The sequence below is a fragment of the Rhinolophus hipposideros genome (genome assembly GCF_964194185.1).
Source record: "Rhinolophus hipposideros genome assembly, chromosome: 5".
NCBI classification, from domain to species: Eukaryota; Metazoa; Chordata; class Mammalia; order Chiroptera; family Rhinolophidae; genus Rhinolophus; species Rhinolophus hipposideros.
Genome location: NC_138051.1, coordinates 18,940,323 through 19,084,501, shown reverse-complemented (window position 1 = coordinate 19,084,501; position 144,179 = coordinate 18,940,323). Strand labels below are relative to the sequence as shown.

The window sequence follows — 144,179 nt, the reverse complement described above, 5'->3', positions numbered from 1 at the left end:
GCTGGATCCACACGACCTGCCACCTGCTGTCCGCTTCTCTGCCTGCCACCCAACCAACTGACTGACCAACCAGCTCAGCCACGGCAGTTATATCAGTGGCTCATTGGCTAACTGGTAACAACTGATGATCAATCAGCCACAGCTGACGGCCAGCACCTTTCCACACGAGGCCGAGAGCCTGGAAACTGCTCTCTGGGACTCTGTCCCCACATAAGATTTGGAAGACTGGAAGACTGGTGACGGATTGGTTAAGGAAGGTTAACTGGAAGACTGGTGACGGATTGGTTAAGGAAGGATGAGGGAAAAGGAGGTGTCAGGACGCTGCCTGGTTTCTGACTTGCAGAACTGGAGGCATATTTCCTACAATACTGGCAAGGAAGCAAGTTTCAGGGAGGGGCTACAATCATGAAGCTGGGTTAGATCATCTTTTTTTTTTCTTTTGTAAAGAACACATTTTCACAATCTTGGCTTAATTGAAAAAAATTTAGGAGTTGTTTAATTCCACATAATTTGTGACTTATCTAAATTTCTTCCCATTATTAATTTCTAATTTCACTCCATTGTGATTAGAAAACATACTTTGTTTCAATCCACTCATTTAAATGAGAAAAGCAAAGACAATTCTTTATTTATTTTGTATTTCCTTTCATCTTCCAGGACTTGGAAGATTATAGCACATGGTGGGGATAAGTAGAAGAACCTGAGTATCGCCCCACCCATTGGTTTATTGGTCACAGGAGAAAACAACTTTGTAATGATAGGGCTCAGTCTTGGCCTCCCTGTCGGTGGGGCAACCAGATACTGTATGTACCTGCTGTGATGCAGTACAAAGGACACAGCATCACTTATGAAGCATTCTTACCAAAATATTTAACCTGAATCTAATCAACCTTTTAGAACTGACTGCCAGCTTACAGGGAATAGAGGAATAAGGGAAATTATATCACAATGAAACGATCAGACAAATCCAGAAGATGGGACATTCTACAGGACATATTGAGTGTGGGGACAGAGCCAGGAGTGCAGTTTCCAGGCTCTCGGCCTCACGTGGAAAGGTGCTGGCTCAGGTAGTAAATGGCCATCAACTGTGATTGGATGGCCATCAGCTGTGGGTAGTTGGACGTCAGCTGTAACCAGTGAGCCATTGGCCACTAATATAACTGTCATGGCTACGCCTCAGCAAATGGGGGCTAGCAAGAAGATGGTGGCTGAGCTAGCAAGCGCGGATTGCAGTTAACAAGTGTGGTTGGTTGGTTGACAGAGAAGTGGACGGCAGGTTGCAGATCATGTGGCTCCTGCTTCCTGTGTCTCCAACCCAGCCTCCAGCGAGACTATAGTGGTATGACTCCCCTATCTATGGCTCCGTGAGTGTTCCTTTTTGGCCTCACCATGTCCTGCGCTCTTATGTGGGGAGCGGGAATAGAGACCCCACATGATACCCTGCATGACACTGAGTTTCTTCAACAGTGGTATTAAAACACCAACAGTGGTATTAAAAAAAAAAAAAAGGTGTGTTGGAGACTATCCTAGATTATAAGAGACTTATGAAGAATAAAACCAAATGCAACGTATGGACATCGTTGGACCAATGTTTGAACATACCAGCTGTAAAAAAGACATTTTGAGGACAATTGGGAAAATTTTCATATAGGTCAGGTATTAGATTATATGAAGGAATTGTTCATTTGTTAGGTGTGCTAGCGGTCTCTCTCTGCTGTGCAGCCAGGGCTCCGAATCTCAGGTCCAGGCCCAGTGGGACTCAGGAAGCAGGCCAGTCCACACATGAGCCTACTTTTCACCTCCTCTATGTCACTGTCCAGAAAGAAACTGACCCTTTCTGTTGGCATGTTTGGTAAAACTTCAGCTTTGGTCAGTTCTCTGTCACAGCCCCTCCTCATGTCCACACACAAAATGTGGGATGTGAAGAAAAAGCCTGAATTAATAAATGGGATCTTTTATTTTGCATTAGAATAGGCTTGTTTGTGTGTCATATGAGTTGAAGTTCCTATTATCTTAAAAAACAAACAAACAAAAAACAGTTATAATGGTTTGGATTTTGCCCATTTTGTTTTCTGTTAATTTATTCATAAAATCCAGGTTGCTCTTGCTAATTGTCACCCTAATGAAATCAGCCAGCAATTGGACAGCTGGATCACCACAGTTTGGATGGCCACCTACCTAGTTCTACTGATTTTGGTCCAGGAATACTGCAGAAAGTAAGGTCCATGAATCTTTATTTAGATCTCAGTTCTCTTGATATAGAGCTTGCAGCCTCAGATTGTATACAACATTTCTAAGCATTGGGGGAAAGAGGAAAAGAGGGAATTTATATTTGTTGAGTAGCTATTATTGGCCACGCATTATACTATTTCACTTATGTTCACTCATTTAATTGGGGATGAATATAAAGTAGTAGTTAAGAGGGCTGACTAAAAATGTAGGGGGGGAGACAGAGACAGAGAGAAAGGTGGGGTGGGGGAAAGAAGTGGGGGTGAAAAACTGGCAAAATATTAACAATTGTTGAATCTAAATGGAGGGTATACATGTACTCTGCACTATCAACTTTTCAAATTTTTCACAATTAAGAAAAAGAATTTCCTTAAATAGTTAAACAGAGTTATCATATGACCTAGCATATGACTACTAGATATGTAATCGAGAAATGAAAACTTAAATCTGCACACAAAAATTATACACAAATGTTCATATAGCCCCATTATTCATGACAGCCCAAAAGTAGAAACAATCCAGAAGAAGCCCATCAACTAATGAATGGATAAACAAAAGTAGTATATCCATGATGGAATAGCATTTAGCAATAAAAAGTTCTGGTATATGCAACAACATGGATAAAATGTAAAAGAAGCCAGTTGTAAAAACCTACATATTTTATAATTCCATTGATATAAAATATTCCAAACAGGCAAATCTAATGAAACAGAAAGTAGATCAGTAACTGCTTAGGACTGGGAGTACGGGGTTGGGAATGGTGTCATTGTTAATGGATATGGGGTTTCTTTTACAGGGGACAAAAAGGTTCTAAAATTAGATTGTGGTGACGGGTGCACAAACGTGAATATACTAAAAACCACTGAACAATTGTATACTTTAAATGGGTGAATTGTATGACATGTGGATTATATCTCAATAAAGCTGTTTTTAAAAAAGAAAAAAAATGACAAGTCTGGAGTCAAGATTTCCTGGGTGTGGACTGTGTCTCTACCACTTTCTTTGTCATGCAAATTTGGACAAGTTATTTAACCTCTAAGCTACAGTTACTACTATGTAAATAGAGGAAGAGCAGTACCACCACTCCTACTAGCCTTTGGGGGTGAGTCTGTGAGCCAATCTATGTGAAGTTCCCATAGTAAATGCTCAATAAGTGTTAGCTATTATTATTATCGTTATTGTTATTGGTTAGCCAACAACTCTAGAGTTTGGTGCTATTCCCATTCTTCAGATGAGGACTCTGAAGCCCACAAAAGTGAATACTTTGTCCACGGTCATGAACCTAGTGGAAAGGAGGAGTGGACATTCTGATGACACATGACTGCAAAAGCCAGGATTTTCCATTATGTAATTTTGCCTGCCAGAATAGATGGATCTTTTGTGGCATAATTTGAAAAGGTGCTTTAAGAATCATGTAACTCGACCGACTGCCTCAGCCAGGGGCAGCGCAAGGCCCGTAATACCAACCTGGGCCAGGGAGCTGTGTCCTACACAACTAGACTGAGAAACAGCGGCTTGAATCGAGTGGTGGGGGAGGAAGAAGACGGGGGAAAAAAAGAATCATGTAACTGCATGTGAGAAATCAATATGCTAAAAACACACCTAATTTTTATATAGGCTTTTATGCCAAAGTGACATTACTTATTTAGTATTCACCAAAGTTCTCTAGCTTGATCATCAGATGTAAAGGGGATCAAATAAATAAGATCACAAGTTGGCTTTGTGAGAAACAACTGGACTTTCCTTCTAATTATATGGTATTTCTGTATGGCCCTGGGCTGTTTCTACAGTCAGGTTAATGGAATTAATTATGAATTATCTAAGCACAGTATTGAACATTTTCCATCTTGTGTGATGGCTATTGACATACATTTCTTCTTGCTCTGCTAGCTGCTTTAGGGCAATTAAGGATGCTAAACATAGAATGTATTCACTAAATTGTTTTTGAATGAACGAATGAAGGAATGAACAATTCGAATGAATAATTTGTTCATTCGAATGAATGAATGAACAAATACATGCAAGCCACACACTTCAACAGTCACTGGCTTTCATGTGGCAATAGATTTTCTTACGGATGTGTACTTCATGCTAAGGACCAGATGAAGAATAAGATTTACAATGAAAGAGTCAAGGTCCTACTCATCCCAGAATTGGGCAAAAAGGCATCATAACCCTTATTGATTAAGTTATAAATTCAATTACTACTTATTCCCAAAAAGTACTGAAAGTTTCCATTTCATCATCTCCCTCTCTATCTCACTCTGCAAATCACATACACATACACCGTTGGGATTCTCCTGCTTCTTCCTTAAACCTGTTAAACAATGCCTGATTAAGGTTAACAGTTTAGTAGTATAGGATGTATTGAAGCTGCATAAGCCATACAAATGTGAAAAGCTTCACAGCTGCCATAGGAAACAAGTCTGGCTGAATAAGTAAATATAGAAGCCTAGCCTGCCACACCCAGCTGGACCTCAGTTTTACATCTCCCCAGAGGGAAATCACATGCCTGGCATTCAGTACTGCGTCTGGCATACCCCAAGCATTCAGTAAATGTCTGCTGCGTGAATGACTGAAATTGTCTGCTTTTCTCTGGCTCCTGTTCATATTGCCCACATTTGATATTAGCATTCTCATTCTTACAGGTACAGATTTGAGTTCTACTGTGTGGGGCGAGGGAAAATGTTTTAGATGAGAATGTAAGAGGCATGTTTGGAAATCAGTCCAATTAGAGAAAAAGGAATGTGAAGAGATTTATGAGAAGCCAGAGTTCTTTTATGCTAAAGTATTGTCTTAGGGTTTGAGCTCTGTGCAGGTCAATTCAGTGCTCTGTATTCTGTGGCCACAGTATGGCCCCAGATCTGCTTAGTCTTTTGTTAATGTATTTCCTTGAAGAGGGAAGGGACAGCAAAGCGGGAGGCAAATCCACCACTGATTTTGAGAAAACAAACAAACAAAATTCAAAGCACAAGTCCTACTGAGTAAAAGTCAGTGATGTAATCTTTGAAAACAGAAAGAAACACTTGAATGAGCTGAGACTGAAGGTTATGGGCCTCCCTGATAATTCCCCAACTATAGGCAAAATAAATACCCAGAGATTAAATAAGGCAGGATATTCTACTGTAAAATCTGGAAACATAGGACCACTAAGATCCTCCACAGTTCACATGAAAGTTCATTCATGTGTTCGACAACCTTTTCATTGAAATGTTGTCTATGTACCAGGAACTATTTTAGGTGCTGGAGATCCAAATTAGAGTCTGAAAAGAATATGAAGCATGAAGAACATTAGGAGATATTCAGAAGAGAAAATTGTAAGAAATAATATTGGTAGAAATCTTCTCTCAACCCAACAAGGCCCCATAGAGTGAACTGGTTATTCGCTCTCTTTCTTGACAGATAAGCTTCCTGAAAAAATAATCTATACCTTTGCTACTGTACAGAATAAAAAATAAGCCTTTAGAAACTTTTATAGCAATTTGACATGGCCACGACATCCAAGCTTGTCATCAGTGGGCTTGTCTCATTGCACAGAGTATAGACCAGCGTGGTTGTTATCCAGGTCTCAGGATAACCGTCCCCCTGGCATAAGCGGCACGCTAGTCCCTCATAGCAGGGCTGTTGTCAGTCTGCAGCAGACTGGAAAGCACACATACCGTACTTCACCACAGACATTTGAAAAGCACTGGCATATACCATACGGCTTCCACCCCATCTCTTGTTCAGGCTTCAAGCCATTTCAATCTGGCATCTGCCCTTCCCACTCTGCTGAAAATGCCATAGAAAAGGTCACTGACCTCCTTATGACTAAATTCGGTAGATTTTTTTTTTTTGTTCTCATCGTATGTGACATCTCTGCAACATTTGACACCCTTTGCTTTTGTAACATTACGGAAGTTGTGTTCCCTGATTTACCTGAAAACTCCTTCTTTCCGTCTTCTTCCCAGGCTTTTCTTCTTCTGCCTACTCCTTGGCCTCCTTCTCTTTTCATGCTACACTCACACAGGTTATTGCTGGACAATCTTATTTATGTTCTATGGCTTCAACTATATACTGTTGACTTCTAAATCTCCATTTCTAGAGTTACACACTTGCTGGTACACTAATGTGCTTAGACTATTTACAAGAGAAATCTGTTTTAAGTTCAAAAAAGATAAACAGAGAGTCAATTTTTTTCATTTACAATTGTTTTCAAAATTACACATTATTTAGCTCCAGAAAGCATTTTTATTCCAACTGAAATCTTATATGGAATTTCAATATATAAAACAAACTAAAAGTTTCTTTGAAGTGGATGTGAGCTCTATCCATTCAGTCTTTTACTTCCTGGGGCTTCTCAGGTAATTGCTAAACCACAGGGTTTCTTAATCTGGGGATTCAGGGGACTCATGAAAAATTACATCTTTATTTTAACTAACCACTACTTGAAATCTACCAGTTCCTCTAAATATGAATATAGGCCATAAACTGCAGCAGTAGCAGTATGGATGGGGTCATCACCAATAGAAATCTCAGACACTTTCATGTTACTGCAGCTATCTCAAAGTATCATTTACATTAATTGCTACATATTATGGTACTTGTTACACTGTCACTAGGTATCGTTAATAAAGAAGCATACATATTAAGATATCATAATTTTGATTGATAAATACATATATTATTATTAAAAAATTATTCTGAGAAGAGATTCATAGGTTTTGCCAGACTGCCAAAGGAATCCATGGCACAAGAAAAGGTTAAAAAACCCCTGTGGAAACTCAGGGCTCCGTGACAAATACCCACGTGGAACAAAGAGCTCACAAAGTAGTCTCTACTTTGGCCTTAGTCTTTTTTTCCTAAATGATTTAATAGAAGTGATGATAAGAAGGCCCTTTTTGTTCTTGATGTTAAGGAGATATACTCAGTGAAGAAAGAGCCTGTTGGAACCTCATTTCAAATAATAATTCTATATGTGAAGGAAAATGTCTGAGTTTTAAAAAACATTTATTTTTCTCTCAGTTCTGTTTAAAACTCACTTCTAGGAACTCTTTTGATTCTTCTTTTTCCTGCATTGCCATAGTACTTATTCATTTACTTATCACTGAATACTTACTAGTTTACAGGTCTATTTTGTCTCTCCAACTGGATTATAAAAGTGCCCTTGAGAAGTTTATTTCTCAGGATGGACAGAATAATGTTCTACAAATAGACACTCAATAAATGTTTCCTGACGAGTGTAAGGAATTTTAGAAAAGTGAATTTTTTTTTACCATAAAACCAATATTAAAAATTAATACGGTTAAGTAATTTTACTACAAGTTGGTGAAAAAAGAGGAATCTTTGATTCTGGATAGTATCTGTGAAAGGAATTAAGACACTATGTTTATAAATAGCTTTTATTTACTAGTAAGGATTAAAAATTTTCTTTAATAGAAAGTGATCTTTCAGATGACCTGAAAATTCCATCTTCTATCACCAGCAGAATGGGCCAGACTTTCTCGAATGAGCAGATTACGTGAGGAAAAACATTGCTAAATTCCATCTAAAATCCTTGATCCAGGAATTCAGTCATGGCTTATATGTGGACAGACAAGAATTTTACAATAAAAGCTCACAGGCAGAATAATAGAAAAACATAATTGTGATTTTTAAAACTATAGGATATTCCATTTCAAAGAAGCTATGGTAATTTAAAATTTTTCCTATCTATTGAAACCACTGTTATATGAAAATTACTGCAAATCAGGCTTATAAATTCAAATAGCAGACCTATAACTTTTTAGTCAATGATTTTATTTCATGCGGTCAAAATTTAACCTGCATTAAAAATGTGTTTAATTTTTTTCCATTCACATTTTACAGATTTCCTGTTAAATCTTTTCTGAGCCAATTTGATGCTTACATGATCTTAAATATCAATAATATTTAAAATATAGCTAACATTTTCTAAATAATGATTAAAGCCTTACATCCTTCCGTTTAATTATGAAATTAATCAAGTCCTGTCAATTCTCCTACATACATCTCAAATAATCATCCTAAAGACACTTGCCATTCCCTTAATTCAGGCCTCTTAACGGCCTCCAATTTCCTCACTCCCCCCCCATGCATTCTCAGCATGGTCATAAAAAGATCATATTTGTGGTTCAGAAAGATCACGCCACTCCTCTGCTTATAACCCTGCTCTGGCTCCCCATCATGCACAGGTTTCATGTTCGCTAGCACGGTATCCACCGCCCTCAATGATCTGGCTCGTTCCCACCTCTCCTGCACTTCTCTCATCACAGGGCATCACATTAGACTAATTTGCTGTAATGAGCTACGGTATTTGTAGGGCCGCTGCACAGTGTTCCTTTCTCCAGGACAATATTTCATACCAAGTTCTTGTGAACTCCGTCATCCTTCACAGCCCAGCTCAAACATTACTTCTATTATGAGTTCTTCTTGAAGCCTAGCCAACTCCAAAATTAATCATTTCCTCTTATCATGTTACATTACAATTATTAGTTTATTTGGTTGCCTTTCCTATATCACTGTAAACTTTATGAGACCATGAAAGGTGCTTCATTTTGGTTGAACTGAACTGAATTTGACCTAATGATCTGAGTAATTGAGAAACAGAGATAAATTCCCAGTGATTGATTCATTATGGCTAGGATGAACCATAGCCTTCAAGTTTCTCCACAATAAACCTAAATCTTATGTTTCTTTAATCAGAGGGATTATCAGACTCTCTTGGAATAGCACACACAACATAAACTCTTAAATATAGATGGTTTCTGGCTTAGTGCAAAAATATATACATTATATTTTATCATAAATATTTTAGCATGGTATGAAGTAGATTAAAAGATGGTTTATTTACACTGTGCACCTGGAACTAGCTAACATGTATTAAGTATTATCATCCACATACCATGAAAAATGGAGTCCTGATACATTGGAAACTATTTTGTAAAATAATTCCTTAGAGGAACAGTAAAACTTATGCAAGAGTTGCCTATTATCAAATCCCAGTGGGGCGGCCGGATAGATCAGTTGGTTAGAGTGCAAACTCTTAACAACAAGGTTGCTGGTTCGATTCACACATGGGCCAATGAGCTGCGCCCTCCATAACTAGATTGAAGACAACAAGTTGCCGCTGAGCTTCTGGAGAGGCAGCCGTATGGCTCAGTTTGTTAGAGCGCGAGCTCTCAACAACAAGGTTGCCGGCTGTGCCCCCTGCAACTAAAGATTGAAAAACGGCGACTGGACTTGGGGCTGAGCTGCGTCCTCCACAACTAGATTGAAAAACAACGACTTGGAGCTGATGGGCCCTGGAAAAACACACTGTTCCCCAATATTCCCCAATAGAAATTTTAAAAAATTCCAATGGAACAAAAGTAGGTGGGAGGAGAAATACAGGGAAACTTTGTGGCTTCAAATATTTATGGTAGATGGCACCAAGTCATGCAGCAAGCATTCAAGTGTATAATTTTCAAGATCCAAATCTGCTCCTCTGTAACTAGGGCCACAACACAGTTCTCTTTAGTATATGAAAAATACTAAAGAATTTGCAGAGACAATATTTAAGAATAAAGTCTCTCTTACCAGCATATACAAATAACTTAAAACTAGTTTTAACTGCAGGAATCTCCCTATCAGTCATAAGAGTTTAACACAAATAACTTGTCTACAGTATTTAAAATTAGCTCATGATTTAGCTTTCTCATTTGTTCTTTTCTGTATTTTGCAGAGGTTCCACAGTGAACACATTATTTTTGAAATAAAATTACAATTATTTTAAAGAGTTATCCAGTAAAGACAGTCTATTCAATAAATGATGTTGGGAAAACTGTACAGATACATGCAAAAAAAAAAGAAAAAAGAAAAGAAAAAAAGAGAAAGAAACTGGACCACCTTCTTACTCCATATACAAGAACAAACTCAAAATTGATTATTAGCACCACATAAACCAACTGAGCTAACTGGTCACCCCTCAAGATTGATTAAAGACTTAAGTGTAAGACCTTAAACTATAAAACTCCTAGAAGAAAACACAGGCAGTAAACTCTGACACTGCTCTTAGTAATATTTTTTCTGATCTTTTCCCCTTTGGCAAGAAAATAAAAGAAAAAATGAACAAATGGGACTATATCAAACTAATAACTTTTTGCACAGCAAAGGAAATCATCAACAAAATGAAAAGACATCCTAATGAATGGGAGAAGTTATTTCCCAATGATACATCTGATAAGGGGCTAATAAGGGGCTAATATCCAAAATTTCTAAAAAAAACTCATGCATGTCAACACCCCCAAAACCAAACAATTCAATTAGCAATTCAGGGCAGAGGACCTAAATAGACATTTCTAAAATGAGGACATAGAGATGGCCAATAGATATATGAAAAGATGCTCAATGTCACTAAACATCAGAGAAATGCAAATAAAAACCACAATGAGATACCACCTCACACTTGTCAGAATGGCCATCATCAATAAGTCAACAAAAAAGAAGTGTTGGAAAGGATGTGGAGAAAAAGAACTTGTGCACTGTTGGTGGGATTGTGAATTAGTGCAGCCACTATTGAAAACAGTATGGAGGTTCCTCAAAAAATTAAAAATAGAACTATCTTATGACCCAGCAACTCCATTGTTGGGTATTTATCCAAAGGAATCCAAAACACTAGTCTGAGAGCCAGTCACGATGGCAGAGGAGGTAAATGCTGTGCTCACTTCCTCTCAGGACCACATCAATTACAACGAAATTACAAAACAACCATCATTGAGAATCGCCTGATGTCTAACTGAACTGAAGCCCTACAACTACGGACATACAGAAGAAGCCACCTCAAGACTGGTAGGGGCAGAGGCACAGAGTGGGTTGGTTCCACATCCATTAAAAATTGGGAGGAATATCTTGCCTGTGGAGATCACCCCCTAAGGAGTGAGTGGTCTCAGCAACTCCCCAACCCAGGGTTTCAGTGCTGGGGAGAGAAGTCCCCATACCTTTTGGCTGTGAAAACCAGCAGACATTGTGGCTGTGCAAGATGGAGGGCAGCTGGAGTCCCAGATGCTCCTCTTTAAAGGGACCACAAATGGCCTTTCTTGCTGAGGGACTCACTCACTCTGAGCTCCAGTACTGGAGCAGCAGGTCGAAAGACATGAGGGATATACGGGGAGGAACTGAATCGTCTGGCTGCAGGGAGAGGGCTGGAGGGGCAGTTTCTCCCGGACGGAGGAGCTGGCAGAAGCCACTGTTTCTTTGTTGAGCCTCCCCCCTCCCTGCATGCAGACACAGGCAGATGCCGTATCTGAGTCTCCACCAAACTGTCCCTTTTGTCTGCCCCACCTTAGTGATTCCCTGAGACCATGTTCCACCCAACTTCGAGCACACCCAAGCCACTTCCAGTGGTTTTTCCATGTAAACAGCCTACCTTGGCTCATGCTGCGGACTTTCCTAAAATCTCTCAAAGGTTCACAAAATCCAAACAAGCAGCATCTGGCTTTGGCTTGTCCTGCACTTCTGATTGAGCAGCCCTAAGCCCAGCACTAGTGACAGCCGGCCATGGTTTGTGGCTTTGCCTCTCAAGGTACCTCCAAGCACAATGTGGGTGGTGGCCACCTCTGGATTGCTTTGTGGCTCATGCCAGTGGCCCCAGCCGAGGCAGACTGCAGCTGAACCTGCAGTGGGTCCCCTAACAGGAGGCCCTGGGATTGGCACTCCCAGTGGCCAGCTTTGGACTGGCTAGAGCATCACCCAGACACCTCCAAGGATGACACATTCAAAGAGCACATTGGGCAGGCACCAGACCCCACTAAAGCAAACTCTGCTCTGTAGAGTCAGCCCTTGCACCACAGCTCCTCTACTACAGTCATGGCCAATCTTCACAACCAATTAGCCTGAGGGTCAATCCTTCCTACTGATGCACAAGCAGCAGTCAAGTCTCAACTACAAAAGGAGGGCACACACAACACACAAGGGACACATCTGGAGCACCTGGCTCTGGTGATCAGGAAGACTGCACCACTGGGTCCCACAGGACATCTACTACATAAGGCCACTAAGACCAGGAGGCATAGCAGCCCTACTGTGTTTTCCCAAAAATAAGACCTAGCTGGGCAATCAGCTCTAATGCATCTTTTGGAGCAAAAATTAATATAAGACCCAGTCTTATTTTATATATTATATTATATTATATTATATTATATTATATTATATTATATTATATTATATTATATTATATTATAATATTATTATATTATATTATTATATTTCCAGGTCATATATTCTAGTAAAATGAGACTGGGTCTTATATTAATTTTTGCTCCAAAATTAAAAACGCATTAGATCTGATTGTCCAGCTAGGTCTTCTTTTCAGGGAAACATGGTATACAGAAACAAAAACAGGGAGCCAGCCAAAGTGGGGAGACAAAGAAACATGTCCCAAATGAAAGAAGAGAACAGAGCTCTAGAAAAAGAACTAAACAAAATGGAGACAAGCGATTTAACAGATGCAGAGCTCAAAACACTGCTTATATGGATGCTCAGTGATCTCAGGGGTAACTTGAGCAAAAAGATGGAAAACCTGAAAATGGGGATAGAAACATAACACAACCACAAAAAAAAACAACAGTGAGAAATAAAGACTATAATAACTGAAATGTAAAATACATTAAACTTTTATTTATTTAAGTGTGTTTTTTCAGGACCCATCAGCTCCACGTCAAGCAGTTTCACTCTAGTTGTGGAGGGCACAGCTCACAATGGCTCATGTGGGGATCGAACCAGCAACCTTGTTGTTAAGAGCACCACGCTCTAACCAACTGAGCTAACCAGCCGCCTCACAAACACATTAGAAGGAATCATCTATAAATGTTGATTTAAGATGAAGTAGAGGACTGAATCAACAATTTAGAAGATAAAGTAGAAAATATCCAATCAACAAAAAGAAAAAAAATCCAAATAAATGAGGGGAGTTTAAGGGGCTTCTGGGATAACATTAAGCATATCAACATTTGCATCATAGAGGTACCAGAAGGAGAAGTGAGAGAGCAAGGAATATCTATCTGAAAAATAATAACTCAAAACTTTCCTAACCTAGTAAAGGAAATAGATATACAAGCCCAGGAAGTACAGAGAGTCCCAAGCAAGATGAACTCAAAGAGGCCCACACCAAGACACATCATAATTAAAATGCCTAAGTTTAAAAACAAAGAGAGAATCTTAAAAGCAGCAAGAGAAAAGCTATTAATTACCTACAAGGGAGCTCCCCTAAGATTGTCAGCTGATTTCTAAACAGAACCTTTGCAGGGCAGAAGGGACTGGCAGGAAATATTCAAAGTAATAAAAAGCAATACACTACAACCAAGATTACTCTACCCAGCAAAGCTATCATTTAGAATTGAAGGACAGATTAAAGAGTTTGCCAGACAAGAAAAAGCTATAGGAGTTCTTCACCACAAAACCAGTATTACAAAGACCAGTATTAGAGAGACTTCAAGACAAAAGAAAAAAGATAAAAATAGGACTAAAAAGGCAATAACTACATATCAACAATTACTTTCAATGTAAATGGATTAAATGCTCCAATAAAAAGATAGGGTGGCTAAATGGGTAAGAAAAGAAGACCCTCACATATGCTGTCTACCAGAGACTCACTTCAGATCAAAAGACACAGACTGAAAGGGATGGAAAAAAAGTTATTTCATGAAAATGGAAAAAAAAAAAGAAAACAGCTGTGGTAGCAATAGTTACACTAGACAAAATAGACTTTAAAACAAAGGCCGTAACAAGTGACCTTTAAAGAAGGACCCAATAATACTTTTGGATAATTATCTGAAGAACCCCAAAATGCTACTTCAAGGAAATGTGCTCATCCATATGTTCATTGCTGCATTGTTTACAATGATCAAGGCAGCCTGGGTGTGTCAATGGATGAATGGATAAAGAGGAGGTGGGACATATATACAATGGAATATTGCTCAGCCATGGAAGGGAATGGGTTCTTGCCATCTGCAGTGACATGGAAGGGCCTGGAGGGTGTTGTGCTGAGTGAGGTATGTTAGACAAAGAAAGACAGATGCAGTGTGATTCCACTTCCATGTGGAATCTAAAGAACAAAATAAATAAAACAAACTCATAGATGCAGAGAACATTTTGATGGTTGCCTGACGAGAGGGCAGTTGGGAATAGGTGAAAAAGGGACGGGATTAAGAAGTACAAATTGGTTGTTACACAGTAATCATGGGGATGTAGGGGTTAGCATAAGGAATATAGTCAATAATATTGTAATAACTAGGTATGGTATCATAGATGGGTGCTAGATTTATTTGGGGTGATAGATGGGAGGGGCTGGTGGGTAGGGTGAAAAAAGTGAAGGGCTCAAGAAGTACAAACCGGCAGTTACAAAATGGTAATGGGGATGTAAAGCACAAGGAATATAGTCAATCATATGGTCATAACTATGTACAGTGCCAGGTGAGTACCAGACTAGTCAGGGGGTCATTTCTTAAATTACATAAATGTCGAACCATATGCTGTACACCTGAAATTAATATAAAATAACATTGAATGTCAACTGTAATTGAAAAATTTTAGAAGAGGTGAAAAGATGAAGGGGAATAAGAGATTCAAATGTCCAGGTATCAAACAAATGGGTCATGAGGATGTAATGTACAGTATGGGAAATACAGCCAGTAATATTATGATCGCGTGGTACAGTCAGATGGTGGCTGGACTTATGATGATCACTTGTTTAGGTCTATCAATGTTGAACTATAGTGTACCCCTAAAACTAATATAATATTGTATGTTAGCTATATTTTAATTAAAATCTTTTTTAAAAAATCCAAAACACTAATTCAAGAAGACATGCATCCCTGTGTTCACTGCAGTGTTATTTACAATAGTCAAGAAATGGAAACAACCAAAATGCCCACCTCTTGGATAAAAAACGGTGGTACATGTGTACCATGGCCTATTACTCTGCCATTAAAAAGAATAAAATCTTGCCATTTATGAAAACATGGGTAGATCTGCAGTGAAATATCTAAGAAAGATCTAAGTGAAATAAGTCAGACTGAGAAAGACAAGTACCATATGATCTCAGTTATAGAGGCTTATAAAGAACAAGATGAACGCACGAACAAAACAGGAATGGACTCATAGATACAGAGAACTGATGATTACTAGATGGGAAGGGGGATTGGTAGGCTGGGTGAGAAAGATGAAGAGATGAAGAGGTACAACTTGATAGTTACGAAACAGTCACGCGGATGTAAAGTACAATATGGGGAATATAGTTAATAATATTGTAAAAACTATGTATAGTGTTAGGTGAGTACTAGACTTATTGGGGTATCCCTTCATAATTTATATACATGTCTAACCACTATGCTGTACACCTGAAACTAAAATAATACTGAATGAAAACTGTAATTTTTAAAAGTCACAGGATGTAAAGTACAGCATAGGGAATATAGTCAACAATATTGTAATAACTATGTACAATGTTAGATGGATAATAGACTTACTGGGGTTATCATTTTGTGAGGTACATCAATGTCAAATCACTATGTTGTTTTGTACACTGAAACTAATTTTAAAAGTTTTTAAAAGTTACCCAGAAGAATATAAGCTGTATTTACAAGAGAAAATCTGAATGAAATAAAATATCCAGCTCAGAGAAGGAAACTTTTTTGTTGCAGGGGCAATGACACTGAATGACACTTCAACTAATCCCAAAACTTTTTTCTCTAGCCAGGATACAAGATGTCTATCTAATTCAGTCATCTGGTATTTCTTAAGAACTGCTATGCTATGACAACTATAAAGCATTTTCCTTTAGCAGGCAGATAAAAACAAAACCAAAATAAGGAGGGAAGTACTGCTAAATCAACTTCATAACAAATATAATTCTAATGCAGCAATTTCAAAGTGTACACATTACTCAATATGTAATAGTATTAAACACTGTAAATCAACAATTTTTTTCAACTTAAAAAAATCAGTTAAGCCTAAGAAAAACCAGACATATTCTAAAATCTAAATATATTTCAAATTAGGAAAATAGCTAACACCAGTTTTGCTAACTCATCCCCTCCCCTATTATAAATTAAACTTATTGAAATGGAAACTATATAAAATTTCTATATGTTTCTTCATAATACAATTATCAATAAGCAGTAATGAGCAATGTCACTTTCAATCTTTTATCCATAGCTATTTTACAAAAAAAGGTACAAACGTTAATTTAATCCTCACATAAAATTCTTTTCCACTTATTTCATGAAGTCCACGTCTTTTTTCATAACTTATTTCTTGTGTGGTATAGCTAAGTTTTATGATTTCTAGAACAAAATACTCTGCTGCCATTTTTATCTTCTATAAAACTGTGTCCAATTATGCCAATTTGGGAATTGCCTTTCTTTTTACCTGGTGATTATTATTTTGCGCTAATTAAAAAAAGAAAGAAAAAAAGGTTCCATCAGCTCATAGGAACACATAGAAGGCTTTGGGCCATATGCCCAGGAATTTTCTGATTCACTTCCCAAAGGAAATATTTGCAATTCCACTATTAAAAATATATAAAGCAAGACAAAAGTGTTACAAGAAAATAGTATACCATTAACATAAGTGCTTTTTCATTTGTGAGAAAAATACACATTTGAACAAATATCTGTTCCAAATTTTTATGGTATGCTACATCAACTACTAAAATGTTGTGTGCATAATCAAATTAGCTATCAGAAGTCAAGAATAAATGAAAAGTACTTATTTATCTAGATAAAGTGTAATCACAGCCACTTCCAAGTGAAATTGTCTAGAATACATGTAAGGCTAAATCGAACAGGCTAAAAGGAAGTCATCTGACTTTTTTTATTTTTGAAGATTACTTTGCTTATCTTTCAATAATTAAAAAAAGTTGATCAAGAATAAACCTTCTTTCTTTTAATAAGGGGAACAAATTCCTGTGTGCCTTTAATGAGATAGGTAGTGAAAGGCAAATATGACTTCTTTAAATATTAATAGACACCTTGCTGGGATACAGTGATGCTTCCTTTATCTACAGCTCAGCTATCTTACATACCACATAAAAGAAATAAAACCAAAACCCAGGAAGTACACCAAACTTCTTTAAACGGCCAAAAGGAATGTTAGAAGGTTCTTGTGCTCAGGCATTTTGCTCTCAAGCCAACTCACTGAGTCTTATACTTGGCTTTCCAAATCCACACGAGTTGAAAAGCAATAATTTTGAGAAGCTACTACAGGTGAAACATACTAATAACAGCAACATGCAATTATCTGAGAGTTTACAAGTATGCAAGTCAAAAGGAAAGCTACAAAAAAAAAAAAAAAAAAGCCAGTTAACCCTTCTGAGGTTACTTAAGAGCAATCATGTATGTATTTCAGGAGACTCAAATCAGCATGCTAGTGCATTATATAATTGAAATTAATGATGACCTTGAGTCTTTTAATACAGTTCCTTCTCTTTAAGTATTACATTTTGATAGCAGCCTACTTTTTGATAGGGTAACCACATCTGGTTTGCTTGGGATTGTCCTAGCTTAAGCCTGTTGTCCTGGCATACTCATAATTATTAATAGCTCTCTTTCACTCTCAAAGTGTACTGGTTTGAACTGTAAATTTTAGAGTCATCCTATTGGGTGTTTACTATGCGCCAGGAACTATTTATTCCAGGTGCTTTCATTTATCCTCAGAATCCTATGAGATGGAGTACTATTATCCCTTTTATAGACAAACTAAGACTCTTGAGAGGTTAAGAGATTTTCCTAAGATCATTCAATTAGTAAGTGTTAAAGGCCTATATGTGAACCCAGAGAGTCTGATACCAAAATCTCAGTACTTAATCACTATTAATACACAATATTATCTCTTCTTAGAAAGATGGGTAGAGGAACTAGGGGAGGGAAATATCCAAGTTTTCAGAAGAGGTATCAAAAGAAAAAAAAGAGGCATCAGTTTTCTGTAAAATGTCTACACAATCCTTATAGTTTATATAAACTTGCAATACTGAAACAGCTAAGAAAAGCTTTCAAGTGTAAAAATAGTTCAAAATTTTGAGCATGGTCTTTCTTAGGAAACAAAAATTCCAAAACAATATTTCTCTAGCTTTATTTCCTCTTTATTTCAAAATTATTTGGGGAAAAATATAGTATCTACTACTGGTCACATGTGAAAAAGAAAACTACATTAAAAAGAGTAGACACAAATATCCACTCAGAGACTATATATTTCATTCTAAAAAAAAATGCTATATATCAGCTAATTAGTCTTTAAACTGTGAGATTAAGTAGTTTAAAGAGATTCAAAGACTTACAATTCCTATTTTTAACATGGTTCTTTATCTACTTAATTGCACTTATTTATTTAGAATAGTTTAGACAAATTATTACATTTACATAGCATTTTCCCGTTTTCTATAAAGCATTTCCATATTTGATCCTTAGCAACCAGGTATGGTAACAGATGTTATCATTCTCATTTATGAATGAAACTGAGGCTCTGAGAGATTAATGTGCCCAACTGTTTTATGACAGTAACTGAAGTGGAGGGATGACTCCCAAGTCTACATGCAAAGAAAGCAATTATTTCAATGCTCTAGAGCAAAATAAAAGCCTCAGACTTCCTTACTGGCCAAGATGAAACAGAACATCTATAAATCCATGCTGTCTGAAAAGCAATATTTACTGGAGACTGACTGCACATCTCTAGTAGTTTCAATATTCATAGAAAAATGAATACTCATTTGTTCTGGATCTCAAGCTATCATTAAATTTGCAAGCAAAAATAGGACCTACGAAAAGAACCACATTGTTTTTTCAGAGTGGCAAATGTAATGAAAGGTGTTCCCAACTCTTCTGTGATTTACCAATGCTGAGATTATTCCTTAACACGGAAACTTTTACAATTTTCTCCCAAAACGCATTTGCTAGACTACACAACTTTGCTGCTACAAAGAACCTGTATCAGAGCTCCAACCTAATCAGAGGCTTTTCTTCCAATCTACTCAAAAGGTACATTAAATACACAATGCTGGCCACATTTTACATAATGATGGAAAACAACAGCTGATAGCCAGTTTGGGACAAATGCCAACTGTTCCCATTTGTCCGAAAATGTCAAAATTAATTGCTACAACACTCAGTTTTCAAATAATATTATCTCTAAATGAGAATGCATAATCAACTAAAATCCGAAAAAACAGACTAAACATAATGGTGCCTCTCTGATTTGCAATACTAGTTTAAAAAATTTTAATGTTCCGAAGTATAAGTAAACACATTTCAACAGTTTTATATATTTTCATAATTTTATTTTTTTAAAACACTTATAATTTTGCAAGCTAGCAGTAAAATATTGTCCTCAATATTTTACTAATTAGCACCGTATACCTTTTTAAAGCTAATTGGAACATTGTTTCATTATAAATGATTGTAAAATAAAATGATCATTTCAAATGCCAAATTAATCTCAAGTAACATGTGAACTGTTAATTTTATCATTACTTTTGGCTTTATGCACAAAGATGTATTTCAAAAATGAACTTAATAGTAGTATCAATTCTGTCAATCTAACAAATCAAAGTACCACAGTTTAAAGCAATATTTAATCTCTGAAATTATATAAAGAGGCATATAAGAAAGTTGAGAAATCAGCTATAAAAACAAAAGTTACTACATAACTTAGAGTCCTTTAATTTTTAGAATGAGGACAATTCTATGGTACAAGTATTAGTTACACATATGGTTTGGTATATGTATCTTCATGCTTTACTTATGAGTTTGGCCTTACCAAAAAGTCATCAAAAAGTCCAGGTTAACTCACAGGGACAGCTGGAAGCCTGAAATAAAATTGCTCAGTGCAAAAGATCCCAAGCCATTTAAATGGAAGGTTAGCCATTTAACTCCGACTTTTGTTTTCAAATGAAAAACCTTTTGAAAATACAGAAAATTATCTAATTTATACTTAAATTACCTCCATATTAAGAAATGGGGATTTTTCATTTCCTGTTTTCTGACAAGAGCATTCTTCAGAGATAGGGGCTTAAGTTCTAAGCTACCACTGACTGCTTACTAGCTTGCCTGTTTTGCATACCAGTAGAATCAAGTCCAGTTTTGCCATTTGTGGATAACTATGACAAGATACAAAAGCATGTGTTTGCCATAAATAGCTCTGGCTAACAGCAAACTGCTCACAGTGAGCAGATCAAATTCTCTATAAGGAGAGCAGTCTGGACCACAGCCAAATCCCACTACTAATGTGTAAAACTGCTATAGTCATTCTTTTTTTCCAATTTGCAAAATATATTAAGAAACAGTAGCTGAAATGAAAGTTCCTAAATTTGAGAAGTATTATTAAACTTTTGAAAGGATATTTAACATTTTCATTGTGACCAAATACAAGAGCTTATACAAGAGCTTACTGCTTCCACTACTCAATTAGAAATGTAAACGTGAATTAAAAAATTAGTCTAATTTATCCAGAGAACAAATCAGCTATTGAAGAGTATTTATGTCAAAGTGCAAAAAAATTTCTGATCTCCATAATAACACATAAGGAAATAAATAATGTTTATAAAAGTATCCCTCTATAATATTTTATATTAGTTGGCTTTAGCATAGTGTATTTATTAAACCAAATAAACCCAACAAAGTGGAAAATATCATGCATGAATGTTGTACAAAAAAACTCTTAAATGATCAGTGCAGAGAGATTCATAATAGCTGTTTACTCTAGAAGTTGCTTCACATAACATCTGCAAAACATCCAAGGAAAACAAGGCAACATTCTGTAATATGCCACAATTTTTATTGCAACGTGGCCATTTTTGTAAGGGTAGGAAATTTGACCTCAAAAACAACGTTCTATTTAAGGCTCTTTTATACAGAAATTGCCATCATGACTGATATTCAAAATATCTTTAGTGTTGCAAGACTTACATGGTAAACATAAAACTCCTACACTTATTCAGTAGTGTACACTCAATGGAAAACAAAAAGGCATTAGTAACAGCTATTTCTTTTAAGAAGATATGCAGGTAACAGGAATGAACACTGAGGTACTAGGATAAGTTGATGACACAGTTAACACAACTTAATTGGCATTCCTTTTGGGGGTGAGGAGTTAAACTCATTACAAAAAAGTGCTTTCAATGCATAGTGTTATATCTTATATCTGTGCTGCCATGTCACAAAAATAGGCTTGCCAAGGCAGGTGAGGTGTATGAATGCTGGAGCCTCACAGAACTGCAATCGAGTGCAACTATAAATAATACTGAATAAAGTTTACCATCTGACCAGAGGATAATACTTTCAAGGCATTCAATTAGCTTACCCTTTGCAGTATTCTAAGCTATTCACATTGACAATCACATTCATTGTAGTGCTTGCTGCAAGGGAGGCATATAACCAGTTGTTTTGGCTAAAATGATGGGAAGGCATTCCTTGGGTTTTACATCAAGGTAACAGTATTAAACAGTCTAATGGCAATCACTGATAGGCTGCTTACATGAATGATATTTCCTTCATTCACTGTGTTGGAAGGACCCAGTGGGAAGAGGAAAAACAAAAAACCAAAAATCCTAATACTATTCCTGGAGTAGTATTGACTGAACTGGAGATATGAAAGCTCCTTAAGATCCAGATGGCACTTGACTGTCATTTTATAAGGGTTTTCCTTCAAGTGAAACTACTACGTTGCCTCCCAATTTCTCTCCAAGTGTTGAACGGTCCTTTATGTCATCCAAGCCATTTACTTGCCACTCATGTTTAATACCTAAAAAGAGAAAAAAAATTATCCCATTACCTTATTATAATTAACAAAGAGTAATTCCTCTGCACAAAATATTCAATGTCTGTACCTGTAAATTTCTTTTTAATGGCATCTTTAGAGCTAGCATAAATCATCTTGCTTTTTAAAGGTGCACTTTCAGGAGCCCTACAGAAACAACAAAAAAAACACAATTGTTGAATCCCACTTCAAAAGGAAAACAAAACAAAACCAACTGTGTTAATAACAATCCTTGCATTTTAAAAGTACGTTTTTCTTTTGTTGTTACACACCAGAATATAAATACTAGGTCTTCTTTCTTAGACTCTTTTGTTTCGTATGTGGCATCGTACAAAGCATATCGGCAATCATTCAGAGGTAGCAACTTCACAAAAGCTGTGTAGGGGTCTTCTACAGTATCACCAATGTCACCCACCAAGATCTGCTTGGCTTCCTCTACAATTATTTGTCTTTTGTCATCGCTTAAACAGAAGAGAACTGCTTTCTTTCTTTTTTTGATCTCCTCTTGTGTAGATGATTTCCTTACTTTCATATCATTAAAAACTTTGATGACTTCATCATTCACTGTAACTCCAGAAGCCTGGGGGAAAGAAAACAAAACAAAAAGAACAGTACTTCAGAACAAGCATTTTGGTTTTAACCCAAAATCACTGTTTGCTTAGAGAGGATTCCCTTTAGTCTGGATACGAAAAAAAAATCACATCTTCCCATGCAAGTCGTGCAATCAGATCTGCCGCATTTTAACTATCAGTGAATGACGAACCTATGGGTTCTAACTCACGCTGCCCCATTCATCCTTTTTGAAGTGGGTTTGCTGGTTGAAGAAAATGGAAGGTAGAGGGGAAAGAGACCAACACAGGCTGCCCCATCCCTGAAATGTTTCCTCTTTCCCTGGGTGATGTCAGAGCTTCAGGAGCAGCAGCAAAAATACCTTCTGTATTGTGTCAACGCTGCAGGCCTTAAAAAAAACACTTTCGGATTTCAGTTCACGCTTCTACTATTTTTTTCTTTCAAGTCATCCTCGCCAGTGCCGTTTCCTCATAAGGAAAGGGAATCAAGGGTGCGCTCCAAACCGCCCCCGGCTGCAACTCAACCGCCTCACCGCGCAAATGCCGACACTTCGAAACGAACGGACCGAGCGGAGAGCTTTCCACCGCCAGAAAGCGTGTTTAAAGGACGTTTCCCACCTCCTCAATCTCCCACCCAGCTCTCGCCACACGCCCTCCTCCCGCGAGCGCTTTCGGAGCACGCACACAGTGTGGCTCGCGCGTGTGGAGTACAGTCCGGCTGCGAAGAGCAGACGCTGCCCGCGCGGGGGGAGCGCCGCAGACCCCCGCGCCAGGGCCCTCCCCGCCCCCAGGCATCCGCGGGCGGCGGGGCCCGTCCCGACTGCACGAGGGCAAGCCCGCCGGCTGGAGACGGAGCCACGGGGCCGCAGCACCGGAATGCCCACCTCTGAGGCCCAAATCAGGTTAAAATGGCGGCCTGCCTCCCAGGGCCCCGCGGGACCGCTGAGTCGCCGCGCCCCGGTCCCCGGCCCCCCGGCCGGCGCTCCCGCCTTACCATCGTGCCCGCGGCTGTGGCTGCGGCGGCGGCTCGGGCTCCTGCTCGGTGGCACTGGGAGGAGGAGGAGGAGGAGGAGGCGGAGGAGGAGGAGGGGCGGGCTGTGGCGAGTGCGGGGCACGCCGGGAGCCGCGGGCGGAGCGGCGGCGTTGGCGGCCAGGGCGCTGCCGGCCAGGGCGGCTGTCACGTGGCTCCCCCCGGCCGGCCCTTCCGCCCGCCGGCCCCGCCCGCGTCCTCGACGTGACCCCGGCCGGGCGCCCTGCAGGCCCCGGCGCTGCGCGGAGCTCGGGGCCCTGGTGAGACGCCAGTGTCCGGGGCCGCGGGTCGGCTGGCCCGGGAAGGGGAGCCTCCACGCTGCCTCCGCGAGAGCGCTGCTCCCGGGGTCGAGCGCGGGCGCGGGGAACGGGGCGCCGCGGTGTCTTCCTTTTATTCAGCTGTTGGTTTCCACCAAAGGGCCTGGATTCCGACGTGTCGCGTCTTTTGGGAAAGTTCCCCTAAAAGATGGCGTGAAACGTAGTCGATCTCCTCCCTCCAGTGAAAGGAGATCGTGTCAGCATCCAGGGGTTTCCCCAGGTGGGTCGAATTACTTAGGAAAAGCAAAATGCTCAACAGAGGTGGAAAATCATTTCCCAAAAGTCTGTGGTTGAAATAATCAGAGGGGGAGAAACTGGTGATAACGTCCCTTGGTAATACCCTTTGATATATCAGACTTCATAGGAAATGGACTGTACTCTCTGCTACTAATCTTTTCTTCCTGAAGCCCCAGCTGTGACAGCGGACATCAAATAAATGGACCCAGGAGCAGGGATGCCTCCCTCTCGGCAATCACACCTCTTCTAGCAAAGCCTGTATACCTGAGCCATGGCTCTTCTCTAACCTTTTTAATTCTTAACAAATATCCCATTTATCATAGAAAAAAAAATGTCAGCTTATAATTGGAGGAACATTTTCATAAAGACTTAACACGTCATGAGTTTATAATGAAAATGTTATAAATGAAACACTTTATGTGCCGTCTATAATGAAAGGAATACTTACTACAGTTTAATTTCTGCGGGCTGACTTAATGCTACCTTTTCCCCTCCACGTTTACGATTTCTACCTTACTTTCTTCCTTTGTAAAACGAATTTAAAACTGTGATCAGCAGTCCAACTTATTTTGTGAAAAAGACTATAGCACTAAAAATACAGAATTGTATTGCCTCAAAACTGTTGGGAACAAAATAGTAAGTCCAGATATACCTTCAGGCAAACTAAGCCAGAAATGCAGTGTACGGGCAAAAGCTTTTGGCTGCGAGTTGGGGGATTGGGGTATTAATCTTGGCACTGTCCTATCTCTGTAACTTCAAAGGGCTTTCCACCCCTGCAGACCTCAGGTGCTTCATCTGTAAAACAAGCTTGATTAAATTAAAGCCCTTTTCAGCTTTTAAGATTTGGTTTCCTAGTATACCACTGTTTCTCAGAAAATAGTGTATATACGTTCTCAGGATTAAGTAACTTTAGGGATGGAAAATCATAATGAGAAGGGGTTATGCCCTGTTTTGTGTGATAAATTCTTATATCCAAAACATAATCTATTTTATACGGAGCGTGTTAGGTATTGCCCATGAAACATAGACCTAGTTTTTATGTCCATAGCTTGTGTTTATTTTCTTTTTTTTGTGTGTGTGTGTTTATTTTCTTAATGGGAAGATTGATTTAATTTAGAGACAAAAATTGAAAACATGAATCCCAAGCAAGTAGATTATAATACTTTACATTTAGCTGATACATTAGTTTATGAAACTTTTCACTTTATCTCTCTTGAAATGCCAAGGAAATCATGAAAAATGGATCTCCTGGGCTCCAAACACCTGCTATGTGTGGTATCAGCAACTCTTCTCCTTCCGGTACTCTTCTCAGGGACTTCCTCCCTTCTCAGCCTTGAAATTTGCTGCAAAGAGATTCCACAGCCCCAGCAGAGACCAGGTCTAGGGACACCTAGATTAGGTGTCACAACCTCTCCTACCAAAACTGGGGATTCCAAAGGTGGTAGGCACCCTAAGCAGTGACGTCAACCCCTCTCCAAACTTCCCTGTCCTCGCCCTCCCCAGGCAGAGTTCATGCTTGCTATGCTCCAGGATTCTTTTCCTGAAGATATTTTGTCTTTGCACATATCTTGTTGCATTGAAAGACCTTGTTTACGTGTTCTACCACCCCACTACACTGTAGCTCCTTAAGGATCTGAGTCCTACCATCTTTGAATTTCTGGAACCTGGCACATAGTAGGTGCTCAATAGGTGATGTAATTAATTTAAGATGCTTTACTGCTATAAAGAGAACAAAAAGGAAGCTCTTGAAGATTGTGAAGCCTTTCTATAATGCATGCCCCTGTGATGTTGGCTCTTAGTTGAGTAGCAACTCCTCTTCATAACTGTTTTTTATAACCAGAACCTACCACCACTTGGTAAAGGGACAGCATTATCATGCATTGCTGCATGAATTTTGTCCCCTGTGTAGTAAACGGATCTGAGTGTCAGGCAACATATATGTTTATTTCCTGTGGCTGCTATAACACATTACCACAAATTAGTGGCTCAAAACAACACAAATTTATTGTCTTGCAATTCTGGAGTCCAGAAGTCAGAAATGAGTCATCTGGGTCTAAAAACAAGATGTCAGCAGCACTTCTTCACTGCTTTTGGAGGCTGTAGGAAAAGACCGTTTTCTTGCCTTTTCTACCTTTTAGAGGCTTGCTCATATCTCTTGTTTTGTGGCTCCCAGCCAGCAAGTGCATCACTCCCACCTCTGCTTCAGTCATCACATCTCTGACTCTCCTACTGTCTCCCTCTTTCAATTCTAAGGACCACTGTGATTACTTTGGAACCATTGGATAATTTAGGATAATCTCCCACTTCAAAACCATTAATGGGGTGGCTGGTTAGCTCAGTTGGTTAGAGCGTGCTAATAATACCGAGGTTGCTGGTTCAATCCCCACATGGGCCACTGTGAGCTGCGCCCTCCTTAAAAAAAAAAAAAAGTAATAATAATAAAGGAACACATTTAAAAAAAAATGAAAAAATTAAAAAAACAAAAAACAAAAACAAAAAAAAAACCCCATTAACTTAATCTCAAACAAAGTCCCTTTTGCTATGTTCTGGGTTCTGGAGTCCTGAACTTCATTTGGGGTCTATTGTTCGCCTACCACACTGCATCTATTCTCTTCAGCAATTTCAAGCCCAAGCCAACAATAGGTGGGCAGAAGGACTCTGAACACTTCAGTACTAGGCTGCATGTCCAAGCTACAATTTTCTGTTTGCTGGACCACACAGGGATGGCAGCAACAAACAACCACTTAGGAACTAAGTGAGAGTAACCTCAAAGAGGATGGATCTGAATGGCATTTCAGCTCTGACACAGCAAGTGTCATTTACTTAAATGCTCTAAGGCTGTTTCCTCATGTGTACAAAGGGGATTATGTTACCTCCCTTTTGAGATTATGGTTAGGGTCAAGTCAGATAATGTATGTACAGCTCCTTCCAGCACAGGAATAGGAACCCTGGGGTTATTTGTTACCACCAGGGCAGAGTGAAGGTGAGAGTATGATTTTACCAACTCACAGGCAACAGTTAGGAAGCCTCCCAACCCTCACTGGTAATGATTTATAAGACTCAGCTGAAGTTTGTTTACTTAAGATTCCTTAGGAAATCGGAAAAGTGAATACGTCCTAATGCATATTCTCCCAAGAAACAATCCAGATGGAATTTCTGTGGTGTGTAAAAGTTTAGAATCACTTTTCAAGTCTGATCTAAAATAATACATTTGGAAAATTACGCAGAAAAATTCTGTTTGAACTTCACTCCCTGTCAAGACACATCATTCTCGGCTCCCACAGCCACTTCTGACAAAGACAAAGTAAGCATAAAGAGGCTTACAACTTCAAAAAACTACCTTTCTGCCCACGTGCCATCTTTACTGTGACATATCCCTCCTACCCCACGCCTGATCTAAAACACCAAGTCATGTACTTGTCTAAATCCAAGTTTGAATTTAGGACTAGAAAATAAACGTAATGGGATATTTCTGTTGGAGTCTGAAATCCGTGACTCACTCTCTGAGCACAAAACTCACTTTAGGTCTTAAACATGTCTCATCTCTAGTTCTTCCTCATTTAGGAACATGACCTCACCATAAAGGCATTTAGCAGTCTGTCACGTGACGAGGAAATGAGGTAGAGGGCAGCAGCAGTAAAACGCAGTAAATACTTTAAAACAGTCTCTATTTATAAATGCCAGTTTCAACTTATTAACTCACAGACACGTTTATATACTATCAATTACTTGTGAGATTAATTCAATCATGATAATAAATAGCAATCAGTTACCTAAATTATACAAACCATATGAAAACAGCATCTGAGAAGAAGAAACTTCCTAGTAATTTATTTAAGGTAGAAATCCTTTGTTTAGCTTACTTTGTTACAAAAGCTGTAGGTTTTAAAATCATAGACAGAAATCATACAGACATGAAAAATGTAACGTGAAAACTCTATTAACAGACATGAGTAAGAGAAGGCATGAGATCACAAACTAATTCAAGAAAGAAGTTTATTCATTCCATTCAGTCATTTATTCCTTTATTTTATTTATCGAGCACCTCTGCTGGGGGCTAGGAATGCAAAGATAAAAATAACACAGACCCTGCCTTGAAGAAAGCTAGGTCTATGAAAATACAGCAAGGAAGCCAATCATTTACAGAACAATCCCATGCGTTGTACAATGGCATATGTACAGGGTGCCCTGGGAACACAAAGGAGGGCAACCAGCTCAGTCAGTGGGGGTTAACCAGGCAGATAGAGAAAGGGCATTTAAAGCAGAGAGAAATGAATGTACAAAGCCAAAGCAGTGTTAAGTAGAGCACAAGAAACCCCAAGTAGTTTGCTCTGATCAAGGAGCCTCTCTCTGCCCTTGCTAGGGAATGAAGATGGACGGAGTGGTAGGAGGTACCAGCTCTTATGAGCCTTGTATACCATCCTATGGTTAGCATTTTATTCTGTAGGCGATGAGGGAGTCAATAAAAATTTTTCAAATGTGTTTTTTAAAAACAACTATTCTGAGATACTATTCACATATCATAAAATTCACCCTTTTAGAGTGTACCATTCAATGTTTTTTTTGTGTGTGTTCACGGTTGTGTAACCATCATCATTATCTAATTTTAGAATATTTTTATCATCCCCAGAAGAAAACCCCCTGTTAGCAGTCACGCTACATCTTCTCCTTCCCCTAACCCCTGGCAACCAGTAACCTCCTATCTCTACAGATTTCCCTGTTGTGCACATTTCGTATGAATGGAATCATGTAATATGTAGTCTTTTGTGACTGGTTTCTTCCACTTAGCCTAACATTTTCAAGGTTCATCCATGTTGTAGTATATGTTAGTACTTCATTCTTTTTTTTATGGTCAAATAATATTCTGTTGCATGGATATACTACTTTTTCTTTATACATTCATCAGTTGATGGGCATTTCAGTTGCTTGCTCTTTTTCGCTATTGTGAATAATGCTACCATAAACATTCATGCACACATTTTTGGGTGAATATGTATTTTCATTTATTTGGGGTCTACACCTAGGAGTGGAATTACTGGGTCTTATGGTAACTTCATGTTTCACATTTTGGGGCACTGCCAAACTTTTCCAAAGTGATCATACCATTTTACAGTTTCACCCACAATGTACAATGGTTCCAATTTCTCCACATCCTTACCAACATTTGTCACTGTCTTTTTTATTTTAGCCATCGTAGTGAGTGTGAGGTGGTATCTCATTGTGGTTTTGATTTGAATTTCTCTAGTGGCTAACGACATTGAGCATCTTTTGATGTGCTTATTGGCCATTTGTATATCTTCTTTGGAGAAATGCCTATTAATATCCTTAGTCCATTCTTTCATTGGTTGTCTTTTATTAAGTTGTAAGAGTTCTTTGTATATTCTAGATATGAGTTTCTTATTAAATACATAATTTGCAAAAAATTTCTCCCATCTTGTGGGTTGCCTTTTCACTTTCTTGATGGTGTCGTACGAAGCAGAAAGCTTTGAAATTTTGATGAAGTCTAGTTTTTCCTTTGTTGCTTCTGCTTTTGGTGTTACATCTAAGAAACCATTGCCTAATAACATGTTTATTAAAATTTATTCCCATGCTTTTTTCTAAAAGTTCCAGCTTTAAGTTTAGATCTGTGATCTATTTTGAGTCACTTTTTTAGTATGGTGAGGTAGGGGTCCAGCTTCATTCTTTTGCATGTGGATATTCAGTTGTCCCAGCACCATTTGTTGAAAAGATTATTCTTCGCCTCAAATTTGTTTTTTGAATGCTATTACAGGTACTCTAGCAACCACATTAAAAAATGCTATCAACAGTTTTGGGGACAAAGAGGAAAAACAGAGTTGTTAGATGGGCGGGGGGTGGGGGTTAAGGGGGAAGGTGAAGGGATTAGGAAACAGTTGGTAACCACAAGAGGGCCTCAGGGTTTTTGAAAATTAATTTGGGGAAAGTAATCAATAATGTTGTAAAGATTTCGTAGGGTATCCGATGGACACGTGTCCCATTTGGGAGACCACCTCAGGGATACTGTAGATGCCTGATCACTGCTCTGTACACCTGAAGCTAAACAATAATGAATGTCAACTATAATTTTATATATACAATGTGATGGCTCGGTGTGAGGTCGGAGGGATAATGGATGGGGGAGGGGGATTCACAGTGTGAGGGATATAAATGATGAACGTCTAAGTATTACCTTGTCTTGTACACCTGAAACTAATAAATAAATAAATAATGCTATCAATTGTTAGATTTATAATTGCTTACTGATGAATTAAGCTGATAAGAACTTTTTTTGTACGACCCAGCAATCGCTCTCCTGGGTATCTACCCAAAAAATCTGAAAGCATTTCTCTATAGAGACACGTGTACTCCAATGTTCATTGCAGCTTTGTTTACGGTGGCCAAGACATGGAAACAACCAAAATGTCCTTCAATAGATGAATGGATAAAGAAGTTGTGGTATATATACACAATGGAATACTATTCGGCGTTAAGGAAAGATGATATAGGAGCATTTGTGACAACATGGATGGATCTTGAGAGTATAATGCTAAGTGAAATAAGTCAGAGAGAAAAAGCAGAGAACCCTATGATTTCACTGATATGTGGTATATAAACCAAAAACAACAAAAGAACAAGACAAACAAATGAGAAACAAAAACTCATAGACACAGACAGTAATTTAGTGGTTACCAGAGGGTAAGGGGTGGAGGGTGGGTGATGAGGGTAAGAGGGATCAAATATATGGTGATGGAAGGAGAACTGACTCTGGGTGGTGAACACACAATGGGATTTATAGATGATATAATACAGAATTGTACACCTGAAATCTATGTAAATTTACTAACAATTGTCACCCCAATAAATTTAATAAATAAATAAATAAATAAAAATAAATAAATAAATAAAAATAAAATTAAAGAATTTCTTTTGTATTTCAGGACTTATGTGTCTGAAAACTAATTTCTTAGTAATATAGGAATATAAATGTTTTTATGTATGTATGTATATACGTATGTATGTATTGTGTTCTTACCATGTGCCAGGAACTGTGCTGGACTCTGGGTATAAAATGAATTTTCATCAAGAAACTATTTGCTTTCCTCGAGTCTTGCAAGGGATGGTGGGCAGCGTCCTGTGCAACTAAGATTGAAAACATCATCTTACTGGGCTGGCCCGGTGGCTCAGGCAGTTGGAGTTCCCTGCTCCTAACTCCGAAGGCTGCCAGTTCGATTCCCACATGGGCCAATGGGCTCTCAACCACGCAACGGCAACTGGACCTGGAGCTGAGCTGCGCCCTCCACAACTATGATTGAAAGGACAACAACTTGACTTGGAAAAAGTCCTGGAAGTACACACTGTTCCCCAATAAAGTCCTGTTCCCCTTCCCCAATAAAATCTTTAAAAAAAAAAAAAAAAGAAAACATCATCTTACACTGAGCTGCTGCTGAGCTCCCGGATGACTCAGTTGGTTGGAGTGCGTCCTCTCAACCACAAGGTTGCCGGTTTGACTCCCACAAGGGATGGTGGGCTGCGCCCCCTGCAACTAGCAACCACAACTGGACCTGGAGCTGCTCTGCACCCTCCACAACTAAGATTGAAAGGACAACAATGACTTGGAAAAAAGTCCTGGAAGTACACACTGTTCCCCAATAAAGTCCTGTTCCCCTTCCCCCCAAAAATCTTTAAAACAAAAACGAAGGAACTATTTGCTGAAGAAATTCCATTAAGATGGTTCAATTTCTCAAACATTTTTTTCTATACATTGTTTTTAGATCATTTCTTCCATGTTCTTTATTCTGATTTGCCAAAACTGGTTTCAGTAGGATGAGTTCTTTTCCCTTGTGAACGTTACAACAAAGATTTGATTTTGTGATCAAAGATTTGATTTTGTGAAACATTTAAAAATTTTCTGTACATTTAAATTTTTCTGTACATTACTGAAAAAATTTATGATAATGGCACCTGCTTTATCAATTTTCTTTTCTCTTGTTTCTATCAAATCTAATACTTTCAAGTATATAAGGTCAAAAAATTTCATTTGTGAACTTGTTGCAAAGATGTTGCTAAACTTTTTTGATATCAGAGGGACTATTCATTATGAATTTGTACCAACTGGACAAACAGGTAACCAAGTTTCCTATTTGGAAGTGCTGAAAAGGCTACGTGAAAAAGTTAGATAACCTGAACGTTTCGCCAACAATTCATGGCTCTTGCATCACAACAATGCACCAGCTCACACAGCACTGTCTGTGAGGGAGTTTTTAGCCAGTTAACAAATCACTGTATTGGAACACCCTCCCTACTCACCTGATCTGGCCCCCAATGACTTCTTTCCTTACCTGAAGATAAAGGAAATATTGAAATGAAGACATTTTGATGACATTCAGAACATCAAGGGTAATAGGACAGCAGCTCTGATGGCCATTCCAGAAAAAGAGTTTCAAAACTGCTTTGAAAGGTGGACAAGACGCTGGCGTCGGTGCATAGTTTCCCAAGGGGAGTACTTCAAAGGTGACCGTAGTGATATTCACCAATGAGGTATGTAGCACTTTTTCTAGGATGAACTCGCGAACTTAATTTTCTGACCTCGTATGGTCCCTGTCTTCACGGAGCTTGTAGACTAGTGAGCAAATAACAGAGGGCTCTAATATAGATTAGGGGAATTTATTCTCATTCCAGTGGTGGATGAACCCCATTGATCACATTTTTGCCAACAATGGTACAGTATAGGTCTGATTCTGTATTGTTTGCTGGTTTGACTGTATGAACTGGTATTTCACTACAGTTTTAATTTTTACTTGTCTGATCTCTAATACTGTTGACCATTCTATGCTAGTTCATATACTTTATAACATTTTCTTAGAATCATTTTTCTTTTCCTTATTTTTAGTAGTTCTTTATATATTTAGTATACCAACCCTTTGTCTGTTATATACATTGCAAATACCTTCTTCCATTCTGTGGACTATCTTTTAATTTTGTTTATGGTGTCTCCTAAGTAAAGAAGTTATAAATGTATGTGATAGAATGTATCAAGTTATTCCTTTAGGTTTGTGCCTTTTCTTTTATGTTTATGGTCTTCCCTCCTTCTTTCCTCCCTACTTCCCTCCCTCCATTCCTCCTTTCCTCTTTGTTTCCTTCATTCTCCTCCTCATTCTCTTCCTCCTTTCTCCCACACCCTTCTTCCTTTCCTTCAAGAAATCCTTCCAAATCAAATATTTGATGAGCTCAAGGAATTAGTATTAAAGTTTTTTTTTTAGTGTAATAATTGTATTGAGTCTTTTTTGTTTAGAGTCCCTTTTCCTTTAGGCATACATTCTGAAATACTTACCAATAAAATAATGTGATGAGTGGAATTTTCTTCAAAATAATATGGGGTGGGAGTTAGAGGGCTAAATAAAGCAAAATTAGCCATGAGTTGGTAATTGTCAAAGCTGAGCAATAGGTACATGGGGGTTCATCATACTATTCTGATTTTGTATATGTTAAAAAGTTTTCTATAATAAAAACCATGAGGGAGAGAAAGAGGAAATCCTATTCAATCTTAATATAAAATATTTTCCTACATATTCTTCAAATAATTTAAAACTTTTGTTTTTTTTTTGCATTTAGGCCTCTAATTCCTGCGTAACTCAGAAGGAACACCATAGAAGAGGACCAGAGAACAGGTTTTTATTGGGCTATTCAAAGATGGTCAAGACAATGCTTGTGTGGTTGGCCAGGTCCTCTGACAATCTTTGTCCTATGAAGGCCTTTCCAAACCAATGAGGACAATTTGTCTTGACTATGTAGTAATATACTTTTTGATCCAAATTTGAAGAAAGAAGCCCATTATATTCTATGAAATAGGAATAACCAAAGGAAATAATTGACATTCATTAAAAATTTTTTAAACCCTTGCTCTGTTTTTGACCATTTATCTTTCTTTGGCCATAGGTCAAAATATTTTTTAAAATGTGATAACTGCATTTATCTAGTAAAATAATTTTGCTGAAGACTTCATCTCAAAAAGTTAGTTCTTTAAGCTTCTGCCCTTAGAATTCCTACCTTCAAAGTAACATGCATATTTAGAGGTGAAGAGCTTCTTCTACATTTATGTTGGAGGGGAGTGGGCAGATGTTTTTAGATCTACTAGGAAAGAGTTCAAGCTAAGAGTCTTTGATCTGCTGGGATTTCTAACATATGTGAACTCTCAACATACTTTCTGTAATTCTACCAGATGTAGCCAAAGTGTTCATAGTGAGTCCATCAACTTATAACTTATTTTAGTTACAGATCTCTTGCTTTCTATTACACAGGATGGATTTTCAGGTGTGTTTTTTTTTTTCTTTTTTTCTGATTTGCAGTTTGCTCATTTCCCTCCAGAAGTTGTCAAGAGATGGTCAGGACTGGTTGACTGTTTGGCCTAAGAGGCAGCATTGTTAGGCCACTCGGTAAGTTAAATAAATACAGTACTTTGAAAATCTGACATAGTTAGTTTAGACTTTAGAGAGAAAAAAAGCTGAGTTGAAATGGAGGAAGAGTATTAGGAAGTATTATAAAGAAGCACATGGCTTGAGAAAAAACTTATTTTTTCTTGTTCAGAATTAATGAGACAATCTAGTCTCAATGAGATTCAGAAGATCTCAGGATGAAGTTAAATATCCTATTGTAACACAGCCTAGCACACACATCTCTTGGCTTTCTTTCCTGCAAGTTTCACAGCCGTATTATTTTAGAGAGTATCTACTGTGTGCCTGGTATTCTATTGGCCCAAGCCTTTCTACGGAAAGGCTTAACTAATCAATTATTAACCCTAATGGTAAATTAAGCAGATAATTCAGGAATAGTTCTTCAAGCAGATCTACAAGAAGTACATTTTCATTGTCTCTGCTTATCTGTCCCTGTGGTTAAGAATAGTTACTTGTAAGAGACTCAGAAAACAGATATTCTCATCTCTACCAATACTCAACTTTTAATAACCACAAAAAAAGAACCATTATAAAATGAGAAAGAAAACATCAAATACTCAAATGTCTCAGCAACTTCCACCTTGCCCTGAGAAAGCCAAAAAAACAAAAAACAAAAAAACAAAACAACAACAACAACACACACACACACACACACACACACACACACACACACGAAAAACCCATAATGAGTTTATGTCACTTTTAGTACCCACTGGCATCATTTGATCCATAACCTACATCAGCATCCAAGGACTTTAGCGTGAGCTGTTTTGCTACCATAATGTTGCAGACTGAATCATTCTGAGTCATATTGCTTTTCTAACCCTTCAAATAGAAAATTGCAAGTGTGGGATAAATGTAGATGAGAAACAGTGATGGGATAGTTGCATAAAGTTTAGTAGAGTGTGAAACAATGAGAAAATGACTAGGGGGTCATTCCATCCATTTATTTATTTACACTGTAAATTCCTCCAAAAAAAAAAAAAGCAACACAGGAGTTTAAAGTTGCTTAAAAGACACAGGGTTGAGATATTGCACTTTACTATATGTATATTATATTTCAGTTTTTTAAAGGGCACAGAGATGATGAAACATTAAAGATTAGCCTTTAGTTTTTTGATGGTCAAGACAAAAGGGAAAGTCCTTCAGTTAAATAGCTCTAGTTAGCTAATAAAAAGAAGCATAAAGTTTGTAAGGAGAAACAGTTTTTTTCCTGGGACTAAATTCTAAGAGAAATTAATGAAATAAAAAAAATTAAAAGTTGGGAGCTATCTGCGAGTTTTTGCATGTGTTTTCTCACTGAATCCTTACAAAAGTACTGTGACACATTGTGTCATCTTCGTCCTACAGATGAGGAAACAGGATCACAGCAGTTATGTTGACTAGACACAGCCAGCCAGGTTTTTTGTTTTTATTTTAATTTATTGGCGTGACATTGGTTAGTAAAATTATATAGGTTTCAAGTGTACAATTGTATAGATTGTATCATCTATATATTGACACAGCCAAGTTTTGAACCCTGATATCTCTGAATTAAAAGCCTATACTATGCTGGTCACACCACACTGCCTCTCAGTGGACACTCATGTATATTATTTATGTAGTTTGGATGGTGAGTTCATTGTCAATGGGGCTTTATCGTGGCAATATTCTGCAGCCTGGACTGAGGCATAGTCCATCCAGAATAGTTTTGTGTTTGTTTCTGTTAGGCCCATCTGGTATGATTAGCTCCCAGGGTTTCTTTTTCTAGGCTCTTGAGGTAGAAGCTTATTGATTTGAGACTTTTCCTCTTGTCTAATGGATGCATTTAGTGCTATAAATTTCCCTCTCAGTTATGCTTTAGCTGTGTCCCACATATTTTGATATATTGTTTTTTTTACGTTTTCATTCTGTTCAATGTAGTTTTTAAAATTTCTCTTGATACTTTTAAGATATGATTAATTTAAGGACCTCAAATTATCCTGAATTATCTGGGTGAATGTAATCTCATCACATGGGTCCTTAAAATCAGAGTTTTTCCTGGCAGTGGTCAGAAGAAGATGTCACTATTGAAGAAAGATACAGAGAAATGTAAAATCTTTGAAGATGGAGGAAGGGGGCCATGAGCCAAGGAATATGGGTGACCTTTGGAAGCTGGAAATGGATTCTTCCCTGGAGACCCCAGAAAGGAGAGCAGCACTCTAGAAATTTTATTTTAGCATAGTGAAACTCGGTTCAGACTTTGACCTACAACTAATAAATTTGTATCATCTAAGTTGCTAAATTTGTGGTAATTTGTTATAGCAGCAATAGAAAACTAGTACAATGGAAACTTTCTATTTTTTCATTTGTTTCAAGTATGTTTATAATTGCCAACTGAAGCAATTTTTTTTTAAAAAGATTTTATTGGGGAAAATGAACAGGATTTTTTATTGGGAAACAGTGTGTACTTCCAGGACTTTTTTCCAAGTCAAGTTGCTGTCCTTTCAATCTTAGTTGTGGAGGGTGCCGTTCAGCTTCAAGTTGTTGTCCTTTCAGTCTTAGTTGTGGAGGGCGCAGCTCAGCTCCAGGTCCAGTTGCCGTTGCTACTTGCAGGGGGCACAGCCCACCATCCCTTGCGGGACTCGAGGAATCGAACTGGCAACCTTGTGGTTGAGAGCCCACTGGCACATGTTGGAATTGAACCAGCAGCCTTCGAGTTAGGAGCATGGAGCTCTAACCGCTTGAGCCACTGGGTCGACCTTAACTGAAGCATTTTTATTATGGTTGCTTTAACTTCTTTGTCAAATGAATCTAACATCTCATCTTGGTGTTCACATCTTTTTTTTTTTTTTTTTCCATTCCGTTTGAGATCTTCCTGGTTATTTGTATGAGTAATTTTCAATTTAAACATGGACATTTTCGTATTATAATTGGATCATATTTAAACTTTCTGTTTTAGCTGGCTTTCTATGACCTCACTGACAGGGGAAGTAGAGGCACTAACTTGTAACTGTCAAATGCAGGTAGAAGTCCAAGTTTCCCACTCAGCCTCTGTTGACACCAGAAAGGGGTGTTCCTCATTATTGCTGGGTAGTGGTGTGAGTCCCCAGTCCCTCACATGGTCTCCACTGACACTGGTGGGGATGAAAATCCAGACTCTCTACTTGGTCTTCTCTAATACCACTCCATTGAGGGTGTTGGGACACCTCATTTTATCCTGATGAGGGTGGAAGTCTAGGCTCCCATATCGTCTTTGCTGGTATGAGTGTAGGTGAGGTCATTTTTTTTTTCTATGGTGTTTGGCTGAAATAGAGCAGTCATTGTCTAAATGGTTTTTTCTTTCTAGGCAGCTTCTTTCCTAATCCTTTGGCTAGAGAAAGCTTTTGCTGTGGTTTTCTCTTTCGTTTGGAATTTCTGGTGGCCAGCTTTTTCAGCATTCTTTGGATATATGAGCCAAAAAGAAAACCCAGGGAACTCATCATTGTGTCTTTCCTTGGATCCCAAGGTCCCTAGTCAGTCTGCTTTTGCTCCACCTTTCAGTCTTAAGTTTGCTTTATGTAATATATAGTGTTCAGGGTTTTTAGTTATAATGAATGGGAGGATTATGGAAAAGGATGCTTACTTTATCATCCTAGAAGTGGGAGTGTGACTAAGGATAACTTGTTTTCTATTTAACTCACCATTTTGTTCTCCAAGGAGCTTTTTCTTTACATTCAGAAAGATCTTACTAGAGAGTACATCCATTCCATCTCATACTTTGTTTCCAGAGAGTATTCCTACTGATAAATAACTCTGAAAAAGTTGGTCGGGTGCTCTTATAATGTTTTTTGGAGTTCCCAAATTCTTACTCATGTTACCAAGTGATAGGAGGCAGAGTTACCTCAGGCACTAAGCTGATATCATTATGCAAAAGGTTTCCTCCCTTAAGGAACATGGGCACAAATATGAAGGTATTAAAAACAACATGGGGGTGGTTTACACAAAGTTTTGTGGGATGACGAGATGATACAGAGGAAATGGGTTTTACAATTATATTTTTCTAAATGGTCTGAAGTTGGTCTCACTGCTGATGTAATCTGGACTGGTTTGAAGGCCTCAAAAGACTGCTCCGAGGACTGAGTGGCTGATCCTCCACCCAGGCCAGACAGACAGTCTTAGCTGGGAGGTCCTATGTGGGAGCCACTGCTGAGGGCAGGAAGCTGGAGAGGGACCGTTTCATTCTCTAGTAGTCCTCATGGTCCAGTCCTTATGTGCCTTCCTGTTCTGGGTTATCTTTTGTGATTTGGCCTGGAATATACCTTATTTAGCAGAAGTGATGAATCTTTTAGGTAATGAAGTAGGTGTTGATGGTGTTATGGGTGATGATACAACTGGTGGCAGCTGCATAGTTTTTTTTTTTTTTTAAGATTTTATTGGGGAAGGGGAACAGGACTTTATTAGGGAACAGTATGTACTTCCAGGACTTTTTTTATCCCAAGTCAAGTTGTTGTCCTTTCAGTCTTAGTTGTGGAGGGCACAGCTCGGCCCCAGGTCCAGTTGCCGTTGCTAGTTGCAGGGGGCGCAGCCCACCATCCCTTGCAGGAGTCGAACTGGCAACTTTGTGGTTGAGAGGATGCACTCTAACCAACTGAGCCATCCAGGAGCTCAGTGGCAGCTCAGGACTTGAGGAATCAAACTGGCACCCTTGTGGGTGACAGGCCACTGGCCCATGTGGGAATCGAACTGGCAGCCTTCAGAGTTAAGGGCATGGAGCTCCAACTGCCTGAGCCACCGGGCTGGCCCCTGCAAACATTTTTCATCCTTAGTATCCCTCAGTTGAGTTGCCAAATCCACCATGCTCTCTTTGGATTCAGGGGAAATAGGGGATTCCACAGGAATATCTGTCTTTGGAGCCTCCCCACTTTTGAGATCTCAGTTGGCTTTGGCTTCCATTTATCAGGTAGAAGGTTCCTGACAGTAGCAGAGGAGGAGGGACAGTCTCTTTCAGATGGAGGTCCTGCCACTCTCTTGGCTGTTGTCTTAGTTATTTCTCAGTGAGACCCAGGGATCTTATCCCTCAGGCCCTACAGGAAGCTTGTAGTTCTGACACACTCAAAGCACTCACCCCTTCTTTGGCAATTATTTCATCATCTGCTTTAATAGATTTTAATTTCATCAGGAGCTGAAAATGGAACAAACTGTTGGTTCCAATGGACTGCAATTCTAGCAGTTTGTAAAGGGCAAGCAGCTCCAGGGTTAGCTGATCCTCAAATAGTTTGGAAAAATGAACTAACTCATTTAGTTCATTTAGTGCTCGTCTGGACCTATTTGATGTAGGATGAGAACTGTGTAGAGCCATCTCCCAGCTTAGCACTGTTCTTCCTTGCCATTTCTGTAATCATTTCGTGAAGAAATTTTGCTAGTTCCAACTTTGCAGCCATTTTATTTTTTGTTTTTTCTTCCTTTTTAGATTCACTTTCAAATGTTGATGACAATATCTCTGGGAAGAATTTCAGAAACACTGGTAATAAGAATTCCATGAAAGGAATGCTGGTCAAGATGGTGGAGTGGGTAAATGCTGTGCTTGCCTCTTCCCATGACCACATCAAAATTACAGCTAAACTACAAAACAACCATCATTGAGAACTGCCTGAAGTCTAGCTGAATAGAAGTCTTATAACTAAGGAAATACAGTAGAAGCCATGTTGAGACTGGTGGACACAAGGAATGGGCTGGTCCCATGCCAACCTATAATGGTTAAAAATTGGCAGCGATACCTTGGCTGTGGAGGTCTCCCTGAGGAGCGAAGGGTCCCAGCCACACACCAGGCTCCCCAAGGGGTTCCAGTGCTGGGAAGAGAAGTCCCCATAACTTCTGGCTGTGAAAACCAGTAGAGATTGTGGCTGAGTGAGACAGACAGCTGCTGGAGTCCCAGGTGTTTCTCTTAAAGGGCCTGGGAATGGACTTATTCACTGACAGTCTCACTCACTCTGAGCTCCAGTGCTGGGGCAGCAACTTGAAAGGCATCAGAGACATAGGGGGAGGAACTGAGTTGTTTGGACTAAGGGTGAGGGCTTGAGGGGCAGATTTCTCCCAGGCAGAAGTGCTGGAAGAAGCCACTGTTCTTTTGTTGAGCCCTCCCCATACCCAGCATGCCAGGCAGGTGCCATCTCTGTGTCTCCATCAACCTAGCTAACACCATTTGCCCTGCCCTGGTGATTCCCTGAGACCCACCCTACCCAAATTTCTGGCCCACCCAAGCCACTTCCAGTGGCTTTTCCCATACAAACGGTTTGGCTCATGCTGCAGACTTTCCTAAAATCTCTCAAAGTTTCACAAACCCAAAACAAGCAGCATCTGGCATCATGTGCCCTGTACCTCTTGCTGTGCAGCCCCAAGCCTGGCACTAGTGGGAGCCAGCCTCAATTCACAGCTTAGCCTCTCCCAGGCAACTCCAGCACAAATGGGAACCATCTGCAGATTACTTTGCAGTTTATACCAAGTGGCTCCAGGCAGGGTACAGACTGTGGCTGAACTTGGCCTGTATCAGAGCCCCTCCCAAGAGGCTCCAGAACAAGTACACCTAGTGGCCAGCTTCACAACACACCACAGCACCATCCAATCACTTCCACACATGACACACCCAAAGGGCAGACTCAGCAGGCACCAGAGCCTTGCTAAAGTGAATCCTGCTCCATAGGGTCAGCCCCTGTACAACAGCTCCCCTGTAGTCACAGCCATTCCTAACACCTAGTCAGCCTGAGGGTAATCACTCCCACTCATATGCCAACAGCAATTAAGTCTCATCTACAACAGAAGGGCACAGACAACCCAACAAGGGACACATCTGGAGTATCTGACTCAGGTGATCAGGTAGGCTGTATCACTGGGCCTGACAGGACACCTACTATGTAAGGTCATTGTATTAAGACCTGGTGGGGATGCTGGTTGGCTCAGTTGGTTAGAGCCCAGTGCTCATAACACCAACATCACCAGTTCGATTCCCACATGATCCAGTGAGCTGCACCATCCACAATTAGATTGAAAGCAATGACTTGATTTGGAGCTTATGGTTCCTGGAAAAACACACTGTTCCCCAATATTCCCCAATTAAAAAAAAAAAAAGGAAAACAAGAAAAGACCCGGAGACATAGCAGATCTACCTAATATGTAGAAACAAACACAGAGAGGCAGCTAAAATGGGGAGACAAAGAAACATGCCCCAAATGAAAAAACAGAACAAAGATCCAGTAAAAGAACTAAACAAAATAGAGACAATCTACGAGATGCAGTTCAAAACACTCTTTATAAGGGATGCTCAATGATCTCAGAGAACCTCAACAAAGAGATAGGAAACATGAAAGTGGAGACATAAAACATAAAAAAGAACCAGTCAGAAATGAGGAACACTAATAACTGAAATGAAGAATGCATTGGAGGGAATCAACAGATTAGATGAAGCAGAGGAATGAATCAGCAATTTGGAAGATAACGTAGCAGGAAATACCCAACCAGGACAATAGAAAGAAAACAATCCAAAAAAAAATGAGGATAATTTAAGGGGCCTCTGGGACAACATCAAACAGACCAATCTTCCCATCATAAACGTACCAGAAGAGATAGAGTAAGAAACTGAAAATGTATTTGAAGGAAAAATGATGGAAAACTTCCAACATGGTGAAGAAAATAGGCATATGAGCCCAGGAAGTGTAGAGATTCCCAAACAAGATGAACCCAAACAGGCCCACACCAGGATACAACATAATTAAAATGCCAAGTGCTAAAGACAAAGACAGAATCTTAAAAGCAACAAGAGAAAATCAGGTAATAACCTACAAGGGAGTTCCCATAGATTGTCAACTGATTTCACAACAGAAATTTTGCAGGCCAGAAGGGACTGGCAAATATTCAAAGTGATGAAAGGACCTATAACGAAGATTACCCTACCCGGCAAAGCTATCATTCAGATTTGAAGGACAGATAAAGAGCTTCCCACACACAAAAAAGCTAAAGGCGTTCATCACCACCAAACTTGTATTACAAGAAATGTTAAAGGGACTTCCTTAAGAAGATAAAAAATATGAATAATAAAAGGCAATAACTACATATCTATCAACAATTACTTTAAATGTAAATGAACTAAACGCTCCAATCAAAAGACATATGGTGTCTGAATGGATAGGAATACAAGACATTTACATATGCTGGATACAAGAGACTCACTTCAGCTTGAAAGGCATACACAGACTGAAATTAAAGGAATTGAAAAAGATATTTTATGAAAAAGGAAACAAACAACAATAAAATCTGGAGTAGCAATACTTAGACCAGCCAAAAGAGACTTTAAAACAAAGGCTATGACAAGATACAAAGAAGGACCTAGTAATTCCATTTTTGGGTATTTATCTGAAAAATCCAAAAACACTAATTTGAAAAGACGTATGCATCCATATGTTCACTGCAACGTGATTTACAATATAGCCAAGATATGGAAGCAACTCATGTTTCCATCAACATATGAATGGATAAAGAAGATGTGGTACATATATTCAACAAAATATTACTCAGCCAGAAAAGCAAATGAAATCTTGCCATCTGCAACAACATGGATGGACCTAGAGGATATTATGCTAAGTGAAATAAGTCAGACAGAGAGAGAGACAAACACCATATGACTTCATTCATATGTAGAATCTAAAAAAACAAAACAAACGAATAAAAAAAACAGAAACTCAGAGAACATTTCGATGGTTGCCAGGTGAGAGGGCGGTTGGGGGGATGGGTGAAAAAGGGGAAGGGATTAATAAGTACAAATTGGTAATTACAAAATATGGGGATGGTGGGGCCGGCCCGGTGGCTCAGGCAGTTAGAGCTCCATGCTCCTAACTCCGAAGGCTGCCGGTTCGATTCCCAGATGGGCCAGTGGGCTCTCAACCACAAGGTTGCCAGTTCAACTCCTCGAATCCCGCAAGGGATGGTGGGCTCCACCCCCTGAAACTAAGATTGAACATGGCACCTTGAGCTGAGCTGCCTCCCGAATGGCTCATGGGCTCTCAACCACAATGTTGCCAGTTCGATTCCTCCAGTCCTGTAAGGGATGGTGGGCAGCGCCCCCTGCAACTAAGATTGAACACGGCACCTTGAGCTGAGCTGCTGCTGAGCTCCCGGATGGCTCAGTTGGTTGGAGTGCGTCCTCTCAACCACAAGATTGCTGGTTCGACTCCCGCAAGGGATGGTGAGCTGTGCCCCCTGCAACTAGAAACGGCAACTGGACCTGGAGTTGAGCTGCGCCCTCCACAACTAAGACTGAAAGGACAACAACTTGAAGCTGAATGGCACCCTCCACAATTAAGATTGAAAAGACAACTTGACTTGGAAAAAAGGCCTGGAAGTACACACTGTTCCCCAATAAAGTCCTGTTCCCCTTCCCCAATAAAATCTTTTAAAAAGAGAATATATGGGGATGTAAAGTACAGCATAGTGAATATAGTCAATAATACTGTAATAACTATGAAAAAGGAAACAAACAACAATAAAATCTGGAGTAGCAATACTTATAACCAGCCAAATTAAAGGGATAGGAAAAAGGATAGGAAAAGATATTTTATAAAAATAAAAGCTGGGGTAGCAATATTTATACCAGCCAAAAGAGACTTTAAAACAAAGGCTAGGTGTGTATTAGACTATTTGGGGGGTCACTTCACAAATTATATAAATGTCTAACTACTATGTTGTACATCTGAAACTAATATAATATTGAATGTCACCTGTAATTGAAAAATAAAAAAATTATGATATGTGACATAGCAAAAAATGAAGTTTGCAAATGTAAAAAAAAAAAAAAAAAAGAATTCCAAGAAGGCATGAAGGGTCCAGTAATGAACACCATAAATGGAATCAAAGAAATCAGCACAAATCCTCAATAGCTTGTTTGGGCAATAGCGAAGACTGTATTATAACTATAGAAGGCCAATTTTATATTTGTCTGAACTAGTCAACATAGGTAACAATAGGGAACTATGCCTGATAGTTGCCATAGTAACCATCTTGGAGTCCTGAGTATTTCTTTTTATAGTTGTTTTTTCTCCTTATAGATTTTGGACCACATATTTGCAGATTTTTTTCCAGTCTACATTTTTAATAAAGGTATGAAAATTTTGATTTTATATGGGTTTCTAATTCAACTCTTATTTGAATGAGCCCCAGGGCTTATTGCCATGTAGTTTTTATAAGCAAACCCCCATATTATTAAAACCATCTTTACCTGCTGCCCACTCTCACCAGGACAACTACAGCTTCGGATCATGTCACTATCAGAATGTTTTTTTCAACCACTGTCTTGGCCACTCAGCTATGAATTTAAATAGATGTTCGTTGTGTTTTAGTTAGCATTTCTGGGTGTTTTAAATTTATATATTTTATCGTGGTAAAATACACATAAAATTTGCCATTTAAAAGTTCATTGTGGTAAAATACACACAACATAAAACTTTCCATTTTAACTATTTTTAAGTACATTCATACTTTCATGCAACTATCACAACTCTCCATTTAAAGAACTTTTCATCATCCCAAAAGGAAACTCTGTTCTGGGTGTTTTTAACCAAACCAGCTGGTAAAGTGATGGTAGAAAGACATTTCAGGTGGAAAGCACAGCCAGTTAAAAGGCATGATGTTAGAAGAGTCCTAATATCTGAGAAACAACAAAGTCCGGTGCGACAGGAACCAATACATAGATGGTGTGGTGGGGAAGTGATAGACAAGGCTGATGGAATGGTGTCAGATTGCACAGGCCAAGCCAATCCCATTGTAGGTTAATGGGGAAAGGAAATTAATAAGAAATTGAGTTGCTAAATTTTGGTATTTAGGAAGATAACTAGTTATAGGGAGGTCTTGCATAGATCTACACTATTGTCCAATGTATGAAAAGTTTGATAATGCTTTTCCAGTTTTCTAGTTGTTTACAGCAGGATGTCAAACCCAGTAGCAATTCCTCCTTCACGCACAGATGCCGCGGACCAGCATAAGGCAGCTGCTGTTTCAGCACAGGACTGGATACGATTGCTCAGGGACGATGTACAGACCTCGGATAAAAAAGAACCAATGATGAGCGTAAAGGGAATAAAGAGTTCTTCCTGTTTTTAAAATACCTTTGTTTAAATTCTGTTATTATTCATTCCAGATCACAGATCAGCAAACTACATCCTGCAGGCCAAATCTGGCCCACCACTTGTTTTTGCAAATAAAAGTTTTAGTGTAGAAAAAAAATGTTTTACTGTAACACAGCTACACCTTAGTTTATATATTGTCTCTGGCTGCTTTTGTGCTACAATGGCAGAGTTGAATAGCTATGGCAGAGATGGATGGCTGGCAAAGTCTTAAATATTTCCTATTTGGACCTTTACAGAAAGTCTGGTAAACCGTGTCCTAGAGGATTGTGGTGACTAAACAGTAAAAAGTACATGTGATAAGGCAAAAGAGGAAATACCACAAGAAGAAGCCAAGGCTGGAAAATATTAAAAATTAAATGCCTATTAGCTGTAGAAATGCTATACTGCCCCATTATCCATTTTTTAGTTTGTCACTCTTCTGGTCTTTAGATCAGCTGTTATATACCTAAAAATGATTACTAACATGAGTTAATTATAGTTAGCCAAAATATCCCAAGGAAATTATATTTTATAACCTAATTGTTATCAGATAACTGGTTAAATAAATGCAGGACTAAGATATCTGAGAGAAGCGTTCTAAACGAGGGAGACCCAGATACAATGGAATACTGGACAGCACATAAATGAATACAGGTATCCACACTAAGTGTATCACACTAAGTGAAAAAGCTGCTTAAAATGATTGGTATACCATGATCTCATTTTTGCTGAAGAAAATTATCTGAAAAGTTATATGCTGAGTTTATGTCTATTTTATATATTTAGCATTTTCTATCTTTTGGACAATGACCATTAATTTAATGACTAGAGTCAATTTTTCATTTTACTAGGGAAAGTATTAAATATACCTCTAATACCGACTAAATCAAAGGCATAAAGGACAACCTTACATTTTACAGATTTGTTCATCAATACTCTGAATATATTTTCCTCAAACTTTCTTGACAAAACTTTTTCCTCAAACTTCCAAGACAAAACTTTTATGAGAAAAGAATGAATAGAAAGATTAAAGGGTTGCTCAGTCATTCGCACACCTTTAAATTACTTACATACACTGATGTTCCTGCATATCTATTCCAATGTAGAGGTTTGCTTTGATATCTTAACACTGTGAGCTGTCTTCGACAGTGCATATAAAGGCTAATAGGGAATACGTAAGCACAGTCTTCCTGGTGTTAGAAAAACTAACCTGAGCATTTGACCCATTTTTTTTTTTTGAAATCAAACAATGTACCCACGTGTGAAATTCACCAAACCTCCTCTTCTCTCAAGAAAAAGCCTAAAAAATTTTAATATTTTAACACAGGAGTAAAAAGCAAACAAGTGAGAGAATGCACTACGTTGGAAGAAGAGCTACCTTGCCATACATACTAAATTTCTGTTTCGAACACATTTCTGCATATGCTTAGGTAGTAGTAAGGACCCTACAGCCAATATAAATAGGATCTGTAGCCAAATACACATGGGAACTAAATTCAAAGTTTGGAAGACAGCAGGTTTTTCAATACTCATGCACCCTTCAGAACATATTCTGAGCACATGGCTAAAGAGTATGAGAACAGAGAGCTTCAAAAACTACAGATAAAAAAGGAAAAGAATCATGTGCTTACAAGGAATAACACTCCAAAAAATGTGATGTAAACTATGATCTGACATGACTACATATACATACACATTTTCCCATATACATTTTCCCTTTTGTCCACCCTTTTATATTGTACATAAAAATACATCTACAAAAAAAAAACAAACACCTGCGTTATTTCTCATCTTCCTGGAGGTACCTTAGTAATGGAAAGATGGAACAGCCTAGTATCATATACTCTCTAATACTGGGCAAGTATTTAAGAAAAAAATTCATGAGTCTAAATCTCATTTGAAAAATGGAGAGAACAACAACAAAACCCTTACAGAATTGCTCTAATTAACCTAAAAAGCATTTCCCATAGTTATTAGGTATAAAGGATAAAAATTTTTCTATTAATGGGCTTGGTATGTAACACAATGTGCTAATTTCTTTCTCTTCTGGCACTCTCTTGCAATTACAAATCAAGTACTTTTAGAAATAGAATTTATCTGGGTTTGGCGACTAAACTCAGTTGAGAGGTACCCAGCTGACTGAAATGTCTCTTTCGTTATCTTGGACTTTATGTCTTTGTTCCACTTATTCCATTATAGTCATTTTTCCTTAAAGAAGAACATTAAAGCAAAATAGAAGTCAAATAATGCTGACTGCTTTCCTGATCATGTCAACCACTACCATACATCCTTGTGTTAACTTTGTTGCTGTATAAAATTACAATTACTGCAGGTATGTATGGGAATAAATAATTTTTGTGTATAAGAAAATCTGGCTGGGCTGGTTTTAAAAGGCAATGTCTTATTTTAACTGGGTCTAAGAAGGCAACGTGTATGATAAATTGCAAGTTTTAAAACTGACTTTCAGACTAAATAATAAGTAGTGGGGCAAAATTGGCTCCTTCTTAGTGCTTATTGTCTAGAAAAACAAATATAAATTACTTGTTAACACTAAAAAATAAAAGAATATTAATCAGATAATTTATTTTTAAATGTTTTAAATATTTCAAAATTCCCTCCTGAATATTTAAATGCTATTAAGTAAAATTTCCTAAGAAATTTGGTTATTGGCATATGAAATGATTACAAATTTACCAAAATTTATATATATGAACATATTCACACAAATAATCCAGAGAATTGATAATCTCAAAGTATCTGAGAAAGAAATGAAAGAGGGGTAACTTCCCAATTAAGTGAACCTAGTTAAATGAGAATACAGCGTGATCAGGATTTTAGATGAGAAAATAGAGGGATGGGAGAACCCAAAAAGCCCTAGAGAGGACACCTGCCTTTTGCCTCCTAAACAGGAACAGCCACTCCTACAAACTGAGGCCCTTGTATATCTTCGGAGCCTAAGAAATAGCACTTCCTATTTTCCATAGATGTTACTGATGGGATGTTTCCTACTCCTCAAGGGAATGGGCAAAGTTAGATGCAAACCACTGGTCTAGAGATTCAGGTATAATGAAACATTGGTTCCTATGGTCTGCACGTATCAGGTGTAGAAGGCCAATTCTGATTTGTAAAAGTTCCAGAAATTCAGAATACTTGAAAAAAATGTATCATTTTATTTGTACACTTAAAAAGTTGTACATAGAAACTTATAATACAGTTCTGTAAAACTGGAAGAACTGTCAGGGAAAGGGGAGGGTGTTACCTTTTATTGACTGATCATTAAGGAAGTTAAGAGAAATAAAACAAAAACAGTAAAATGTTTAAAAAATTAAAGAACATTTTCCAGGTACAAATTTTATAAATACAAAACAAATTCACAAATTACTTTGAATGCTAAATAAATATCTAGTTAATAAACTCAGACTTAATACCTCCAGCCAGCACTGGTACAGCACTTCAAGGATATAAAATTGGACTCATTCATGTGTAGTGTTGAAAGAATGTGCTCACTGAACAATTCTTAGACATACATACTTTTTCTAACCTGTGCTATAACAGAAGATTTATCTGTGCAGATAAATCTCCCTTAATACCACACTTCTAAGAAAAATCATCAATGACAAAATAAATCATAGGTGAAAAAATATTTTCCAAGATATTGGGACACATGAATGATCTCAAAATGTACAAAAACCTCTGTAAACCAGTACTGTATCCAATACATCTATCAAACTTATCAGATACTGAAAAAACTGTAGCAAAGGAAATCTTTCCTACATTCTCCTGAGTGCTTAATATTAAAATTGAGACTCTAGTGCAGGCCACATTTCAAAGTGGTCAATCAGTTGTTATTGCTTTATACATATGTGTGCTTTATAGCATGATTTAATGTTCCATTTTCATGAACAATTTGTTTTCCTTAAATATGTCCTTTAGAAGGACAAAATTAGATTCGTGACTTTTTTGCAGCCGGTGGTGTGCTAACTTGATCCATATTCCCAGGTGTGACGTGCAGTCCAAGTTTCTGAGCTTGAATATGAAAAAATGCTTGAAGCCTAGTTCCAGCTTTTGCTTCACTTGTGTTACGAGGGTTGTATTCAAAGCAGTTCGAAAACATTAACTCAATATCATCAATAAACTCAGCTAGAAAGAAAAAAAACAAATGAGATTAGAGTGAAAGTACTTAAGTGTATAAATATAATTTTTGTTTGTATATCTGGAAAACAGCCTCTATCTCTTTAAACAAAAATTATCAGAGAAAAATTACTTACATGCTAATTTATATTCACATTTGTTCACTTTTTCACGAATTATATTTAAGGCAATGGGCTTTTTGATGATGTCATAATAGTCTGGGACCTGTAAAATAATTCAAATATTATCTCTCCTATATAAAGTTTATCAGAGATAAGTGGTCAAATACATGAAGGTTTTGCATTTAAAAGCAACTGCATATTACCCTCTGAATACTATTATCCATTAAAACCACATAATACATTTTAGTTATTTAATGCTGTAGAAGCCTATTTAATACTATAAAAAATATTAACAATTCACTGTGAACAAGAAAAGATTATGGTTTTGTTTGTGCTCTGTCTACCTTTATATGTATCTATCATTTGTAATAAAGAATAAAATGTACGTAAGAAAACAATTCAACACAAAAACTCAGGAAAAATGAGAGTCAAATTGAGATTTAATTTTTATAAGATGCTATTCAATGTTCATTAATTCTTTACATTCTTGCTCTCGAAATCTTGAAGTAGAATTCTACTCATGTCAGTAGTTCACTCAGAAACTTCACCTAAACACGGACAAATGAGACCCTTTATATAGTGTGTCCAACTAGTCTGCTCCATTCAAACTAACCGTCATTCCCCATATTCTCATTTTTGGATTTTTAACTTATCATCACTGATTCCTGAAATGTCTTATTCCATTTCTCATTGTTGAAATTCTATCTTACTTCAATGACCAGACCAAATAGTTCTTCAATAAAAGTTTCTAATTCTGTTATTCCCTCCCTCTAAAATGCTCAATCTCCTTTGCTTCCCTACTTTGGAAAGACCATTATATAACTTCTATTATATTACTATAACACTGTCCTATTGCTGCTGTAGCATATCACATTTTGCCATATAGGTATGTGCATATGTACATACTTGAACAATGGTTAGAGGGTTAGGGGGTGCTGATCCATGTGCAGTCGAAAATCTGTGTGTAACTTTTGACTCCCCCAAAACTTAACTACTAATAGCTTACTGTTGACTGGAAACCGTACTGATAACATAAACAGTCAATTAACACTTATTTTGTTATATGTATTATGTACTGTATTCTCACAATAAAATATGCTAAAGAAAATGTTATTAAAAAATCATAAGAGAAAATATACAGTACTGTACTTTATTGATACCGTAGTTTACCTAAGTTCATGTCATCTGTTTACACGATGAATCGTTTGTCCATACCTACATCAATATTGTCTTATAGGATACAGAACACTGTGGATGTTACATGTATTACTAACACTAGATGTCAAAAATGAAAAGATAATGTGAAAAAGAAATTCATATTTATTTACAGATATAATGATTGTTTTATGGTAGCCTAGTGTAATTGATATGATTGCTTCATGGTAGTTAAGAAGTCTCCAAAAATTTTTTCACTATATTTATTGAAAAAAATCCACATATAAGTGGACTTGTGCAGTTCAAACCTGTGTTGTTCATGTCAACTGTATAAAAAACTATAGCATCATCTCTAATCCCTTAGTTAGGGGGTTAGGCCATCTCTATTATTTAAGAGTACCTATCTTTTACATCAATGTTTCTCAAACTGTGGTCTTTGGATCAGCACCAACCGCACCATCTGGAGACTTGTCAGTAATGCAGATGGTTGGGCATCAATCCCAGCCCTAGTGAATCAAGAACTCTTGGGTAGGACCCAGTAATCTGTGCTCTAATAAGCCCTCCAGGTGATTTTGGTATATGCTGAAGCTTGAGAACCACTGTTTTACAATAATAGAAATACCAATAATGATACTCAGTTGAGTCAACTCTAGTCATATTTATTATATACAATAAAAACTTTGAGGTTATTTCAACACATGTCATCACTTACAAGAATCAGTCACATGATTAGAAGGGACTGAGGAGACTGCTAACTCCATTTTTTTCAATATAGGAACCAAGTTTCCAAGTTGTTTTTTTTTTTTAAAGTACAAAGTGACTAACAGGTGTTTGGACTATCTCAAAATTGCCATGCAGACTAAATTAGATAATATACATGAAAACATTTTATGTAGTCTAGTAACATTACCTGGATTTTAGAAACGAGTTTCAAAAAAGGCCAGCTGTCATCATGCCGTACCAATTCTACAATAAGGTGTTCAAAAGCTGACAATTCATGAACTCCTCCCTGTCGGCCTGAACTCCTTCGATTCAGTGTCATGGGAGATGATTCTGAATAAATAATTAATTTTAGGTGACGACAAAGCAAAATATTTGATCACTACAGGCTAACTAGGGCATATGAACACAAACTAAATTCAAACAAATTTGACACTATATAATGAGACATTAAACGAACATTCTGAGATATATGAAAATCTGGATCCAATATTCATTATTTCCTTTGCGATCTTAAAAATTTCCTATTGAATTAAACATTCATTGGGAATAGATTATAAAATGAGTGTAACACAAGAGAAAATTCTAGAACACAAAGTTGGTGGACTTTTTACTCCATTTTATTAAAATCACATTTTCAAGTACAGTAAAATAAAAGTAAGCAATTCTCCAGTATTGCTTACTTAGGAAAGTTCTCTTCAGGTCTTAAAACTAGGTCTATTTAAAAACTATCTTGCATAACAGAAAATTCTCAATGATAAAGTAAAAGATTATTCTTATAAATCTTAATTTTAGTTGCAGAATTTTCTCAAAGCAAAATGCTTTCTCAAAAATAAATGCTTTCTCATAAAATCTAAAGTGTATAATGAAATCTAACATGTATGAATTAGTAGAAAAGGGTAGTATAATCCATATATGAATTCAGGAGTTTTAATGCTCTACTTAAATGTTAATCCACACATTTCCCCCTAACCAGGTTAGTCATTTCACAATTTAGTTAACAACACATTATTATTTTTTTTTTAAAGCAGAGTGTTTTTGAATAAAAATGTTTCAGGTGTACTGTTTTTCCCAACAGCTGTGAGTTCAGATTCAGGGAAAAGCAAAATAGATAAGTAGATAAGAAAAGCTAAATTACATCTTGGTGCGAAGTTACCCGACACTTCCCCATCAAACATCACCTGATCATAAATACAGTAATGTAACTTTATAACACTATTTTATAATAAAATTGTCACCATTTAAGAAAACTTATCACAGCTATGAGGTGGGTATTTAAAAAAAACAAACACATCTTGGAATCACACATGAAAGTAATCTAACGTATATTTCAAAACAACTTCAAAAACAGACAAATTAGATTCCATTCTTTCACCAATGAGTTCCTTAATCCTGTCATTGTTTGAATCATGCAATATATCCTATCTACAATTCTTCAAAGAACAGTAGCGTTTTTATTTAACTTCATTTTTTGGAAATTTTTCTTACTACTGATATTAACAACAAAAAGAATATGATTGAAGAGAAAAATGGATAAAGAGATTATTATATGGATGAAGATTACCATAAACAACAATGATCAGAATTAGATAGTTGATGATCACTGCCTAACAGTATCAATGCCCCCAATTCTCTACCATCGGCAAATTTGGTATGTCACAATGTAGCTTGTCTAGATGATAATGAGTATGTGTGTTTTGAAGGAAGAGAATGCAATGTGTTATAATGTGTTATTCTGCAACTGTTCAAATACTGGCCAAATCTCTCCATTAAAAACAATGTTTGCAAATTTCTTACAACTACCCTGCTACACTAGTAGAAATACTAATAATATAGTTTATCTTCATATTCCCCAAAGAGCTGCCCATTCAATGAATATTATGCTGCAGGTCAGGTTGCTCCCTAAAAACTCTGTATATTTTAGTGACAGCCTTCCTGAAATATCTCAATGCTCAATCTTTGCACCAAATTATTCCATTTTCTTAGATAAGGATAGTTTAAATTAGACGTCTTCATACCTGTACATTGTCTTTTCCTGCCTCTTCTCTTGTAGTCACTATCTTGGAGAGAAAGTTTTGAAGCAACATTTGGAGATCTTGACTGCTCACTTGACTTTGTGGCAATGACTCTGTAGTTAGAGAAGTTGGGACTATTTTCTGGTGTATTATTAGCACTTTTCCTGCCTCTGCCTTTTCTACGAGGACTAAGTAGTTCCACAAATACATCTGCTTGCAGTGGGCCATGACTCTGGCGAGTAGAACGACTGGCAATTCTTAAAGATTTCATTTCTGTAGGAGGAGCAGATTTTATCTTTCTTAGGCTTCTACCAGTAGATTTTGAAGAGACAGTTGTTTTGGGTGTACTCTGCTGACTCCTTGAAGTATATCTTCCAGGATCTTGTCGTTGGCCACGACTTGAGAAAGAAGAGTTAAGTCTCCCTCTTGTTTTAATTGGTAATCTAACTTGTGGTCTTCCTCGTTTTGGTGGGCTATAAATATTGTTAGAAAACACAATTATTGTCCAGAGCAATGATAAATAGATGATTACTTCTACTCCCCTTGTTCTCGTATTCAGCCAATGAGTTCTACATATATTACTTTTCTATATTACTGAGACGTAGTCTATACTCAATTCTTTAAATTTACAGTTAACAAAGTTTTCATGGAGATCTAAAATATGTTTTCATATATTTCTTTGTAATGCAAAAAGACTATTTTTTTTGGTAACTGCACGACATAGTCATGAAAATCAAATCCTAAATTGTGATAAACTATAATAAAATTTACAGAACCAATAAATAGACTTAATCACATTGAAAAACTTAAAAGAATGATGAATTAATCTTAAAATGCAAATCTTCTGTCTCCTTATGTATGCTACAAGTGACTGTCATTTTTCATTATCACCGACACTGAGGTAACCCACAGTTTTGGCCAGTGGCTGCCTTAAACCTGTGGTTCCTGAATACCAAGCCAAGAATCTCTCTGCCATCTTCCGATTCTTACTGTAAAATACAAAACTACACTCAATGTTTTAATTGCCTTTAAGTTGTAGACAAGGATGAAACAACCCCATTAAGCCTTCTTTTATCCATCTCCCCACTTACCTGAACTTGCAGTTTATCTAAAATATTTCCAAGAGTTTTCCAAATTCTTTATCCTCTTTATGCTTAACACAATATTGCCCTTATAAGCTAAGGGAATATGGCTCTTGCTAGTTGGAACTATTAAAAAACATCAAAATCGATGGGTTGGTTCTCTCTACTTCCCCTCCTCAGACTGTGGCCTTTTTGTACTTTGTCAGTTCTAGGTTGCCCTTGCTTCACATTTGCTTTCCTGATCCACATGAATGGAGTTCAAATGTTAAAAAGAGGGAGGGTCTTAGGAACAAATATGGGGAGATTGGTCCAGCACTGCCACAGCAGGAGTAACCAGGCCCTAAACCCACTGATTAGGCCTGGGTGGCATAGCTTAGTAAGTTGCAGCATTCTGGATTTTATGGTAGTACAGAAGTTGTTTCTGAATGCTGATGTGGTAAAATATAAAAATATAATGTGCTTCCTGGTATCTCTCTCTCTCTGACTGCCAAGATCACCAAAATTTGGGTCTAACTCCTTGAGAAAGCAAGAGAAACATTGGAAAGCTGCATCCATGTTTATCTCATGAATACCCTCTGGACTGTTTATTTGCTTCTTTAGGCATAAAATTAAGTAAAATCAACCTTGATGTGGGTCTGAACTGGCATTCCTGTCCAAAGCTGAACTCATACTTGATTTTATGATCTGGCTAAGCTCACGCAGATACTATACTTGCTTGGGAAAAATTGAAATGTTTATAATACATAAAGCAAGGATAACTTCAGGCTACTATATTATATACTACTTAAAAAAATTATGGACTCCAACCACTCTATTTGTATTTGAATTGTTAAGAGATTGTCTAATTAAGACTCGAAGCCTCATTTATTATGTTAGGACTTACCTGACTTCTTCTTCTTCTTGAGAGTCGTCTTCATCTTCTTCTATCTCATACTCTTCTTCTTCACTTTGACCCTCCTCATCATCACCATCAACTTCATCATCTTCACCTTCCATACTGTCTTCCATCTCTTCATCACTTTCCAAGGATGGTCTCTGTCTAGAGGAGAGTCTTCTAGAACGTTGCTTTGGGCGACACTCTGGACAAAACCAATCTCCTTCAGGCACAGTCTGACAAATCACATAAATTATCATTAATCACCGTTCACTCAAAATCTCAATTCTAATCTGAGAAGTAGAAGAAGAAAACAATACCTTGAGCTTTGGTCGAACACAGTAGGTATGATGACCCCGATCACAGCCATCACAAAGTACCATGTTTTCAGCATCACCCTTCTTTCGGCAGATTTTACAACGAGCATTGAGTATAGATTTAGACCATATCACACTACGATCCAAGGTGGAGAGATGAAGAAAGACTTGGGATAGACTAGCAGAAGAAAGAAGAGACTCTCTCCAACGGTCCAGGACTGTTTTATAAGAACGCCCACTGTCACTGGCATCTTAAATGAAAAGGGAAAGTGATTATAAAGTTTCTAGGTAAAACCTAGACATCCGCTAGAACTATTTTTTTGGTAGTTTAAGCAGGATAGATTTTACAGTTCTTCTCTTGTAATACTTAACAAAAAGACCATGCTGATATTAAAAGCAAAAACCTCATGTTAAAGAAAATATTTGCTGAGCCACATCTTGTTTATGACATAAGGAATTAATTACTTCTTACATCTGTAAATCAAATGCTTGGGGATTTCAATAGTTAAAAGAGAAAAATAACTTAGGCAATGTGTTCTCAATCTAATCTTTGTATCAAATCTTGATCTAATTTAGAAAACTGGCTAAATATGGTTATAAGTCAGCTACTATTCATTTGAGTCGAGGATGTTACTTCCTCATTTTCAGATAAAAGACTGCTCTCTCAGTTAAGTATCAATCATATGTGAGGTTTCTTTTGGGGCTGATTAAAATGTTCTGAAGTTAGATAGTAATGGATGGCTGTACAACTGTGAATATACTGAAAACCACTGAACTTCACACTTTAAAAGGGTGAATTTTACATATGTAAATTATACTTCAATATAGCTGCTATTAAAAATATCAGTTATGTATAAATGCCAACTATACTGTCTTCTATCTCTAAGAAAATATTATTTTTAAAGTGACGTAAATAAAAAAATGTTCATTTCCCAAAACGAACTTTCAGCACTATATAATATTTATATAGAAACATTTGAAACCTTCCATCATAAATAACATCATCCCTTTGTCTTCTGGGCTAAATAATTTACTAAGGGTCATTTGGCTAGATGCCGTTAATCTAGCCAGTCTACTACACTGGCATGTGATTCTATCTTCAATTAATCTTCAACATTGCTACCACCTTAGTTTTCCTAAGACATTATACTTAATTATGAAGGGCCTACCAAATTATGTCAAAATTCTGTATGGCAGATAAGACCCCATGAAGAGTTGGTCCTATCATGCCGTATTTCCTATTATCCTCAAATAAAACCACTTGGGCAGTAGCATATGTTTAAGAGAATGTGGGCTCCAGAGTACTAGCTCCCCTATGAGAACTTGGGCGAGTTCCTTAACCCCTCTATGCCTGAGATTCTTCAACAGTTATGTGGGTAATATCTACCTCTGAGGAATGTTGGGAAGATTAAAGGAGATAATACACATAAGACATGTAAACTGAATGTCATAGAGAAAATGCTGCTATTGTTATCATTGTTCTTGCATTATACTGTTCCTATGTGCAGCTTGCATTATACTGTTCCTATGTGCAACTTTAGAACATGTGACACAAGTCCCTACCTTTAAAATTTTTTAATATAGCCAGGAGGGTGAAGATATACACAGTGAGTTGAAGTCATAAAGCAACAGATCTGCCAAATACTAGTGCGTCTTGAACTCCCTTTTGACTACTCGGCAGGATAAGAGAGAGAGAACACGAAACATAGGGCCCACCCAACATAGTGAGTCCCCTCTAAAGAGCTAGGACCCCAAAAGGCTACACTTTCAAGATGGAAAGGGTACCATGAAGAAATAAAGAGGTAGCAAGGAAATCTGCTCATCTAGATTTTGATGTTGAGTAGAATGGGGAAATAAAGGTACTCTAAGAATACATAACTGTAAGTAAATTCTTGAACATGTTTAAAACTGAAAAACCACTAGCTAAAATTTTTAAGTGGTCCAGAGTTGGTAGTGACCTCAGGTGAATGACAGAAACAAGTAAAAATAGTTGCATATTCTCTCTGAAGAAATATCCATATATCAAGTTCTAAGGAATGAGTTAATAGTCAAAACCCACCAGGCTCATGTGGAAACAAAACACTATAAGCAAGAGCCAGCAGAAACTTGAGATATTAGAATTAGACACAGAGTATAAAATATGTTTAATATGTTTTAAGAAATAAATGTTTGAGCTGAAGTTGAATAACATTGTATGTCAACTATAATTTAATATATATAGTCACGGAATATGGAGTATAGCTAGGGAATCGAGTCAATGGAATTGTAATAGATTATATACAATGTCAGAGGGGCAATATATTGGGGTATGAGGGGTTATCACTTTGTGAGGTGTGAAATGTCTATTGCATTGTTTTGTACACCTGAAACTAATTTAAAAAAAGAAAGAAATGTTTGAAAATGTGTAAATAAAGAGGTTTGAAAAACCATCAGAACTTCTGAAAATAAAACAGATTAATTACTCAATGGGAGAGAGAAAAAATGGATAGGTCAAATGGCTCCTCAGACAAAGCTAAAGTGTAATCTGAGCAGTGGGAAATAAATGCAATAATACAGTCCACTTGATTTATGTCTACTTTTCTCATTTTGTGCTTTTTATTTATCTTGGTTTTTGCTAAAAGACTTCATGAAAATAAGATGAGTGGGGACCTCTAAGGAAGGAGACAATAAGAACTGCTAGTTCCTGAAGAAATCTTGAAGAAATCTTTCTGGATAAATCAGAGGGCATTCTTACTGGTAATGGAAAAAAATAAGGTTGTAGAGGCCAATGTGGAAGAGGGGAAGAAAAAAAGTAAATTATGGAGAACCTTTGGGACCTTGAAATTCAGTTTGAATGGTTTTTAACTCAAAGGTTGGTGAAACACTATGGGTTTTGATCAAAGAGGTGCTGTAAGAAAATTAAACGGTGGTAGCTCAAGGTTCAAGTTTTAGCCCACCTATTCCTGCCGACTTTAAAATATTCTAAATATACAATATGAAAATAGATGGATGTCCACATTTTTCTATTTTCATATAGTACTTAAATAAGGATAAAAAACAGTATACACAATTGAGTCCATTTTTCTGTTGTTTTGTTTTTTAAATCTTAAATCTTGCTTCTTCTTCAGATTATACAACTCTCACGGGCAGAAATGTCTTGTTTCTCTTATTTTCCGTTATCTGCTAGCACAGATAAATTCCTCAAGAAATGAAAGCATTTTACTATTGGTAGTCATATGATCAAATATTACACTGGGAGATTTCATACTGTAAACTGCCAGTGTACAGTAACCTATGTGACCTCCAGGAGGCTTCTCTAGGAGATAAAACAATAAAAAGCCTACCCTGAATTCTCCCTATACGAGTAAAAGAAAACAAAATACTGTGAATAAAGACTATATGCAAAATAAGTAAACATGCATTCCATAGCTGTTCATTCTTTTATGAACACTAATATCTAAGTATACTAAGATTCACCAATGTCAACCTTTCACCTACCAATTTAAAAGAGTGTGATTAGCTCAGGTGTGAAATGTAAAACGGAAAATGTTAGGAAGATGATAACTGTTTTATAAGCTTGCCCAAAAAACTATTCCCTTCCAAAATATAAAATCCAAGGTTTTGGGGTGGCCGGATGGCTCAGTTGGTTAGAGTGCGAGCTCTAAACAATAAGGTTGCGGGCTGCGCCCCCTGCAACTAAAGACTGAAAAATGGCGAATGCACTTGGAGCTGAGCTGCGCCCTCCACAACTAGATTGAAGGACAATGACTTGGAGCTGATGGGCCCTGGAGAAACACATTGTTCCCCAATATTCCCCAATTTAAAAAAAAATCCAAGGTTTTCTTTCAAAAGTGAAATATGTAAACCAGTACTCAGTAATATAGAAAGTAAAATTATAATTCTTTAAAATGTTAAAAATTTACCATCTCTCACACTAGATTGATCTTCCTCTCTCTTTGTCTTGTCCTTTTTTTTTCTATCTCCCTTTTGATCTTTATTAATTTCTGTGTTACCTAATTTCAAATTGATAAAGTTAGTTTGAGGATTTTTTCACAGCTTAAGGATATAACCATAAGCATGACTTTATAAATGATGAAATTATCAACCTAAGAAATTTTCACATCTTATCTAAAATAATTAATTGAAATATGATTATCTTCCCCAACTTAAAAAAATCCTAGTTTTATCAATGTGATTAATCACTAGAATAAGAAGGACACACTAGGGAAGGTAGAACACAGTAGAATTTTTTATTTCTTATTTGCTTCCTCAAGAAACTGAAATAATCTCTGAACCTAAACAGGAAATATTCCTACTATAGTTAATTTGCTATGTTGAAAAATTATTGAGAATGAGGAAATTTTATATTCTACTCAATCATTTATAAAGTCGGAACCCCCTTTTCTCTCCCAGATTAAGGATATTCTTGATTACCTTGTTCTAAATATTTAGACTATCTTGAAATCCCACAGATACCTCCGTCTCCTACTATCCCATTCAAAACAGACCCTTCAAAGACTTAAACATAAAGAGCTACTGACATCAGATATTATATTAACACTTTATGGGTCAGCAATGGTAGATGGTAACACCCATATTATAAATGATCGACAACTGACTTTGACCGATATATACCAAAGTAAGTTGACCTTTTCCTATTTTACAAGAATCCAAATTAAAAGTTTTTAAAAATATCTTTCAGGATGAAATGAATGTTCTAACACTGCTGTATATAATGCTGCTGTATAGTACGTAAGAATCCTATAGCACTCAGCTCTCATACAACCTATTAGCTATAAGTTGCAACATCACCCAATGTTAACTTTTTTCCTTTATCTAAACGGTTAATAAGATGTACTGATGGAAATACAGACACACTAAACAATTAATTTGATTTTTTTTCCTTTTGAACTTATAAACAACTTTAATAGATGGCAATTTCAGAAGTGGAAAAATCAGACCTGTTTTATCACTTACCCCTTTTGAAATCACAGGACTAATGTGTACTAGTAATAGGTTACATTTATAAGAGCTACATGATATACACATAACTTTTAGTTGAAATTTTAATTGAAATAATTGTAGACTCAACATGTGGTTGTAAGAAATAATACAGAGATCCCTTGTGCATGTAATTTGATTTAGGCACAGAAAATATTGAGAAATATTGAAAACTGGGAAATAAGTGACATAGTAAATACAAACTCTGGTATCTTTGTGAGCTGTGATCATATGTATTTTATTTCTTAAAAACGCTACTTTCAATGTGAAAAGTGAGTTATTAAGCTCATGGTGGAATTATCTATTTATGAATAGGCTTATTAGAACACTGAGATACTGGCCAGAAGCTCTTCAATTAAAAATAGACAACTTACAAATATATTCATGTTCCAAAATTGCTCTGATAACACCATCTATTTATAAAATTTTGTTTTCACTACTCAATAGGTAATATTCAAATATTTTTTAAAGGATTTTAGTCTACATGAGACCAAAATGGTATGGTTTTAAAAAATTGTTTTTCTACTACCCAGTTATTGATATAAATTATCTTGATATGATGAATTATAAATTAATTCAACATTTGAGAAAGACCACAGGAAAGCAGAGGTAGTTATGACATTAAAATTGATTCAGAAGGACAGTTAGGGGAATATAATCAATAATGTAAAGATTTTGTAGGGTGTCAGATGGGCACATGTCTTATTAGGGAGACCATTTCATGGATGGTATGGATGCCTGACCACTGCACTGTACACCTGAAGCTGAATAATATTGTATGTCAACTATAATTTAATATATATATAGTCAAGGGATATGGAGTACAGCATAGGAAATAGTCAATGGAATTGTAATAAATACATATGTCAGAGGGGCAATAGATTGGAAGAGGAGGGTTATCACTTTGTGAGGAGTTAAATGTCTAAGTATTATATTGTTTTGCATACCTAAAACAAACAAACAAAAAATTGATTCAGAACTTGAAACATATTTTCCTAAAGACATAATAATTATGTTCTTGGATTAGTCCCTAGAAGCATATTAATTTCCTAAGCTGCTGAAACATGATCTAGACAATATTATTTCTATCATCCTAACCATAAATTATAGAGTATTTTCTCATCTGTGTAGCATTTAACACTTGGTATTTATGATTTAGCACTAATACAGTTCTCAGGTTAGTGACCCACATTATCAGATCATATCCCTAATGGTGGTATGTCGCTACATTTATGTAACTCTTTGGGGTTCTGTTTTAAATAACAATAAAATAATTTATGTACAATCTTTGTTTATTCAGGGTCTGGCTAGTCACAGGTTTTGGTCATCTTTCTTTTGCTGAAGCTTTCTCAAAAGAAGAGACTGACAGAAATAGTTAAAAAGACAGTTATTAAAATGAATGACTGTCTAGAACAAAATTTTAAAATAGCATTTAAGTGTTTAAAAATAAATCTCACCTGAAAGAGCTCATATATTAAAATGAAAACACAATCTCGTTTTTCAAATCAATCAATTTCATTATGTCAGCCAATAAAGTTCTACTTCAAAATTATTTAAAACATAACTAATGTTTTGAATTAAAAGCAGATACTTACCAAGTGGAGCTTTGAGGAAACGCCGTTCAATGCCCTGCTCTATTTGAAAAAGTGCCATTGCCAGATAATGAACGACGTTGCTCACTGATTGCGGTGTACTTGTATTAGTTGATACAGTACTTGGAGTTTCTGTTTTTATGCCCAAAAGTCTACAATGAAAACAATGAAGAGTTTAAGGTACTTAAAAATACTATTAGGTGAAACTTGAATCCACTCATTCATCTAAATGCTTACTTATACCTATAAGTGAAATAGTTTCCTCAAACTCAAGGAGTTCTCTTAAGATAGTAGGAAAGGCAGATAAACATATGAATCAAAAGCTAAACTGAATATCAAATTATTTAAGGCGGACAGAAGGGCAAATATTTGGTGGCAGGCAGCAAGGTGGATGAGACAAGGCATAGGGAAGAGGTTTTAATGAGGTGACAATGATGGGCTTGAAAGGTAAATATCTCACGTAGCTTATCTCTGTTTCTCTTGCTTCTACTTTCACTGGGTAGGACACTTACAGGTGCCTTCTAACTAGTCTCTTAGTCTCCAATCTTACTACCTTGGCAACAAATCTCCATGCTGCAGCTGAAATGGTCATTTAAAAGCACAAACCCGTCCACTCAAAGCCTTTGGTACAACGTCTTCCCTCCTAGTATCATATCTTTCCCATTTAGGTCTCAGGTTTGGAGTCACTTCCTCTAGCATTTCCTTTGCTGTCTTCCATGTTCTACCAAGACAAACATTTGCACTGGGTATTCACTTCTACCAGAACGCTCACCGTATTCTCTAATCACTAGCTTAATGTCTTTCCACCATTTCCTCCTAGACAATAAACTCCCTAAGGGCAGATATTATCCAGAATAACTCCCCAAAAGTAAAAATATTTATCTATAGAGATATAGGTTCTGACAACTAGTTCAAACAATGTTTAAGTCTACCACAATTCACTAAGTTTTCATACAGAAAAGTAAAATAAATAGTATAAAGTTACTTTCTGAAATTAATAAAATGTTAAGTTCAAAGACTTTTTTTAAAACTTGAGAAATTACCATTATCCTAACAAGTTGCCTTTTGGCTGCATTAGTACAAAACAGAGTAACAGAGAGCCTGAGGTTTAGCAAAATCATCATTTCAGTAGTTATAAATATTAAAGTCTTCACAATAAGATTTTAAAACAATTTGTTTTGAAGAAACATTTACATCAAAAAAATTTACAATTAGAGTGGCAGGGAAAAGTGATGGTTCCTTTAAAAACTCATTTTATACCTGTCTTTTACTATGACCTTTGCTTGCTCATCAATTTCCACCTCTTCCACATTTTCATTCACAGTTTTAATTATCCCATTTTCCTTGTTTTCCTCACTTAAAAGCTCATACCGTCCATTTTCTAATGCTGATCTCCAGATGTGTCGATCTGCAACCTGTAACAAAACTCAAATTTACTAATCCTGAAAAATGGCGTATGTTGCTCCTAAGAAGTATGAGGTTTAATGCACATATGAAAAATTCATGAATATTCTAGAACAGATTGTGAATCAAAAAGGGATCTAAAAATAAGATTGCTAAGTGGTCAAAATGGAATTCATATCATTCATAGATGGAAACTTAGTACCTTATTCTCTATATAGGGAAGTCATATACAATTCTAAGATTGGTCACCTGATAGTAGCAAAAAAAGTGACAGATGATAGCAAAGGAATGAACAGAACACATATATCAAGCATGAATTACTTACAGATTTTAAAAAGGTAACAAAGAAACCAATAAACAAACCAGACTCAGCAGAGCAGGCAGGAGCTAGTCAAGGAAGAAGAAAATATCCTTACACATTTCAATATCTCAGAGGAAAATACCATAAAACAGATATTTTTAAAAATATTAGAAATTAATATTAAAAAGGTCAATACGTTCATTAAATTCTGTTTTGGAAAATTGAGAGTCATATAGTATATTTAAGAAAGATTTATATCCCTATGTAAACATTTTGATGGAAATAAACTTAGTTTTTATAAAAAAAATCATCCCCTGGTATTTATTCAAAACACACATGCTTTGCCTATATCAAATAAATGAACAGATATGACCAAAATTCTGGTAACTAGGTAAACTAAAAATGGGAACAGTTACAAACCTTTATTGCTCCTAATGTTCCTTGGTAGATTCTGTCTTCAATATCCAAAAGAAAATCTCTCAGCCTTAATTCAAGCTGCCTTTCTGCAGACATCTGAGATGGATCATATGCATTGGAAGATCTTCCCCGACTGTATGTAGGTTTGCTATCAGTTTGAGGTTTGTCTGAAATAGTTATCCGACACCTTTATTATTTCCTTATTAAAAAAATACAATTACCCCATGTGACTATTATGATTGTAAAATAATGGATATAAAAACAATCCTCAACTGCAATTAAAAGGGGGGGATGTTTGCACATTATATATCTGATAAGCGACTTGTATCTAGAATATATAAAGAACTCTTACAATTCAATAAAAAGACAAATAATCCAATTTTTAAAATGGGCAAATGATCTGAATAGACTTTTCTTTCAGGAAGATATACAAATGGCTGATAAGATCATGAAAAAATGCTCAACATCATTAGTCATTCAGGAAACGAATGTCAAAACCACAATGAGATACCACTTCACACTTCTAGGATGGCTAGAATAAAAAAGTCAGACAACAAGCATTGACAAAGACATGGAGAAATCTTAGTCCTCATACACTGTTGGCAGGAGTATAAAATGGTGTAGCCACTTTGGGAAACAGTCTGGCAGTTACTCAAAGGATTAAATAGAATTACCATATGACCCAGTAATTTCACTCTTAGGTATATACTCAAGAGAAATGATGTATGTCAACAGAAAAACTTGTATGCAAATGTTTACAGCAGCATTATTCTTAATAGCCAAAGGTGGAAACAGGATGTCCATCAACTAACGTATGGATAAATAAAATATGGTATACAATGGAACATTATTTGTCCATAAAAAGGAATAAAGTACTGATACATGCTACAACTTAGATGAATCTTGAAAACATTATGCTAAGTGAAAGAAGGCAGTCACAAAAGACCATGTATTATATGATATCACTCATATAAAATGTTCAAACAAAGAGACAGAAAACAGATTTGTGGTTGCTTACGTCTATGGGGGGGTGGTAGCTAAAGGGTGTGGTGTTTCTTTATGAGGTGATGAAAATGTTCTAAAATTGACTGTGATCGCTGCACATATCTGTGAATATACTAAAACCACTGAATTTTATATTTTTCATGGGTGAATTGTATGGTATATGAATTAAATCTCAATTAAGCTGTTAAAAAAATTGTGATCTAGTTTTTAATCCTAAAGAGAATTGAAGTAGTCAGGGTAATACGCCTCTACATTTAAGTTCTCTACCTAGACAATCTCAGTAATATAAAAACTTACACTCAAGAACACCTATTGCTGTCTCTTATCTGTCATCAATGGACCAGCCATCAAATAGGAAATGTTGCTACCTGATCTGCCCTTGCAGCCACTCTCCAAAGAAGTGATCACTAATGGAACCTGTCCCTGGACTCTCAGCCACACACTTAGTGAGTGGCCTTACTCACTATCAGATCTCTAAAACTGATGGTAACCTTAGTGCCCGGGGTGTTCAGTCTACTGATAAAGGAATGAGATCAGGAAGTCTATGTATCCTCTCACATTGCTAGATGTGTTCCTCATAATCCAAATGGAACTCAGTGGAATCTAGAAAACCTTGTTTCTCTAAGTGGCAAACTTTCTCTTTCAAACCGAGGACATGGTCCAAATGAAAGATAAGGTGTTTTAAATACAGCTCCAATAGTTTGAAAAATGTTTAATCCTTAAACAGAGCTTATGGGGAGAGAAAAATAAAGACAATAGTTTTTATTGCAAATTTACCTGAAAAATGAAATTTCTCTTCAGAAAAATGGGCTAGCTGTGAACATATTCTGCTTTTCTCTTGCAACAAAGTTTCTTTTAAGGCACTTTCTCTATGTCCTCTAGAATTAAGAGCTTCGATGAGCTGGTCTAGCTGTTCACAAGAACTGTAAAAGCACCACCGATTTGGCTTACGCACTGGTTGTGGCCGCTGCACAGAATCACCATATGGATCTTGGTCAATGTTGGAGGTAGATTCAGACATCAAAGGCTCCCCAGTTTTAGAGGATATCTGAGGATTTTGAGACTGTACGTTATTCTGAAAGGATGAAGGTCTAGGCAACAGCATGTCTTCAGTGAGACCAGAATAATCCTCTTCAATAAACAATCCAGGAATAGAAGGGAAAATCCAGTATCGCCTATACATGCGGTCACGGCCCAAGGGAAAGATGTTGGTACATGCTATGGCACTTTGGATTTTTTCTAAGAGCTCTTTCTCTTTTCGTTGGTGTTCCTGTTTTAAAGCTTCTTCCTCATCAGCAATGAAAGGCTCTCTTGTTACACAGTTGATCTCTTCTTGCCTTATAAATTCTTTAAATCCATTTTGTCTCCTTTTCCCTATAGTTGAAACAACATTTGATCATCATCAACGTATTCTAAATTTTCACTGGAAAATATAAAGCTACTCCAAGTTATTATGTGTTACGGACTGAAACGTATGCTCCCAGATTTATAGGTTGAAATCCTAAACCCCAATGTAACTATATTTGGAGATAGGTCCTTTAAAGAGGTAATTAAGGTTAAATGAGGTCATAAAAGTGGGGGGCCCTAATCCAAGAGAACTGGTGTCCTTATAAGAGGAAGAGAGACCAGAGCGTGTGCTCTTTCTGCTTGTGGGTACAGAGGAAAGGTTGTGCAAGGACAGAAAGTGCTATCCTGCAAGCTGAGGAGAGAGGTCTCACCAGAAATCAACCCTGCGGGCACCTTGATCTTGGACTTTCAGCCTCCAGAACTGTGAGAAAATAAATTTCTGTTGTTTAAGCCACTCAGTCTGTGGTATTTTGTTACGAAAGCACAACAGACTAATATACTATGTTAATAAGAAGCTGGTACACTTAAATATAAAGGGACACATAAAAATTTGTGATCTCCATACTGGAGAGAGTGGCAGAGTCTGTTATTCTACAAAACATACTCAGTCCTTCCTAAGGTAGGAGTCAGCCAACTACTTCTACAAAGGGCTAGCTAGTAAATAAACATTTTAAGCTTTGTGGGTCATATGCTTTCTGTCACAGCTACTCAACTCTGCCATTGTAGCATGAAAGCAGCCATAGGTAATATGTAAATGAATGAGCATGGCTATGTTAAATAAAACTTTACTTATGATCACTGAAATCTGAATTTTATATAATTTCCACATGTCACAAAACATTCTTTTAAAAAATTTTTCAACTATTTAAAACTGTAGAAACCATTTTTAGCCTATGGGTATATAAAAACAGGGGTCAGGGTAGATTTGGCCAATGGGCTATAGTTTACTAACCACTGATTTAAGATACGAGAACCCCTAACTTTTAGTTGGGCACATAGAAATCCAAACAAAGGACAAGGCTTCCCAGACCCTCTTTCCCCAGTAGGCACTGCTCCAGGAGAAACTTCTGGTCAAAGAGACTGTAGCAGAAGCATTATGTGTAACCTCAGAGTTGTGCCTCTCTTTCTTCTTACCCTCTTCCAACTAACTAGAATGGAGACATGATGATAAATCATTTCGGAATATGAGGATGGGACCAAAAACGTAAGGATGGCAGTACCAATAAGATAGAAAAGAGCCTGATTTCTGGTGACCTGCCTCGCCTTTTATGATGTATTGAAGAATTAAAACTTCTCTCTGATTTCAGTCACTATCAAATTGCTTCAATAAGGTTGAAGAGTTTTTTTTCTACATTTTTGCTTAAAAGAGTTTGTATAATATTGGAATTATCTACTTCTTTAAAATTGGCAGAATTAACTAACCTATGAAGTTGTCTTGGACTGATATTTTCTTTGTAGGAAGATTTTTAATACTAATTTAAGATCTTTGATGATTTAGAATTATTCACATTTTTAATTTTTTCATGAATCCTTTTTCATAACTTATACTTTTCTAGGATTTTGCTCATTTTGCCTCCATTTTCAAATTTACTGTCATAAAATTGTATATATTGTCCCTTTATCTTTAAACTTCTACTCTATCTGTAGTTATGTTACTACCCTTTTGAGTCTCAATTTTGTTTATTGTGATCCACTCCCCAATGAATTTCAACAAAAGTTTGTGTCTTTTTCAAAGACACAAACTTTTGGTTTTGTTGTTCTCCTCTATTATGGTTTTATTTTCTATTCATTTCTATTCACATCTATTGTTTCCTTGTATTTGGGTGGATTATTCTATTTTCTATCTCTAACTTCTTAAATAAATGCCCAGATCAAATTGCCTTTCTCCATTTCAAATATGTATTAAAGCTATAAATTTCCTTTAAGTAGAGGGACTGTATCCAACAAGTGTTAAGATGCAGTATTGATTAGCTTTAAATATTCCTTAGTTTCCATTAGGGTTTCTCTTTTGATCCATTGCTTGGAAGTATGTTTTAAAACCCTAATCATATGAGGTTTATCTGTTTTGGACTTCTAAATCAATTGCATTGTAATCAGAGAATATAGCCTCTATGATACAGGTGATTTTCTGCCTATTTATAATAACCATTTACAAGATAATGTAGGAAAAAAACTGCCATCCAAATTATAGGCACAGAATAAACATAAGGATCTCCTTCAATAGTTATCAAATGAAGATGGTTAAAGATCCTCAGAAGTAATTTGTATTTATAGTTTTCCAAACATGTATTCTCATTGATCCAGAAATTATTTTAAGGCCGTAGAGACTTCCATTCTCAGCGATATGACACCAATCACAAGCATTTACTGATCTATTTAAGAGGCATTCAATATATGTTGAATGAGTACATTACAGAATAAAAATTTCTATATGGCCTAGTATAATGTAGTTAATAAAAAAACTCAACAAAACTCTCTAACCAAAAGTAGAAGTTACAAGAAACTGACCTATTAAAGAGATAGGAATATTGCCTCTCTTCCCTATAGTATAAGTTACATGTGAATAAAGACCTAACCATAAATATACTAATGTAACTTCATACCACCATTTTATAACAAAATGGTCATCATTGAAAAAACTTACCACAGCTATGAGTTGGGCATTTAAAAAATAAACACACCTTGGAATCACAAATGAAAGTAATCTAATATATATTTCATAATAAATGAATTAATAAAGTGCCTTATCAATTAAAAATAAGCAAGCATGTCCTTAAGAAATTTCTGTATTACCCTTTCTGCCCCTTTTATGTGATCCTGGGTCATCTTCGTCTTCAGTGACTGTGTCTTGATCTAGTTCCTTTTGCTCTATTTCTTTGCTCTCAGTGCTAGTATCAAAATCTTCCCTTTCTTCCTCCCTTTAGGATAAAAAACAAAGATTATATTAATTAATGAATATACAATTCCATTTATGAAAAATTTATTGCCTGTCTATGAAGTGCCATGCATCATGCATAGGAAGTAGTGAACAAGATGACACAGCATTTATAGTATTGCAGAGAAAACAGATAATTACATAAACCATTGTAAAATTAATAAATGTAATAAGTACTAAAAAAGGAGAAGTTCAAGGTGCTATGGAAGCATTTCAAGGAGCTCTAGATCTAGTTTCACGGATCAAGAAAGGCTTGAGAAGTGACATTTAAACTGCAGTACTGGAGACTGGGAAGGAGTAAGGCGGCAGAAGAAATCTCCATTTTTGGCAGAGGTGATAATATATGCAAAGGCATTGAGCTGAAGGGAAAAAAAAGAGCTTTTAATTTTGAGAAGAATGTAAAAGAAAACCAAGTAATCCAAGATATGGATGAGAAAAAGGCAGGGTTAGATCATAGTGGGTCTTGTAGGGCATTATTCAAAAAGCAATGGTAAAAAAGTAGAAGAGTTTAGAAAAGGGAAGCAATATGATTAAAGCACTTCGGCTGCTATGTGGAAAATGATCTGGGATTGAAGGTAGATGAGGGGAAACCAGTAAAGAGGCCACTATAACAGTGCAGGTAGCTGGCTGGGAGGTGATGGTGGCTCAGAGTAGAAAGGAGATAAATAGACAAATAATGGAGGAGAGAAGTAGATAAATTTTATATGTAGTTAAGTATGCAGAATAAACACAGTTGGATGTTTTACCTAATGCATTATATTGTCCAAATTAAAACTAAAGTTGTATGAACCTTGAAATGAATTCCACCATATATGTCCTTTATACAAAATGAGGTTTGCAACCTGCAATGTATTCATTCAGGAGCCAGAGAGATCATGGAAACGAGTACGGCTAGATGAATATAAAAAATACAAAGTAGTGGGATCTATAACACGCTTATTTTCTTTTAAAAAACCCCCTGAGATATCACAAGGAAAAAAATTTGTAACCATGTGAGGTGATAAATATTAACTAAATTTACTGTGGTAATCATGTTGGAATTTATGCATAAATCAAATCATTTAATTGCATACCTTAAACTAATGCAATGTTATCTGTCATTTATATCTCAGTATAACTGGAAAAAGTTTACAAAATGTAAAAAAATTGAGATATAATTCACCATTTTAAAGTGCACGATTCAGTATTTTTCAGTATATTCACAGGGTAGTGATCATTACCCCTATTTAATTCCAGAACATTTTCATCATCCCAAAAAGAAAAACACCATAGAAGTCACTTTCCATTTTTTCTTTCCCATTGCCCCTGGTTACCAATCATCTCCTTACTGCTATGGATTTGCCTATTCTGGACTTTTCATATAAATGGAATCATACAATACATGACTTTTTGAGACTAGCTTCTTTCACTTATAGCATAATGTTTTCAAAGTTCATCCACATTGTTTAATAGCATGTAACAGAATTCCATTCCTTTTCATTGCTGAATAATATTCTGCTGTTTGGATATACCATAAAAGGAATATATCATCCATCAATTGACAGACATTTGGTTGTTACCATTTTTTGGCTATTAAGAATAATGCGGCTATGAACTTTCATGTATACATTTCTGAGTGAACATATGTTCTTAATTCTCTTGGAGTGGAATTGCTGGGCTATATGGTAACAGGCGGTTTAATTGAGAAACTGCCAAACTTATCCAAAGAGGCTGCACCATTTTATATCCCCACCATCAATACATGAAAGTTCCAATTTTTTCCACATTCTCACCAACACTTGCTATTGTCTCTCAATTGGATTATATAACCATCCTAGTGCGAAGTAGTAATTCATTGTGATTTTGATGTGCATTTCCCTAACGACTACTGACATTGAGCGTCTTTTCATGTGCTTCTTATATATCTTGTTTGGAGAAATGCCTATTAAAATCCTTTGTCCATTTTTCAAATTGGATTGTCTTTTTATTGTTGAGTTGCATGAGTCTTTATATATTCTAGATATTACACTATCAGACATATGATTTGCAAATATTTTTTCCCATTCACTGGGTTGTCTTTTTATTTTCTTGACAATGTGCTTTGAAACACAAGTTTTTAATTTTGATGAAGTCCAATTATCTACTTTTTCTTTGGTTACTTGTACTGTAGGTGCCTTATCTATTAACTTTCTTAAGGTATCCTAAGTCAATTTCTTAAAGTATTGTTGATGGACATAAAGTATAGTTTTCCAAGTCTGTGACCTATGATCTTAAAACTTAATACGTATTTTTACACGTAAGTTTAATCAAAAGTCAATGTATTAATTTTGCAATATTGGGGAGTTTGGAAACTTCCATTGCAGATTTTGTTTAAAAAAGATTATTTCTGCTAACTTTGAATATGGTTTGCCATTTACAATATTCCCACTTATCTTCACAATCAATCTTCATCCCAAATATTTTGAAATGCAATAAAATAATTAGTCACTAAATTACTTTCGCTTTCAACCTTTCCTCATACCGTTTACCAAAACCTCCCATCTTATCCCTATTCTTCAACAGGCTCAGAGGAGCTCTGGGAAACACAGCGTATAACTGCAATGATGGTGGTAGTAGAGGGGGATATTACTATTAATACTAGAAATATATTACTGGTTAAAAATAGACTATTAAAAGTTTTCTGGGAAATTATCAATGAGAAAATGTATTCTAGATTCCCTGTATTTTTAAAACACAACACATGTATACTTGAGGACTGTCTATATGTAAATTTCATAGGCTCACTGACATATTAGGTACCTATAGAAAACTAGCTTTTTTAAAAAAAATTTGAAAGCATTTTAGAGTATAAAGTGTTGATTTTTATTCTTTATGGAAAGCCAAATGAACAGTATAATTCAAACCATACCCAATAGATATATCTGCAGCTGAATTTCTTTGCTCGTATTCCTTCAGTTTTTCTTGTTTCTCTTTCATTTTTTGTTCTTGCTCCTTAAGTTTTTCTTCCTTCCTTTTACGAATTCTGAAAGTTAAAAACCATAATATAGTAATCCATTCATAACCTCTTGGTAAAGCCATTAAACATCAGTGTGAGCCATTGTCACATTATAGTCCAATGTGAAAAATGGTTTTAGATGCAAAGAAATAAACAGCTTTCATTAGCACAACTGACTATAATTATCTCCTACCTAGCAGCTGCTTCTTCCCTCTCTTTTCGATGTTGTTCTGCTTTTAATTCCCGGAACTCCTGTTTTGCCTGTCGTAATATGTCAACGTAATCTTCAATAAAATCCCTAGTAGAAACTAGGGTCAGTAGTTTCCCACAGAGAGCATGAAGTATCTTCATTTTTTCTCCTGTTAAAAATCAATAAATAATTTCTACATTATTAATGACAAAAAAGAAACTGTGTTGGAAAAATTTTAATTTGTGGCTCAATGTGAAAATGCTTAATAAAGAATAGGGGAAAGTCTCTTAAGATCAAACATGCCAATGGCATGTCTTCAGAAAAAAAGCAACTTTGAGTCCAACTGAACAGTTATGTTATATAAAGGCATTTCAAATACTATTGACTACCTTACATACTAGTTACATAGACATGAAAAATTTCCAAACTACAAAGAATTGTTTTTCAAGTTGCAATTTATAGGCTCACAAATGAAGTTCAAATCAAAATGAAAATATAACTACATAAATTTTTTAAAAATGGCAATAGGCAAATTGCTACTCTGAAAAGACTATATAAAAACTCTACCATAAATTATAAGAACTATATGAATGTTGAGAATTAAGGTACTCTACTTCTATTACATGTTCTCTTAAGCACATTAAACTATATATATTTGTATAATTTTCTTTTTAAAAAATAAAATGAAAAAGAACTTCATCTTAATTTATGTACTGTTTCTCATACCTCAAATATTTATTCAAAAAAATGTTAAAATTTAGCAGCCACAGATTACACTTCTGATATACTAATTAATAAAAACGAAAGCTAGTTAATTCTCACTTATTCTTTTAAACTTAGATTCAGTAGATTTACCACAAATTTTTAAAACAATAGAAAATCCAAAAGAAAAAGGAAAGAAAATCATAAATAAAGCTAATATGAACAACAACAGTAGTTTCAATGTAGGTCACTATTGGTATACCAACACTTTTAAAAAAAAATAAAACTGTTTTCTCTCTTTCTCTTTTAAAACTGATTATCATCTAAAATTTCTCATCAGCTACCTAGTTTTCTGGATGTAAGAGGCCTCAAAGGGTAGAAAGTGGGCAGGTTATACAGATCCCAACTTGCCAAGTTTACCTGGTGTCAAATCATACACTGAAGTGCTTGACAGTTTCTTCACCAGACTGGGATTGCTTAAACGAAGCTCCATACAGGCGTCATCGGTAGCATCAAACCCCCCTCGTTTCTGGTATCTGTACTTTGCATTTGCTGATGTGACATCAGCACCTGAAGCTAAGATGTGTAGTCTGAGGATTTCAGAAAGAGTGCAGCTATCAAGATCCAAGCTTTTCAAACTGCAGCCTATAGTTGTTAAAAATGAAATAGTCATTTAGAATATAAACCACAAATTCTCAGCAATGTAAAATATACCTTTATAAAATTAAAAATAAAAAGCCAATAAAAAAAAATAAAGCCCACACATACCCTGGTGCAACTGCGGCCATGCAGCTGCCAAAGATGCAACTGCAGACAGTGCAGATTTTGTGGGGTCTGCATCTTCATCCAAAGCCTCTGTTAAATCTTTAAGGAAATAAATACTTTATTCTAGTGCAAATCAAAGCTGGAATATTTGGGAACAATGCCCTTTTAAAATGATGAAAGACACAGCAAACGGCTTAACATTGACGAACCTCAAAAGAACCAACACTAGGTACAACAAGCATCATTCACATTCTGCCTAGTCTCCATCTGAAACTACAAATCCTATGACATGCACCAAACGCTAACATTCTCCTTACCTAACATAGAAAAGACAATTTCCAAGTTACCAACAAGATGTTCATACACATTCCAAAATGGTAAAATGTACTTTAGAATGAAAAACAAGTCTCCTTGCTCAATATAACTTAAAGAAAATCTACTCAGAAAATCAGAATCCACTTGAAGATATCCAATTTTTTATAAATATTTTAAGATTGAATCTTAACAAAGTATAGGTTGTAGTCATCACAAATCCAGCACAGAAAAATAGCTAAAAGAACTGATTTATCCTCTTCATCTAAATTGCCCGTTTTTAAGTTGAAAACTCTCCAGTCCAAGAAATAGGAAGATTTGCCTGTATTTTCTAAGCAAATTGCTTTAGCTTTGAGAACAGTGCTTAGGGTACAAATAGGACTAAAGAGCAAATCTATAAGCATAGATGTATTTAAAGCACTAGTATATACAATTATTTCTAATTGTAATACAGAGATGACAAAAAAAATTACAGTGTCAGCTTGAAAAACTTTAAGCTTACAAAACACCCTTCTGCTATATAGCATAGTGTAGTGGACACAGCTTTAGACTGAAAGTTAGATAATGTATATTCTGGTCTTAGCTCTGCCAGTCCCTACTTCTTAGTTATGTAGCCTTTAGACAAATCATTTAATTGGCTTCATTTTTCTTAAAGGGCTGAGTCTAGATGAGCAGTTTTCAAATTCTTCAAATATTTCTTAGAAGCCCAACGTAAAAGAGATAAAAAGTGCCCTTGTTAAAGTGGGGTATGCAGATGACAATCCTGCCCATTCGTCTTTCCAACTCTCCTGCAGTGGCACCGAGGAATCACAGTACAACTTCTGGGGCTCTATGGATTAGAGTTTGGAAAATCACTGGGCGAAACTGGTCCCGTGGCTCATCAACCTTCTACGATTATATGGTTCCCCTCCACAAGTTCACAAACTCACAAAATGAACCTTAGAGAACAGAACTGCTGTCCTTTACTACAGGAAAAAGGCAGCTCTAGGATCATGTGTGATTACAATCAGTGACAACTTCATGGCAGTTAAAGCATAAACAATATCACACAGGAGAAATTATCTGACTAAATGTTACATACATGCAGAGGTTATTCCTACCAAGCCATGAATCTAGTCCAAAGACAGACATTACAATTATATTCTTCCTCATCAAGGAAATACCAGACCTAAGACTTTCTGAATTTTCATTTCACATATAAAGCCGAACAAACAAAATTAATAGGCACTCTAAAATTAACAACAGTCCCTGCTGCAGAGCTGTAAAAGTATACTGGCTCTCTCCCTTTGCCGCAAGCACCACATTCAATCTATTATATCTATCGTAAGTTACAATTTCCTAAGACAAAGGCTAATAAAGGCCTTAGGAAGTGGACAACCAACAAAATGACAGTTTACTTTTAATTGTATTAAACTAATATGTTAAAAGACACATTTATTATCATAGTAATCTAAAATTAGGTAAATAAAATTGCAACACTAAACAACGATGTTGCGGCAAATACACAAAACTAGTCTATATGAGGAGGATACTCTTTTCCCCATACTTTGAAGGGTTTTTAAATTTATGATGTAAGACTAAAGAGAGGAATATATATTTTTAATATAAGGTTTTAAAAGTTGCTGGTCAAAATTTCGAAGATTTGATATAAAAACAGGGAGAGTGAGGACCAAGAATTAGATCTTCTTGCAGATAATTTTATAGGCAATGCTAGGGGAACAAATATTCAAATTTTCAACTTCTTAGCCATACTACAAGGCCATATAGCACAGTCACTATGAGGCTACACCAGGCTGCCGGAGTTTGTATGCCATCACTTTCTTATTAGCTGTGTCTTTGGGCAAGTTAATTAAATCCTCAAGTCTAAGTTTCTTTATATATGTAAAGGGCAGAAAATAATTATACCTACCTCACAAGGGTGAGATGAGGAGTAAATGAAACAATGCATATATAGTGTTTTATATCACTTATTAGCTATGTGATCTTCAGTAAATAACCTCATTGAACCTTACGTAGATTTCTCATCACTAAGATAAATTCATACTTTTCCCTTCTGCACAATTTCCCCCTTTCTAGAAATGGCAGGAAACACCAGCTGATAACACCAGCTAAAGAAGTCGGAGAATATTTAGGACTGCCTGACTATTCAATTGTTTTCAGGAAGAGTGTGGAAAAGCTTTCTTGTTACTGAGGTGGGAGAACATATGAAAAATACCTGGGGGAACAATCTAGGCCCTTATTAAAACTGAAATAACCATGTAAAATGTGGCCAATAATAGGGAAGTGAGAGAAAGGTGAAAAATTCCAAAGTATTACGTTTTTTCCTTCCCTAACATTTAAATATTTTCAAAATGAGCATTAAAAACTTTATTTAGAGGTAGAGCTTATATTTATAGACATTCCTATATAGGAATAGAGCTATAGAAATTACAGGTCAAACAAATCATGAATAGAATATATGATAACAATACAAAACACCAACAGTCATATATATTTTGCCTTTACAATGTAAAGTTGTTTTTTTTAACACAATTTTCTTGTCACCCCACTTTTTGTCATCAAGACTTCCAAACTACAATACTCATCTGCTTCAAATCCTGAATTAAATATAGTTTTATGTCTTGTATTAAGGTCATAAATATTGTGTTAATGACCAATAACATCACTTGGTCAATAACCCTGTGATGTTATTGGTCATTACAATAACCTAATGGTTACAAGAATGAATAGTTGCTGCATTATCTGTCTTAGATAATCCATCTTTAGTGCTGGTACTTGTCATCTTAGATAATCTTTAGATGTGTTATAAATGGATTAACCCTTGTCTTCCCTTTAATAGACTCTCATTTAATTGACTAAGTCACCTGAGATGAAGACGGGGACTATATTGCTAAAATGGCCTTGATAAGGGACCTATGGTGATTGGCACTCAAGCTAGAGAATATACCAGTAGTGCCAAAAATATATACACACATGACTTGTATTCATTTTTTGTTATCGGTATATGTTGAGTATTACAATTTTAATACAGTTTTTTTTCCTTTCTTAAAATGTGTATACATTTTTTGGCATCCTCTGAATTTTCCTTGAACTCAGGCTGTAAAATCAAAAGGCAACCAACACTGGATGCACATTCATCATTATCCTGTTGCTCCAGGGACGAGGCCTAAAGAAAACTGAGCTCAAATTATCTAAGGCCGACAAATACTATCCAAATGGAGGAATGTCCCACTTTTCTGTACCAGAACTCTATCAAGATGTCTCCCAACAGTTATTTCTTTTTGTGAATTTTTATGCAATCCACTAAAGTGTTGTTAATAAAGCTTTCGATCCTAAATCACACATGTGGCAAAGTTCACAGAGAATGTTGTTTAGGAAGCCAAATTAATCTCTTAATATAAATGCTTAACAATTGCTCTGATTGAGGTAAATCCTAAACAAAATAGTGAACATATCGTTTTAAAAATAAAAAAGGTTTTCCCCAAGAATCATTTATACATTAATGTGTACCACACACTGACTCTAGATACTTAAGTGCATAGAATTTAAAGAGCAGAATTTCTAGTTCAAACTAATTAATGAAATAAAAAAAAATTTTTACTTAACCCTGATTTAAAAACTGTTGGATAAGATCTGAAAATGAAATCACAGTATTATTTTCAATTTAAAGTATTAACAACAACAACTAAAATATTTCCTTAGGTGGAGGCAAAAAAATCAGTGCCACTTAGCAGAATCTCTTGGAATTACAGATACCGGTCAATGACATCTGTAATGCTCCTAAATTATAGGAGAAATCGAAAAGAGTAAAAAGCAAGATAGACTGGGGAGGAAATATTTTTAAGGTCATCAGAAACAGGATACATTAAAACAAAGTTTTTATAAAGCAACTGATAATGTGTTGTTAGTATATGACTTAAGAATCATGTAACTTGAACAACTATGTTTTATAACTGTAAAAGCAAGTTAATTTTAAAATAACCTTCAAAATGACTTTCACTACAAAGTTACTATCAATCAGCAATAACACTGAGTTCTGACCTTTGGTGTCAGCATCAGTTATTTGCTCTTTGGCTACTTCCTCTTCTTCTTCCGCTATCGCCTGGAAGATGGCAGTCAGGAAGAAAAAAAGCAATTCACATAGTGGGCCTTCACTGTCATTTCCTACAAGAGCTTCCTCTAACACTTCTGTGAATAAAATGTTTAAAATGAATTGAAAGTTCTGGTCAAGTACTAACAAAACAACTCCAATGGAATAATAAATAAACATTTCAATCAATAATAGCCTGTGTAACTATTTTCTTAAGTGCCCATTTATCAAAATAAAACCAAGTATTACCCGAGGCAAAATCAAAAAACAATTTTATAATGATTACAATAAATTCTAATAAAACCATAAGCGAAAATCACTACATTCAAGAAAGCCAAATTAACCTCAGTAGATGAATACAATATTTCAAATAAGTTTAAATTTGAAGTGCAAATTAAGGTACATATTATGAACTATAATTTTATTCTAATTTGAACAACAATGCAGAGATCTGTTATTATCCCACTGTTCTTAAGAGCTATGTGGGACATTACTGTTTAACAAACAGTGCATTGGGAGGTAATCCTCTGCATCAAGTGTACTATCGTGCCCAAGTCATAAATGTTTCCCGTCTAATTCATCCTACCTGAACCAGCTTTGTTTAGACTTTGATCTGTAAGGCACAATGACTCATACCTCACCAGCTCATAAAGAGAAATTAAGGGAGTATGAAAGCCCTCCTGAAGAATTCTCTCTTACTAAAATAAGAGTGGCATTATAATTCTGTTTTTGAGGGTCTTTACTTGGATCTCAAGAAAATTATTTTACTATTTGACAGCTGAAAATCCAAATGGGATCCAAGGCCCTCATACCAATTTACCTCTTAAAAATGATGTTTACACGAAGTAAAAGTATATTAAGTGCAGAGTCAAAACAGAATCACAAATGAAAGGTAGGCAACAACTTGTTTCCAAATACAGCTGACATCAATTTCTTCCCTCCCTTCATTTACCTACTATGCCGCCCTCAAGAAGTGGAAACCTATTCTTTTACCCCTTGAATCCCAGTAGGCTCGACCAATGGACTATGGCAAAAATAAGGCCTGCCAGTTCCAGGCCTCGCCTGGAAGAAGGTTGGCAGTTCATTTCCTGCCTCTTGGAGCCCTCAGCCGCCACATCAGAAGTGAAGGCTGTTCTGATGGAGTGGGAAGCACTGAGGCACCAGGCAGCTGTGTGAAGCCGTGAACATCTAGCCACGTGAGCCTTCAGATGACTCCAGTTCCAGCCACTGTCTGACAGTAGACTCCACGAGATGACTACAGAGCTAGGCCCAGTGACTCCACAGAACTCTGAGAGAGAATGATTTGTTCCTTTAAGCCATTAATTTTAAGGTGAACTGTAACACAGCAATATCACTTGCCTAGGGTTACTCCTTCAGGAAATTCATCTTGAAGATCAAAAAGTTCCCCAAATGCATTAAGGAATTCCAAAACCATCAGAGCATCACCAAAGATTTCAGGAGGTAGTCTAGTTTTCACTGGAGTTGGTTCTGGAAGTTCCTGCAAGATTAAACAATTTACATAACTGCTTGAATCATGTACAGGAAACTGTAAAACGTAGATATGATATACTTTTTCCTAGTAAGACTTATTTCACGTAGACTAGTGGTTCTCAACCAGGGATGTTTATCAATCACCTTTAGAACTTTTAAAATTATAGATGCCCTGGACTTATTACAACTTCACTAAATCAGTCTCTAGGGACTTTTTCCTTCATCAAACTAAGAACATAACTTTAGGCTGGTGTGCATTTCTGACTACATTTCCTCGCTAAGAGGGTCTTTTATCCTAGATTCAGAGGGTAAGGCATCAGCTGTGCCAATATTATCTTGAATGCAGGATCTCCTTAGGATGTGGAACAATTAATCCACCATCTACTGACTTAGAAATGGTGATGAATGAGTTTGATTTGGATACTTTCATCGTTTCTGGAGATGGGAAGAATCTTTACCTAGCAATTAAGCTAAAAAGCATGCCTGGCCCCAGTGGTTTTTGGATTATCAAGGATAATGCATATAAGCAATTATTTCTGCAGAATCAAGGTCATTACCAAAGCTTGTTATAAAATACTAACAATGCTACCTTGGAACGCTATAGAATTTGCTTAATTGGCTATTTCTTCTCAGTTAAACATGAAGAGGCCACTATTAAAAAGAAAGAAAGATTTCTTCAGCAAAGCCACATAGGGCACATAGAACATGGGTGGGTGAAACATCAAATATGCTTATACCTTAAGATCATCACATTCCATATCTTCTCTTGGTTTACTCCACTGTTTTAAGTATTCCATATATTTTCGCTTTTCTTCACGTAATTTCTCTCTTTCCTAAAACAAAAGGTTAATAAAAATTCTTATAAGAAATTGATAAGGCAGCATCAGCATCATCTGGGAACTTGGGCCCTACCCCAGCCCGACTGAATCAGGAATTCTGAGGTTGGGACTCAACAACTGATTTTTTAAGAAGCCTTTCTAGTAATTTTGATGCACACTGAAGTGTTAGAACCACTGATTAAAACAATGCCTATCTGACAGAGCTGCTACAAAGACAGATGGAAAACGTCCGACACACAGTAGCTCTTGGATAAATATTAATTCAATCTGACCCTGCCTACAGCAGTTCTCCCCCTACTTCAAATCAATTAGATCCTGACAATGTTGGTAATATTATTAGAGTACCTAAAATGAAACCTTCCCTTATATTTGCAATACACTTGCTGTTTTCAAGATTTGTTTAAACCTGACACTCTGGGGACACACAGAGGGAGCAGTAATTTAAAGCAATATTAGAATACAGTTGGTGAACTTCTCTTGCTTTTTAATCCAGGCCATTTCTCTTGCTCACTTGGTCTTTTGAAACCCTTACTTCTTGGTTCTTATATGTGAAACTGCAAGATAAATACTGACACTAAAAAGTTTCTAATAAAGCAGAGCATAATTAAAATATTTTATTGTAATTATTTTCCAATAAATATGTTTAATGTTAATATTATTCTTCTCCTTTGAAATTTACGAACACCAAAGGTAAACAGATGTCCACTTACCAAATTTTCAACATAACGTGACTAGATGGTTACAGACCTTACTAGCTGTACTTTAAGTAGTCTCCTGCAATAAGTCATACTCCTACCCTAACATAATTCTTGTTGGATGGAGTAAGATGGGTATTTTCATTCACTGTTGCTAAGAGCATAAATAAGCACAATACATGTTTGGTAAACAAATACCTATGTACATCCATAGAAACTTTAAAAAAAATTTTCTCACCCTTTGACCTATTATTCTGCTTCTACAAATTTATTCAAGGACATAATACAAAAATAGGAAAGACTTTTATTCACAAACTTGAATAGAGTATCATTATTTATGACCAAAAAATTATAAGGCACTTACCTAAACCTATCTGATTAACTATTATGCAGTTACTAAAAATTCCAGCTTACTAGTTTAATAACATGAAGACATGCTTATAATAATGTTAAACAAAAAAAGTATACACAGTTATAAATGGTGGATCTCTTTAAGGCCCAGAGTAAAGACTAGAAATAAATTAATCAAAGTGTTAATGCTACCTCTAAATGTTATCATTTGGATTACAAGTGTTCTTTTTGTTCTCTACATTTTCTGGAATGAACATATATTAGACATCTCCACCCCAACCTGAATGGTCTATTTGAAATAACTCAAAAAACTTCAGGCAAATTAAATGAACACAGTGTCTATAACATGATCATCTACGGCTATTTGTGCATATCTCAGAAAACCAATGGCAATGACTGTCTGGAAAAAACAGCTATAGAATTCCCTAAGGAATATTTACCATTAAAGATTATAATAAAGATTTGCTGAACTACCCTATTATCATAGATACCTTATTCTTCAAGGAGAATAAGAACACTATAATAATTCTTATTAGTCATTGACTTTATTGTATTTTTCTAACCATGTACTTTACTTAAAGGTTTTACGCTTATCACCTTCCCTAAATCTGTAAGTCTAAATGATGAAGAAGATCAACTTTAGAATTGCACTTTAGAAGAGGCTTTGAGGTGTAAAGGAATGGGAATGCATATATATGTTGAACCTTAAATCACTCATCAAATTTTCCAAAGCAAAAGGGAGATAAACCAATACTGTTTATCAGTGCTCTATGCACGCCTATATGTGAATGTGAATCAACATGGTAAAAGCACTTGAAGATTAACCATGAATTTAAATATGTAAAGCACTATTTACTGTATGTAGAGAGCATAGCTAATATACTTCAATGAATACCTTTTCTCTTTCTATTTTAAGCCTTTCTTTTTCTTCTTTCTTCTTTAGTCTCTCCTCTTCAACAATTTTTTTCAATTCTTCCTTCTTTTTCTCTTTATCTTCCTTTTCTTTTTTCTTTGCTTCTAGGGCATCTGCTTTTTCTCTTTTTAATTTAGCCTTTTCAAAAGCTGTGGAGAAGGTCATACTTAGAACTGTGTACAGATGGAAAACAACACATTTTTTAATGTAACAAAAGATTCCTGAAATAATTTAAGGTTAAGTGAGATCAGTAGAGACTCACAGGGATTGTCAATTCCTGGAGGAAGATAGCAGGTGATTAAAATGGGAAAAGCAAGTTGGCTGAGTTTAAGACAAATTACTGCACTGGGACAAACATTTATCTGCCTTTGAAAGCCAGAGTGTGGTCCTAAGCCCAACAGCAAGGTTATCACCTTGTTAGAAATGCAGAATCTCTTCTCTCATCCACTCACGAATTTAGAATCTTTGTTTTATTAAGGTTCCCAAGTGATTCAGTCCAGTTTGTGTGAATCAAACAAAATGGACCAACATGGTTTGTAAACCCTAAAAACTCCAAACTTGTGTTTCACCTAGCATCGGGTCAGTTTAATACGGGATATGCTCTACCTTGAAAGAGTTTTCAAGGTAGATGAGAAGAGGTCTCATTTATCATAAAAATCAATAGATATCAGGTGGAAAAAACTATGCTTAAAAAAACAAACAAAACAAAAAACCCAGAAATATACAGAGAAATATTCTTTCCTGTACTTAAACAGTTTTTGGAGAGAATTTAAAACTCACCCAGTGACTTCACTTCTTCATGTTTCAAAACTTTGTCTTTTTCTTTAGTGGTTTTGTTCCTATAACTTGCAATAGTCTGTTTATTAGCAATGCTGTCCTCCTGAAAAATAGACCAAGAAACTAAAATTGTAGAATCACAACTTTTACGAACTGATGGTCTGCTTTATTCTTACAATAAGAGTAAAACCCCCTGGGGCCAGCCCGGTGGCTCAGGCGGTTAGAGCTCCATGCTCCTAACTCCGAAGACTGCCGGTTCGATTCCCAAATGGGCCAGTGGGCTCTCAACAACAAAAAAAAAAAAAAAAAAAAAAGTAAACCCCCCCAAATTTAAAACCCCTCATCAATTATACTTTCTTTATACCATGTTTCCCCGAAAATAAGACCTAGCAAGACAATCAGCTCTAATGTGTCTTTTGAAGCAAAAATTAATGTAAGACCTAGTCTTATATTGTATTTTGTTAGATAAAACTTGGTCTTATAGTAAAATAAGACTGGGTTTTATATTAATTTTTGCACCAAAAGACTCATTAGAGCTTATTGTTCGATCAGGTCTTATTTTTGGGGAAACACGGTACTAAAATGAGGTTTTATTCTAAAGCATAACTGAATTTTTTTTAAAAATGGTATTTATTAACAATGGTCAATAACATTAGATACATTTCAGGGGTATAATATTATAATTTGACATCTGTATACTCTATTGCATGCTCACCACCTAAAGTCCGGTTTCCTTTTTTTTTTTTTTTTATTAAATTTATTGGGGTGACAATTGTTAGTAAATTTACATAGATTTCAGGTGTACAATTCTGCATTACATCGTCTATAAATCCCATTGTGTGTTCACCACCCAGAGTCAGCTCTCCTTCCATCACCATATATTTGATCCCCTTTACCCTCATCACCCACCCCCCACCCCCTTACCCTCTGGTAACCACTAAATTATTGTCTGTGTCTATGAGTTTCTCTTTCTCATTTGTTTGTCTTGTTCTTTTTGGTTTATATACCACATATCAGTGAAATCATAGGGTTCTCTGCTTTATCTGTCTGACTTATTTCACTTAGCATTATACTCTCAAGATCCATCCATGTTGTCACAAATGCTCCTATATCATCTTTCCTTAACGCCGAATAGTATTCCATTGTGTATATATACCACAACTTCTTTATCCATTCATCTATTGAAGGACATTTTGGTTGTTTCCATGTCTTGGCCACCGTAAACAAAGCTGCAATGAACATTGGAGTACACGTGTCTCTATAGAGAAATGCTTTCACATTTTTTGGGTAGATACCCAGGAGAGCGATTGCTGGGTCATATGGTAATTCTATTCGTAATTTCTTGAGAAACCTCCACACTGCCTTCCATAACGGCTGCACCAGTCTGCATTCCCACCAACAGTGTATGAGGGTTCCTTTTTCTCCACAGCCTCTCCAACACTTGTTACTATTTGTCTTATTGATGAAAGCCATTCTGACTGGGGTGAGGTGATATCTCATTGTGGTTTTCATTTGCATTTCTCTGATGATTAGCGATGTTGAGCATTTTTTCATATGTCTATTTGCCATTTGTATGTCCTCTTTGGAGAAATGTCTCTTCAGGTCCTCTGTCCATTTTTCAATTGGGTTGTTTGTTTTTATGTTGTTGAGTTTCATGAGTTCCTTGTATATTTTGGATATTAGCCCCTTATCAGAGGCACTGTTTGCAAAAATCTTCTCCCATTCAGTTGGTTGCCTCATTATTTTGTCAATAGTTTCTTTTGCTGTGCAGAAGCTTTTCAGTTTCATATAATCCCATTCGTTTATTTTAGTTTTTACTTCCATTGCCTTTGGAGTCAAATTCATAAAATGCTCTTTGAACCCAAGGTGCATAAGTTTAGTACCTATGTTTTCTTCAATGCAGTTTATTGTGTCAGGTCTTATGCTTAAGTCTTTGATCCATTTTGAATTAATTTGGGTACATGGTGACAGATAGCAATCCAGTTTCATTCTTTTGCACGTAGCTATCCAATTCTGCCAGCACCATTTATTGAAGAGGCTGTCTTTCCTCCATTGTATGTTTTTAGCTTCTTTGTCAAAAATTATCTGTTCATATTTATGTGGTTTTATTTCTGGGTTCTCAATTCTATTCCATTGGTCTATGTGTCTGTTTTTCCGCCAATACCAAGCTGTTTTGATTATTGTAGCCTTGTAGTACAAGCAAAAATCAGGGAGTGTGATACCTCCACGGTTTCCTTTTATTACCATATATTTGACCCCCTTTACCTAATTCACCTTCCCCCAATCCTCTTCCCCTCTGGTAACCACCATGTGTTGTCTGTACCTATGAGTTTGTTTTGTTAGTTTATCTGATACCTTTTATTTCATATTCCATATGTACGTGAAATCATCCAGTTTTTGGTCCTTTTTTCTGTCTGACTTACAACCAAACTTTTAATAACTCTAATCATAGTAACATATCAAATGAGTTAATTCTATAGCTCTACAAATTAGTACTAAAACCGCCCAGAAAAACAACTGGTAATATATAAAGAGGGACTTCAAAATATGCACTAGAAAACAAAACAAATCTTCCAGGGTACCTTATAAACTAGATAGTATTGACATTACATATGTAAGAAGTAGAGAAAAGACCTACCAGAAACATTCTTGTGGCCAATGTTAATTAAACAATGTCAAAAGTTTGTTTTAAATGCTCTTTATGTTTCAATACCCTAATTTATTCCCTGTATTTTATCCTGCTTTACATTTTTAGTAATTGCTTATATGCTTGCTTCCACTGTGGTATAAAATCCCTGTGGCATGAGAGCCATGTCTAATTCACATTTGAAACTTCTACAAGCCTCACCCCTGAGCAGTTATCATCATATAGCATACACGTTTTGTGTGTGAAGGAATGTGTTCTTTCCTACTGGCTACGGAGGCAGGGGAGCCAAACACTACTACTGATTTTGAATAGTTATATTAAGAGCTACAAGGTATTTTTTTTAAATCTGTTCTCTACCTACTTGACTAACAGATCCTCGTTTGGGAGGTCTCCCTCTTCTTCTGTTAGCAGGACTGAAGATAAAGGTGGGTGGATCATCAGGGAAGAAATAAGAAAAATCTTGTTCTGCTATTTTATATGTTGAAAGAGATGATGCCTAATAAAAAAGACATAGGGTACAATAATAACACATTAGTAAACCATATATACATATGCTCTAATATGTCACATGACTGCTGTTAAAGACCAGGTCAAAAACATCAGAATTTGTGTTATTATGTAAGTAATATCCTACCGTGTTTCCCCGAATATAAGACCAAGTTGAACAATCAGCTCTAATGCATCTTTTGGAGCAAAAATTAATATAAGACCTGGTATTATATTATATTATACCAGGTACATTATATCCGGCATTTATTATATCCGGTATTATACTATACAATATTATATTATACCCAGTCTTATATTGTATTAAAATAAAACCGGGTCTTATATTAATTTTTGCTCCAAAAGACACATTAGAGCTGATGGTCTGCTTAGGTCTTATTTTCAGGGAAACATGGTATATAATTAACCAGCTTTACCAGAAAGAAAACCACAATTCAAAGGATAGCTTCACCATAAAATACTCAAGACTGTTTCAACAGTTTCTCAATTCTAAACTATTCTAAAATTACGTTTTTACAATAAGCTTTGTTCGTTTGCTTTGCTTTTGACAATTTTGTATGAGATTTTCTATGTAAATAAATAATCCATATATTTAACATTAGAACCTAGTGTATCAACCAGTAATTTTTTCTTAACCATTTCCTAACTGCTGAACGTTTAGATTTTAAACCCAGTTTGGGGAGATAAATATTTTTAAACTCAAATATTTTTATGTATCAGAATTTAAAATTGGTCTGGATAAAAGCAGAAATATTGACCAATTCCTATAAAGTTTCAATTCAGAATTTAAGTTCAGAGAAATCAACCTTATTTTTATCAGAACTGGTGTGGTGCTAGAATAACTACTAAATTTACTTTGTACTCAGAACTTGTTCATCTTTCATCCATGTTCAACTTTAGACGTTTTAACTTTTGATTAGCAATTCTGAAGACTATTTTGGTCTAATGGTCAAGATCATCATTCTTTCTCTCAAAGAAAACATGTGCCATTTACAGAAATATCTTTCAGGAAATGTATAAGAAAATAATGATATACAATTTTAAATTATTAGCAAAACAGGAATACTTCTGGGAATTCAATTTTCTGTATATTTTCATTTTTAGTATAACATAGCTTTTAGCATCTAAAATTAAATTAGTTCTGATCATCATAATAAATCAAGAATCTATTAAGATTTTACATAAATTTCATTAAGATGGTCATCTACTATCCCACATAAATAACCTCTGATATACAGAATTGCCCTTTAAGTATGAATATAAAGAACATGAGTGGTTTCTCTCAAATATGGATGTACACTCAAGAAAGTCAAGATACGCTTCAATACATTAATTGCCAACGTTCTTTATTCACACATACATAATACACAATAAAGACCCATACCCACATCTTTCTGTACTTGTAGTTACTCCTAACAACAGACTATACTGGGTATCAAACTTTGTTGTTTTGGGGAGTGTGTGTGTGTGTGTGTGTGTGTGTGTGTCTGTGTGCGCGCGCGCTCGTGCACTCACGCTTGCACCAGATATCCACTAATCATTCATTATACTCTAAGAGAAAAATGTTTACTGTCTCCTTAAGTTTCATTTATTTATTAAGTTGAACTTCTTTTCATGTTTATTGACTATTTATTTTCCTTGGTAAATAACTGCTGATGTCCTTTACCACTTTTTTCCAATTGGGTTGTTTTTGTTCATTGGTGTAAAAGATCTTTGTAAATTAGAGGAGCTGGCCAAGTGGCTATTTATGATACACACACACAGCTTTTCATACATCAGCCTACCATGTGCCAGGCACTATGCTAGCCACTTATCACAAGTATCAAAATTGTTAACTTTTTGTAAGCATCATTTCACATGGTTGATATTCAACGCTATAGATAAAGCATATAGTATTTTGCCGTGTAAAATGTACACTTTTTTGCCCAAATTTGTGAGGGAGAAATATGGATGTGTGTTATACATGGGTAGTACTAATTCTGTATCTATATAAATGTTTTTAATTCTTTTATTTATACTTATGAGTTATAAGTGCAATAAATAAATGCTAAAATTCCTTTATAATACAAAAAACAAGCACCTAAATATAAACAAATAAAAATCTGAATTAAAATATTAAAATAAAAGATTTCTTTTTTCCCCTGAAAGTTTGGGCCAAAAACGTGGGTAAGCAGTATACATGGGAGCTCATTACACATGGCAGAATACAAGGTAATTTAAGCATTCTCTCCTTATCAAGACAAATACATAAATATGCTCATATTAAAAAACAACTTTCTTTCAGATGATTCTCTTATGTTTTCAAGTTTTTACATTTTCATCCACTGTGAAGTTTTATGTCTAGTTGCCTAGTCTTTTACTGGGGTGCTTATGTTTTTCTAATTGATCTGAGCTCCTAATTATATTCACTGAAAGTATCTTTCCTCCAGCACTTGCCCTTGAAATCTATTCATGACATTTTAAACCTATGTAAGTTTATACGGTCAAATCAATCCCATCCTTGGTATTTCTTTTCTATTGCTCCTCCTGAGTACTTCAACATGCATAACATTACAATTTGTTTCATTTCATTTCCTTCTTTTTTGAGTTAGATCTAATTTAATTTTTCCAAATAGTTAACTAAGTGTACCAGTTTTATTTAATACATAATCTACCTTGGTCTCTAAGAGATTTAAAATGCTACTTTTCATATAGCATAAACTTGTTTATTCCCTTTTTTTAAATTTCTCTTTTTTTTGATGTAACATTTACAAATAATGAAATACACCAATCTTAAGCATTCAACAGCTGATTTCTGATAAATGTATAAATATCTCTGATAAATATCTCTCTAACACATTCTATTGCTTTTTTATTTAGATTTAATGTTTCTCCCAATGTGAGATAAATATTTCTCATTTTTAAGAATAATTTTAGTTTTACTTTTTAAATTTTTACTCAGTGTGCGATGTGTTTTCTAAACTTGATTTTTCCCTTTCTTAATGGTTATGAATAAAATATAATCTATCTGCTTAATATTGGTCTGATGTTTGTTTTATATATATATTGTTCTCCTATCCAGAAAGATCTATTTTAGCATTGTTCTTTGCATCTATTTTAATAAGGCAGAACCACACTATTAGAAAATTATAGTTGCCCCACCCCCGTAACTTTGTTTTCCCCAAGTTTTCCATCTATTCTCACCTAATTGATCTTTTTTACAATAAAAAAAGTGGTAGTACATGAACCACCTAGCAACTCTAGAAATTGCAAAAACAGTATTTAATCCAATAAATATAAAGAAAATTACTAAAAATTGGCTGTAGATAAAAAGAGAGCCATTTTCAACCAACTTTGAAGTAATATTTCTGCAATGTTACAACTTTATACTACTACCCATTTCTCTATTTTTTCTTCTAACAAATAATTTCACTGTTCTAATTACCTTAATTTTAATGACTCCATCTTGTGGTTCACAGTGTTGCTTTAGAAAAAGCTTTAGTTTATCACGAGAAAGTAGGTGTTTTCTCCGGCTAATGGGGGAAAAAGAAGGAGAAAGGAAAGTATTAGTATTAAAGAATTCAATCCAAAGTCTATAATCTCTATAAATCCATAACCTCAATTTCAAGCCCAGGAAAAGGATATTTCACTTTCTAACAGTATTTATGTAGAAGTAACAAGAAACTTTATACAGGAGTATTTATGTAGAATGCTGAAAGATCTACTTGATTAGATCTATTATAAAAGTCCATTTAAAATAGTATATGCATTATTGCTTAGAAACCACTTAGAAATCAAACCTCATGAAAAATATACTACAGAGAGTAAACCAAATCTTGTAAAATTAGGTGCTCATTCCTACAAATATCACCATTAAAATTCTTTTAAAAATTAAAGCCAGTAGGCAGATGTCACATAACATAGAGTAAATCAACATTCAAATGGATCTGTCAACAGAGTTGAACATGGTTTTTATCAAATTCTAAAATATTTGTATTTAAATTTCATATGGCAGGCAACAAATTGATGGTATTAAAACTAAAGAGAATTAGAATTCTTAAGATTCTAACAATATACTATTGTTGATTCTCCCTTGCCCCCAAATTCAAAAAGAGCAACCACAACAGTAACAAGCACCACAAACAAAACAAAAACAATAAACAACACACAAGTATTTCTGAAAAGGTTCTAGAAAGTACATGTTCTATATTCAATGTATTCCTTTCAAGAAAAAGTGGTTAAAAGCGTCTATGAATGAATAAATAATATAGGAGTTTTTAAGTCGTGGCCCTCCCAAAAATGTATATTCTTTTCCTAGAATATAAAAAGGAGGACATGAGAGAAAGGATTCTAGTTTACTGCTATGTTCCGGCACCATATAGGAGCTGACAAGAATGTAATTGATCATCTGTTTACTATTGAGCAAAGATATCAGTCCTTGAGAACCGTATTGTCTTATACGGCACTCACTAGCCACATGTGGTTTTTTAATAAAATTAAAAGTTCAGTTCCTCACTATTACTAGCCACATTTCAAGTGATCAATAGCTATAATAGCCATTGGACAGCACACATATAACGTGTCCATCATCGCAGAAAGTTCTACTTGTCAGTGCTATTCTATCATATCAAGTCTTCCTGCCAGGAATAGTGCTACTACGTTTTGATGCTAACAAAGAGCTGCAAGTCATTTAAGCCTTCTATTATCAAGTATAACTTTCTTACCTTATAATTATCTGGCTCACCAATTAGCAAGAAAATGAGTTAATAAGACTGTGACCAAGATTTACCAGAATTATATTTAAAATATAAGTCAAAGAGTAGGTAGAAAAATGAAAAATATTAAATAGGGAATTACATTATATAAAGAACTGAACTAAAGGCAAACTTAAAGGTAAAAAAAACCCACTCAACTATGAATAAGGAGAACACTGGTAGTTTTAACTATGCTATTTATTAGTCCATAAACAGGAACAACTGAAACAATTTGAATAATCCACAAGCATTATCTTGGGAATACTATTTTTTAATATACAATTAAATGTAGAGTGCTTCAGAGATCTTAATGATGGGCCTAAAAAAACCACCAAAGAAAAAACTACACACACCTCCATAGAGTTACAGAAAGTAATATACTCAACTCGGGAGTCACTCAACACTTACATTATTATCAATTTTCTTTGGACACATGAGTATATATGGGGAAACAGGGATAAGAGAGTAAGTAAAGCATTTTACTTACATCAAACGAAATGCCAAGATCGACTCCTATGTGGCAAGTTGATAGTTGGCTGATTAATGTTAACTTACTTTCAGATGACCAAGAGCCTTACTTCAAAGGGCAACAATAGGGATTTTCCTAAAATATGTCTATGTATCCTAAAGACAGTTCTTTTCAATATCAACCACTCACTTCTCTCTTTTGATTAGGTCTCAAAGAGAAATTTTCAAAGATACTCATTTTTTATTATTTAACTTTCTTAAGGAATGAGAAGAGACTGACCAAATGTTTGTGTCTAATGAATAAAATATTACAAATGCGACATATTTGTAAGTACATATTTGTAAGCACCATCAGCTCTGAAAATTGAGTTCTCTCATATATAGGATCCTTCTTAATTTCTTAGATGTGAAGACTATTAGGGGTTAGTTATTGATCTCAACAAAGGGCTCATGGAATCCATTAGGATTTACTTTATCAGTCTATGAGCATATAAGTGTATATTTATTTTAAAAAGGGAAGCAATCACTTGTGACACTACCCATTTGTTCTACATCAAATCGTCTCAATTTAGCATAACTACTTTAAACCAGCATAGAGAAGATACTGAATTTTACCTGATTTGTGTTGCTTTAACAATAGCACACTCATATAATTCTTTCTTAGTGGGTTGCACCTTGTACTTGAATAATAAGGGATCAATTGCATCTCTTTTCTTCCTAAAAAGAGCAGAGCAAAGACAAATAAGTTAATATAATTTTTTTTTGGAAATGTGAGACTTTAAATGGAAATCTAGTTTCTAAGAACATACTGTAATGCGTTTTTATTTTAACTAGGATTTTGTAAGTTACTGATTATTTCCCACCATTCTATAAGCCAAAATAGTACAAAGCACTATTTTATGTTAGGTAGGGACTTAAATTACTTGTCTGATAAATAAATTTTCCTTGGGGGAAGAAATTAACAAAAGATGAATAGGCAGAGTACCCAGTTTAGATTAGATAAATTTATAAACAAATAAATAGCTCTTAGACTTGCTTTTAAACTTTCTTCTTCACAGCTATGTAATCCAAGAGCGAAAGTGGAGATAATGTAGCTTACCCTATTTTAAGAATTGGCAAGGAGTCTACACACTTAATCCCCACCTCCATCCAACTTCTCACTTTTTTCCTTCCCTTTGAGGCATTCATTCATTCATTCTATTATAATGTTCAACATGGTACAAACATAGATGTATCACACAAAAGAACAGATATTGTATGATCCACTTACATGAAACATCTAGAATAGGTAAATTCAGAGACAGAAAGCTGATTACTAGGGAATGAGAGGGGAGGAGGAAATGGGGAATTATTACTTAATGGGCACAGAGTTTCTGTTTGGGGTGATGAAAAAGTTTTCAAAATAGTGGTGATAGTTGTACAATACTGTGAATGTAATTTACATTCAATTAGTGAATTAGTGAATGCTACTAAATTGTACATTTAAAAAGGTTAAAATGGTAAATATTGTTATATGTGTTTTAACACAGACAGACACACACACGCACACACACACACTGCTGGTGATCATTTTGAGCACCTAGCCTTAATTCTAAATATGTGGCCTTAGTATGTCTTGCAGATATAATGAACTATATATTATGCTGGGCAAATTTTCTAACTCTGAACTTTTATTTCTCCTCATTATAAGAATATGACTATGACCATCTACCCTTATAGAGTGGTTCTGAGGAATAAATAAAACAATATATGTGATTGCTGTTATAAAGTTTAACTCATATGGAAAATGCCCAATAAAGAATTGTTCCATTCCCTTCCATTCAACCCACCTACTGAAACATGAGAAAATCCAGATTATGGTTTGTTGACAGGGAGCAACCTAGAAATAAATTTCTTACTCACTTAAGTTAGGGAATTAACAGAAATAACTCAGAGTAATAGTTCAAAGATGACTAAGTTTCACCCTTCATGGTATTTCAGGGTACAGCAGTAGCAATCTATAAACAACTAGGCATTATGACATTGATGTATAATGAAGGCTCAGATTCTTTGAGAAACACAAACAGATTGAAAGTATCTATAAATAATTGCCCAGTTTACTCACTTTTTCTACATCAAGGGTCTATTGCAAGTACCTATATTCAAGGGATAAGGCACAGCCTACATAGGTGGAAATTATGAATAATTATGCCTATAGCCAAATTCAATTATACTTTGTGATGAGCTTGTTACAAGTGGCGCAGGTGGGATTTACCAATGGAAATTTTCCTCTAAATGCTACATATAACAGGCAAAATATTTATCATTACTAATTGGGATTCTAACTAATTTGCTTTGTACCCAAGGTACAAATTAGCCACAAAATATGCAACTAGCTCATATTTAAATCTAAAAGGAAGGGAAAGGACATTAATGCACTGAATAGAGTGCCAGACCTAAGAATCTACACATTCCTCACTTCAAAGCACCTCAGAGCACCTAAAAAATTTAGAATAGATTAAAAGTTACTACAAAGTAACCTGAAATAAGAAATAATTTTAAAATAAAAAAAATTTAGATAAATGTTTACCATATTTAAACATCAATTTAAAAAATATTTTTTATATACAAATCTGTATTTCACCCTTCAAGACTCATCTAATATATAACTAACTCCCTATTTAAGGGTCACGATGTTTGATATAGTCCATAAAACACACACAAATTACTACTGTCAGAGCTGCTAAAGGATATATGTACGTTCATTACTACAATACCCACTAATTTTGTACCCCAAACTCTTCATTCAGTGAGCAGACAAGTGACTTTAATTTCTTTTTCTGCATAATAGTAGCTACTCAAGAAAAACTGAGACGTATCAAAGGACTTATACAGGTCCACGTCATGCTTCATTCACTCGCCCCAATATCATTTTTCTGTCAGGCAGTGTACTAGCTAGATGTCCTCATGCAAAGCCAATGAATGTTTCTAAAGCTCCGGTTCCTCTTGTTAAACAAAAATAACAACACTCTTGCAGAATTGACACACACTATGCATATCAAGCACTTAGCACAGTGCTTGGACATAGTAAATGCTCAAATGCTAGTTACAGATACAATAGTTCAAATCAGGCAAAATGAGAACTTGAATTATAAGGTTCGTAGGGACAGAACTTGATAGTTACTAGTATTTTAGGAGCAAAGGAGTTAAAGGAAGTAAGAGTGGCCTCAGGTTTCTTATTTGAATATTATGGTCCTGTTCACTAAAAATAGGGAAGAAAAAGATATACGACAGGCTAGAGAAAACACTGTTAGTCTGAGATGCTGAAAAGGCAGAGAGGAAACAGAATGGAGCAGTAAAGATTTAGACAATTCAAGTGGAGGACAGGAGGGAGCTGAGCTAAAACATACAAATGGACCTTTAATCAGTTGAGGATTCGGCTGAGATTTTAAATTTACTTGCAGATAGTGCCAATCTACAAGAGCTGACTCTGACTGAATTTCAGGAGGTTAAAGATATTCTCCACCATATGCACCATAAAGTGAATAAGGATAATAATTAAAGTACAGAATGAATATTCCCAAGTAAAAAAAAGTGGAATGTGTAAGTGTAATTGAATGAAGTGAGCTTCAATTGTTCTTAAGCTGCTGATAAGAGTTAACTGGGTAAGTTTCAATTCTGCAAACTCTAACATGTACTGTTGCACCACACTGTCTAGATGAACAGTATTTCATAGTATGACTAGAAAGGAAGAAGGGATTAAAGACAAAATTGTTTCAGTGGGATATTGTTAGCCAATCTGACATACATTTTAAAAATTAATAAAAATCACTTACCCATTTTGAAAAGAACTATTCTGTGTTTCTGAATCATCACTATCACTGATAATAATAGTTTCTCCATCTATACTGCTGACATGTCCATTAGCAAAACCATTTTGATGTGATGGAGGAAGGACTTCCAAAATCCTACACTGTAACCTGAAAGAAAATGATACATGTCAAAATGCAAATCACTTGGTATTTTAAAATCAAACATTTCAGAACAACCTATTTTGAACTGAAGAGTTATTTTCTTTTATAGAAACTATGGTTGATTGATGTAACCAATTTACTAAAAAAGAAAATCTATAACATCCAATTTTAGCAAAGGTTAGCTGCAATTTAAAATAACACAAAACTATTTTAAAAGTCAATTTATCAAGGTTCTTGGCAATTATATTCTTAACTGAAGTTACTATTTAGAAAATCAAATTTTGAAATAATAACTCATTACACAGATCAGGACTTACAGTTTTTCAAAGCCTCTGATATTTTAAATTCTGAGTTTCTCCTAATCATCTCACTGTAATTTCCGATCTCTGGAAAGCTTCCTATTTACTAACTCTATTACCCCTATTTTGGCTTCTTTTACTCTGCTCACTCTCGATTTTATGGGGTACAATTTCAGACTCATTCACCACAATCGAAATATTCCTCAATCCCATTTTACTGTGTCAATTATCAAGTGAAATAATTAAAATGTGGTATATCCATACAATGGAGTATCTTCAGCAAAAAAAACACACAGAAATGAAGTATGAATACATGCTACAGTATGGATAAACCCTGAAAACATTCTAAGTGAAAGAAAGCAAATGTGAAAGGCTGTAATAGTATATGATTCCATTTATATGAAAAACCAGAATAAGCAAATCTATAGAGACAGAAAATAGACGAGTAGTTGTCAGGAACTTGGGGGAATGCGGGGAGAGGGTGAGAGAGGAGAGCAATGGCGGTGGCTGCTAATGGGCAGACTTTCTTTTTGGGGTGTAGAAAATGTTCTAAAATTAGTTTGTAATGATGTACAACTCTATGAAATGCTAAAAACCACTGAACTTCACATTTTAAATGGGTGAATTTTATGGTATGTGAAATATATCCCAAGCTGTTAAAGACAGTATAAGTAAAAGCAGGATAGAGTAGGGAGGAAAAAAAGAGAGAGGGGGGGAGAGAGGGAGGACGGGCATTGCTAAAATTATATCTATGGTACCCCTATAAATCTTAGGCATTCTGAGGGAAGGTTTTATTAAGTAAGACTATTTTAAGCACATATATACCTAGCAGGGAGTAAATCCCTATTCTCTAGAGAAAAAGTGGTTCAAGATTAGACAAATTAGTTCACTGCATCATTCATTTGGTCATCCCAAACCATACAAAAGTTTTAATATATTGTGGACATTCATCAGACTGCCTGTCTATTCACCAGCCCATTCTCCTAAGAACTTCATTCTTCCCACACCCCACCTTCTTTCAAACAGCTACCGGTAGAGCTGTCATATTCCCACAAGACTGACCAGAGTTAGTTGATACTGTGAGTGGGCATCTTTTTGCTGAGCCAGTACATCTTTTTCAAGATTTAAAAATCTGGAATCTAGAAAGTAAAAATCAGCTCCTTTCCTATCATGGAATCTCTAAGATATAAAATATTGGTACTGTTGGCACCCACTTTTCCTGCCACATGGAGCAGGCCAATGTGCAGTGAGAGAAGATAAAGCCTAAAACGGAGAGGAGATGGCAGGGGTACCAGAGGCAATCAATTCTCTTATTGCTGTCTTTCCTCAGACTTAGCTGCACCTTGCCCATCTCAAGTTTAACTGTTTAATCTCCTTTTGATTCAATAAACTGGTAATTTGCCCTTCTGCATATGTTTTTTTTTTTTAAATGAATTTTTGTCACAGCCAAAATTAACAGAATTATACAATTCTAGAAAGACAAAAACGGTATATTTAGAGCTGGTTAATTTTTGGAAGCAGGTGGATGGATATTTATAACATAAGAGCACCTATTTTCATTAGTCTACATTTTAGCATATGCTTATATACTCCTTTCGGAAAACATCTTTAGTTCTCCCTACAATATCTGATATTGCTATCAGGCACAGAGAAAATCAGGATGGTTGATTCCTGCTAGAAACTTTGCACTGAACCCAAATAGAAGGAAGCAACTGTTTCTACAGCACCCCAGCGTTTAAGAATCAACAAAATGTAGACTATGTGGGTGAATTCAAAGCACTCAAAACATCTTATTTTCCACCTTCTCTCATTTCCTCTCACTCTGAGACTTACACAGGTTAAATTAAAAGTATCATATATGGTTCCTTTATAATTTTGTCTTAAAAAAAATTTGAGAAAAAAGAGAGGAGACTCAAATTACTAAAACCAGAAGTGTAAGTAGGGACTTGACTAGTGATTTTACAGAAATAAAAGATTATAAGAAAATACTATGGATAACTGCATGATGACAAACGGGATAACCTAGAGGAAATGGAAAAATTCTTAGAAACACACAAACTACCAAAACTGACCTAAAAAGAAATAGAAAAGCTAGAGAGCTCTATAACTAGCAAGAAGATTGAATCAGTAATCAAAAACCTCCCAACAAAGAAAAGCCCAGGACCAGATAGCTTCACTGGTGAATCCTACCAAATTCTTCTCAAAATTTTCCAAAAAATTTAAGAGAACACTTTTTAACTCTTTCTATAAGGCCAGCATTACCCTGATAATCAGACAAAGACATGGCAGAATGTGTAAAGAGCTCATAACACAACAAAAAACAAATAACACAATTCAAAAATGGGCAAAGAACCTGAACAAATATTTCTCCCCAAAAGATAAAATGGCAACAAACACATTGAAAGATTCTCAGCATCATTATTCAGAGGAAATACAAAGTCAAAACTGCAATGAGATACCACTTCATACCCACTAACATAGCTATTATTTAAAAAAACAAAAAATGGAAAATGTCCAACGTTGGTGAAGATGTAGAGAAATTGTAACACTTGTGTACTGCTGGTGGGAACGTAAAATGGTGCAGCTGCTGTGAAAAACAATATGGCGGTTCCTAAAAAGATTAAACAGAATTATCATTGACCTGGCAATTCCACTTCTAGGATATATACCCAAAAGAATTTAAAAAGGGAACTCAACAGATACTTGTACAACAATGTTCATAATGGCATTATTTACAATAGCCAAAAGGTGAAAATGACTCAAATGTCTATCGACAGATGAATGGATAAACAAATGTGGTATATACACATACCACAGAGTATTACTCAGCCATAAAAGGGATGAAATTTTGATACATGCTACAGCATGGATGAACCTTGAAAGCATTATGCTCAATGAAATAAGTCAAACACAAAAGAACAAATACTGTATGAATCCACTTATATGAAGTATCTAGAATAGACAAATGCATAGACAAAAAGTAGAATAAAGGTTACTGGAGTGAGAGAGAAATGGGGAGTTATTGCTTAATAGGTACAGGGTTTCTGTTTGGGATGATGAAAAAGTTCTGGAAATAGTAGGGATGGTTACACAACACTGAATATACTTAACACCACTGAATTATATCCTTAAAAATAATTAGAACGGTAAATTTTACATTATGTTTATTTTTACCACTATTTTTTTTTTTTAAAGAAACTTCTTTTGTGTCCTAAAAGTAAAGCTTACAAAGGCTCAGTTACCAAACCTATATTGGTAGCAAACGGAAATGGTGTCAAAAGAACTGAAGGTTAACTTTCACTACTGGCTGACAGAACTAAACCAGTTAAAGAGGAACAACTCTACAGGAAACCATATCAAAACTTGTTAGGTAATTATGTAGTCCAATGATAGAAAGGTTCTGTAATTTAGTGACATGAACTGTACAAAAATATGCAAAGAATGAAATGGACCCACTTTTGAAGGGCCTGAGTATCCCATCCAGGGATCAGATTGCTCAGGGTTCCAGGAGGTGATGAAGAAAGCTTTGCAGTGAACCTTTGATAAGGTTCTTCAAGTTAAAAAATGAGATGGTTTTCACTGGCAGAGCCCAGGTGAGTGCCCCTAAGTGGTGATGGTGGTGGTAGTCATGAGGGAAAAACAAAGTAAATGGGTGTATTCTGGGCACAGGTATGGAGAGTGTAGTGCCTAAAATGGTTTGACAGTTGTTTGAAGGGAATAGTTTATAACCCCAGTGAGGCCCACAGAACTACAATAATTTAAGAACTAACATTTAAAACCAACAGAAAATTGACAGAAATGCAATTCCCTGACACAGGAATAACGGAGTAGGAAATCCATACAGCATAGGGACACTGCCTAGAATACAATAAATTATTTATAAATTATACTAGTTACTACCAATGCTACTATTAGCTTTGTACCACACCTAAACAACAGGCCACATTTCTTGCTAATCTAATCAAGGCTACATCTCTTGTTGGTGCTTAAATTTCAGTCAACTCCTCAAGATGTCAAGTCAACACCTAATAGATTTCCAAAGAGACTTAGACGATCTCTTTCAAATCCACTTGCTACAATTTCTTCGTTCTAGGGAGTCCAAAGAAGATTGGAGTATTAAAAAAAGGTTAAAGAATCACAAAATAAACCCAGATAGTGGGTCTCAGAGCACAGAAACTCTCTAAACTAAACTTATGCTCCATTATGAGGACAGAGTGGAGGTTGCTGGTAAGATGGTTCTTAGTAGTATTAGAGTTCCTGAGTGCCAGATAAGTATGGAAATTATACATATTTCTCTCCTCTTATCAATTCTGCAAGTTACACACTTTCCAGAAGAAGAAATTCAGGGTCAGAGAAGTTAAATCATTTGTTCATGGTCACACAACTGGTAATGGTACAGCCAAAATGTTGTTTGACTCTGAAGCCCATATACTTTCTAATTTTCCCATTCTATTACTGGAGTTGAGGGGAAACAGCAACACTATGTTGACCCAAAGGTATTTTAGACCTTTACACCAAGGCAGTCAAGAAGCTCCTGAAGCACTAACAACTTAAAACATTTCAGAGTGAAATCAAGTCTGTGGAACACCAGCAAGCACAGAATGAAGACATGGCAGAAGTTAGCCATAAATCTGTAGCGGAGACAAGGTAAATAAGGAAATAGCCTTTTATGAAAGTATTCTGGAATGGTATATACCTCTCCCCCTAAAAAGATTTTGTTTTAATAGTCATTTATTTTGTTTTAACAGTCATAGTTTATATCCCAAAATAGAAATTCATTAAATAAAAGCAAGTTATAAAACATTCTAGAATTGAAATATATGCAGAATTTTTACAAGGCATTGGGGTAAAGATAAAGAATTAACAGCTAAAGAAAAGACTAGAAACCTGGGGAGACCTACTTGACATAAAAGAAGGCCCCTCTCCCTTTGGGTCTCTAACAATAGAATGTTGAGTCTCTGGCATACTTCATACCTACTCTTCTGTGCTACCTCATTAATCTCTTATTTTCTTGTAATACAGGTGCCAAGAACATTTATTTAAAAATGCTGTGCTTGGATAATTATAGGTAGAAATAGAGTAAACTGGTTTAATTTGAAGTTCAATTTAAACAACTCAAATTAAGGAGGTTATGTGATACCTCATTTTAAGTGGAGGAAACTAGACCAGTTAATAAATCTCCTACTTCAAACAAGACAGTGAATTAAGTTCATTACTTGTGAGGCAGGAAGAGGAGGTCAGAAATAGATGCTTTGTTTGTAACGCCTCACTTTTTAGACAGACTGATCAGAGTGGCTCAAAGAATGTTTCATTTTGAACTGTTCTAAGACTCTTTGTGGATCAGAGAACCAGGTCTTATTATTTCTCCAATTAGCATTTGACCTACTACTGTGTTTCCCTGAAAATAAGACCTAGCCGGACAATCAGCTCTAATGCATCTTTTGGAGCAAAAATTAATATAAGACCCAGTCTTATTTTACTATCATATAAGACCAGGTCTTATAACATAACATAACATAACATATAACATATAACATATAACACATAACATAACATAACATAACATAACAATACTAGGTCTTATACTAATTTTCACTCCAAAAGACACATTAGAGCTGATTGTCTGACTAGGTCTTATTTTTTGGGAAACAGGATATTATAAGCCTAAATATCATAACAAAAGTATTAGATTCTTACTAAAGATTAAATCTATTATTAAAACATATAGTACAAATAAAAATCTTTGGAAATAAAATTCTAGATATAAAATATGGATTAAACTTATATTCTAATAAGTTTCAAACACCTGGATATTATCAGCATGCTGCTAAAACTCTTTAGTATTCAAAATTATCTTAAAGCCACCATAAGTTAGTTTGGTGGAAGTATCAACCAAATTAATTAAAGCTTTACCAAAATACTTTAAAATTCCAACTAGTGTATTCAAATTAATAGGTATGCAAACTGTTTGTGGGCTCAGTTTTATGTTGGCCTAGCATACTGATGCCAACATGTAAGAAGATATGATAACCCAGTGGCTTGCTAAAGCGAATCCTGCTCTGTGGGGTCAGCCCCTGCACTACAGCTCCTCCACTGTAGTCAAGGCCAGTCCTCACAACCAATCTGCCTGAGAGTCAATCCTTCTCACTGATGTGCCAATCAAGGCTCAACTACAACAGGAGGGTACACACAACCTATACAAGGGACACACCTGGAGCACACAGCTCAGGTGACCAACAGGCCCCACAGGATATCTACAACATAAGTCCACTCTATCAAGACTGGGAGACATCGCAGCTCTACCTAATATATACATACAAACACAGGGAGGCAGCCAAAATGGAGAGACAAATAAACATGTCCCAAATCAAAGAACAGAACAAAGCTCCAGAAAAAGAACTAAAAAAAATGGAGACAAGCAATCTAACAGATGCAGAGTTCAAAACACTGTTTATAAGGATGCTCAATGACCTCAGGGAGAACTTCAGCAAAGAGACAGGAAACATAAAAATGGAGATAGAAAACGTAAAATAGAAAACATAAAAAGAACAAGTCAGATGAAGAATACAATAACTGAAATGAAGAATACATTAGAGGGAATCAACAGTGAATTACATGAAGCAGAGGATTGAATCAGTGATTTGGAAGACAAGGTAAAGGAAAACACCCAATCGAAACAGAAAAAGAAAAAAAATAGAATTCAAAAAAATGAGGACAGTTTAGGGGGACAACATCAAATGTACCAACACCCACATCTTAAGGGTACCAGAAGGAGAAGATAGGAAGGAATTGAAAACCTATTTGAAGAAATAATGATGTAAAACTTCCCTAACCTGGAAAAAGAAAGACATACAAGCCCAGAAAACACACAGTCCCAAACAAGATGAACTCAAAGAGGCCCACACCAAGACACATTATAATTAAAATGCCGAAGGTTAAAGATAAAGAAATAATCTTAAAAGCAGCAAGAGAAGGCAGTTAATAACCTACAAGGGAGCTCCCATAAGATTGTCAGCTGATTTTGCAACAGAAACTTTGCAGGCCAGAGGGGATTGGCACAAAATATTCAAAGTGATGAAAAGCTAGGACCTATAACCACGATTACTCTACCCAGTAAACTATCATTTAGAATCAAAGGACAGATAAAGAGTTTCCCAGACAAGAAGAAGCTAAAGGAGCTCCTCACCACCAAACCAGAATTACAAGAAATGTTAAAGGGACTTCCTTAAGAAGAAAAAAGATAAAAATATGAGTAATACAAAGGCCATAACTATGAGCATATCCATCAACAATTACTTTGCATGTATATGCACCAAATGCTCCAATCAAAAGACACAGGGTGGTTAAATGGATAAGAAAACAAGACTCTTACATATGCTGCCTACAAGAGACTCATTTCAGATGGAAAGACATGCACCGACTGAAAGTAAAGGGATTCAAAAAGATACTTCATGAAAAAGGAAGCAAACAATAAAATCAGGGTTAGTGATACTTATACCAGACAAGAGACTTTAAAAGAAAGATTATGGCAAGAGACAAAGAAGGATCCAGCAATTCCACTTCTGGGTATTTACCAGAAGAAACACTAACTTGAAAAGACATATACGTCCATATGTTCACTGAAGCATTATTTACAATAACCAAGATATGGAAGCACACTAAGTGTCCATAAATGGATGAATGAATAAAGAAGAGGTGGTACATACATACATTGGCATATTACTCAGCTATAAAAAATGAAATCTTGCCATCTGCAACAACATGCATGAACCTAGAACGTATTATGCTAAATAAGTCAGAGAAGGACAAATACCATATGATTTCACTTATATGTGAAACGAACAAAACAGAACTCAGAGAACATTCTGATGGTGGCCATATGGGAAAGGTGTTGGAGGTGAGTGAAAACAGGGAAGGAATTAAGAAATACAAATTAGGGGCTGGCTCGGTGGCTCAGGCGGTTAGAGCTCCATGCTCCTAACTCTGAAGGCTGCTGGTTCGATTCCCACATGGGCCAGTGGGTTCTCAACCACAAGGTTGCCAGTTCAATTCGAGTTCCGCAAGGGATGATGGGCTGCACCCCCTGCAACTAGCAATGGCAACTCGACCTGGAGCTGAACTACGCCCTCCACAACTAAGATTGAAAGGACAACAACTTGACTTGGAAAAAAAAAAAGTCCTGGAAGTACACACTGTTCCCCAATAAAGTCCTGTTCCCTTTCCCCAATAAAATCTTAAAAAAAAAAAAAAAAGAAGTACAAATTGGTAGTTACAAAACAGTCATGGGGATGTAAAGTAAAGCATAGGGAATATAGTCAATAATATTCTAGTAACTATGTATGGTGTCAGATAGTATGGTGTCAAATTTATTGGGGTGACCATTTCGTAAGTTATACAAATGTCTAATCACTGTGTTGTACACCTGAAACTCATAATATTGTATGTCAACTATAATTGGAAAAAACAAAATTATTAAGTAAAAAAGAGATGATAACCTTGTGAGGAGGTAAGACCAACATATGAAGATCAGAGACAACAAAACATTAAAAATGAAGGCCATCCATTTAGCAGCAAGTGACCTTTTGTTTTTAACATGATAATATCTGAGAACACTTAAATAGGCTTCTGTGTGAAGGATGGATACAGGAAGAGAAGCAAGCTTCTTGCCTTTCTTCTATCTTGCTCTCATCCTGAACAAAGACAGCAATGGTCACAAACATGGGATGATGGAACAGAAAACAGCAAAAAGCCTAGGTTTCTGACAACTTTGTGGACCTGCATTCCCAGCCCTACACTACAATGCCTGTACTTAATTTTGCATGAGAGAAAAATTTCGATTTTGCTTATGCCACTAAAATTTTTTCTATTATATGCACCCAAGTCAAATCCTAGCTGATAAGAAAAAGCAATAAACAATCTATTAGGTGTACTAGGTACTTTTACTAAACATTGGTTGGTTTATAAACATTTTGTCTATGTTAAACTTATTTTGAGTGAGAATGTCATATTCTTCAATTCAGCCAATAAAAACTGAACAAGATTTTCAAACTTGAAAGTTATATCTGGTCATTGGCGATATAGATTTCAAGTCCTATTTGTTTCAGGAAGCTGAAAATCTGAAGAAGGAAATTAAGTTTAACAACCTATGGTTTGTGGGTGTGGCTATAAGAGAGCAACATGAGGGATCCTGGCAGTGACAGAAATGTTGTGCATCATGATAATGAGTATGTCAGTATTAACATCCTGGGTGTGACATTGTACTGTAACTTTGCTAGATAGCACCATTGGAGGAAATTCTGTATTATTTTACAACTGCATTTGAATCTACAGTTACTCAAAATAGAAAGTTTAATTAAAAATGCTAATGATATTTTTTCTTTCTTTATTTGTCTGGTTCCTTTGTTTTCAGTTTTATATCTCACGTATCAGTGAAATCACATGGTTCCCTACTTTTTCTGTCTGAGTTATTTTGCTTAGCATAATAATCTCAAGGCCCATGTAATTCATAGACATAGACAATAGTTTAGTGGTTACCAGAGGGTAAGGGGGGCAGAGGGGTGGTAGATGAGGGTAAACGGGATCAAATATGTGGTGATGAAAGAACTGACTCTGGGTGATGAACACACAATGTGATATGTAGATGACGAATTACAGAATTGTACACCTGAAACTTAGGTAACGTTGCTAACCATTGTCACCCCAATAAATTTTAAATTAAAATTAAAAAATGCTAATGATAAATATTAGGAAAATATTAATTCCAATTAAAAGCACTCATTTCACATCATAGGAAATCAATAAAAGATGAAAGTCATGTACAATATATGCATTACTAAAAGATACAGTAAATAAAGACACTGTAGTATTAGCAAAAGTAAGATAAAAGGGAGAGAAAAGAGTCCAGAAATATGCCCAAGATTCCATTTATATTTATATTCTGCAAAAGGCAAAATTATAAGGACACAGAAAACAGATCAGTGGTTGCCAGAGGCTAGGGGATGGGGGCAAGGGTTGACTACAAAGGGGTACAAAGGAACTTTTGGGGGTCATAAAAATTCTATGTCATATTGTAGGCGTCAAAAGTCAGAACTATACACTAAAAAGAGTGAATTTTCTCACAAGAAAGTAATGTACTTTAAATAAAGCTTTATTAGTTTAGACTACTTAAGGTAAAGGCTTACTGAAAGTAAGTTATTAATTTAAACTATTCTTTAACTTAAAAGAAAAACATTTATTGCTTTTCTAAAATAATTAATACATATAAGAATGGCAAACTGAAGTGGGTACACTTGTTAGATCTCATTGAAGTATAGACTGGTCCTCTATATTTATCAGAAGAAAAGTCACAAAAAGTTCTGTGTAATGCACAAACTATGTAAAACTATTCTACATTTTGTTTCCATCTTAACTATAAACATTATAAAAATTCATCATAAAATCCCTATTTTTCATGGAAATAAGTTTAATATACTGGTATTTTCTCTTACAACCTAAGTTATTAGTCAAACCAAATAAAATCAGATGATTTCTATACAACAAAAGTACAGTGCATAAAAATAACTACGAATTTACAAAGAAATCATTACATACACAACTAAAATTAAGATGACAAAACTATACTTATTACTCTGCATTCTCAAATTCTTTTAGCTGGAAGCTCAAAGAAAATAACCTAAATATTTTTATTATCCTTAGGGTCAATATAATAATGAAATCAACATGCTGACTCACTGGCTGGAAGCAGATGAATAAAGATGCAAGTATGTCTTTATAAAAGATAACTTAGGTAAAGGTAAACCTCGGCCCATTCTAATGGCCAATCATAGCAAATTATTAATGAAGTGCTAAATTCATTTGGTACTACAGCACCTTTTATTCATTCTATTCGAATGTTAGTGATGTATCACTAGCCAATAAGACTTATCTGTGTCCTTTTGCCATTCCAGTTTTGTTGAGAAATAATTGATATATATCACTGTATAAGTTTAAGGCGTACAGCATGATGGCTTGATTTACATGTTTTAAAATGATTACCACACTAGGCTTAGCTAACATCCATTTATCTCATATAGAAACAATTAAAAAACAGAAAGAAGACAACTATTTTTTCTTGTGATGAGAACTCTGAGGATTTATTCTCTTGACAACTTTCCTTTATACCATATAGCAGTGTTAACCATAGTTACCATGGTGTACATTGTATCCCTAGAATTTATTTATCTTATACCTGAAGTGTATACCTTTGAACCACCTTTCTTCAATTCGCTCTCCCCTTGATGTCTCTTTATGCATTTATCTTATTAAGTACTTTATTAGTCATTTATATGTATTTCACTTATCTTTGCCCTGGAAACTCCATTCCTACTACCAATAGCTTATACAATGCTTGAGAACAGTTAAGTATGAATGCTTTACTCATATTTGATTATCCTGTTGCATCTAACACAGTGGTTTTCAGAAGTTACTGAATTCAACTGTCTGAAACAAAAAAACATGACTTGAGACTCTATCACATCAAGTTTCGTTTTCTTTATAAGCACTGATGAGTATCTGAAATGATCGTGATTTGTGTTTCTCTTGCACTTAAATGAAAGCTCCTACTCCTTGTTTTATTCACTACCATCTTCCCAAGACCTACAACAATACTGAGCACACAATGTTTATTGAATGAATCACATAAAATATGGCTTTTGTATATTTTGAGTACAAAACTAAAATATTCCCTACCATCTCCAAGAAAAAGGCCATAAATATTTGCATTTTCATCCCTGGAAACTGTGCCAAAAGATAGAAAAACAACAAATAAATGAAAATTCAATTTTCCCGAACCATGCTCGCAGTCACCTTTTGTTGCCACTAGATAGCATTCTTTCATCTGCAAGCAAAACATTTGAAAAGAAGATAGTTTTAAACAGCTTAGAGTATAGAAGTAAAATAATTAAGGTACTTTCTGATAAGTACAATGGTTAAAAATTTAAATAGCAGGAGAACCTGTTTAAATATTGGAGATTTTCCCCCTTTGAATCAATGATCAGAAGATAATGCTGATTTTTCAGACACTAAATAGGAGCTGGATCACTCTTTGAGTGTACGATCAAAAGCTTAATCTAACCACCTATATACAAAATCCTATGTCTCTTGATGCTTTGAGAAAAGTTATAAAATGCTCAAGTAACGTGAGAAATAAATTGTGGGTGGTCAGTAAGTACATTTACCTATCATCTTTTAATCTTGCTTAAGTGCTATCCTTTACTATTTTTTTAAATACTCATGTATTCCTCCTAAACAGAAGCACAGTGGTTCTGATACTGCCTATGCTTGAAAACTTCGTCACTTGTGACCTAGGGCAAGTTTTAATTAATTAACCTGTGTATGAACTCCTCAACTGTAAAATGAGCAAGTGAGCACGTATCACATATGGCTGTTGTGGGAATTAAATAAGATAGTATAAGTAAAAAAAGTTTAGAACAGTGCTTGGCAGAGAGTAAGCTCTCAAAAATTTACTGGTAATGTCATCATCTCCCTAAAATGACATGTAGTGGACTCTCAAGAACAGTGATTATGGTGTGAGAAAATAAGGGATGGGCTACAAAAAAGATGAGTAATCACAGTTGGCAGACTCTTTACTGTCTCTGTCAAGTACAGGAAGGATCTAGCATTTCCTGAATGCTTTATGTGCCAGGCACTACGCTGGGCTTCTAACAAACAGTGACCACCATGGTGGACTGTTGCAGTTATGGCCCCATTAAATCACACGTCCCTGATCCTCTCCCACGTTAATTCTGGATTTGCTCATGTGACCATCAGTGGAACACTAGCTAACATGGAGCATGATGAGGCTTGAAATGTGCTTGCATATTGGAGTTTTCCCTCTCTTGATGCTGGGAACCCTGCTACCACCCTGGGAATAAGTCTGGACTAGCCTCCTGAAGGATGAGAGGCCACAGAGAAAGGAGCCACGCCCGTCTTAGGCCCCAGACAGGCAAGTAAGGCTATCCTAAAGTAGAAGCCCTAGACAATCCAGCCCCAGACAGGCCAGCCCAGACCTTAGGAATATTCCAGCCAACCACATAATTGTGAGAATAATGTTTATAGGCCACTAAGTGTTGGAGGTGGTTTGTTATACAGCAAAAGCTAACTAATACAACCACCATGTAAATGTAGATATTATTTCAATTTTATAGATTAGGAAAGAAGATTCCAAGAACTAGTAAGTCAGTTTGATTCCAAAGGCTTTTTTCTACCATACCAAGAGACCTCTGCCGCCATACTGAGGTTCCAGATAAAAAGGGGATCTCTGGGGATTTTATTCTACAATCCTAATTTAAGCAGTAAGCTTTCCTTTATACCAAGAGTCAGCGTACTATGGCCCATGGGCCAGATGCAACCTACTACCGCCTGTTGTGTATAGTCTGCAAGTCATGAATGGTTTATACTTTTTTTTTTTTAATTTTTACTGGGTAACAGTGTGTTTTTCCAGGACCCATCAGCTCCAAGTCAAGTCGTTGTTTTCAATCTAGTTGTGGAGGTCACAGCTCACTGGCCCATGTGGGACTTGAACCTTGGGTGACCTTGGTGTCATGAGCACTGCACTCTAACCAACTGAGCCAACCGGCCACTCTTGATTTATACATTTTTAAATGGTTTAAAATAAAAATCAGAATATTTTGTAACATGTAAAAGTAGTGTGAAATTCAAATTTCAGTGATCATAAAGAAAGAATTCCAAGTAACGCTGGCTCAGGCAGCTATTGGAGTCCCACATCATTACTGGCATCTCTCAAAACAAAGGAAAAAACGAAACAAAAAACAACAAACTGCATGGCACTCAATAAACACAATGAAATACTAACAAGACACCTACATCAAACGGCCATATTATGTAATATAGCTTAAAAAGATTCACATTCATTATGTCATTTCATCCTTTTAGGCAACACTGTAAGGCGGGGGTCTATTTAACAGATAAAAAAGACTAAAGCTTAAAGAGCTTAAATTACTTGCTCAGAGCCAATATTGCTAGTCATAAAAGGCAGAATCCAAAACTAAGGAGACAGTGATACAGTGAAAGAACTGATTTTGTAAATCAGCCCTACCTGAATTTAAATCCTACCATTTACTACTTTTAAGGCTGGAATGGAAGCTCCAATGACTTTGTTTTGTTCACTGCTCTATCTCCAGTGTCTAGAACAGTGCAAGTAAATTGCAGGAGATGAGTGAATATATGTTGAACAATTACAAAAAAATATTTAACTTCTTTGGATCTGTTTCCTTATCTGTAAATGGACACAGTGAGTTCTTCTCTCATATCTGCTGATGTAATGTGTACACAAAGCATCTGGTAGGTATTTAAGAATTAACAGACGTGACTCCTAGTTTAGTGTTCTTTTCACAAGACCACCCATCTTCTCACTTCTCTTGTAGTCTCTAAAGAAGTAGCCTAGAACAAATGTCAGCATTATTAAGAGGCAGGCTGGGTGGTAATCAGGATGGGGAGGATAAAGAACTAAACTGTTGGATCAGTCAAGTAGTCAGCCGTTCTCTTTACTACCTTCTGCCATAGCAATGACAAAGGATCTTCTAGAATAATCTGTTAGCTGATTGCGGCACTATCAAGAAAGAGAAAAGACAACTCAAAAAAATGGGAGCAAGTATTTGTAAATCACGTATCTGCTAAGTAATTCTTACAAGTAATCAAAAGATAAACAACCCCATTTAAAAATGGGCAAAGGACCAGTACAGACATTTCTTGAAAGAAAATATACAAATGATGAATAAGCACATGAAATGATGCTCAACATAATTAGTCATTAGGGAAATGCAAATCAAAACCATAACGAGGTACCACTTCACACCCACTAGGATGGCAAAATAAAAATTACAAAAAGGACAATAACAAATTGTCCATACGTATGACGTGGTGGGGATGTGGCGACTCCGGAACTCGCATGCATCGCTAATGGGAAGATAAAATGATGCAGCTGCTTTGGAAAACAGTTTGGAGGTTCCTCAAATCTTAAACATAGTGACCGTATGACTTTGCAATTACTAGAATACTAGACATATACCCATGGAAACTGAAAACTTATGTTCACAGAGAAACTTGTACATGGCTATTCTTAATAGCGTTATTTATAATAGCCAAAAAGTGGAACAACTCAAATGTCCATCAACTGATGAACAGATATATAAAAATGTAAGAGATCCACACAGCAGAATTTGTTTATCAATAAAAAGAAATAAAATAGATGTTACAGTGTGGATGAACCTCCAAAACATAGTAAGTGAAGGAAGCCACACACAGAAGGAGACGTATTATATGATTCCATTTATAAAATGCCAGAATAGACAAATCTATAGAAACAGAAAATAGATTAGCGGTTGCCAGGGTCTGAGAGGAGAGGGCAGTCGGGAGTGCCTGCTAATGAGTACAGGATTTCTTGGGGTGATGAAAATATTCTGCAATTAGATAGTGGTGATAGCGGCACAACCTTGTGAATATACTAAAACACACTGAAAGGCACATTTTAAATGGGCAAATTTAATGGTGTGTAAATTATATCTCAATAAAGCTTGTTTAACAAAAAAAGCAGAAGATAAAAATGTGTGCACTATGTAAGCAAATTCTTCACATTCTGTGGAGAAAGGATGAAGAATGAAAGGTGGGAGTGGGAACACAGATATCTCATACTAGTGGATCCCATGAAGACAAAAAGTGACTGCTATTTCTGTCACTAGCGGAAATCATTTAATTGTCTAAATAAGCCCCTAATGATAAACCTCAGGCTGCTGCCAGGTATAAAGGCTGAAGCAGCCTACACAGGAAAGTCAAAAGGGACACTTAGTAAACTCAATCTGGAGCTTCTCTCATCGCCAAAGCTGGGCTCCCGCTGGCCTGTCTCTTAAAGATGCCGGGATCTTACCACCACCATCACCATGAAACTGAACTCAATCCCAAAGTTACACAAGTAGATGCAAAGCCAGAAGAGACACATATTCCTTGGGGTCTAGAACACATTCCACATGAAAAACATCATGCCAAATCATTTCTCCATATCACTGTAATAGAATGAGTTTATAAGCATGACAGAGAACTCAAAAATCAAAATGGGGAAAGACTAACGTTTTTTGCTTGTTTATTGAACACTTGCTGTGTGCCTGGCACTTTACACACAGCATCTCAGTTAATCTTCAAAATAATTCTATTAAGTATGCAAAGGAGAGGTAAGTGATGCCAAATATTTGCAAAAAAGTTACACAAGTAGTAGGTAGGTGGTGGAGGTACAATTCCAACCAGAGGAAATGCAGTCATTAGGCAAGTTTACATATTAAAGTTATTCTAACTGAAATTTAAGTGAAAAAGATAAAAGGATAGCGTATATGCGGGAACTTAGAATCAAAATTGCTGAAATCTCAAAGGCTTGAAGCTTAATTACAATATAAAATATGATTTTTAATAGAAGCTAATCAATAATAGAAGAAAAATATTAACTTCCATATAAGTCTCTTGAGCCAATAACAGCCTTATTTCCCCAGTAAAATGCTGCTATATTCTATTTATGTAGCAATGCAAAATGTATACCGCATGCACTCTTTTTAGTTTCACCATAACCTGAAAGGATGTCATTCTCCAACAAGGTCAGTCTGACTCCAAAGCCTAGACTATCACACTATTTTGCCTCCCATAAAACTAGAAATGTGTAACTTTTCTCAAACTGTACACAAAAATCAAAGATAAAAGTATTCAATTTAAACCAAGTGGCAAATGCATGAATATTTATTGTATTTCTATTCTTTATTCCTTAATTATATTATTATTTTTTATACATAATTTAAAAATTCTTTTTACTCATACATTAACTACATATTTAGGAAAAACAATGAAAAATAAAATGGAAAAACATTTGCAACAACATGACTAAGAATACAATATCCCTACTATTTAATAAGTAGCTCTCACAAATCTGATGACAAACAAGTGAAAATAAAAATGGGCAAAGGACTTGAACAAGCAAATAAATACTGAGATATCACTAGATTTGGCAAAGATTAAAAGATTATATCCAGTGTTAGAGTGAGTGTAGGGCACCCAGGCCTGGCCTCTCCGGCACTCTATCTAGACCTTGATGCTCCTGAATGACTTCATTCATACGTTTATTTTAATACTTGGCAAGTCAACATGTTTATCTCTCTTTTAACTGAACTCTTTAAGAGCATCTTAATCCATTTCATACCCCAGAATCCAACCAGTGTCTAGCCTGAAAGTGACACTTACGAATGTCAGTGAAACACAATTATCACAGCAATCAAAAACATGTGGGCCTGAGATAAGGGCAAAGATGGCTAGACTCATGACATTACTTTCTGAGGCTTCTGCATCATATTATCCACCCAGCTACTAAAGACAAAAAGCCAAGGAGTCCTCTCCACAATTTGTCCTTTCCCGCACAGAGATTAAGAATGGCCAATATACATTATGAAAATTAAGCCTTAAGTTTTCAGAAAAATACCAATTTCTTACACTTTACAATTTAAAAGCTTCTTAAGCAAGAAGAGGTATGTTTCCTAACAAATAATCAATAAAATTATGACTCCCAGATTTCCCATTTCTACAATGCGTCCTAGTTTATTGCTAACAGCTATAACTACTTAAAGTTCATTTTTAAAGTATAACAAAAAAAGCTATACAAAAACACTGAACCACTACATTCCTAGATATAAGCAATATTACTAATATTAGTTTAATGTATTCCAATGATTTGTAATCAGAAAACATTTTTGGCGTAAGTTAAATAAAAACAATGACTATATGGAGAAAAAAATTCTTCTGGTTCTCAAACATGGCCCTATTATTCCTTTCAGTAATACAGCTTGACACTCAAAAATCTGTTTTCTATGTATATCACCAAAAACCAGAAAACATGCCTCAAAACAGTATTTATAATTTGATCTTTTTAAAAAGGGGTATATTATTGGTGGGATCACTGGTGACATACTAATCTCTCCCCTTAAAATAAAAATAAACTTTTTTCCAAAAGTCACTAGACATGAAAAATTCTTCAATTTTTGCCATTTGTTGCTTCTATAATTAAGAAAAAAACCTTATTCAATTATTCACCAAAATCAAATCCAAACAAATTTAGATCTTAATATAAACATCTTTGCTTTTTAATATTCATGTATAGTATGATTATAATTTAAGACATTCTGAAATTACATATAAACTCATGATTTTCCAAAATAAAAGATAATAAATAATGATTAAATAACTTTTGACTGCTACAGTTTAAAATTCAGAAAGAAAAAACTACATTCAGGTCAATACATAGGAGGAGAAAACATCCAGAAAACATTGTATAGTCACTGCCCCAAAAGTCAAGAGGCTATACAAAGTTTTAATGCAAATAAAGATTATTATGATAAATATCAGTGACTTAAGCAATCACAAATGCTTAAGACTTTAGGAAAGCACCGATTAATTTTTAACTCTGTGCCACAGATAGTGTCATTTAAAATTTTCATACATGAAAAATCCACTTTTTTATTGAAGACCTGGGTAAAAGAAAACTTAGTGGATTATATAAAACTCAGTCCTCATTACAGGAACTACTAAAACCCAGCAAGAAATATAGCCATACTTAAACTATCAAGTAAATAAGAGGACATAGTAGATATCTTTATCTAAGGTTTTTTTAACTCTTAAATAAAGATGAGACTTCCATGTAATGGACTTATACAGTAAATAAAAACGAGAAGGAATTGTTAATAAAGCAATAGAATGATCTTCAAGATATTTTAAGTGAAAAAAGGTACGTGTAGTGTACTTTACCTTTTCCATTAAAAGGGGCAGGAGATTGTGTGTGTGTGTGTGTGTGTGTGTGTGTGTGTCTGTGTGTGTGTGTACATGTTTTTGATGGTCTATATAAAAATTAGCTTTCGAAAAATACATAAGAAATTGCTAACACTAGAGCTCTGTAACAGGGTAGCTAGAAGAGAGTAAAAGGGAAGCTTTCGTCAATTAACCTTTCTGTGTACTTTGAATTTTGTGCAATGTGAATGTATGGAAAGCAAAAGAAAAAATTAGAAGTACTTTACCTGGCACCATTGTTCCTAATGACTTCCACAGTTTCTTCAACAAAATATCGATCTTTGACATATGCAAAAATATCATCACAAATTTCATGTAAGCGTGAACGATGGGTAAGGCTGGTCAAGTATAACACTGGAATAATTAGTGGTTCTGGAAAACTCTGAAGATTTTGTCTTGCTTTTTTTTCTGACTCAAGTGCTTCCTGATAGGTCAGTCCAGGTCTACCCGTCACAGCACAACTCCACACAAGGCTGTTGCACAGAATGGTTCGTTCAAAAAAGTCACTGATTAAAAAACAAAAATAGAAATCCATTACCTATCATTTCACAAATTTTACATTAAAAGCTGAAGAAGAATTGTGCCTTTATTGCAAAAATTTACATAGAATCATAGAACTCAACAAGGGTTTAGTAATGGTCAACTTACACATAAATACAAGCTTAAGAAAAAGTATATTTAAACTAGACATTTATATTTTATAATTTAAAGGTAAATTCAGCCGGACTTTGATTTCCATTAGTTTTAAAATGGGGAGTGAAACTGAAAATAAAGTAAACCTTTCTTTTTCCTTCTAATTTTTAAGCTTTTTGTTCCAAAGCAGTCAAAACACTGGAGTCAATTCAAACACTTGACTATGAAATTTAAAAGACTTTATTATAATAGTGAAAAACTGGGAAATCTAAACTACTAACATTAAGAGAAAGGTTATGTAAATTATAGTATTTCATAAGATGAAAAATTATAATCATTAAACAGTATAAGGGGAGTTCTTAAATATATATGGTCCCATTTGTGTTAGTAGAAAAAAGGAAAGGAAAAGGAAGGAAGGACAAGATAAGCTAAAGAAGCATAAAAGATTTCTGGAGTATTATACAAGGTAATAACTACAGAGTGGGGGTGGGACTGGGGGATCATTCCACTCAGTCCTTTCCTGCACCTTTGACATTTTTTAAAATAAGTATTTCTTTTCAAAAATTCTACCCATTCAATTTTAAAATGTAAGAGCTATAATATGGAAAGATTTCTAAGGTATACTAAGTAAGAAAAACTCAAATCATTGACTAACACAATCCCATATGTGTTAATCATAGTAATAAAAATGTGTGTATTTATATAAATACTATAAACAGATGTTCCCTATAGAGAAAGGGAGGGACTGGGAAGGAAGGAAAGGGAAACTTTGTTGTAAATATTCTATATTGTTTGAATTTTTATAATGAGCATGTAATGTGTATTATTTTTACACTATTTTTTAAACAGAAAAGGTTAGAGATACGCCAAAAGGTTAACAATGGTTGCCTCTAAGTGGTAAGATGCATAAATACTTTCTCCCTCTCTATTCTTGGTCTACGTTCCAATAATTATATGTAACCGATAAAATTTACTATTCTCTGAAAACATAGATCCACACAAAAACTTGTACATAAATGTTTATAGCAGCATCATTCACAATAGGCAAAAGATGGAAATATTCCAAATGTCCATCAACCAAAGAATGGATAAATAAAATGTAGCATATCTGTAAAATATTATATCGTGGTTCTTGATGCACCTGGATGTTCAATAAAAATTGAATTTAATGGAAAAAAAAAAAATTTACTATTCTCTAATTTGTTCTCCTTCCTGAAATACCCCTTTCCCACTCTCATCATTCTAAAAGATTTGAGGGCAATTCCATTAAGACAATTTCGTTTGTATATTTGTCTGTAGAACAACAACAAAAAATGAAATCTGTGGGGCCAGCCCTGTGGCTCAGGTGGTTAGAGCTCCATGCTCCTAACTCTGAAGACTGCCGGTTCGATTCCCACATGGGCCAGTGGGCTCTCAACCACAAGGTTGCCAGTCCAATTCTTCGACTCCCACAAGGGATGGTGGGCAGCGCCCCCTGCAACTAGAAAACGGCAACTGGACCTGGAGCTGAGCTGCGCCCTCCACAACTAAGACTGAAAGGACAACCACTTGAAGCTGAACGGCACCCTCCACAATTAAGATTGAAATGACAACAACTTGACTTGGAAAAAAGTCCTGGAAGTACACACACTGTTCCCCCAACAAAGTCCTGTTTCCCTTCCCCAATAAAGAAAAATCTAAAAAAAAAAAAAAAAGAAAGAAAAAGAAAATCTGTAGAAATAAAGTGAAAGTAATCATACCTTAATGTAAATGAGATCTAAAGAGATAGCATGCCTATGCCAAGTTACATGACTATAATTCAGTACAAAGAAGATCCTTTTGAAATATGCACTCTTAAGTAGGTGGGATAATGGATGTATCATTAGAACATGAAGTAAAAAGTGATTATAAGACAGAGGCAGATATCTTTTGGGAATTCATAGGAAGGGAAGGAGGAGATGCAGACAAAAAAAGGTCAAGAAATACTAGAACATGTTTTGGAGGAAATCGTGTTAAAGAGTTAGGGTTGTAAAGGAAACAGTTGGAGGAAAAAAGACCAGAGAGAGAAAAAATATAATCTGTTCTTATAAGCAAGAAAATCTGTCAGATAAATAACTTATTTATCTAATAAATAAGAGAGAGGCAACAAACATACCCAATAGGTGGTTATCAATGGTGCAGAACAAAATGAATGGATGGATCTTGAAAGAGGTCTTATTTGTTTTACTGCCTAAAACTACAGTTGACTTAGAAAACTTTATAAATTTTAAACTTTTTCCTATAGAAACAAACATGTCTGTGAGACAGCTTCCCAAGCCACCAACACATAGCAAATATGTGTGATGTACACTTCTAATAATTTAACTATATCGAGTACTATTTAAGAAAAATGTATTTCAATCCTAACTACCTCACACATTAACTAGTTTCTAAAACAGTGCTAATAAAAATATAATGCTAGCAATATGCATAATTTAAAATTTTCTATTGACCACATTTAAAAATTTTAAAAGAAACACTAATGAAATTAATTTTATATTGTATTTAACCTAATATATACCCAAATGATTTTATTTCAATATGTAATCAATATTGAAATAGTTTACATTTTTTGGTACTAGGTCTTCAAAATCTAGTAGGTATTTTACACTTATTGCACATCTTAATTCTGACTAGTCAGATTTCAAGTTCTTAATAATCCTGTACCAAGTCATGGCTCCTATTGGACAGCACTGCTCTAGCCATAGCAGGTCAGTATTTGGTAACCTGAGGTATTTGGTGCCAATGCAAGGGAACAGACTTTACACTCAGCTGCAGTAAACACTATTTACATTTGTTAACATTGTTCAAAACAACAAGGAGAGCAATGGCACAAGTATCACAAACCTCTATTAAACATGGGATACCAGGCAGAAAAATAGGAGTCAGTAACCAGTGACATACAGCTTCCTTTTACATCAGGTTTCTAGCTGCCTACAAATTGTTTGTACTGTTTGTTTCCTTTGTGTCTACCTACTCTTCATGGTTGTTACCGTATTTTGCCATGTATAATGCGCTCACGTGTATAATGCTCACCCATGATTTTAGCCCAAACTTTCAGGGGAAAAAAAATTTCATTTCAATTTTTTTATTCAAATTTTTATTTGTTTACATTTTGGTATTTGTATTTTGTATTATAAAGGAACTTTAGCATTTATTTTTTAATATATTACGGTACAAGAAATTTTATGTAACAAGTGACTACAAAACACAAGAACAGATACAAGGTACACGAAATTTTATGTACCGGTAACAAATTCACGACATTTATGCATCATAGAAGGCCAAGAACTTGTCATCGTTTCAAGTTCATTTTAAGTTCAACAAAACCAATTATCGTATTCCAGGGTATTATTTTGTATACGGATATCATTATTGATTTCCAGAGTTACACTTTTAACTCATAAGCATAAATAAAAGAATTAAAAACATTTATATAGATACGGAATTAGTACTACCTATGTATAATGCGCATCCTTATTTTTCCCTCACAAATTTGGGCAAAAAAAGTATGCATTATACATGGCAAAATACGGTATATTACAGCCTGCTGTGCACAACAGTCTACCTCAGGATGAGAGAGGCAGGGCACACTACCACAGTGGCAATTTTAATGCAAGGGATAAAAAGCCCAAGGACGATTTTTCCTATTCATCACTCCCTCCCAGCATGGCTCCATCTCTAACATTACAACCCTTCACTTTCTCCCATTTCTGTAATTTTGCTTTCCCCCATTCATCATACACATTCAAATGTACAGGATTTTCTTAATACTAAACCCTAGGGGGAAGGTTACAGTGCCTCTTCAAGTTCTGACTTACAAAATGAAACTTACAAGAAGCATATTTTACTATTGAGAGCAAAAAATTACAAAATACAAAGTACTGTTTTATATGAATATATGTGTAGGCTAATACAGATTATGTCTTCAATTTATTACTACATTCCTTCAACAATCCCCTTTTACCAGAGATGGGCATATTGCTGGACCAGAGGCCAAATCCAGCCTTGCACCTGTCTTTGCAGTTTTATTGAACACAACCATACCTACACTTTAGATCCTGTCTGCCTGACTGCTTTCTCACATCATCTGACAGTTCGGTAGGTGCAACTGACACCCTATGGCCTGCAAAGCCTAAAATATTGATTATCTGGCCCTTTAAGTTTGATGACTTCTGCTCTTTACCATTATTTTTTAAGAAAAAATTGCTTGAGTCAGCAGCCGACTACTGGTAAGAACACACTTCTAATATAAAGTCAACCAACTCTCTGGTGAACAAACTAAGGAACAAAGGGCAACATACTGATAACTTGCTAATTATTTGGAAAACCAAAAATCTAGTAGAATAAGATTACGAATGAATTGACAAAAACCAGAAACCAAACACAATTCAGAAAAGATAAATGAAAAGTGTACTCAAGAGCCAAATTTTTATTAACTAGACATAAGCAAAGATAAGAAAGATCCAGCACAATATTGCAGAAAAGATCTAAGGGACATAAGCAAACTACCCCATCCACAAAATAATTAGTGTAATTGAGAAATGGAGCCACAGGTTAAAAACTGATACAATTCCTGACTTAAACAGCAAATAGTATGCGAGACATGGGAAGTATGGCTCATAAACTTAGAAAAATAGTAATTTTTAGAAGACAGCATTAATTGTTCTAACAATTTCCTTCACTGACAGGGTTATAAAAGCAGATTAAGCGATCATAGGCATGGGAGATAACACGCTTTATATTATACAGCACAGAAAAATACTAGCTAGATGAAAATTACATTTATTCATAAATGATCAGGGGAAAAGTTTGACTAATTAAAAATATAAAGTTTAATTTTAAAAAACTTTAAAGAAATAACTTTGTATTTTACTTAGTGCTATCAGACAGACTTAGATAATGACAACATACAAGGCAGTCTCCTAAAATCTGCAGATGACACTAAGGTAAGGAATAGCAGTAAAGATTTTTTAAATATAGAGACTAAAACCTTAAGTAGAAATCAACAAAGGTGAAACTTTATACTAGCTTAACAAAAGTCCTAGCTTAACAATAATGAATGTGAAAAGGGCAAATTTCAAGTGAACTGCAAATTCACATTTCTGTGCCTTTTGATATTGCTTTCTCTGGTTAAAAAGTATTCTTTAGAGCATTCTCTGCTTAGAATGCCCTTTTTCCCTATTCTGTGTCTTAATATTTCCATCTTTCAGGACCCCACTCAGATGTTATCTCCTATTTGAGGGTTTCCTCAACTCTGCAGCAGTTATCAGCTCAATTTTCTATGCTCCCATTACACTGGCTTCATAGCACATATGTAATTTATGCCCTTGTGCTGTAGACATGAATTCATTCCTCACTACAGGGACAAATTATCTCAGCATCTCCAAAGACTCTCCAAAGGATAATGTCAAGAATAAACAAATGTACCCTCACTGGCAGTCCACATTTATTTTTATGTATATCTAGACAGAGAAAGTACACATATGAATGGCAAGGAGGGAGGAAAGTGAATCTCAGCTTTACCACTTGTAGAATGCGAATTTCAGTAAGTTCCACAACCTCATTGAACCCGGTTCCCCTTCTGTAAAATGGGGACGGTATCTTTCATGGTCAATAAGAAAATTAAATAAGATGAAACAGTATGCCCACCACACGTGCACTTAATATACAGTATTAATTTTTATTGTGCAGGTACCAAATTTGCGATAGAAATCCTAGAGTTGTTAAATAAATCCTCCGGTGTTATTCTACACACCGGAGAATAACCAGTATAGTAGAGGAACAATGCCAGAGGAAAACATAAAAAACGTGACAATCTTTGAAGAGAAAGTCTGGCACTGGGAAGAGAGATAAGAAGAACAATTAACTGCAAAGGAACTACTGTGTTTCCCCGAAAATAAGACCTAGCTGGACAATCAGCTCTAATATGTCTTTTGAAGCAAAAATTAATAAAGACCCAGTATTGTATTATGATATGATATATTATATTACATTACATTTATTATATTATATTATATTTATACCAGGTCTTATAGTAAAATAAGGCCGCGTCTTATATTAAGTTTTGCTACAAAAGATGCATTAGAGCTGATGGTCCAGCTAGGTCTTATTTTCAGGGAAATAAGGTATTAGCAAACAGCCGAAATCTAATCAGGACAATCTAAGTATAAAATCTTAACTGCTTAGAGGTACACTATTTGCAAAGATGATTGAGGTGTGCAGGCTCCTTAGAAATATGACTTAGATACTCTTCCCACAAGATGTGGAGTCTATCTATTTCACCACCTTGATTCTGGGCAGGCTTGAGATTGGCTTTGACCAACATAATACCTAAATGAAACTGAGAGATTTCTGTTCTCACCCTCTTGGAACCTCAAGACCAGCACACGAAGAAGCCCAGTTTGACCTTCTGAGGCTGAAAAAAGTCACCCAGTATATTAAATCATCACATTGTACACTTTAAATAACCTACAATTCTATTTGCCAATTATATCTCAGTAAAGCTGGAAACATGAGAGAGAGAGAGAGAGAGAGAGAGAGAGAGAGAGAGAGAGAGAGAGAGAGAGAGAGAGAGAGGCCATCCCAGCTGAGGTCCCTGACTTATGGCTGAGGGCACCTCTTACTTCACACAGCCTTAACCTGGCCTCCAGCTGACTATAGCTAAGTGGGTGACTACTGAGAGAACAGCAGAAACACATTGGCAATTAGAAGAACCATCAGCAAATAAAATGGGTAGTGATTTTCAGCCACTAAGTTTTAGAGTCGCCTGTTATGCTATAACTGATACACGTACAGTGTTCAAAGAAAGCCTACTAAGCAGATAAAAGGTAAAATTTAAAAGAAAAGCATTTAGGAATCTCTGCTATACCATACAAGGAAAAAAAGAACTCATGGACCCAAATATCTGGCCCATATGGCAGACTTATTTCTAAAGAGTAGCTGAACACATATTTTGAAGACACTAGCTATGAAAATCTTCCAACTTTCTTTAAAAATCCTGCTCACCAAATGGCCTTCCGATAATAACGAGATTTCATACATTGCCAATTATCAGTATGGGAACTGGTCTATGTGAAAGGCATTTTCCCCAAATGTAAACTGATGGCATTCTGGTTTACATATTTAATATCTAGAGCTTAATCATTTGGGAGTATAGTAAAGAAGTCAAATATCTGAGAAGACAGTAGAGAGTGGTACCTACACAAAGATCTAGAGCGCCAGCTTGAATTTCAAGCAATACCCCCATGTTCTTAGTGCACACTTCAACAAATATTAGGAAGAATTGTCCATAATAAGCACCATGTGATGTAATTAAGAACATACACTCTAGAGTCTGATGTGGCTGAGTCACCAATTGCTAGGTAGGGGGTTTTCAACACTGATCTTAGGCTTACTCTCCCTACCCAAACCAAGCTTCCTCATCTGTAAGAGAGCTGTTGAAAGGACTGAATGAACAAATGAGGAGCTGATGAATAAAGAAAACAGGAGGCCTTACAAACTAATCAAACACCTGTCACTGGAAAGCTAGGTTGAAAAAAACTGGTCAGTGATGCTGTGGAAGAAATTTCTACATTTTGTATGAAAAGTGTGACTCATTCAAAGATGAGAAATACATTCCAATTGCAAGGGTCTAAATGGCTAAAAAAAAGAAGTTATTTTGTTTAGGATATTAAGTCATTAGGTAATACAAATCATTTTCCTATCCCACAAATCTAGAATATCTGGTATTCAGACCCGACTATTCCATTTTTGAACAATCCACAGCCAAATAAAAATTTAAAACCAAAACTGTTGTCAGCTAACCACGTTACAGATTATGTTTTCATCTTATTTAAGAGATTAAATTATGTACTTAATTCTGTTCTCTATATCTATGAGCCTACTTTAATATATATATATTCTAGATTCCATATATGAGTAAAAGAGAGATCATAAGGCATTTGTCTTTCTCTGATTTATTTCACTCAGTATAATGCACCTAATGTTCATCCATGTTGTCACAAATGGCAAGATTTCATTCTTTGTGACTGATAATAAATCATAGTATACACACCTATATACAGAGGATGCCAAAAAATGTACACATATTTTAAGGAAAACTGTATTAAAATTGTGATACACACAATTAAAATTGTAATACACACCAATAAAAAAGGATGAATGCAAGTCACGTTTGACTTCTGCAATTACAAGAGATGCTCAAAGTGGTTACCATCAGCATCCAGACACTTCTGATTACAGCGAACTACTGCTTCAGCAACATTGACCAAAGTGTCCATTTGAATACATTTTTTGGCACCCCGGTATATGTGTGTATATGTATATACTATAATTTCTTTATCCAGTCATCCAACAACACTTCGGTTGTTTCCATATCTTGGATATTGTAAATAATACTGCAGTGAACATAGGGAGGCAGATACCTTTTCAAGTTAGTGGTTTTTTTTCTTTGGATAAATACCCAGAAATGGAACTGCTGGATCATATATTAATTCTAGCTTTAATTTCTTGAGGAACTGCCATACTGTTTTCCATAGTGGCTGCACCAATTGAAATTCCACATCAACAGTGTTTAAGAGTTCCCTTTTCTCTACATTCCTAACATTTGTTATTTCTAGTCTTCTTTTTTTTTGGAAGTTAGAAAGTTATTTAGAAAACAAGCACAGCACTGGCACAGGAATTGCTGGGGCAGAGTCTAGGGCAAACAGCTGCCACTAATCTTTTTGATAATAGCCATTCTAACAGGTGTGAGGTGATATCTCATATCTCATTGTTTTTTTGATTTGCATTTCCCTGATGATTAATGATGTAGAGCATCTTTTCATGTACCTGTTGGCCATCCGTACATCTTTGGAAAAATATCTATTCAGATCTTCCGTCCATTTTTTAATTAAATTATTTAGGGTTTTTTGTTTGTTTGTTTGTTTTTTGCTATTAAGTTGTGTGAGATCTTTATATATTTTGGATATTAACTCTTTCCAGATATACTGTGTTTCCCTGAAAATAAGACATAGCCAGACCATCAGCTCTCATGCGGCTATTGGAGCAAAAATTAATATAGGACCTAGCCGGACCATCAGATCTCATGCGTCTATTGGAGGCTTACTCTCCCTATAGAGTAAGGGAGAAAATTAAGATAGGTCTTATATTAATTTTTGCTCCAATAGATGCAAGAGATCTAATGGTCCGGATAGGTCTCATTTTCGGGGAAACAGTATGATTTGCAAATATTTTATCCCATTCAGTAGGTTGCCTTTCATTTTGTTGATGGTTTCCTTTGTTGTGTAGAAGCTTTTTAGTTTGATGTAGTCCCACTTGTTTATTTTTGCTTTTGTTGCTTTTGTTTTTGGTGTCAGATTCAAAAAATCATCACCAAGACTGATGTCAAGGAGTTTACTACCTATCTTACCTTCTAAAGACTTTATGATTTCAGGTCTTACATTCAAGTCTTTAATCCATTTTGAGTTCATTTTTCTGTATGGTGGAAAACATGGTCCAGTTTCATTGTTTTGCACTTTAGCTTATGCATTTGTCTATAATTAATGTGCCATTTTTAATGAGTCTACTTATGGAAATCAGGTCAAACAGAGTTAGCAATTAGTTAAAGAGCATGTAGTTCAAACAAACAAAATAAAGGAGTTTGTACTACATGACCACTAAGGATCCATCCTAGCCATAGTCCCTGTTTCAAAGAATTCAGGATCTAGGAAAAGAGAAAATATGAGGCAACAACTACACTGCATTACAATGCAGTAACAGCAGATGGTACACTAGATAAAATGGAGGAGGTGATCACTGCTGCCTAGGTCAAAAGAGGAAGCATTAGGCTATAATATCAAATAAGATAAAGACAGAAAACTATTTAGCAATTAAAAAGTCACTGGCAACCAGAGTTAGAAGCAAGTGTCTTTGCGTTGTGTTGGGAAGTGAACAAGGAGGGGAGATGTAGAAAAATCTCTTTGAGACTGATTAGAGGGTGTTATATTGAAGAAATAAAAAACCTGAGCAAGTAGTAAGCATAGTGGTCTTCAGACAAATACAGAAGAAAAACATTCAAGATAATGCACTTAAAGGATAATCTTCAAACTCACATAAACCAATTGGTGATTCAATGAATGAGTGAAAACTGAAGTTTTCTTCATAGTTTCTCCAGATGTGTGCTAAGGGTTAAATTACCAGAATACTGTAGACCACCATATAATATCCACCATGAATACACAGTATTTTAGAAGATCTCTTTGTAATTATCTGAGAGAAAGATAAAGTAACTCAAAATTTAAAACAATGAAATGGCAGTCTTATTCCAATCTTGCCAATTCAAAATCATAAAGACTAATACCTAAGAATATCAGTAGCTTTGCTTTGTTCAGAGTAAATTAAGTATCTTTGCTCCCAAACCAATCGCCTCTCCTGAACTGCTTGCAATTTCCCCAAACCCAAAAAAACGTCAGCACAGAGGGGGAAAAAAATATATTTTTAAATTCAATGTCATATTGCTACAAAGGACACAGTTCCTTAATATTAATGGAAGGTAGTAAGACTTGGATTACCAAAAATCTCTTCCTTTATTTCAGCATTTTGAATTTCTCCATGATTATAGTAAATAATCAAGAACCAAAGTACATGAAAATTGTTTAAAAAAGATAACAGCCATGTTCAATCTCTCTTCTCAAGTGAGAAGGGCCTCTTGAAAAAGACAAGATTGCTTATATCAAAGGCGAGAAGAGTTTGAAATTTAGGCCCGTGTCTTATTTTGTTGGCACTCGTATTTAAATACAATTTTTAAAAAATTTGGATTACCAAGATTTTAATTTAAACTTAAAAAAAAAATTTAAGATATCATCTTTGTCTAGCTACCTAATCCAAATTCACTTAAGCAGTTACAAGAGTGAACTCTATTTGAGTAACAAAACAAGTCTGTACAGGAGCAGAGTAAGACTGTACACTCCTATTTAAGAAGTACTGTCTGCTGAAAAACTTCTCTAGATATAACATGTTGATGTGTAATTTTCTGTGGAGCTGAAGACAAAGAAGGCTTACTTAAAAGCTTACAGGAATTGACTTTACGAACGTCACTACGTATTCATTTCTCAGACAGGTGCAGTTTTGACTTAAAGCTCGCCCTCGATCAAGCCCCCACTCAGAAAGGGTGCCTCTGGCACACCATTCATATTTGGTTGCTGTAACACTTGGTTTCTAAGCCACAAACGATTCCTTCTGAGTGGAGAGGATAAAGCATAAGAAAAGGGGGATAGGGGCTATTTCAGCGATTGATCAATTCAGGGTCTCACTTGGAGATACACTGTGTTGAAACACGTCTCTCTAAAAACGCCCAGTTGTTGGGTATCAGGGGACAAGGGGATCCCTTGGGATAAACCAGGCAAGAGACTGCAAATGTAGGGGTTCAAACTACACACGCAGCAGCTCCGGATTCTTATCAAAACAATAGCGAGTGGCACATGTCAGGCGGCCCCCAGGCGCGGGGGGATAAAAGAGACGGGGCTGAGGCTGGAGTTGAACTTGTCTTAACCCCCTCGCCCAGCCCCCGCCGCGGCTCGCCCGGCCTCTCGAAAGCGAAAACGAGGGGCGCCCAGGGCCCCGCTCTTCCCCCCTCCGCTTCCCCCGCCCAGCCCAGACTTCTTCCTCACCCGGTTTCCCGGAGGCGGAGACGCCGAGTTCCCCGGGGCCGCGAGTTAGTCACCGAGAAGAGGCGGTGACAGAGCGCACGGCTCGCGTCGCACGCCCCGAGGCCTAGCCGCACGAGCCGGGAGGCCGCCGGCGGAGGGTCGTGTCCCCGGCCCCCGGCCCCCGGCCCCCAGCGAGGCCCCTCCTTCCTGACTCTCAACTCCGCTCCCTCCCGCCCCTTCCCTCGGCAGCTCCAACGTCAGGTTCCACTCCCGACCGAGCAAACGACTCCCCGCCCGGCCGTTTCCTGCCCCCGGGGGCGGGGATTCCCTCCCCAGGCCGGGGGACAGCGGCCCCGCGCCGCTGACCTGAGCGGGGATCCCCTCCGCCGCCGGGCGGGGATCCCGGAACTGGCCCCGAAGTGCGCGTGTGGCCGCGGCGGGGAGGGGTGAGGCGGGGGGTTTCCGCCGCCCGACTGCCCGGCGGCAGCCGCTGCTAGAAGCGGTCCCCACGGCGGGCCAGGGACCGTCGCCTCCGCGTCCCCGGCCCGCTCTCCCTCCACGCAGCTCGGCGGGGCGCGCCGCCCGGGAACCCCGCGCCGTCACCGGGTCGGGCTCAGAAAGGCGGGCCCGAGGCCACCCGTCACTTTCTCGTCGCCCCGCCAGAAGCCCCGAGTTAGGAAAGGGAGGGGAGACAAAAGGACACTGGGGAGGGAGTCCCCACACTCCCTCGCACCCCCCCGCGCCCGGCCGGGCCCTTACTCGTAGTGGCGGAAGATCTCGTTGGTGACTTTACAGTAGAAAACTTCCTCGTCGGGCCGCAGGTCCGCGGGCGGCTTCTGTCTCACAAACGGCTTTCGGTGTAGCAGCGGCATCTCGCGTCCGCCCGCGGGCTCAGCGCGACCCCCGGCCGCCCGCGTCGGCCCCGCGTCCCTATCAAAATTGGAGGGAAAGGAAAGCCGGTAAGGTGGGGAGCGCTCGGCGGCGGCATGGGCCGGTCCGCGCGCCGGGGAAGCTCGACTGCCTTTTGTGTGACGGACGCGCCGCGGCTGCCACCGGAGCCGCGGCTGCCACCGGAGGTCGCTTCGGTCGCTGCCGGGTGTTAAGCCAGCCGCGCCGCCGCCGCCTCTGCACTCCCGGCGCGCCCCACCTCCGCACGCCCGTTTGCCGGCTCACAATGGGGGTGGCCGCCCCGCCGCGGGCGGGCGGTGCGGGAGCGGCGCCCCCCTCCCCCAGCGCCGGCTCCCTGCCCGCCGCCGCCGCCGCCGCCGCCGCGGGGCTCACAACGTGCTCGGCGCGGAGCCGGCCGGCCCGACGCCGCAGGGGAGCTCGCAGCGGGCGCACCCCGGCGCCCCTCGGCTTTGTTCCCCCGCTCGCTCACACTTCGCTGCCGGCGCCCGCCGGCTCCCGAGCGACCACACGGAGCCCCTCACCTGCGAGCACGCCTGCTGCCACTTCTCCACCTTCTCAACTACCAGAGGCGGCGAGGGGAGGCTCTGTCCTCCTGGGGGGTCGCTTCTCGCCGGCCCCGCCGCGCCGCCGGCCGCCGCTTCTCCGGCTGCCACGGCCTGGCTCTGCGCGGGGGATCGCGTCCCACCGCCACTTCCCCGCCTCTCGGAGCTCCTGGGAAGTTTCTGATCTACTTTCGGCTCCGAAGGAGGAAGAGCTGTTGGGAGGAGCTTTTCACTTCTCGCTTCTACCTTTTTATTGGCTACTCGATGACTTTTACAGCTTGTCACTGATACAGGAAGAGACGGCGGAAAGCCTGGGAGAGCCACATTATTAATTAATGGAGCAACCCCTGGTGAAGAATCAGAAGCATCCTCCATGTTTGAGATTATCAGCCAAAAGATCTAGGGAAAGCGCTGGGGTTTCATAAACACATGGCTAACAAAGTAAAGCCGTCCTCTTCAAGCCTGGTACCATCGCTTGGTTACACGAGGGGAAAACGATTCCAGTTAACATTTAACTTGTATTTTAAACATCGGAAGAGAAACGAGGAATACGATAAAAAGTATTTTGATATTTTATTCAAAATTAGAGTTCTAGTGTCTAAAACAATATTTTGCTTGTGTAAACATCCATCTTGAAAAGAAAGTACCTTACTTGACAGCAGTGCTCTTTAATACTCAGAGAGGGCAATTCAAAGATTTAGCAGAGGAAAAGATCAAAAAAGTGTGTTAGAAAATGTCATCATTGGACCCCCCACATAGCTAAAACTAAAAAACACACCTTTAAAAAGTTGTATTTAGAATATGCCCCTGAAAATATTTTGCAAAGGATCAATAGTTAATGAAATCACTTCAAATTTTAAAGATGGATTTACTAGTGAAATTTCCTCTAAAGAAACTTTACCATATCTATCATTTCCTTTTGTGAAACGAATTTTAATACACATAATACATGTGACTTTTAAATTAAGAATTTTCAAAACTACAAATAACTCCAAATGTTTGCCAGCTTTGTTTTAAATGGCTTTTTTTTGCTACTGCCCTTGACAGTTGCTTATTTGCAGATTAATATGAAAGAATGAGTCTAAAAGTAAGTTTGAAGAACAGTCATTTAACAAAAGGATGTAACTGACAATACTGTGAAATGACCATAGTTACAGGAAAAATTTGGGATTATTTTGGTATCTTCAAATTAAGTGTATGTGTCCATTGGAGCTGAAAATGTAATCTATCCAAATCTCAAGAATTATCATTTTTTACTTCTTTCAAGAACCCACAAAGGTAGACTCAAAGGGGGTCAAAGAGGATGGATAATTTTTAACCACTATTGAAGCATCATTCTCACAATTCAAAATCCCAGCTTAACTATTAAGCTAAAATCAGATGAAATTTTCTCTGAATATAATATTTGTATTGCTTAGATCTCACTATTTAATAAGCTGTTAAAGTAATTTTGGTAACATAATCAAAAATTGTAATGTTGATTTTTTCTTTTATTAAATACAGTTTTTTTAAAAAACAGAACATGATTGTATTTCAATACACAACTTCTATATAATCAACAAATAAAACACCACAATAAAATAATAGATAGCAAAGAACATGGCATTTCATTTGCATGACAAATGGCTAACATCTTTAGTCAGTCATATATGAGCTCTTAGAAAATACAGATTTTTAAACAATTGGATTTTTTCTACTAACTTGAAATTTTATTTTACTTCATCAAAATACTATCATACTCAATTTCCCTCTTACTATACTTAAATTTCAATACTATCATAGCTCAGTTTTCTGAGTTACATATATAGGATTTATTTAAATGTTTTGTGATATTTAATAAATGTTATAGTTGTTTATTATTAACTCAGAATAATGTAAGTTTAGTAAATTATAATTAACAAAGTTTAGTTTTGATGTGTATATAATACTTGATCAAATTGATAGCATACCTAAGCTACCTCAAAATAACACTTAAAGTTATCCTACACATTTACTACCAAAAGCTACCTAATACATTATTTATTTTGTATTTTGGTATCTTGATTACATCCTTGCTTTCTTAATTACCACTTCTAGGCTTTTGAGACTGAAAAGCTTATTGCTATATTCAGAAAGTAGTTAAAAGATACTGTTGTGAAATAAGAGTATGAAATAGGACTGTGTAAAAAACTTGGAAATATTATAAAGCAAACTATGAAAGTTACAATAGCATAGAAAAAAGAGAAGACAATGAAAGTTAAATTATTTTTTTAACAACTTATTCAAATATTTATCAGTCTCCTTTTATGTGCCAAGACCGTACTCGCTCATGTAAGAGATATAATATAAGTGTATCCTGGCCTCAAAAAATGTATACTCTTGTAGAGGTGATGTAAAGACAACCAATACAAGAATTGTGTGCGTCCTCATGATCATGAGTAACATAATGCAAAAAGAGAAGTAGAAAAGATTAGAAGAATATGTAGAAGGGGGACCCGGAATTGGTCCTAAACGCAGTCATCACAGGCATGATTTGAAGAGCAATAGAAAGCTCATGTTCCAACATACCCTCACCAGTCTCAAGATGCACATACCCCCCCATTAGTTAGTTACCCCTCTGGGTGAAGACAACAATGGCCCCAATTAAATGTAGAATGTAAACATACTAGTTAGACAGTACATATATTAATCTAATATCATCAAGGCATAGTTTAATGTTTGAGAAGTTATAGGTAAAGACAAAACAAGTCTATGAAATAAGTATTTTAAAAGCTAGAGCTAGAATACTTTTCCTGTATTCAATTGACTGATTAATACTTAGGTGACTTGGTGAGACACCTAAAGGAAACCTTTGGGAACTCTTAAATTCTCTCATTTTGCACCTGAAGAAACTGAAGCTCAGGAACTTGCATCTCGGTCTCCTGACTCCTTGTCCAATCTCTCTAAACCAAGCGGCTCTTTCCTTCAATTTGGTAATATCTAATTATCTTGTATATCCTACTTACACTGTATCTATAAACAAGCTAAAGTACCATTCCAAATACTCCCTAAACTGGTAAAATGTGTAAGGGGATAAGATATATTACTCATGATCAGAAATAATGTTTATTTTTGAGAGTTATCCAGGAAAGCAATGGGGGTAATAGGAATCTTAAATTTATTTAATTGAACAGCTGATAGTATAGAAAAGAGTCAGTTAGTATAGAAAGAGTTAGTTAGTATAGAAAAGAGTTATAGAAAGGAGTTAGCGCCTTTCTTCAGCTAACACATCTAATAGGTAGTATAAACACTTTATGTCCCTTACCTCTAAGTAGCAGTTATAAAAGTATTTAGAGCATAGCTTCCCTGAGCTCTTCTGAGAAAGATGTCTTATCAATATATACAAGGAATATCTTCAACTTCACAACTCCTTTCCTCAATATCTCTGACACCTGTCTCAACACTTCTATGTTCTCCTTTTAATGTCTTCCTAACTCATGGCATTTTAACTATGAAAGATTTCTATATGTTTCTTTAGTAGCAAGGAATATGTTTCTCTTCATATCAAACCTGGCCTTGTGTTAGGGTAGTGATTTTAGATCTTAGCTGCCCATTGAAATCACAAAAGGGGTTTTTGAAAAATACTGATATATGGGCCACATCCCAGACAAATTAAAACAATCTCTGGGGTAGAGACCCAGGCATTTGGAGTTTAAAATTCTACTCGAGTGATTCTAACGTACTGCCATGGTTGAGAACTACAACACTTAGAGGAGATTGGCTTGTTAGTGCTGAAGTGGCAATGTTGGCAAATTTGGAATGCATTTTTTTATTCAACCCCTTGTGATTAAAGTCATGAGTTATGGGATGGCAGTAGGGGTTGAAAGAATGGTCTATGGCCATCATTCTCACAGTAATAGTTTACACTTAATGAATGCTTCCAGCTTGTCAAGCATTATGCTAAATGAATCATCTCATGGAATTCTCACAGCAAACTAAGTACGATTTAGCATCTCCATGTTACAGATGAAGCTGTTGAGGCTCAGAGAGGTTAATTAAAGTCATACAGTCCAGAAGCAGAAAAGCTCAAATTATCAACTCTAGAGTCCAAACTCCTTATTACTATTCTATATTTTCATGGGACTGGCTTGCTAAATAGCTCAGATATAAATTGAAACAAGGAACTTGAGCCTATGCACTAAACAATTTAGACTTGTAATGATTAAGAATGTTTGTTAGTCATCAAAGTACTACAGGAAACCATGCAGAACTTAAGAAAATTATCTGAGTTGGGAAAGCCAAAGTATACCACAAAGTCCAGAATCCATAAAGATAATTCTATAAATATAAAATAAATATTTCTACATTACAAAAGCTATCACAAACTAACTTGAAAGACATATCAAACTGGGGAAAAAATTATTTGCAATTCGTTGACAAAGGGCTAAGGCTAATTTCCTAATATATAAATAATTTGCTATTTCCCTATTATATAAGTAATAGTAAAATCACAGTAACTGAAGAGAAACAGAAAAGAAAATACAAATGGCTTTTAAAACACATAAAAAATTCTCAACCTCATTAATAATACAAATACAAACTAAAACTACATTGAGATGACATTTTTCATCCTTCAGATTTGCAAAGATCACCATCATATGTTGCTAAGTCTGGAGAAACAGGCACATCCTTTATAAAGGGCATGCAGTGGAATAGTATGGAGATGTAAGAAAGAATGAGGAAGTGAAAAAAAAAGAAAGCTACAGAAAAAATATGTATGGGATTTTAATATATACATATTTGCTTGATACATAAAATGCATCTGGAAGAGTATATAGGAAAATAACACACTGGTTGCCTTTAGGGAAAGAGTTGCTAGGGGACAGGGATGAAAGGGAGACTTCATTGTGGAAAGACGAATAAAATTTTTTATGATACAGAGATCAAACGGTAAAGAGGCAGGTCAGGACAGATAGCTGATGTAATAAATTATTTCACTTCACAATTGGGAATAAGTTTAGAACTACAAATAAAAAGTAAAAATGTCTGTGTTAAATATTTCACAGGACTTAACATAGTGCCTTTGCCATGACAGGACTTCAATATGTGTTTGTTGGATGGATGAATGGTTAGATAGATATAGAAAACACAAATTTAATTTGATTACAGTGAAAGAGTCAGATGGATGGCTGCATTCATCTTAACCTGGAAATAGAATTTAAGTTACACTTTCCGAAAATCTCTCTAGATTGCTTATGTTAATGATTAATTATATACCAATTTACAGAACAAATCCTATGTTCAGCCAAATAGATTTATTATTGTTTTTAAAAATAAGACATAAAGAACAAGGAGAAGGTTTTAAAATTTGAATTACAAGGGTTCTTTTGCTTATCCTCCTCACCTGGAAAACTAATTTTTGAATTTGGGTTTCTCTGTAGTAAAATAGCTATCAGACAAAAGTTGCACGAATATTTGCCATCTCATTTACTGACTAATTTCTGTTAGTACTGGAGTATAAAATAGAATATATTTTGTTCTTTTATTTTCCCTTTACTGTTCAGGTTATAATCTACTATCAGATATCATTTTAAATATTACTATACAATTTTAAAAATATTTTAAAATATTTACTACAATGCCTGGAACATAGTAGGCTCTCCAAACCTGTTATAGAAAAGTACTATGTTATTTCATTTTTCTTATATTATTTTAATAATATATATATATATAATATTCAATTCATAATATTATAATTAGGACCATATCTTTTTAAACCAGTTAGCTCTTGTGGTTGAAGCATCATGGTATTACCAAGTTTGACACCAATAACCAGCTCCACATTACAATGCATATGTCTATAGACTATCTGGCGATTACGGATGAGGAGAGAGAATTAAGACAGTAGAAATTCAGAACCCAGTTCTAAACATGTCGTTGCTAAATTCTAATTTAAGAGTTCCTAGTGAAACATCTTCGATATACTACAGGTCCCTATAAAATAAAACATTTAGGATTTTCTCCCTTTTGTTTCTTATGCTATCTTCTTATGCTACCTGGAAACCAGGAGTCATACTACTACTACACTATTTTCTCTAGTCTAAATGTTTAGGTCAAAACACACAACTCATTTCCTTAACACAACTGAAATTTTATCTTTTTCAGCTGAAAAACAGATGAATTTCTCTCTAAGCTACCAGTAAACTGTTTCTCAATACCTTCTTAGCGTCTGGACACCACATACCTGGGAACCAGTTTACCTAGCATCTTGCCTATTTCAAGTGCAAAAACCAAATTCCCAATACTAAACACCTTCCTTTTTCCCATTTCAAACTTCCCTCTTAAAATAAAGATTTCACCCTCAGTTCCAGTGGTGGTAGGCAGAATAATAGCCTCCGAAGATGTCCACAGCCGAATTCTCAGAACGTGTGAATATGTTATCTTATAGGGCAAAAGAAACTTGCAGACGTGATTAAAGTTAAAGGACCTTGAGACGGGAAGATTTGCCTGGATTATCCCGATGGGCACAAGCTAATGACTTGAATCCTTGTAGTGGAAAACCTTTCCTGGGTATAGTCAGAGATAGATGGGATGACTGAAGAAAGGTTAAAGAGATGTGACTGATGGGTTGCTGGATTGGAATGGAGAAACCAAGGAATGTGTTGGTCTCTAGAAGCTGGAAGAGGCAAGGGAACAGATTCTCTCCTAAAGGCAGCCCTCTAGAAAGGAGTATAGTCCTGTCTACACCTTTATTTTTGCCCACTGAGACCCGTGTTGGACTTCAGACCTACTACATTTCTGTTAGAAAAGCAATAGAGAACTCATAAATCCAGTTCCCAGTCAGAAAATATTCTTAATCCCCAGCTGAGGTTCATGGCAATAGTGAATGATACCTTTCGACCTTAGTGAATGATTTAGGTTTTTCAAGCTGAGGTTATTAGCAACTCCTGCTTCTAGAGTTTTCTGTAATGGTTCATCCAGCTGCATTCTACAAGTTTAGAAGTTCATTTCATAATGCATCATTGCATCATTACCTTCATCACATGCACCTATAACATACAGTCAAAATTAGCATGTATGTAGTAAGAGAATGATTATAAATGGACGAAGACTTTTCCCCCCCTCAATACATTGTATCTCCTTAGCCCCTCTTAAGGATTTTGCTCCATCAATCACCTTCCCTCTATATAATATCAAGCTCTCCTTCACCACTGAGATCTCTGCCCTTGGGCTGTAATCTAGTGCAAGTTTCTTTTATTGTGTGTGTGTGGGGGGGTTGGGGGGTCGGAAGTGGGGGAATTAAGTGCATCTCTATCTTCAGCACTGTTTCTCTTCTCTTCTCAACCAAGATTTTAAAAAGGAAACCTTATGCTGCTTGTTTCTACTTCTTCATTTCTCAGCCCTCCGTTTCCTTCCTGTACTCCCCTAAAACTGTCCTTGGTTCTGTCCCTCCAATTGCAAAATCCAACAGACTCTTACCAGGAAGAGTCCACCTTATTCACTCTGCTCCTGACATTCTCTGCTATCCTGACCTCTGTGGCACACTTTTCTTTGGTTCTCCTCCTACTCAACCCTCTGAACTGTCCTGAGTCCCTCTGGCATCACCTTTCTCCACAACCTATTCTATAAACCCGGGTGTTTCCTATCTTTCTTCCATCCACCCTCTTCTCTCGTCACTCCTCAGAGAAGCCTTCTCTAAATCAACATCTCCTCCTGACTAGCTAACTGCCCCCAACCTCATTGGGGGGCAATCTCATCCTAGAGGAATATGAGCTCCTCTAGGGTCTTCTTGTTTCCTTACAGACTCTACCACAGCTCCCGTCAAGATTTTTGAGATAGGAATGACTCATCAAACTGACATTTTATAGAGATTAATCTGGGTGTGGTATGTAAGGCTGAGTGGATTGGGTAGAGCCTGGAGGCAGGGAAACCAGTTGAGAGGGCAAAGAAGTACAAGTATGGAATAACAACAGCCTGTATTGCCTTGGCAATGGAAAGGAAGAAAAGCCAGGGGAAATATTTCAGTGGAAGTACAGGCATATCTCATTTTATTGCGCTCCCTTTCATTGCGCTTCATAGGTGTTGCAATTTTTACAAACTGAAGGCAAGACACTCCACCAGCAGAAAGATTATGACTCGCTTAATTGCAATATCCACTTTATTATGACGGTCTGGAATGGAACCAACGATGTCTCTGAGGTATGGCTGTATTTAGTGACAAAACTTGATGATACATTAAGGAAGGGAGAGGAAAAGTCAGAGATGACTCAAAAGTTTTAGATCTGGGAGACCAAAAAGGAGACATCATTAACAGAAATGGGGTAATCAGGTATAGAAATAGGTTTGGAAGGAAGATGAAGCATTCAATTTTAGATGTGGAGCATCAAAACTGAGATGCCCAACAGGCAGTTGGAAGACCAGACTGAAGTCAAAAGAGAAATCAGAATTGAGGCTATAAATTAGGGAACTGTTTCCAGAAATAAGATAACAAAAGCTACTAAAGTTGATGGGTATTTAACATGGTAATTAACATGGCTAAATAAATAAATCCCTTCATGTCCTTTTCTCTATTTAAGTACCCAGCCCAAGTACCGGGATGCCTAAAACACTCAGCATCACTCCAGAACACCTCATAGGCCCACCGTGAGTAACCCCAGCATTTGCTTTTTCTTTTTTCTTTCTTTTTTTTTTTTTTTTTTAGCATTTGCTTTTTCTATTGCTTCTTCATGGTTGATCATTGCAAAGTATTACAAAAAACTAGGGGCCTTCACAGACATGCTAAACTCCTTTTAAGTCATCTCATGTTGACAATCTATTGAACACCCTTAGGTTCTTTAAACCTCTTTTTATTTTTCTCAAGCTTCCAACCTGATCTTCCTGTCTTAGCCTTACCTTGCACTTGACACTCACCTTGCCTCCTAATTTATTTACAAAATCTGGGCCATTCAATATGCCCTCAGTTCTCAATTCAACTTTCTTTTATTCTCACGCCAGCCTTTTTTTTTCCTTCCCTATTGTCTTCTCCTTTCCAAGGCTCTATCTGTGCCTTTGATCACATTTCTTTCAACTTCCTGGACCTTATTCCATGATTTCCTTCTCTAATATCTCCTCACTTCAGTTGCTCCTTTCTTTTGGCCTACTACCATACGCAAGCCCATCTTATACTTAAAAAACTTTTTTCCTTCACTTTGATTCCCTCGGAGCGACCATCTTACTACTTTTTTTGTGTGTATTACTAAGTAATATAGACTTTACAACTATAGGTAATCTTCATTGTGGTTTGAATTCTTGCTAAAGCAGTTTTGTCATTTGTCCTTTATGTTTGTGTCAGAGTCTCCAAAATGTAAGTTTCTGTAGGACAGAAATCATATGATAACTCAGCCATAAATTTGTTTTCAGTTATGACTAATCAAGAAATAGCTGTGACATTGGGATGCTGACTTCTGAGAAACAATAAGTAATATAATACTATGTTGCCTTTATCTGTTTCCAAGGATTAAAACTGTAAATGCTCTTAGAGTTGTCATGTGATGGTTATCTCTTAGTCATAAGGCAGGATTTTTCTGATGTCGATTACAATAGCAATTATACTCATTTAAGGCTGTAAGCAAGAGTCTTGGGCAATCCCTACATCAAGAAATGTAAATGTTAGCATGGGAAGTAAGCAGTAAAGTTTTAAAGTTAGAAGTCATCATGAGAACACTAATTTTTTCATTACTAATTTAGACACCGTCAATTTTACTTTATAAAAGTTATTTACTGTATGTTTTAGAACTTTCTAGCAGGAAAGTTAACAGTGCCTTCCCCTCTGTGCTCTTACACATATACCTACATCTCCTTCTAGCCTAAAAAGTTACCTTTCAGCCCTGTCCCACTATAGCTGCCTTCCTAGTTGTTGATGAAGTTAGAGAAAATGCCAGAATGTGATACAAAGTATTTGGATCTAAGGGTTCAAGAATGAAATATTTGAAAACAAATTAATTTTTATAACAACTTTTAGAAAAAGTTATTTTTATAATTTTACAAAAATAAAATATATATTTTATGTTATTTTAACAAAAATTAATACACCCACAACTAGAAAGCTTCTGAAAAATATTTAAGGAAATTGGGCTTTACAGTAAAGCAAGGTTATTTCTTACAGTTAAGTATAAAAATTCAATTAAAAGATTATTTAGAGCACTGAGCTTAATATTGAAGTATAAGAAAGTCATAATGGCTCAGATTAAAGATCTGTATTACAAATATGTATAGTAATACATTCTGTGTTATTATTATTCTCATTTTATAGATGATAAGGGTGAGGTTTAGCAAGGTAAAGAAATCGCTCAAGTTCCCACAGTATGCAAGCAGAAGGGCTGAGATTCAAATTCAGATTGACTGGATGTCAAAGTCCATTCATTCAACAAATACTTCTGAGTGCCTCCTATATGCCAGACACTGTTCTGGAGACTTGGGCTACAACAGGGAAGAAAACAGAAGATCCCTGCACTCTTGGTGCTTATACTCATTAGCTGACAAGTCCTTTGTCTTCTCTTCTGCCACCTATCTACACAAACAAAGAAAATTTTACTTTCCCAAGATTAATTGTTCTACCTAGGTTGTTGATTTTATTCTCTTTATCACGTTTCTTCTGAAATATGACTTAATCAAGCATTGCCTCTTCCACTTCCATCCAATTACATTAAATATACATTAAGTCTCATCTTGAAAAGATGCCTCTCCTTGTCCCTATTTCCATTCCTATTTCTTGCTCCACACCATATACCCCGAATTCCACAGCACCCATTCTCTCTAACCGTTTCCTATGTGGTTTTCTTTCCAAAGGTTGTTTGCAGTCCCTGTACTCTCAATTTCTCTACAACATTAATCATGCTAACCACTCCTGGAAACTCCTTCCTTGACTGATGAGAAGTCACCTGATCTTGGCTTTAAAAAAATGGTGTTTCAATATCAATAAGAGTTTCTGTAAGAAGGAATGGGACCTTCTCCAATGAATACTCTCACCACAGGGAGGTGTTGAATAAGTCATAAAATTAGCTAATATTTTTCTGAAATCATCTAGAGGATTTTGTGCTTTTCACATATTTGAGAACTTTCTAATACAAACAAGATCACACATATTTACATCCATTGTGTTCTATATTTTACTGGAAAATAGAGAAAACTACAAACTAAGATAAAAGTCAGACATAATTTCTACAACTCAGAAGGTGGCTCAGACCTGCTTCTAACTCAAGACACACAGAAGCAGATACAAAAATTTTAAAAGCGTAGATTTGGAGTCATTTAATGTTAGGACAACAAATCCTGCATAAATAAGTGTATTCCAGGCCAATAATAAATAACATTGTTTACTATAGTACTTCTAAATCATTAAGAAAAGATAAAATTATGTTCAACATACTATTCATACTAGTCTGAGAACATGTATACTGGGTAAACACACACACGCACACGCACACACTTTAACTTTTCTATTGTGAAATACTACACAGAACAATGCACAAAATAAACATACAGCTCAGTGAATTACTACCAAAAAACACTACCTAGGTAAAGAAAGAGAACATAGCCTGCACCCCAATATTTATGAGATTCATTCATGTTGTTACACATATCTGTAGTTTATTCATTTTTGTTATTATGGGGCATTCTATCATATGCGTTCACCACACGTTACCCATTTTTCTGTTAATGAACACTGGGTTGTTTGCAGTTTTATCTGTGAATATCCTTGCAGATGTCTCTAGGACATGTGGACGTATAGATAGGAGTAGAATTGTTGGGTCATAAGATATGCATATTTTTAGCTTTAATAGATGCAAATTGTCTTCCAAATTGGCATACAAACTGGCACTTCCACCAGCAGCATTATATAAGTTCCAGTAACTGCATATCCTCACTAACACTTGGTACTGTCTTTCTTTTTAGTCATTCTGGTAGGTATGCAGTAATACCTCACTGTAGCTTAAATTTGCATTTTTCTGATTGCTAATTAGGTTAGTTGTCTTTTTATATGTTTTTTTTTTGGCCATTTAGATTGTTCTTTGGTGATAGCTTCTTTATATTTTAAAAGATTTTGATATTATGTGGTAGAAATAAACAGAATAAATTTTGATAGGTAGAACACTGATAAAGAATAGCCATAAAAGCTCTTCAATATTGCCACCAGGCTTACTGAGCAAAGCAAAAAAAGACCAAAAGTTTCTCTGCACAGCAACGCAGTCATTGTTTCTATGGGCCAAGGTTGAGGCCAGCAAATACAGGGAAAATTTTATTTTCTCAATAGGCTTTAGAGAAATTTATGTTTCAAAGTTTAATGTGTAAGTTTTGTGGAGTTTAAAAGAACAGGGAGGCTAGAACCAGAGGAATCCTGCTCCATCACATTTCCTCCTAGGCCTCAGGAGAAAGAAGACATTAGAGCAAAGAATGGACTTCAGTTAGTTTCTGGTGGCTTTTGGTAGCAGCAGAGAATCTCATAACCAGAAAATATTTTCAAGAGACACTGTAAGACTGACTTATTCTCCCTCACAGGCTAAAAGTAAAGCTGCAGTGGGTCGGGATGGGAGGGACTCAGTGGTTACTGGGTGATCAAGAATGGGATATTCACAAATATAGAAGAATTTCATTTCCCTTCCTGTCAGATTATTGAAGCTTTTTGGTAAATTCTGTTATTTCAAATTAAAGAAGAATCCCTTATTTGCCAGACATCCCTACAATAATTAAGGATAATTAACCATGCTAGAGAAACAATAGGCTGTTGCAGAAAGCAAATGCCTTTGTAAGACTGGGTATTTAAATTACCATTTGGCACGTAAAGCCTTGGGAAACAAAAAGTGGAGATAGGTTCCAGGCTATAAATGTTTCTATGCGAATTCTATCAAAACCTTATGGCATACATACATTATAATCAATAATGCCTAGTCTATTCTAGAAAACAGAATGCTATGAAAAGCTTTATTATTCGTTTTATAAAATTAGCATAACCCTGAGAACAAAATCTGAGGCACATGGCACACACAAAAAAGAAAACCACAGACTAATATCATTTATGGAAACCAATGCAAAAATATCCCAAATATGATATTAACCATGAAATCTAGTAATATATTGACAGAATAACACACCCTAACAAGAAGGGCTTATTTTGGGAGTGTACAGATGGTTCAACATCAGGAAGTCAATAAACAAATTTCACCACGTTAATGGATCAAAAAAGTAAAATCAGCTTTACTTTTAGCCTATGGGGGAGAATCAGTCAGGCTTATAGCTTACCTTGAGAATATTTTCTGGTTATAAGACTGTCAACTGCTACCAAAAGCTACTAGAAACTGATTTTGAGAGGGAACAAAAGAGAGCTTGATAAAATTCACTGTCTAGTCTTGGTTTGTAAAAAACAAACAAAAGTGTAAATGAAGACGTGATAAAGAGTAAACAGAAAATTTCAAAACTAACATTAAAACTTTAATTACATTTTCATCAACGTTGTAAACAATAAAACATCCCCACTATTGTTGTTATTATTCATATCTATTCTGGAAGCTAGCTAATAAGACAAGAAAAAAAATGAGTATGATACTAAAAAAATAAGAGAAATTTATAATTATATGTAGATGATAATTGTCTGGAAAACCAAGAGTCAACTAAAAACACTATTACTACTAATAAGAAAGGTTCAGAAAGATGTGCTTTCATGAGGTAACTTTCTTGTACAGTAGCAGTAACCCTTTGGAAAATATAGGGGAAGAAAGATCACATTCAACCACAGCCCAGACTGAGGCCTTTGTACTTGACATTTCTTCTGCTTGAAAACACTTTCCCTAGATCTTTGTATGTCTGCCACTTTCATCATTCCTTTCTCATCTCAATTTCCTGCTCTTTAGGAAGAGTTCTCCCCTTTCTAGGCCCTAACACTATTAAGCATTTCCCAAGACAGAGACTGCTTCCATGTGTTTTTGCATGTGTTTACTTTTACAACTGGACATACAGAACACATTTCCGAGCCTCCCTTGTAGTTAATTGGGCCCATGTGAATGAATTTTGACCAATGTAATATGGGAGAAAGTACCCTTTTTAGAGCAGGGGGAAAAACCTCTCAGCCACTTCTCTGTTCCCACTTCTCTTTTCCCATCAACAAAAGAAAATACTCCAATAACCTAGAGATGGTAGAGCCACAAGATGGAAGCAAAATGGCAGGAGCCTAGATCCTTGAGTTACAGTTTAGAAGAGAACTGTCCAAGGGAGCTGCCCAATCAGGAACACCCACTCTGGCCTGTTACACGAGCAGAAAATAAGTTTACCTTATTCAAGCAAGAAATTTTATGGTTGTTTATTACAACATTAGATAACTGGACAAATCCATTTTCTATGTGTCAAATATTATGGCGTTTTAAGTAATCTAGCTCTTACAACTCCATTTTCTGATGAGAAAATACAAATTTACTGATTTGAGTTTATTTCCCCAAAGTCAGATAGCTACTTGAGTGGTGGAGCCCTTGTTTGTTTGTGGAGCCTAAGCTCTTTGGAGACCAAGCTCTTTACCAATAGGCTATACTGATTCACCAGAGCAAGAACATTTTTGGGGAAAAAAAGAAAAGGAGTAATGCAAAGGACCCTACCAGAAACAAAAACATATTGTAAACCTATAAGAATGAAAAAGACTAAACAAGAGAGGTAGACACATAGATCAATGGAACAGAATCACAAATAATCCCAAACAATATGCCCAAGTGCTTTTGGAAACAGGTATAAAAGCTAGTAATGGAGGAAGAATAGCCTTTTCAATAAATGGTGCTAGAGTAATTGGACAACTAT

The 144,179-nt window shown here is 36.2% G+C and overlaps 2 protein-coding genes and 1 pseudogene across 3 annotated transcripts; all 3 read right to left on the bottom strand.

Moving 5' to 3' along the window:
* Positions 1-18,324: 18,324 nt before the first annotated feature.
* Positions 18,325-23,799, bottom strand: CFL2 (cofilin 2). The gene is made up of 4 exons (XM_081050110.1): positions 23,575-23,799; positions 22,284-22,591; positions 22,082-22,158; positions 18,325-21,996 (listed from the first exon to the last, which is right to left on the bottom strand). The coding sequence occupies exons 1-4, from the start codon at positions 23,575-23,577 to the stop codon at positions 21,884-21,886; spliced, it is 501 nt and encodes a 166-aa protein (XP_080906236.1). The 5' UTR covers positions 23,578-23,799; the 3' UTR covers positions 18,325-21,883.
* Positions 23,800-38,872: 15,073 nt separating this feature from the next.
* On the bottom strand, positions 38,873-41,658 carry LOC308497825 (LETM1 domain-containing protein LETM2, mitochondrial-like; annotated as a pseudogene). The gene is made up of 2 exons: positions 39,345-41,658; positions 38,873-38,943 (listed from the first exon to the last, which is right to left on the bottom strand). The product of its transcript is annotated as an LETM1 domain-containing protein LETM2, mitochondrial-like (transcript).
* A 7,192-nt stretch (positions 41,659-48,850) lies between these two features.
* BAZ1A (bromodomain adjacent to zinc finger domain 1A) lies at positions 48,851-128,901 on the bottom strand. Its single transcript, XM_081050109.1, has 26 exons — positions 128,713-128,901; positions 115,900-116,178; positions 96,369-96,512; positions 93,169-93,270; positions 90,777-90,864; positions 87,207-87,341; positions 84,202-84,301; positions 83,404-83,570; positions 81,361-81,456; positions 80,492-80,630; positions 79,084-79,230; positions 74,734-74,829; positions 74,386-74,610; positions 73,267-73,432; positions 72,987-73,100; positions 69,958-70,082; positions 66,595-67,191; positions 64,816-64,979; positions 63,951-64,105; positions 62,694-62,842; positions 56,122-56,369; positions 55,811-56,037; positions 53,849-54,318; positions 52,021-52,163; positions 49,971-50,058; positions 48,851-49,842 (listed from the first exon to the last, which is right to left on the bottom strand). The coding sequence occupies exons 1-26, from the start codon at positions 128,823-128,825 to the stop codon at positions 49,646-49,648; spliced, it is 4,674 nt and encodes a 1,557-aa protein (XP_080906235.1). The 5' UTR covers positions 128,826-128,901; the 3' UTR covers positions 48,851-49,645.
* Positions 128,902-144,179: the final 15,278 nt, after the last annotated feature.

Coding starts and splice junctions, on each gene's coding strand:
- BAZ1A (XM_081050109.1), bottom strand. CDS start 128,825: ATGCCGCTGCTACACCGAAAGCCGTTTGTGAGACAGAAGCCGCCCGCG. Junction 116,179..128,712: donor GAGATCTTCCGCCACTACGA/GTAAGGGCCCGG, acceptor TTTTTTAATCAG/TGACTTTTTTGAACGAACCA. Junction 93,271..96,368: donor AATAGTTCTTTTCAAAATGG/GTAAGTGATTTT, acceptor TGCTCTTTTTAG/GAAGAAAAGAGATGCAATTG.
- CFL2 (XM_081050110.1), bottom strand. Junction 22,159..22,283: donor GACCTAGTATTTATATTCTG/GTGTGTAACAAC, acceptor TTGTTTCTGTAG/GGCTCCTGAAAGTGCACCTT. Junction 21,997..22,081: donor CATTAAAAAGAAATTTACAG/GTACAGACATTG, acceptor TTCTCTTTTTAG/GTATTAAACATGAGTGGCAA.